Genomic DNA, 144,179 nt, shown 5'->3' on the forward strand with positions numbered 1-144,179 from the left:
GCTTAAAAAGTTCTTTGTATGTTAGAAGGTATCCGAAAGTTTTCTCTTCACACTTTTCTCCAGCCTAATACATGCCAGTCAGAAAAGGAAACCAGTGACTATGCTCCAGCTGAAACACCTCAGACCCATCAGCCAGTGATACACCATGTCCAGTGTGATGGTACACCTCTTATTCCCAGTGGGGTGCAGCTGTGAGCCTCAGTAATACCCTGGATCCATGAGGTAAAAAACACAGGGAGTTCGTGACATTATCCCCTACAGTTTCAGAAGCACGCTTATTGAACAAGTGCCTCCTTTTCTTCTGAAAAAGCTGTCCTGCTGCCAGTGTCATGCAGTGCGTGGAGGGGCACATCTCAACAACTTTGCAGTGCTTCACAACCAGCTACAGGCACCAAGAGGCTTTCACCTTATTCCTACCCCTCTGCCACCACTCAGTGCATGGTCTGTATATACACAAACCTGCTCCAAGTACCCAACAGTTGCTGCAGAACTACGACTGAAAAAAAGTCATTCCCCTGCCTGACAGCCACAATTTCAAGGTGGAAAGAAGATGCATGCCCTCTAGATGCCTATTCTCTTCATCTCACCTCTAGGACATTTTTTACTCAGTAAACTGAATAGATCCATTTTCCTGACAGCCTCTCTTTCCTGAAACAGAAAGTTACACAGTACTTGAAACCACACAAAGAACTTTAAGTCTCTGCGCCCAAACGTTTAAGTATTTGCACATACAAGCGCTAAAAGCTTCCTCACAACTTCTCCACTTTAGAAGGTGAAAGATGGAAGACAGGTTGCAAACCATGACTTAGCTTAAAAGCAGCTAACTATTTCACCCCAAGGGGCCTGAAGTTCCAGAGCCCCTCCTGGGCACTACACAAACACTAGTCCACAGATCCTGAAGCTCTTCACAAAGCACTTACTGCCACTGTGCTGTAGACAAGAGGCTTGGCCCACTCAGCGAAAGATCTCAGAACCCACTTAATTTAAAAGCTAAATATAACATCAGGATGAGTCCTAACAACATTCCTTTAATAAAAAAAGATATGTTATTTGCCAAAAAATGTATAATTTTCAAATGAGAATTTGATACCTAACGATCTTTTTCAAGTACCTATGCTTTCCATTCCTACAACTGTCATTTTACCCACTATCAAATCTCAGAGGCTGTACTAACTTGAATTAAACTTAGAATCTTTGAATATCCATACTGAAGTACAGCTATCTGAGGCACAAAACCTAGTGATGTTGCCCTCCCAACATCCTTGTGTTCCGCAGTGCTCAGTAATTTAGCTGCTCAAAATGAGACATAATAATCCACTCTTGTGACTTGCTGAAGGACACAGAGCAAAGCTAAGGCTTCGTTCTGAGTTTCCTAGCAGCCAACACACAGCATACCATGAAGCACATTATAATTCAGCTTCTCAAAGTGAGAGGGATCAATGTCACAGGCTTGGCTAAAGGAAGGTAGAGCTCTTCCACCTCTCTGTGATAACTGCCTTCAATGGCTTTATTCTCTGTTTCTGGTTGGCTGAGCTAGTTGTGTTTAGGAAGGCAGAGATACAACCATCAGGACCATTATTCAAGATGACACTTGCGTCCTGCAAGTCTTCAGTTTCACCTTTCCTCTCTGCGGTGTGGCCCTGCATTCCCAAAATGCCCACTGCCTCTTGTGAGAAACCAAGCTGACACACACACACACACACGAAGTTCCCCATCTTCCACCTCAACTCAGTTGACATCAGTAACTGCTTTGCTTCTGAATACCTGTCTCTAGCCTTACAGTCAAGTGAATCTCTTGCCATGCAACAGCATATTTGATACCTTGTGCTGATGCATTATACTTTATGACAGAAATTTGGAAAGTGCCCCAAGGTTAACAGCTATAAAAGCAGCTAGTATGACAGTGGAGGTTTATCCAAGCATTGCTCCAAGCAATGAGACTGGCAGCTCATCAATAAGGAAGGGACACTAGACACTGAAATGCTTCAGATCAAAAAACACTGCCTTAAAGAGGATGCTAAAAATAGAGAAGTAAACCTCTCTTTCCAGAATGCACAGCTCCCTTAGAGCTACTAAACATTCCATGTTCCCAAAGCCAGTGTAACAGATGGGTACCTGCACTGAAGTCAAATATGAAAAGAACGTGTGTGTCTTCTACCTGCTTTCTTAAGAGTCACTGAGCAGAGTGATTTGAGCTTCTCAAAATAGAAAGTAACCCGGACCAAAAACCTTCCCAAGCCTCTTCTGTGGGCCTAATGGGACATGAGCTCCAAATACAAATACTGCTAAGATTCAGCAGCACTGATAAGTCACCCAGGCAGGGAAGCTGAGAGCACCAAAAAGCAGGAGGGGTGCTTCTCAGGACAATGCCAGCAACTCCCTCCCTAACAGAAGATGTAAAAGCAAATGAATGAAGAACCAAAGGTCAGCTTTGATTTGGACTCACTCAGCTCAGTTCCTAAAGTACAAATCAAGTATGTCTGAAACTTCAACAAACCTTTTTCCATGTGTTCTTTGCTGCTGATCTTCTCTTCTTCCAAAGTGTTTTTTTCTTGTCTCCTTTCCCAGAGCTTCCTATGGAGAACTGCTCAGTAGCACAGGAAGCTGAAATAGAGAAATGCAGGTATCCAAGTTCTTCACGGTTCTTTTTTTTTTTTTCTTTCCAGGAACTCACCTGATTTGTAGCAGCTATTTCTTTTACATCGAAGTGCAAGTCTAGGAGCACAGGCTCACACTATCAAGTGACTGAGCTGGCACTTGTCAGCTGATATTTAATTGCTCACCACATGCACAAAGCTTCTTGCCACTGCCAAGAAAATGCATCAGACTGTGTGACTGACACAAAGGTATTTTGCTTGATATCTTGAATTTGCACAGTGAATGACTGCCTCATCTGATAAGCACGGACCTGGCCCCTCAGAAGTGCAAGAAGGTTTATCTGTCACAGTGGGACTGTACTTGTCTGGCAGGTGGTTCTTCATTCCCTTTTTTTGCTTTCGCTAGCAGTTCACTCCTCGAGTATTGGCTGCGATTTCCATTAATGGCTCAAGCAGGTTCAAGACAAGGACAGGTAGGTTCACATCAGATTGTTTCCAATTGAGATTACTTTTTTCAATTTTAATAAAGTATAGTCACAGATAATGCACAGGATACTTTACTACTCTGAAAATGGACCATGCACTTGTTATATATTTTAAAGAGTGGGACACAAATTAGCAGAAATTATATTCACATGGCATCTCAACTCTCATCTTCTCTGTCTGGAGACATAGTCCTCATGACACAGGAGTTACTGGCTTTCCTCCCAGCTCCTAACTCACATTCACTGGCACAGGCAAAAGTCTTGCTAGACCAGCAGTGTAGGTCTGAAGAGGTTTGTGCCTATGACAGGGTAACAACAGTGCCAGCTGAACATACATTTTATCTTCACTTCAGTAATCATTACTTTTCCCTCATCCACAAATACAGATAGCTTTCAGGACTAGTGCTCATGACCCCAGGGTCACTATACTTGCAAACAGACCTAAATTTAAGTTAGAGGACTCCTATTTAAATAATGAAAGCATAAGCACCACAGAAAAAAAGGAAAAACAATGTTAGTTTGGACCCCAAATAAAGTCATTACGGTAATAATTCAACAATATACACTGGTGTAACTTAGCAGGAAGGGACCAGAGGCTCTAGGAGGCCAGTCCACTTAACCAAGTCACCACTGCTGGCAGGTGAGAGATAATCAAAAATCCCAAAAGGCTCCCACTCCTGGAAGAAACAGATACCTGTTTTCTGAAACCACTCAACACAAATTTTCCCTATGTAATGAAGAAAAAATTACACAGGTTTTGACTTAAGAGATGCTAATATCAGAGACAGGGACCTGAATTGCAGTAGGCCTGTTAAAGCAATGATGCCACTACCACCAGGATGATGGCATGATGCTCCTGCCCCTGTCTGGGACAATTATATGGCAGGACTTAGCAATACCTCATGCTATGTTGAATCATAGAGCCAGGGAAAATGAACAACAGCTCCAATGTCACAAAACCAGATCTCCAGGCAAGAGTTCACATAGGTTACTGCTAAAGCGTACTGCAGGGATCTGAGTTCAGTTCGCCTGATTGTTCCTAAATTCAGCTGATTTCAAGAAATTGCAGCAGCATGGATTTCAAAGTGCATTTGCTAAAGTATCTAACGTGGTAGGTGCAGCATTGCCACTGTCATTTGGCCTTAACCCTGCCATAAGGGGCATGTCTGCACAAAGCAGGTACCTTTGTCGTGCATAAACCCGCAGTGGATGAGAGAGAACAATCCATGAGTACAACACTTTGTGCTGTTTTTCAGTTGAAAAAGAAACCTGGGAATTTGGAAGGCTGTTTTTCTAAAAGCTGCCTAGTATGTCAGTGGAAAAAAAAGAAGAAAAGAAAAAGAGAATCAGCCTTTTGCATGTGATTCATGTCTAAAACCACCCACGCACAGCTCATCACGCTGACCTCAAAAGACAGAACTGCTGTACCAAGACACTTTCAGAGAGGGAATCCATGGGCACTAAACCACAGTGAACAAAGAGCCCATGAATTATCAGCTCTTCAGGGCTAATCTGCTGAGCAAATATTAATACAATTAGTGCTGATCCTTGAGTCTCATTATTTTCAAGTTATACTGAATATTTTGAAGGACAGAAGCTTGTCACTGCCTCTAATAGCTCTGAGCTGGGAAAAAAAAAATCTTTTTAATCAAGGAACTGTTTCTTTCCTCTTTGTGTAAGCATGCAGCAGCTCGGTACAGCCAGAATGGCAGAGAAGATGCTTAGTGCTTTTTAAATCATGCTGTTCCAGAAACACTGTTCTTCCAGCTCTCAAAAAGTGGGATTGCCCATAACTGCTTGTTCTTTTGTTTTAATCTGTCATATATTGAGCTAGCCTACAGTTAATGAAAATGGAAGATCTTAAGGGCCTATTAGTGCCCTGTACTCATGCTCTGGGTGCCTGCACAGTAAAACTGTGCTCCTAAAGAATTTCACATGCTACATTTGTTGTTCTGCCCAGCTCAGGCAGGAAGCTGTTCATGTTTCCATAGATGAGACGAGGTTGCATATCAAGCTATGACCTAGAGCAACAGGCTTGTCTCATCTCTATAATCCTCATTGAATCCAGGCAAAGAAAAATCCTCATTTTCTTCATCACATTTAGAAAAGTAAAGAAACCTACTGCTTGGGATAAATCTGCATGAATAATTATGAAATTGTTATCTGTGATTTAGAAAGAAATCAGATACCAGAGGGTTTCATCTTCTTCTCACACTGCTCCATGTGTTCTCCAGCCAGTTTCTGACTTCTTTATAAATTTTTGGACTACTTGTAAGTGGAACATGTCCATCAAGGTAGAATCACTGGAGAGTTTGCACAGAGATCCTCATTTGCTCAGTACACATCTGAGCCATAAATTGCAGCCCCATGGAAGGTACAACTGCTCTGCCAAGTCACGTGATTGTCCAGCAGTCCTAGCACATCACTTCTATCAGGAGCTGAAAGCAAATGGAATGTAAGAGCAAGATAAATCCATGAGATACTAATAGTCTAATATTTTAAAACCCATCCAGCTCATGTGACTGTGAGGGAGATGTGATTGCTCTGTCTTTAGCAGCTCTAGTAGGAACTTCTTTCATTAATTGACTATTTTCCTTTCAATCCCTTGTAAACCTTTGACACCTGTGATGCCCCTTTGCAGGATGATCTACAGTTCAGCTTCCACTTGAGTGAAAACTCACAGCATTTTCCTTGCTTCCAAACTGCTCCCATCAGTTTTATTTGATGTCTCCAGATGCTTGTAGTGAAAGAGAGGTCAACAGTCAGTGTCCAACCCCTCCCTCTACTCTGCTCATGTGTCTACGTGCTGTGCGCATACAGATGAGATATTGGATGGTATAACAGAATAGATACTGGAATTCAGTATAATAATACAATAATATAAAGTCTTTTAATAGACTGATAGACCATCCTCCCCGCAAGTTGTCAGAAGGCAAGAAATTTCAAAGGCTTCATTTTCAACATTTCTGCATGAAAAACAATTTAAAAATAGCAGAATTTCCTTTGATACAAAAAATCTGGCTTCTGCTAAGCAATGCTGTTGAACAAGCACATTCTGTGGCACTTTTCTTCCATTGTTTCTTTGCAGAGACGAGCTCTGTGCTGTCCCCTTTCCAGGTGACGTCTATTACCAGTGAGAGGATGTGACAGGCAGTTCAGAAGTTTCCTTTTTCACCTACTCAAGAAAGGAGAGCTCTGAAGCTTGCAGCTGTAAAGCGATTTCTTGCCATTTTCTCTCTTTGTGTTTAGCAGCAGGTTTCCACCTCTGGTCTGCAGCACCCCAGGGAAAATACATACTACTTGGAAGCCGTCAAGACAAGGTAACTCACTGAGGAAGTCACAATCAGAAGGCTTAAATTAGCCATACAGGGGGCTGCATCTTCACTGGAAAATACTTAGATGTTACATACTGATCAAAACTGAAAACAGAGAGGCAAGCCCTGTATGCAGTGGTTAGCAGAGAAATGATAGGAAAAGCATTTCTTCTTCTCCTTCCTATGTTGTGAAATACTGTTTCTCTTAAGCACAATATTGGTCTCTATCCATTTTATCCAGAACAACGCGGAGGCTTCCCTCTCATATTTGATATGCATTGTTTGTTGTTTTGTTGGTTTTTGTTTATCCTCATTTGCCCCTTTTCCATTTCTCCAAAGAGCTTTCTTGCATGGAAAATGGCAGCCACCTGCTTCTTTTGTGAGGCTGTTCACATTTGTGAGCAGACACTTTACTGAACACAACTGCCTTTGGGCAGAAGCAGGCCCAGCTGGGACCAAGATCTACAAGTGGACAATTAGCAGCCAAGTAGTGGACTAAAGCTGGTTATTTTTATTGCTGCCCTGAGGAGATAGGTCAGGCAAGGCAAAACATTAGTACAACCAGCAAACTGTAAGCATCTGAAGCCTCTGCAAGCCTTGAAATGCTCATGTGCTACATTTCTGCACAGCGCTGGGTAGCAGGAAAATGTTTTTATCATCATGTTTGCAGCAAGAAAGCCATTGAAAGAGAAGCACCTTTTATTATTTTTTGTGCCTCGATTTTAAAAACAGACCACTGGTCACTGATGATGCCAGCATGGCATCTTCCACATGCACGTGTATGAGGTAGATGGTGACCCTCTGCGCTAAACCCACATATCCAGAAACAGCCAGGAGACATGGGGTAGATTCCAAGTAACCATCTGTTCAGTCCTGCTGCCAGAGGAACTGAAATGGAGGTGGCCACAGTTTTCTTATGCTTCTTTGTGCATCAGCATCATCAACCAGCATTGTTGTTTGGCAGAGCTGGACTCCCCATAAGGTGAGGATGTAGATCAGAGGTGAACATGACAAGAGAAGTAGCCTTAAGCTGTGGATATACCAGTGTGAAACTGCAAAGCCTCCTGGAATGACTGCCCTCATCACAGATGTCTGGCTGGTCTTTGATTCTTTCCAGTTTTTGGGTCTGTTTTATCACAGAAAATGGGACATTAGAGACCAAACTGGAATCTGCTTGTCTGGATCTTCCACGTACTGTTGTGACTGCTTTTCAAGCCACAGTGACACCACACATAGTGCCAACCTGGAAGCCGAGTTCCCAGAATAGATGCACATTTTTTTTAAACCTGTTGTGATGTCAGAAAATTTCCCTTTTTAGGTTTTGCCTCATCTATCAGCTATAACTTGTTCGTGCTGAGACATAAAGAGACGCTAGCAGTTAACATAGGTTAAGATTCACAAAACCGTTTGAAGTTAAAGATCATTAAGAGGGAGACAATCTCCTACACGGCTTTTATTACTTTAATGATGATGAGCGGCATAAAAATGTGATGGAAATACACAATATTTCATGATAATGAAGGGAAGCTCTTCCGACGTATTAGGTATCTATCATAGTGAAAAACTTAAGGCACCAAATAGATGTTTTTGCTTGGCCTAAAAGAGTCAAAGGCTGAGAAGGGGGAACAGATAGAGGGACTTGTACTCTACTTCAAGAGTATGACTCATCACTCTCTGCCTCAGCTGGAAGGAATCACCTTGGAGAAATGGACTTTGGGTGAAAGCTTCCCCTGAACATATCTGAACCGTATGCATCAAAAGTGAAATAAGGAATTAGAACTGACCCAACCTGTGGGTGCCCACAGCTCCAACAGTGAAATTCCCCAGCAGCTGTTGAGGGCCCAGCAGAGTGAAATCAGACAGCATCCCCTCTCATTCCTAAAATCCTATGGGACCTCCTAAGCTTGAGCCAATCAGCAAGGCAATGACCATTTGTCTTCTCAGACAGACCAAAACCCATCTCACTTCCAAACATCTGTTCACTCAAAACATGAACCTCTCTACCATAATCAATGAAGCAAAAACATCATAGAGTCCAAACAGCAATAAACATTTGTCTAAGAGGTTGGTAGAGATTTTGTACATGCAAACCAGAAGCATTTTTTTCTTTCTTTCTGGTTATTTACCATAAACCAAGCACACACAATGACACAACACCTCCAGATACAGTCATGTACATTCACTTCTCAAGGAGCTTGTAAGCACATCCAAGGACCCCCATCACTATAGCATTTGCTAAAAGCAATGTAAAATAGAGAAAGATCAAAACTTTAGGGGGGAGCAAAACAAAAATACCCCACCTTTCCCATCTGCCAACCAATAGAGAAGCACTTTATCTTTTCTACTCCCATTCAGTTCTTCCTGTTTCTCCATGTCAGAAATGGCAGCTTTGCTGAATACTCAGAAAGAAACCATTAAATGGTGAATTTTGGAAAGCAGAGGGACTACTTCTTCAAGTGTTTTTGCATGTATGGCAGTTTGCTTTATAAATCACAAATACTGTGGAAGAGAAGCCTTCCCCCAACTCTTTTATTAAATGCGTCTCCTTAAAGAGATGTACAAGACCTACTCCCTGTCCATCTCAGCCCCTCTTCACTCACCTTATTTTTATTGAAATTCAGTTTATACAATTTCAGATCACTCATTACCCTCTGTAACCCCAGGTCAAGCACAGCAAGGCAGAAATGCAAGAAAAAAAGAGCTAGGGAACAAACCTTGATGCACCTCATGGGAAGACTCCTGCATGCAGCAAGTAGGTTTCTTCTGCATGGATCTGGAGGGCTGTGCTGTACCACAAGAAAAAGCAAAAGTCAGGGTTAGATTAGGGATGGTACCCAAGATAGGATTTTTTTTTAATTGATATAGTTTAATATTAGTTTTACTAATTGTGGAAATAGTGCTCATTCACTTAAACCAGTACAGAGCCTGCAGTAAGGTCAAAAATGGAACATTCCCATGCTCTATGCAACTTCTACTAATCCCTGGCAGGTTTTCATCTCTCTGTCAGGGAATCATTTCAGGAATGGGGCCCATTCACCCAAAACACCTGCTAGTCCAGACATGGCAACATTTTTACAAGTCTTTCTGATTTATCTCAGCAGCCGTCCAGTGCTGAGCAATTTGACCTTAAAACTTGATGTCAAGACATTGATGGCATATTCTGAGCCACTGATTAGTTTCCTCTCTATCTTACATTAGTTTCCAGTTAATTATAGGCTATTTGTCTTCCAGGATTTGTTTGCTGCCTTCAAGCTATGCTTTGCAAGAGACTGAAACACCAAGGGAGCCATGGATTGCAAAACAGGTAATCCTTTTCACATGGAGGTTCAGGGCTGAATTTGAGGGAAGCCGACAATTTTGGCAACAAAATTCTAACTCAAATATAAAATTAATAAGGGGAAAAAAACCCAAACACAAAACAAAAGGAGAGCAAGGGGCTATGAGATTACATCATGCAGTCTTCTCGAATAGTTTTTAATCAAATTTAAGACTTCAGTTCCCACGACCTGCCACTAGATGGTAATAAAAACTAAAGTAATAAAACTGACATCACATTAACATCTCTGCCAACTTCAGCCGCAGGAGTTTCCCAACACTACATGACCATCCCTCTATGCCTGTGAGCTCAGAAGAAAGCCACTTGTCCATTCAAAGTGCACCAGATGGATGTTACCTCCTAAACACAACAACTTGCAGTAGTTGGGCACTTCAGCTGTGCCAGAAAAGCATGTTGCACGGAGGTACCTGCCAGTGGGGCTGGACAGAGGACACAGGACAGAGCTAATCCATGTTATAATAACCTCCAAGGCCCTGGCTACACACCACGCAGGAGCTTTAGGCAAGACTTGGCTCTATATCCATGCAGACATCCACCTCCCCAGTAACTATTAGCTTACCTGGAGCAGATCTCACACCAGACATTGAAACTGGCCTAACCGGACCCTTCAATAGTGTGGCATCCTATGGTGTCTAAGATCATCTTGGATTGTCTGGGACAGAGACAGGCTTTCAACAGAAAGTCTCATGACAAAGCTTGAGGATGCCTATGGATCATAAGGTGTTCTAGCAAAACAGCCCCCACCTAAACAGAGCTTTTTAAAACACTAGGTACTCATGGAAAATTATTGGATGTAGCCTAAAAGCCAGTACGGCCTCAAAGCCAGTTCAGAAATCTTCTTTTATCACCTAGGCACCCGTAAAACCAGGGCTTTGGCAGAGATACTCACATGGACGCACCTGCTTTGACGCTTCCCACTCCCTCAAGACCAGTCTCTAACATTTTAATCAGGTTATTACCTTGAGGTTACCTGAACTAGTTTGGTCTCATCTCCTGTAGTCAGTTCTGGTGATAGGAGTGTAGGGTTCATTGCTTTTCTGCTATCCTCTATAGCTTATTCCTGGGATTTTTCCTTCCTTCACCTACCTTTTGGCCTGACTTTAGCAGAACCACCAGACCGAGTGCTTCAGGAGCACTCAGTTTCTCTTCAGATGCAACATGATATGCATAATGAATGGGAGAGGTTTGCTGTAGCCAAATAGGGTCATTCATTACATTTCTTGTAGCAAGACAAACCCAGTGTGCAACGGCCCTGAGGGAGACCAAGGGCTTCCAGGAGGGAACGCTTGCCTGTTCTCTTTAAGGAAGGTGTCCACAGAGCATCCCTCTCACTATGACACATCTACCCAGGCCTACTGATGCTTCCACAGAGATTACCATCTCCCTTTAGCAAGACTTGAATAGTCTGGAAGGAAAATCTTAAGTAGAACATTTAAGACACTGAAATAAATGGGACTGCTCAAAGCACTGAGCTGCTCGGAAGGTGTCAGGAGCTAAATTATTCTAGAAGCACTGAACCATATGCTGTCAGGAGCAATCCTGTGTTGACAGGGAGAGGATGGACAAAGCTGCCTGATAGATCCCTTCTTTCCATCCTAACATCTATAATTTCTCTGTTAATGACTTGTAATTGTGTCCTACATGTCAGGACACATTTTGATTCCTTGCTTGATAAAGCACTGGGGCCAGTAAGATCATTCAATTAACTGCAACAGTCCAATACCTCCCCCAGCGCCAAAACCTCCCAACCCAAATCAGCCAGGGTAGTCTTTCTGTACCTCTGCAAGTGCCCAAGGGGGAAGGGAGCAGAGCAGAGAGAAATATTCATTCTGCTCATTTAAAAATGTAAAACACATTCAGGACTGCGTGTAATAGTGTTGTAAATCTTATTTCCATAAAGTACCTCCAGGGCTAATTCACGAGACATTAATCATATTCCAGCTTCTCCCAGCTGTTAACTCATCTGCAGGGTTTTTAATAAAAGATTTTGTGTGCATTTTCAAGAGGCAAAATCATGCCAACAAGGGCTGGTCTGCTCAGAGCAGAAATTTCCATTGTCTGGAACAAAGGCCACCTTAGAGGCTCCTAAACTCCTGTCTGGCAGGTTTCTCTTCACAGTTGAGCCCTCCCCAGCTCAAATCAGGGTTACCTCTCTCTCCATTCAATGACACCCTATGGTGATGAGGTTTGGCTAAGGGACAGCCTGTGATATATTTCCAGGTTACTTCCTTCAAGTGCAATCTGATTTATTCCTAGCAGTTCATTGGCATTGTTCAGTGACAGAACCCTTAATTATTCCTTTAAATCTCATTTCAAATTCCAAGCACAGCCTCCCTCCTCCCTATAGCCTCCTAGAATCATAATCTGATTTGTGGATAAACACACTATTTCCTTTTATCCCACCTGTCTGAAAGCTCTTCTTTCCAGGAAAGGCCTTGCTTCATCTCTGTGTCATTGTTGGGGAGGTGACAAGCTCTCAGGGGCATGGAGTCTGCTGCCTTGGGGACAAGGGAACACAGTTGTCCATAACAGGGGAATGCCAGAGCACATCCAGAGAGGTGGATTACACCTCTTTAAAATGCTGGATGCAGAAATTTCCCTTGGCAGGACAGCAAGTGACTCCAAATTGCAGCAGCAGGGTGACCAAAAACTGTGTGCTGCATTAAAATGTCTTTTTGAAGTCCTCCTCCACTAACATCCCCCACAGCCCCACATGCCTCCACTCACTCTTCCCATAGTCCTCATGAAGTTCTTGTCTCTTTTTGCTCCTTGCAAAAGCAGCCACAAAGACTGCTTAGTCTTGTGCCTCCCCAAAACAAGCCTCCCCTACTTGTTTTTCCTTCTGGTGAGCCCAGGATAGTGGGTTTAGGGCTGGCCTGCCAGGCAGCAGGTCTGCTCTCAGCCCCTTCTTCATCAAGTTCCTTTTCCATATGCAAAACCAGATTTGGGAGGATTGCATTGTCTAAGTCCATCCCCTAAATCAGCTTTTTGTCTAATCCTGTTTTAGGTGTACTCCACATGCAGGGGAACATACCTGTGGTTGCAGAAGCCCCTCTCTTTCTCTCCTTAATTACACAGAATAACATTAAAACCAGCCTCAAACTACAGGAGCTCAGTTGTCAAAGCAAAGTGGCAGAGCCTTACCAAAAGCAGTTTCCTCTTCACCATAAAGGCTATAAAAATTAGAAGCCAGGAGCCATCTGCTTTCATCAAGAAGGGAGAAAGCTGGGCATCTTCCCAATATCAGGACAGGCAGTTTACAGTAGGGGCATAAACTCAAGATAATATTCACACCTGAGAACAATTTTTCTTTGAGTTATTTGACCACTTAAAAAAACCCCAAAGAAACCCAACTGAAGTGCCCAGGTGCTTAGACCTGTTGTTTTCCAAGGGAAATATTTAAACATTTTCTTTCCTTTTCTCCGCTGAAATTAATCAGTAAATTTGCCTCAACTCCTTGAGCTGTGTCTTTAGAAAAACAAATCAATGGTGTTACTTAGTCTAGAAAAAGTTTTCTTTCTTTTTTAAGAAAGAACGTGGGTAATAGAAAGCCAAATTAAGCATAGGTAGGACTGCATTAGATTTAGACACAGCCACAGTGAAAAGCAATACATGCCTTAGGTTTTAGTGGAGGAGAAAAAGTGTAGAAGTTAGTAGTAATTGTTAGTGGGCAAATAAAAGCTTCAACTTGTGTGTCTTTCCTCGTAGTTTTTCCTTAAATACCAACTTTAACCTCCTACTCTTACCACAAGAAGTTGCAGTGTCAGTGCCCTTATAATTCAACCCTCTCCCAGTGATTCCAGATGTGAAGTAGGACTAGCAGGTCTTCCAAACTTCCCTACCAGCTTATTTACCAGCTTGAAGAACATCAATGGCTGGTTTAAGGCTAATAGGGGGAACTGCAGTTGCTCACAAAATCCAAGCATTCATCAGCCTCAAGTGAACTTTCAGCCAGCTCTATTCCAAGCTATGCAAAGGCAATGAACACCTGGGCAGGCCATTGAAACAAGGCATTGTCCTTACTCATCTTGCAAAGTTGCACCCAGGCTGGCTGCTGCTTTAAAGTAGAGACAGGTGACCAGTATTTGCTGGGAACAGGGACCCATCTTTAAGCTGCACTGAGCACATGACCCAGAGGAGGTCTAACCTCACCAGTGAGACATTCAAATGTGTGTGACGATAAAGCAAAAAAAATACCTGAGCAAATCAGAGGCAAAATGCTGATTCCTGCTGCATTTCAGGTAATTAAGTACAATCAGTGCTCCAAACCTTGTCTGTTGACATCTACAAAACTCATCTCTTCAAGCTCAGCACTAGCACAAATGCATCCCCTTGGGACTGCACCTTTGTTTGTTGCTCTGTCTGCAACTCTCTCCTCAGAAGAGCTTGTGCTGCCTCTCTCCTCCCTTCCCTTTACTTCTTTTCTTTCCACTTCTACTGCTTCATCTTTTCTAAGAACCTTCCATCAGAGATGACAGTCCAATACTGTAACTATTCCAGATATGCCACTCTCCAGAGAAAGGAGAACATTTTTCTATTATTAGAAGCCTCTCTCCTACTAATCCATTGCCCATTGTGCTGCAGGCCCCACTCTTCCTGTTGCATTTCAGCTTAATCTTTAACAACATAAAACAACGTTCCACAAATCCCTCATTAAAGGCAGAAAAATTCAAGAGCATGATATGTAGCACCCTGACTGTATCACAGCTAAAATGTGGTCTTGCAAATGACACAGGCATTAAAAAAAATTAAAATCAACAACTCATCATTCCTTTTATCACCTTTCTTTTGCTTTCATTCCTAAAAAATGATGGTTTTGTTCTGAAGGTTCCCCACTGCCTCACACAGCCTTCTGCTAGGAGAAAACACTCTCCACTTCATTAGCAGACAACGTATTCACTCTCTGAATTTGTTTTCTGCACTTCACCTTGGAAAGTACCATTCATACCACTGCTATTATCTGTGTACTTCTTTTGAATAGTAAAAAAGCCAGCATTAAGTGTGGTTAAACCTTTGTGGTACCAGTAGCTATCTTCATGCTTTCTACTGCATGTAGTGCCTGTATGTTCCTTCTCCCAGCCCCCAGCGAAGAACCAAGCCTCCCCCCCAAAATATTCCAACCCACTGCATATTTGCCTGCTCACAATAACTATTTTGGAATCCCATGGCTGCAACTGAATAGAACCACCACAAGTTCCACAAGCAGCTTAATTTGGTCATCTCAGATAATCTATTTGTTTTCTTAGTGTTACGTAGTTTAGATTGATTTTGCTATTATTTTGCTATTATTTTCAGCTCCACAGGAAAGAAAATTGGTAAATAACTTTTTTTTTTTTAAATTGTGACAATCGTTAACTGTCAACAGACCATCAGACAATCAAAACTGCCACCAGCAGAGATCACTCTGTAAGCAGGGAAAAGCTCCATAGGCACTCTCAGGCTAGGCTCAGGAAGAGTTAGTAGTCAGTAAAAGCAACAAAAGCCAGACAGCCCTCCCACTTCTGGCCCCACACAACCATGGACATCTAGTTTTCCTCTGTGAAAAGAGGCATTATATGTCCACAAGGCTGCAAGGTGTCCTTATATCACTGGGAGGGTGCAGGCACACACAAGACACAGCTCTGAGTCTGACCTTCACCTGCAGAGCTCAAAAGCTGCGTGGTCAAATCCTGTAGCCAAGCATGCAGCAAACTGCCAACTGCCCCACTTACAGGTCACTTGTTGGTACTGCTCTGCATCCCCTCAGTAATGCATCCCTGGGGGCTGGTGGATAAACTTAAAACAGGCCCCAGCTCCAAGTTCTGGAGCTAAGATAGAGCCAAAGCCAACTTTTCTGTTGCCCAAGCTACTCCTTATTTTGCTTTTTTTTTTTTTTTCCAAGATTTCTTGCTCCTCCTGCTTCTCACTCTCTGCCCAAGATATCAGGAAAATCTTTAGCAGCAGCTCCATCTCTTCAGACCTTTGTCTTCACACTGAACCCTCCTTGCTTCACCTAGCCAAGAAAGAAACACGGTACATACCAACACCTACCTAAAAGCTTACATCAAAAAAAGTACTCTTCAAACTACATCACCAGCCCAGCCCTCCCCTTAAAGCAGCCTTTTTGCTCTAACTCACTGCAGCTGTGGCAGGCAGGGCTAACTGAACAGGGCTGGTGAACTACAGGGCAATAGGCAGCAGTGTTGTATGTGAACACCAGTTGTTCTGAGATGAGGCACTCCATAAGCGCGGAGGGTGGGCAATCAAATCTTTTTCCTCTCCAAATTTAAGATTTCAGGAAAACAGGGAGAAGTATACCTCCTGTTTAGAAACCGTTCATGTAGCAGCAACACAGGGCTTGATGCTCCTCTAGTAAGTATCTGCAGGTATTGTAAAACAAGGCTCCTTCTGCTGCTTGCTCCCAGGATTAAAATCATTTAGGGACTGGGACATAGTTCTCCTAGCAACAAAGATCCTTCTCTATACAGTTCCTAATTCATGAGATGTCACAGCTATTTATCTGTCATCTCCCATCCTTCAAGAAGCAATCCAATCTCCATTTCACTCCACCCAACCTTACCATTTCATGGCTCAGAACAGCACACGTCACTTCACTTACTGTTGCAATCTGCAGCACAGCTGCACAAAGGACAACACTCTTAATTTCCCAGAAGAGTATCTGAAGTCTTTAACCAGGCCAAATACTTTAAATAAACATGTGAAGACATATCCCCATTCTGGGAATTCTTCAACACAAACAGATGGATTGATAGATGCAGTAGATTAGTTTGGGTAAAATAGGATCCAACATGATACTCAAGTGATTTAAGCAAGGAAACCACATGCAATGCACTGGTCTAAAAAAAACAAGAATGTGTTCTTGTCAAGAGCATCAAGATATTATCATACTATCCCTCTCCCTGCATACATTTCACATACAAATATGCCCTGCTAGCATCCATGGCCAGATGGCCACAAGTCCCTCAGTGTTTCTCTAAGGGAACATCATAGGGCAAATTTTCTCCCCATGCACCATGGCTTACATCGACTCCAGGGGAGACCCTAGTGGAGCGTTTCCAGCGAGGCTGAGCCAGGATGTGATGACTGCTTGCCGCAAGCAAGTCTAGAAATTAAAGAAATAAGTCACCTGTGGGGTGGGGAATACAATGAACCCCACCAGCTACTGTCCTGTGCACAATTCTTTTACTGCTTCTGGAAAGATGAAGGGGATAAAACCAGACAGCTCATGCTTGATGGTGAGCCTACAATTAGCTTGTGGAAGCTGCATTTCCAGGGTGCAGCTCAGCCCTGGAGAAAATCTCTGGCAAACTCCTACTGCTTTCAATAGCATATATGGAGAAATTCAGAAACAGCAGGCACTTTTTTGATGTAACTTGATGGATTTGTCAAACATATTTTTGCAATTTTACCAGGTTTTTATGTGATGCAGAATCATAAGCATTTTCTGTGTTTGATACAGCCTAAATGCCTTGAATTGCTTATAATGGAAAGCTGAACTTCTGCATGCTGGTGTCATATCATATCACATTGAGGCAAGGAGTCTGGAGACAGCACGTGCCAAGCTTAGGAAGAGAGCAGTACAACATGGTGGGACTGTACTATGTGTATGAGTCTTGACTCGGGCTAGTTTGGGGGCAAGCTGTAGTGGCTGTATTGCTAGCTTCGGGAGGTTGGGAGGGTGTCTCTGGGATCAGTAGAGCTCCCTTGTATTGGCTTTGCAAGTTGCCATAGGAAAAGCACTCCCATTCCTTGGCAGATAGTGCAGGGTTTTTGCAAAGGACAGTAGGGAGAGGAGGAGTCCTGGGTGGTAGGGGCAGATCACAGCAACGAGATGGCTGCCCGCACACTTTAAGGGATAAATGTGTCTTGCTCTGTCAGATGGTGTGGCTTGGAGGTCTGAAGAGAAGGAAAGTGTCCCAGAAAATATGGGGAAGGAAGTGTCAGATCTTGTTAATTGTCCTGTGGGTGAGGGAGGGGAGAGCAGCCATGCTTTGCGAGGTACAAATGCTCCTGCAAAGTCAAATGCATGCCGGGTCAGGAGTGACCCCTGTCCTCGAGTGACCCCGGGGCCGGGATGGTTTACCTTGACTGACCCCAGGGCTGGGCTAGTGAACCTCAGGTGATCCCTGAATATTGAATATTTAAAGAATATTTCAGGCTGGTACTAGTCCTTGAACCTCACAAGCCCAGCTGCATCAGTGGAAGAGGAGTGGTAGCAGATTTTCTCAAAGACATGAATCAGAGCCTCTGACTACATCCTTCAGAAGCTGATGGTGGGTGGTTCTGGGCTCCTCCATGCCTGCAACTGAGGTCAGACCCTGACCAAGTGCCTTTACAGGCCATAACTAAGACCATCTATGTTGCATCTCATCTCTTGTTTCCGCAGATATGACAAAGATGTATATGCTCATGGGGCATGAAGTTATAGTCTCAGACATGCCTACAGTCCGCAGGACAAATCAGTGCTCTGCCTTATTGTCAGGGAGCAAATGAGGACTCTTCTGAACACATGTGAAGTCCATACTTAACCACATAAGCAGACCCTATGAACTAAGAGAGATATAGTCAGTGTTCACATGGAAAGGAACTGTTGACTGGGAACAAGCAATGGCTCTTGGGAAGGCAGAACAGCTTTATGCTGGAGACTCCTTCCCCATCACACACACATCCTCCTGGTTGGTCCCAGCAAGAGCCTGTCTGTGACCTTGATAATGCTCGGTGGAAAGCCGAAGAGTTGGAGAAGTGTGGGTGCTCCCTGGGCAGCAGCGCAGGTGTGGGGGCTGTAGGAACTCACTTGTGCTCATTTCCAAGACTAACCCTGGCTCTTGGACTCAGTGCAAAGAGCCTCAGACATCAGGTACATTAACAAGTAGGCTTTAATGGTCCTCAGCAGGCTACCGTGGTCCTGCCAGACTTCCTGCAGCACAGTCGGGAAGATCAAAGCTGTCATGTGCGAGTTCCATCCTGACTGATGGTGATATGGAGAACAAACATGATTAAACAAGAGGGGTAAGGCTCTGCCTAGGCCTTCTGTGACAGTGATGGGAGTTTGGAGAGCAGCTGGTGTTGATTTGATGTTCTCTCCTGGGCTGGGAAGGATGAGGAGCAGGTACAGGAGGAATTGGTCCCCAGCCCAGTTTCACACAGTGCTATGTGGGAGTAATAACCTCATCTCCTGGCACTGCAGTTCTCAGTCCTTCCCTCTGCTATGAGTGCGTGGGGACAGTCTCTCCTCCTCTCTCCAGACCCCACTCTGTAATTTGGAGAGGCATCATGCTGTACCCTTAGCTTGAGTCTTTTCAAACCCCTCACTGGAAGCCCGAGAGGGGGAGGGGGAATTTTCCCGCGCTGATCCCACTTCTGATGCTGACTTTGTAACAGGCACTTATCATGAATTAATTATGCATTATTAGCATCCATTATTCATTCCTATTATGTGTACATACATGTGTGGCACTGAATAATGAGAGAATTATGCCAAACAATTAGATGGCCCTCCACCAAGGCACAGCCTCGAGAGGAGGGGATATATCACAAACAGAGGGGGTTTAGTGAGGACTGGCATCAAACTGGATGGGGGATGGAGGCAAACAGACTATGCGGGAGAAAAGCCAGGACAGAAGACAAGAAACTGGAAGAGATGTATGAATTATAGCTGGTTGAACAGCCATTTGAGTGGCTGAACCTAAAGCGATCTGAGGAAATTTGGGTCAACCATTTTGGCAAAACAAAATAAGACCCTAGAGATTATTAAAGTCAAGCCTAAGTGGCTCCTTCAACAGAAATAAAAAAATAACCTTTATTGTGTAGTCTTGTTTTTAAAGCTAGGCTTAACAAATTTGCAGTAGTTCTGAAATTTTTAAAGAGGACATTTCAAAACATTTTAGTTTGATGTCAAAACAAAAATGTTTCAACATGTTCGACATGCTGCTGACTGAAACTGCCCGTGGAATTCGATCCAAATTTGCACACAGGTTGGGTCTACCTCAAAAAAGGACATTTTTTCAGAAATTTGGCTTTTTTTTTTGATCATTCATGGCATGGTGGGGAGGGAAGAGGAAGGAATCATCCAGTGCTCAGAGGAGAAAGGCAGATCAAGCATCAGAGCTCAGAGTTGCAGTTTGTGTGCAAAACACCAGTGCTGCTGCAAAGCTGGGGAGGGGAAGCTCAGGTTTTCAGAATGCATCTCTGTTGCCACATTCCCTATTTCTTCTTACAGGAATTCTCTTCTTTAGTAAACTCATTCTAACAAATTGATCACAGCCTCTCCGGTACTCCGCACACATCAAAGCCATTTTAAAGACTGAAGAGAACACTGTGTGAAAAATAGGAACCAGTGCCAGACTTTGTAGAGATCTAAATCTACCTCAGCTGTAATACAATTGAATCAAATTGTCTTTTCAAATGCCCTCTACTTAACATGTCTATGGATGTCTGCTTCTGAGCTTTGGTCAGTACTGAAACCAAAGTCCAAACACCTCAGGAGACAAAGACCAGCGGGGCTTGCCCATGGTGTTCTCTGTAGGCTGCACACAAGCTGAGGAGCCCCTGGCAAGCTCAGATGAGTATTACACTGCAGCCACCTACCCAATGCAGCTTGGAGACATCTTGTTTCTGTGCTGTTTGGGGCTGACTTCAATAGGCTGAGTCCAGCAGGACAAGTACATTCATATAAACCTGCAGGGATTTGGATAACGACTGCATGGTTGGGTCTAGATTGCTTCTCTTGTTCCTTTCCAGGTTTTTTTTTTTTCTGTATTGTCGGTAATGTGCTCGTACCAGCATAATTCTAGTGAAATAACTACACAAAGAGTAACTTTTTCACAGAAGCATCCAAGATGCTAAAGTCGTTGTTTCCTAAACCAATATAATTAAACCAGCTCCAAAAAGAAAATCAACAAATATCTAGGTGAGCTTTAAACCCACGCTTTTAAGTGACTTCATTAGACCTATGCAGATGTTGTGAGGATGCCCTAATTTCCTAGTGCAATTTAGTCTGAGCCCATGAGGAAAACAGAACAATTAACTCTTCTGCCTCCAAAATAAACACTTCTTAACCCAAACTGAGAACACCTAGGCTGGCATTGTTCACTTGAATCAGCTACCATTTCAGACAAGTGGTGCAGGCAGAACCTGAACTATATGGAGAAAGTTTGCTCTCCACACAGAGAGCAATGACCCATCCAGGTATTTCATCTGGCCCATGTTCTTGCAACAGTCCAGGTTGTCAGCTTTTCACAGGAAGCAGAAATATAGGGATAAGTCTTATCCTAGACTGTTTTCCTGGTGTCCAGTTTAAACAACACTAAGTCTAATGTGTGTTTCCCCTTCTGCTCTGTAAGTAAGACTGACAGTGAGAAAATGGTTTGCTTTCTTCAAGGAGTTTAGAAAGAAATAGCTGAAATTTGCATTAAGAGTAACACATCTAAAGGGAGAGAGAGGTCCAAGGTTCAGAATGGCACATTTGTCTGTTGCAACTACAGCTGGGTTTTGTCACAGTCAAGTCCCGTGGGGACTTAAAAGTCACTTTTCCCGAAGATGCAAGGGCTTTTTCCCAGCTGCTGAAATTCCCAGTGTGATGACGGCTGAATCAGAGATCCACACCCTCCTCTTTCTGTTCTTGTGTTCTCCCAAACCTGTACCTTTCATATACCCTTTCTACACAGGAGAAGGTCCATCTGCACAGAAAAGTTGCATCAGTTTTATGTAACATGAAGTTGAAGCCAGGTCAGACACCTGCACAAGGGGTGCCAGGTAGAGGGTTTGTGCCAAGATTTCAGTGCCCAGAGCATCTCCTTCAGCTCCTCAGCAACAGTATTGCTAGTCTCAGGGCTTCATAGCTGGCCCCAAGAAAGAGAATGGCTGCTCTGTATCTCCCCTTTGCACTCCTACCTCCCTTGGTCATCAGGAATCATGCACTTACTGGCACCATTTCCTTTCAGACTCAGGAGGAGGGTGCCAGGAGCACCCCCAGTGTCCGCTGCTGTGTAGCTAAAGCAGCGCTGCTGCCACTGCAAGGGCTGTGCAAGCTCCAATCATGGTCACAACTGTGACACTATATTAATAGAGAGGGATGCAGAGAGCAAGGCATGAATCCAGCTGCCAGCACCACATGCCTTTAGTTGGCAGGAGGTCAGCACAGTGGGCAGAAGCAGGCAAACCAGGGACATGGGAAGCAGCATGATTGAAGCAGCCAATAGGGGCTTATCATCAAGATGTTTCTTGGGCATCCCACTGAGAGATCAGCCCTTTGTAGGAACAGCAGCAGCATTTTGCAGGCCTGGGACCACAGAAATGAGCTGCTGGCAGACTGCTCACGCCCAAAGGGACTTTGGAAAGAGCTGGGTGGGTGGCTGACAGTCTGGGAAAGGAGCCATTCAAAAGTAGAGGGAAATAATTTTTCCAGTTCAGGTGTGGTTTTGATGTTTCATATGCATTTTTTCAGCCTAAATGAGGATGGAAATTTCAAATGGAAAAATAAGTTCTAAAATGACCCAAATAAGCAGATTCGAGCTACTGAAACATTGTCCTGGTAATTTTTGTGTTCCATTTCCCAGATGATCCTTTAAATGTGATGTATTTTGAACTATGACTGGATATAGATTTATGGAAAAAAGATTGATCTTTTTGTTTAGAGCATGTTTATATAGTTTTTTAACTTTTTAAAAAAATATATACTTTATTGAGACCTTCCCTGTCTCAAACCCACTTTTAACATTACAGAGTTGTTCTTTGATTACTAGAAAATAAAAGAGAAGAATTCACCAAGACACCCACAACCCCTCTCTGGCTTCCTGCAGTGACTATGTAAGGCAAGGCCATGACTACATTCATCTACCCAAGGGACCCTACTTCTAGACTCCCAAAGGAAATGAAAAAATCAGAGGCCTGTGACTTGAAACTCACCCTCAGTTAGTTCAAAAGCACTTGGTGAACTAAGGTTAAATTTCAGCTTCATAATATAAGGTGAAAAAGGGCAGACATAATTTGCTCTGTGGGTTTTACTCACTAGCAAGGATCAAAGGTAAAATGAAAGCCGTAGTTAAAAGCAAAGCTCCCAAATCCAGGAAATCCTGGATTTCATTTATAATAGCAGGGAACAAAGCTGGTGGAAGACCAGACAGCACATTTGTTACAGGGAACTGGTCTGCTTTTGACTAACTGCCCACCTGAGGCTCCATGAGAAGCATTAGAGCATCTCCAAGAAACAAATCCAAATCATGCTTGGTGCTGCACAAAAGTGAAGGAGAGAGACTGCCTTTCTCTGAAAGATCTGTAGTTGCACATCGCTCACTTTGCAGCAGCCACTCTGACCCCTCTTCTTGCACTCCCTCCTCTGTGTCCTTGCCATTGCCCTGCTGCCTGTCCCCCCACCGCACACCAGCACCCCTTCCCTCACCAGCCCTGGGGCATGGGACGTGGCTGATTAGGGAGCAATCCTTTTCAGTGAGAATCCATTAGAGGGACGGCTAATTTCTCTGGTGAAGGTGAGCACACAGGACACCCAGCTGTGCCATATCCCCTCCAATCTTGCTGTACTTTTCATTTTTGGCTGGGGAGGGGGATCTGTAGAGAATTTGATTTTGCTGCTTTAAATGTATGCAGGCTCACCTGCAGCGAGAACATTGCTGTGGTCATTAAAAGCAAACAGAGCACGCTGACTCCCAACATCAACACCACCACAGAGGGACAAGGTGACAGCCGGCAACCCTCCAGGGAAATAATGACTTTTCTGAGATGGGGACAACTGGCCTATTTGACCAAAGTGAAGACTCTGTCCAGACCAGCCTCCAGGTAAGGAGACCAGACATCTCCTGGACAACAGGGGAAAGACCAAATAATTTGTCCCCAAGTCAGAAACAATCAGTGCAAGTTCCTCAGCTGGAATGAAAGTGTTTTATTCCCTTGGCTTCCCGTTATTGCTGCTGTTTCATCAGTTTTTCAAAGACAAAGCCACCCTGACCCAGCCTAGTGATGATCATAGAATCACCAGCTTGGAAAAGACCCATTGGATTATCGAGTCCAACCATTCCTATCAAACACTAAACCATGTCCCTCAGCACCTCGTCCACCCGTGCCTTAAACACCTCCAGGGAAGGTGACTCAACCCCCTCCCTGGGCAGCCTCTGCCAGTGCCCAATGACCCTTTCCGTGAAAAATTTTTTCCTAATGTCCAGCCTGAACCTCCCCTGGAAGAGCTTGAGGCCATTCCCTCTCGTCCTGTCCCCTGTCACTTGGGAGAAGAGGCCAGCTCCCTCCTCTCCACAACCTCCTTTCAGGTAGTTGTAGAGAGCAATGAGGTCTCCCCGCAGCCTCCTCTTCTCCAGGCTAAACACCCCCAGCTCTCTCAGCCGTTCCTCATAAGGCCTGTTCTCCAGCCCCTTCACCAGCTTCGTTGCTCTTCTCTGGACTCACTCCAGAGCCTCAACATCCTTCTTGTGGTGAGGAGCCCAGAACTGAACACAGGATTCAAGAAGCGGCCTCACCAGTGCCGAGTACAGAGGGAGAATAACCTCCCTGGACCTGCTGGTCACGCCGTTTCTGATACAAGCCAAGATGCCATTGGCCTTCTTGGCCACCTGGGCCACTGCTGGCTCATGTTCAACCAACACCCCCAGGTCCCTCTCCTCCAGGCAGCTTTCCAGCCAGACTTCTCCTAGTCTGTAGCTGCGCAGGGTTGTTTTGCCTCAAGTGCAGGTGTCGGCCTTTGGCCTTGTTAAACCTCCTGCCGTTGGCCTCAGCCCAGCAGTCCAGCCTGTTCAGATCATGATGGCAGCCTTATGTTGAGGTTGGCCTGTATGGCCCCCAATTCCAGTGCCTAAGGCACAGAAACGTGGGGGCCACCTGAAGGGGACCCTTCACCAGACCCTAGCAAGGCTGGCCAGGCATCCTCAGCATTGCCAGCAGTGCAGGGGCAGAGGGTTGCCCCAGGTTGAGCAAACCCTGGACCTGATGGGTTGTTCTGCACCTCCAGTTTGGCTTGCAGCCTTGTGGCAGAGGATGTCATGACTGAGATATAGCAAGTTTGGATTGTGGTGTGGTAAGGTCCCAGATTAGCAATGTGTTAGCAGAAATACACTGGCACTGTGCAAGATCAAGCAAGAAAGGTCGGATCTATTACATCAGCTTCTATTTTGGTAGAAAATGTATTAGCTTTTAGCATTAACAAAAAGAATAATCTCTTGGGGTTAGAATTTTTCTGGTATTTATGGGAAAAGCAGACCACCGCTGTCTTGCTTTTCAGGAATATTTTTGGATTTGTAAAGGTTCCTGGGGTGTCCAAAGCTAAAAATATTATTTGGATTTTGGTTGTTATTGATGCCAAATATAAATCAAAAACAAATCCCCCAACAGAATCTTATTAGGACTTGTTTAAAGGTCAATTTAAAGAGTCCCTGCAGGAGGAATTACTAAGTTTGTGTTAGGGCAACCTGGTCTGGAGCTTGGCACTGACCTGGAGAGGTGCAAGTCCCTCTCCTCTCTGCAGGTCTGCTCCCTTACCCCCGTGCCCACCAGGGCTGAGATCCATCCATAATTGAGCTAGAGCAGCAGCAACAACAGTAAATAACAAAATAACTAATGAAATAATCTTGGTGACCCACAGGACCTGAAGCTGCTGCTTCCCCAGGATGTGTGTCAGCACTGGCATTTGGGAGTGACATAAGCACGTGGAGAGATGGGGGTAGGAAGGGAAGAAAAGTGACAGTGCAGATGAGCTGCAGAAGCCATGGTGGGACATCACAAGTTCCCCCGAACAATCTGGTACATGCAAAGAAACTCATTATGATGGATTCCAAGTCCCAAATTTACATCTTTAAAACTAACATCGTAAGGGAAAAGGTTAGCATATTTTTTATTTCTTTGTTCATTTTCTTAAGTGGCAGCTCAGACTAGAGCTGACATCAGAAAGATAAGCACTGAGTCTGGGCTATTTCATTTCCACAGATGCTGACATCAAGTTGGTTACAATTAATGTCTTTTGCCTTGTTTATTTTTGCTGTTGTTTTGTGTTGTTTGCAGGCTTTCTCTTAAGTAATTTTTTTAAAATATTATTTCTTGTTTTTACTCAACCTCCTGCCTAATTTTGGGGTGGACAAAGGAAAAGATAACTGAGGTCAAAGAATGCACTTGGAACTGGAACAAGGAAAGTAATAAGAAAAAAAATGTCAAGGAAGTAAAACCATGTTACCTCTGCCTTTCTGACAGCTTTCATGTGGTCAGCTGATCTGCCTCATTCAAAGGTCAAGGAGGGCTTTGCTCTAATTCATGGCAAAGAAGAAATTTTTCTCAAGTTTCACCAGAGATGGGGTTCAAATTTAGGCAGAAGGGACTGCAGCCAGGGTCATGGTAGGCCTTTCAACTTCTCTTCCCTGTGCTATGACAGGCATCACTGACATCAGAGAGCCCACCCGGGGCACCCTTGGCTTTAACAATCCCACAGACATGCTCTGCTGGGGCACTGTGCCTCAGACACACAGGTAACATATTGCTTCTGGTATAATCAGCAAAGGGCAGCTGAAGAAAGAAACGAAGCTGAGAAGCCACAGCTTCCTTTTGTTGTATTTCAGAGACTCACTATAAAACTTCACAGGGGAAATTATGTTTATGCTTCAATGCAGTGAGCAAAAGCATCCTATTTCCCTACCCTGCCATTCAGGCTAAATTCAGCTCTCCCTGACACTGGTGTCTTTGTAATACATCCACTGAACTTATTCTGGATTTCCATAATGGCATCTGGGAGCAGAACATGGGATCTTATTTATTTATTAAGGCTGTATGCATTTGAAATTTGTTATTGTAGGAGGAAACTTCCCCACATACTTTATGCACAGTTGCGGAGGATTCAGTGCTACATCCAGAGGAACAGAGCCAATTAGCAGAGACAGGGCTGCAGCCGTCTGTGCATTGCAATCCTCCTGTGCTGCTGCTGAGAGCACCAGCTTCCAGGAGATCTAACCAGGGTCTTTCCTGGATGAGGAGCCTTTGACGTCGGTGCTGATGCTGAGGCAAGGGAGACACGGATGGATTAAAATAGCACAGCTATTATCAGCTTCACTCAAAATTCTAGTTTAATTTAAATTCATTTGTCAGGAGAACAAGAAAACTGACTTTTTTCTTTGAGTGGCTGTTCTCCCTCCTGACTGCAGAAGTATCTTAGTGCCAGTAACAAAGGAGTCCAAGACCTCATGACAGAGGCACCATTTGGCTCATGGGGATGCTCCCAAATTCTTTCCAAACACCATCAATTGCTGATGGCTGTAGCTGCATGTCCCACTGGACAGCAGTGAGATACAAGAGGCCAACCCTGTCCTACTGCCCCAATTACTTTTGAGGTAAGGAACCAGCCCACATGAAGGGAGGTCCCATGGGCCTGCTGCAGTCAGAAGATATTCTGTGAGCCAGGAGCTGGAGTTCCAGTTTCACATTCATTTTGGGGCAAATGAATCTCTCTCTCTTCTTCTCTGTCGCAATTAGGAAAAGAGCCATTAATGGGACTTTCCACTTTGTAAAAAGTGACATCTCAGAATGCAAATCCCTCCGCATTTGTGCTGGCTGGGATGTTTTCAGACTGGTCTTTAAGAGCTGGAACATTACCAGATTGAGGGAGGCGATTGTCCCTATCTACTCCACACTGGTGAAGCCCCACCTTGAGTACTGGGTGCAGTTTTGGGGACTGCAGTATAAAAACAATATTAAGCTACTGAAGAGTGTCCAGAGGAGGGCCACAAAGTTGGTCAAGGGTCTAGAGGGGAAGTCATGTGAAGAGCAGCTGAAGTCACTTCAGCTTGTCTGTTCAGCTTGGAGGAGACTGAGGCTGGATGTCATAGCACTTTATTGCTTCCTCACAAGGGAAGAAAGAGGCACAGGCACTGATCTCTTCTCTCTGGTGTCCAATGACAGGACCTGAGGGATCAGGAGGAAGATGTGCCAGGGGAGATTTAGGTTGGATATTAGGGAAAAGTTCTTCACTCAGAGTGTGGTGGAGCACTGGAACAGCTCTCCAGGGAAGTAGTCATGGTGCCAAGCCTAGCAATATTTTCCTTAAGTGGCAGCTCAGACTAGAGCTGACACTAGAAAGATAAGCACTGAATCTTGGTTAACTATTTCATTTCCACAGATGCTGGCATCAAGTTGGTTACAATTAATGTCAATGTTGGTCCTGCCCCCCTGCTGGAGTGGCATAGCCCCTTCCTTGGGCACCTCAGACCCCAGGGTGCCAGCTGCTAAGCAAAAAAATGACAAAGGCTGACACCAGCACCCATAATCTTGCATCCTGGACATGAATGTACTCATTCCCAGTTATCCCCAAGCAATGAAAATAACAGGAATGTGATGGTGCAACTCAGAGGCAACTATTCCTCCTTTCAGTATGAAGTACATTTACACCCTATGCTCAGTGCTGCCTCCAGCTCACAGCACATAGGCAGGACAGCTGGCAAGCAGAAACCCAGCCAAGAAGGAGTAATGGTGGAGACACAGCTGGACCTGGTATTGAATGGGGTCCCAGCCACGTATGCACCCCACAGCCCAGCCAAGGGAGCTTCACGTACACAGCCATTCCCCGCAGCAGCTAACACTCAGCTCGGGATTTGGGGTGGTGAACTCCTGTACCCCATGTGTGAAAGAATATCTGACAATAGGGGCATAGGGAGAAGCGTGGGCAACGGATAAGGAAAAGCCATCACAGACAACTACCAGTGGGTTCACTACCTCTGCTGTAACAGCTACAGGCTTCCTCACTTGCTCCCCCTATCCCCAACTCTGTCTCCCATCACCCCTCCCAAATTCCAGATCAGAGATATTTTCTATTCTCCTTCCTCCCTTCCCAGTGGTAATTCTTGCTGAGTTCATAAAAAAAGACGAACGCGTTTCACACCCAGCTGCCCATCTCCAGAGATCACTGAAGCGAGGAGCTGCATTGCTGGGTGCTTGGCAGCGAAGCCCCCGGGACCCATCCTCCCCATCCTTAGGGTTGGGGCTGTTCTGCTGATGTGCTCAGCTGGGCATGAGAAGGCCTTGTTAGGGATGGAAGACTCCCGCAGGCTTTGGCCATGGCGCACACAGTGTGGCCCCAGTGCACCCCTCACTTGCTCTCCTCTGCACGTCTCTGAGCAGGGATCCACCCCATCTCAACCCTTTCAGAGCCATCCTTCATCTCCAGCTCAAGAAGGACCCTTCCAGTCATGCATACCAGACCTGCAGCACACAGGCAGCCTGTGCAGGGAAGGGGAATTTAATATAGGAAGCCTGGGGTTTTATTTGGTTTGTTAAGTGCTGCAGCTACTTTCTAGTGTAGAGCAACTAAGCATGAGAAACGTCTACCCTCCTTTAGAGACTGTCACGAAGTTTGTAGAGAATCACTGTAACCCTCCTCTAAGGATGGTTGGACTCGATGATCTGGCAGGTCTCTTCCAACCTGGTCATTCTATGACTCTATGATTTTTCAGGACCGTTTTCCCTCCTGAGCAGCTGGTGGAACAGCCTGTGACCTCCTGCATCCATGGTTCTTACTCTGCAAATCCCTTGCCTCTGACATGACAGTTGTCAAGGTTCTTGCTAGATCTGCTCCTTGCCATGCTGGAGTCACCTTGTTGGATTTCAGATGTGCTCTAGGACTTATCATTCCATCAAAAAGTAGGGGATGACATATCACCATGTCAAGGGGTGGTGATGAACGCAAGCAGAGGGCTACCAAGGACCATTCAGCTGCCTAAAAGATGAATTCAGCAGATAGCAGAGATTTTTGTCCAGCTCCACACCACTGCCAACTACAGCTCTCTGTGGAGCAGAGCTCATAGTGCAAATTTTGGGTGGGAATAGATGCATTTATCCATACTGGCTCATAACACTAGTCTCTTTGTGAAGCCAGTGCCTCATCATCCCTGAATCCTGATCCAGAGCTGGTATCAGAAGCAGAAGAGCACTGGCTGGACTCGTGGCTAGCCCCATTGCTAACTGCAATGACCCTACATTCAAGACTCTTCCCCAGATACCATCTTGTGCATGAAGAAATCTCCACTCTGTGCTTTCTTGCATGTCAGAGACCTTAGATTGTTCCCCTTCACTGGTCACTCAGGTAACCCAAGTGAGATTTCACCCTTCCAGGCACAAGAAGCACCATGCTAATTTGGGGCGACGATTGGTGTGCTGATTGCTGCCCACGTCTGCCTCAGGAATGCAAGCCATGGGCTGCTAGTTGCTTGTATGAGAATGTATGAAAAGATTAACGTGATAGCTCTTCAGCTCCCCTCTCTAGAACCCAGGGACCTTGGAAAACACCTCTTGGTAAAGACAAGGACTCTAGCTGCTTTCTCTGAGGAACGGTGCCTTGCCTCAGCCCACACACTAGCTGCAAAACCACACAAACTCTTTACCAACCCATCTCATTCAATTAAACCCCAGAGCTGTTGGCTGGAGCTTAAAAAGTAACCAGGGGTGAAGAAAACAGGATCATTGCACCCCTTTGGAAAGATTTGTTTCCTGTGCAGGGAAAGCCTCATGCTTCCCTCCCTCATCAGCTTTGGAGGAATTGCCTGCACAGTTTTCTTTTGGTATTTCCAACTTCTCTCTCTCTTTTCAAATTCTTGGGCCTGCCAGACCTTCTGCACTGGAAACAGAACCTTAAAATAAATTAGAGGAGGAAAAGAAAGGACAGTGATCCTCCAATTATCATGGAACACTTAAGCAGTCAGATCTTTGCATTTTAATTGTAATCACTCCAAACACAAAAAGCTGAAGCGACAAACCCCACAGCTAATTCCAGCTGATTAAGTCACTCCCATCCCAACACTTGCATATGCTTCTGGTTTAATTCCTTGGCCTCTGGACACAGTTTGCTGATAAATACAGTGCTTTATTTTAACTCTCCTCCACCCAAATCAGTTTGCTTCACTGATTCTTATTCCACAGTCATCTCTGCACACCAAAGTTCTTTTCCCTGGTCTAGACCATGCTCCTGGGTCTTGTGCTGCCAGGGATGTCCCCAGCACTGGAGGCTCATGGGGTGAAATGAAGAACAGGTGAAAGCAAGACAAGAACCAACACAGAGTTCGCAACATCTCAGAATAACTCAGGTGGGAAGGGAGCTCTGCAGATGTCTGGTCTAACACCCAGCCAAAGCAGAACCACCTTTGAAGCTGGCTTAGGTCCTCTGGTCTGACCAGTCAAATAAACAATGATCTCCAGATACAGAGATCCCATCACCTCAGTTGTGAGACTGTGACTAATAAAGTGGGGACAGACATCAAGAACAGAAAGAACTAGGAAAGCTCTGTGAGACTAGTACAGAGCCCTGTAACACATTTGTTAAAGAAGACAATAGAGAAGCAGACAGAAGGTATAAATCTAATGTAACATTATGTAGGAAGGTCCCTTTGAAGTGGAACATGAAGGACAGAATACCTGGGGCCCCACTGCTTCATGACAAGATGTTTTTCTGGGGGAACCATGGCCCTACTTAGAATGAGCTACTGTTGAAGGACCCACAGCGGCAAGACATACAGACTTCCACCACACACACTAAGTAACCACATCCAGGAGACAACTTCTTAAATCTTTTCGCCAAGTTCTCCCCAAAAAGCTATTTCATCTACAAAGAACTTAGGAGTAACCCAGCCACTTGGAAATATTGATCCCTCGCCTTCAACTAGGCAGTATGTTACAGCTCCACTGTGAGCACACCTGGGGTGAGAAAATCAGGTATCCTTTGGCAATCGAAGGAAGCCCACTCTTGTTTGCTCCAGTCTCTCTTAGCTACCTTCCTGTGCTTACGAAAATAAATCATCCAATTAATCAGCCTTAAAGGAGAAATAAAAACCTCAGGTAGGTAGGGGATTTTAACATAGCTGTGTTTCTAGGGACAGAAAACCAAATCAATTACTGGAGCTGGCCATTCATTCATCTACATTAGCAAGTGCATTTATCTGCTCTTCCAGGCCCTGACCACCTAGGTGCAGTGCCTGCAGGAGTTATGCATGGCATTTAACAACGTCCACTGCCTTCACTTTTTCTGCTGCTTCATGAGCAAGAAGACAACAGATCTCAACAGTTTCAATAGCAAGAAACACCCTGTGCAAACTTGAACTCTGAAGTACTGGACACCGGGGAGGACACTTAACATATTGCAAGAAGTCCTTTGAACATTTCAAGGCTTCCTTAGAGAATTTCTGCCACCCCACCCCTTCTCCTAGAAGTCAGGGCTTTCATCAGATGTGGTTTTGCTTTCTCAGATCTTACCTTTGTAAACTGAGGATTTGTTCCAGCAGTCCTGCTCCCAAATGCCACTAAATCTTCTGTGATGATGGGAAGCAGCAAGAGTAAAGCTGCTCCATGAGTCGTGACAAGGTCAACCACAGTCCCACAGTATCCAAACAGAGCAGAGCTGGTAATAAAATCAATTGACAGCCCAGTAACTGTGAGATGAACGTGAGGCAAAGAGACAAATCCAATGCCAATCCCACCAGCAAACTCAGGCACAGACCCACCAGCAGCACACCTCCTACCAGGACTAGCTCCCATGTGAGGCTGTTCAGGCTAATTAAATCCTGTTAGTGCATGCGTGGCCCTGACACAGAGTAGCAAACAGCATGACTCAGGTGTGCATCCCTTGCAGGTAGCTGGTTTGCTTTAGTGGATTTGCCTGCTGGTCACCAGCACACAGCTTGCTGCAGGAGTGAGGCCCCACACTTTTTGCAGCTCGCTGGGGTAGCACAGTTGTTTCAAATACCTGCCAAGGAAAGAGAAAAGCCACCCTTCTTTCTTTCTCTCTTTTGCTTTAATGTCCCTATGCTAAGGTCTGGTGGGAATGAAGGTGTGTTGGTAAAAAGGAGTGAGGAAAAGGCAAAGCACAATAATGAGCTGTTTGGCTAAGTCCCTGCACTGCTAATGGGGAGATGTAGGGCTGGGTTCACAAGAAGCTTCCATACCCCAGATACCAAAAAAAAAGAGCAAAGACTCCATGGGCAAACTTGGTGTGTGTGTCAGTCCATCACGATACTGAAAAATTCACAGCACATTAAACAAAACAAAGGTATTCAACCTGCCAAGGAGCTCTGGCCCCCGTGGCCCAGTTAGATGTTACGGGTACCAAGTTCTTTCCACTCCAATATTAGCCCTTATTTCTTTCTTTTCTAAGCTTAACTTTTAACTGTACACCTTCTCCTTTGTTTTATTCATACCCTTCCCCTCTCTTACTTGTATTTCTTTCTTGTGTTTTACCTTTGTATAATGCATCCTGTCTTCTCTATTTGCCTTTTGGCTGAAACACTTAACCAGCTGAGGTTTTCCCTTCCTAAGATTTTCCCCTCCCCCTGGAAAGCTTACAGAAGTGCTGAGGCTGCAGACTTTGTCCCTCTCAGGAAGATGCATGGAGCAGGTAGGGTTGCTGTCCTGGGACTTTGAGGTACTCTCAGGTTAATTTGTGAAATTAACTTCAGACTCAGCAGCTGCTGTGGTTGCTGGTACTTCAAGGGAGAAGGAAAATGCTGATGGTAAGAGCTGCCTCTATGATTTATGAGCCATATAGGAACATCTAGCAAGCTTCAGAGAGCTGCATATGGAAGAGGATTTTCCTGCAAATGACCTTCTTTAAGAAAAGGTACTAGGCACATGTTTGAGGGGAAATTGGAAAAGAGTCCCTCAGTGGTGAGCAGTTTTATCATCCTTTTTCCTGTCAACACATCAACCCCCTCCCTGCCAGAAGGAATGATGACAAAGTGGTGATCCGAAGACACTTTCAGGGAAAAGATCCTCTTCTGTAAAACACTGTCCACTCACCTCTAAGGTCTGTGAAGAAGATGCTTTTCATTGTCTCAGTACTTTGTCTCTGAACTTTGCATAGCAGCAAGTAGGTCAATATACGTGCAAATACGTAGGCTGGTGAGAAGATGGGTGAAACATCCTTTTCTGTTTTATCCCTCTTGACACCCTTCTGTGGACAACCTTTTCATACCATGGGGTGATCCAGGGTGCACAACAGCTTCTGCCAATGCAACACTCACATTTTCATCACAGGTTGTAAGAGTTTCTCTTCAAATTGCACAACAGATACCTAATCCTGCCTCCAAGGACAGTGCAATGATTCCCATAACTCCAGATGGGCAGCTCTACCAGTAAAGAATGTCGTCTGGTTGGAACAAAAGCTCTATCTCTCTTCTTTCTGAACTATTGCTGGAGAAGGAGCAAGCTCTTCTCTGTAGCAGGAATTCTCGTAAATTCCTCATCAAGACAACAAATGTCCTCTGATTCTGCCATGCTCCACTAGATAGAGTTCTGCATCAAGAGATCTGGAGACCTGAATTCTACATTTCTTTTTTTCTTGTTTATACCATTCTTGGGTGCCCCTTCTTGCTCTGCTTACATACCTCCTGGGGCAGTCACATGCTTCTATAGCATGAATTGTCATTACTGTTTCATAACATGAAGCCAGGTGGAAACTTTATCCAACCAAAAATGTAAAAATGAGCAGTCATGTTCTTCTATTGCTACCCTTACTTCCACTGCATAAATATTTCTTCATCCAGCAAAGCTGATCAGAAGCACTGTTGTAAGAGAGTCCCATATGAAAAAATTAAATTCTTTGTGTGTGGGAGCATGTATGAGGAAGGGTATATATATATGTATGTTGCAAGCGAAGGGAGCTCAGGAGATTTTGGACCAGGTGCAGAAATACCATTAGACACAAATATTCAGTAATCATTAGTTATTTGCTTTTTCTCTTTGCCAAAATCTTAATTTTGACTTGAAATGTATTACCTGATACTAAACATTTAATGGCAAATTCCTTTAATTTATCTTCTGATAACAGGCTCCAGCAGTCACATTTATAAGAGCTTGTCTCTATGACAAAACTTACTTTTTGTTTTTAAATGCAAACACAGCCCTGGATGTATTCCCATGAATCAAGGAACATGTTGTTGTTTTTTTTGCAGAAGGACTTAGAAGTAGGCTCATGATTAATTCACCAAATTAAATTAAACCAGTTGGCAACTCTAATCTAAAGTTGGCTCATTTTCACCCATCTGACTTCAAAATGGCAGAACGGATTTTGCTCAAACTTGAGAAAAAATAAAAAAGACCTTGCCTTTGGGAAAAGTAACAGGGACCAGGAATATAAATATGAAATAGTAATAGTATTTGTGAATCCTCCTTGGTCATCCAATGTTAAGCAGAAGAACCATCTTGCCAGCAGTGCTGCCTGCATGTGCATGGCAGGAGAGGGATGTCTTTGTCAGACAACAATGATGTCCAGGTGCAGAACTGAGATGTCACAGCAGCTTCTGCTCCAGCAGGAATGCAACTGGCAGCACTCAGCAGAGTGCTGACTTTCTGCCCCTCTCCTAAAAAAGGCTCCAGCTGTACCAGAAGAACCCTCCTTTAAAATAAGTATTTTAACAAACTGGGCAGCAGCTGCTATTGTGATTTTCACAGCTCGCTGAGATAGTTGCATCTCCACATAACAGCTGAAACATGAATCCAGTTGAAAATTTACTCATCATTCACCAATAAACCCACAGAGTGAAAGCATAGACAGTGTGAGGGTGTGAGTGGGTAAGGATTGATCTACCCTGTGGGACCGAGTACATGGCAAATGGGCCATCTCAAAACAGCACCACTGTGAGCTCTGTATCATGCCACCAAAACGCTGGCTTTTCCTGCATGGGGAGAGTTCTTTCCTGAGGGCTTGTACAGCAGAGGTTTTGGACATGGAGCACGGAAAGCACAACCTTGTATCTGCCATATTGGTGATACTACTTCTTATTTTAATGACATACTTTCTAACTGGTCTTGCACGTTTACCTGACAACATCTCCTAAGAGAATGTGAGTGCTAAAACTGAATTCTTCCGCTGTCACATGAGTGCAAATACCGGGGAAAGGGATGGGTACATCTTTTTCCATGTAGTACATACAGACTGAAGTCAGACCCTTCCTTGCCACAGTGTAATGAACTTGAGGGAGCTCTTCTAAATCCTGAGTTAGGACCTGACCTATAAATACACAACACAAATGTTTAACGTAAGGGTTATCAGAGATGAATTTTCAGTCCTAGAATTGAGATAATCACACAACACTACTGCCCATAATTGCTTATATAAATCACATTTTTAAATACGAACTCATCTGGAGAATATTTTTCAGCTACAGACCTTGCTGTGGTAATTTTTGCCTTCATTATTGCAAGACCAGACTCCTGCACTCTGCTTAGTATGATGTTAAAACTTCAGCAAACCCTTTAACCAAAGCTGGTGCAGGTGCTGACATGATGCCTATTGGCAATACGTATCATTGGGCTGTTTGGCTGCAAGAGGGCTAGCTACCTGGTTGTTTGTAGGAAGAAGGTTTTACAAATTTATTTGGTTTGGCCAAATAGCCAAAGGCCTCAAACCTACCTGTTTTGGAGGTAACGGGTCTTCAGTTGCACGGACAAGGAGCCTTTATTCGTTCAGCAAACATGGCCTGGGATGCTGAGTTACTTTTCCCTTGTGTTCGCAGCAGCCTGATCAAACAGACCCTACAGTCATGGAAAAGCCCGTTCTTCCTACACAGCCCTTTTCGCGTAAGAAACGGAGTGACAGAGCTGGCTGTTGGAAGGGAATGTGGGCTATCTCCATGCAGTTGGTGACTGAACAGCTCTGTTTGGGGGAAAAAGTCCATGAGCAGGATTCAAGGTTGACTCCTCTGGCTTCTATTGCATTTCCCAGGGGCTGGTGAGAACACATGGAACAGTTAATATTTAAACTGTTGACACAGTGCCCGATTTAGACAGCTGCTTCAGCATCACCCTCATTTGGAAAAGTGTATTGTCTGGGGGAAAGCCGCATGATATAAACAGCAAGCACAAAATGTCTAGGCTCCCTCGAACCACATGCTTTGGTCGCAGCTGAGTCGGCTCAACTCCTTTTTCTCTCCAGGGAGAGAATGACTTACAAGAGTTTTTCAGCACTGGGTCTATTAGATGAGAATTCACAAGACAACCAGCCAGAAAATGTTGTTCTTATTTTTGTCTTCAAAAAAATACATTTTTTCAAAAGCTGTTAAAAAAAGTGAAATCATAGTGATTCAAATGAAATGCTTTTCAGCTGCCTTGAAATAAAAGACTTTATTTCATTTAAGTTTTAGTATCCATTTTGCTCTCAAATTTTCTTTTTCTGAACTTCCCTCCTTATGCCTCTGTCTCCCTGAAATTAGTCAATGAAAATTATCTTGATACAGATCAAAACATAATTTATTCTTGGACACAAAATGCTCCAAAGATATATCAACAAAAAATGAATCCTTTTTGACACTGAAGATTTCATATGCATTGAAGACATTAGTTTGAAAATTCCAAACCAAATATTTTTTAGAGTTTTTGTTCATTCTCAAATATAAGAGGTTATATATTCACTTTAATGCATGATAATTGGCAGAGCAATGCACTAAACTCTGCCTTGTTGCTACCTTCCAGACTTGTGGAGGTTGATCTGCAGTGGTATTTCCTGAAAATAGAGTTAGGAGAGAGTGTGTTGATATGCTGTGATTGCATGCTGTTGTACAAACTGATCTCAAGAATTTCTTCCTTCCAACAGCAAGAGAATTTCCAGAATAAATGAATCTGAACATGCTATTAATGTTTTCACAAACTTTTCATGTCACTTTGGATATTACTATTATACAACTTAAATGTCCAAGCAATTGAAAAGTCAGAAGAACTTGGATGCTTTAATCAATTGAGGGCTTCTGAAAATGTAGAGCTTTGTCATTATTTGAATATTCAATAAGTTTATTAGCACCATTGATGATAACAATATCCCTGCTGTTATTAACAAAAAATCCTTTCAGTAACCTATAACATAGATGGGCAGGTATCAAATTTAACGGGGTGTTTGTTGCTGCAAACAGTGTAGATGTACCCTACCTGGGCTTCCAGGATGTTTGGGTTTGTACTGGTGCCACTTCCTAGAAGCATGGATTAGTATAACAAAATCGATGAAATTCTAATCTAGAAAAAATATTTTTCATAAAAGAACAGAGGGAAGTTACCATGGGCAGGTGTGACCCCTGAAGATTGTCTATGGATGTGAAGTGGTTATTAGCATCTCATCCTGAACAACGAAGAAGAAATCATTAAAGCTTTTTCCCTGTTCAGTATGAGATCTTGCCATGGAAACCCAGGGGACAGTAGATTAAACAGAAGAGAACAGGAAGGTAGAGTAAGATTAACAGGGCTAAAATCTCACTTTAAATTAAATGAGATGGCAGATGAGGAGTTTTTCCAGCAGCTAAACATATACACATTTATCTCTTTAATAAAATAAAGGCAGGAAGAAAAATAGTATCACAGAAGCTCTCTGGAGTGGCAGGTTATCAGGTACTGTAATTCTCCATCACAGCTTGAAAATATTTTAGTTGTGCTACTCTCCTCTGCTTTATTCTCTCATTACTTAAACATAAACACAACAGATATTATGCACTTACTATTTCTCTTTTAAAGCTACCTGATAATTGGCTTCTGTTTCTACTAGGGGCAAAGCCTCTTCGACTTTCATCTATGATTTTGATGAGGCCAACCCCCCCAGGAGTCTGGACATCCAAGACTGAGGTCTGGATGTCTTCATCACATGTTTGGTTTCAAAAAGTTTCAGCTTTAAGCAAATAAGGTGTCAGTGGGAAGGAAGTCCAAGGGAGGAGGGCAGCAATGTTCCCAGGGCCTCTCCACTGCTGTGGCTGGACCAGGAAAAGGCAGCTTCTCAGCTCAGCAGGGCTTTTAAACACAAGAACTCTCTTAATAGCTGGTGAGGAGAGCCAAAAGTTGAATTGTCATATGTGAAGAAAGCAAGGTAAAAATTTTATACTATATATAGACTTCAGTGAAAAAAAAAATCAAAGACAAAAAAGACTTTGTCCCCATTACCTGCCAAATATCATACAGTCAGTTTGCTGAACAGGTGGTGGCTTAAGTCGATGTTGTAGAGGGGAACAAAGACAGGTTTTCACGTATTGAGTGTTGAATGCGGTTCCTAGCATGACTTTTTTTCCTGACTTTTCTTCCTGACTTTTCATCCTAGCACCCTCACTGATCCTACTGGCAGTAGGTCCCAGCTGAGAAGAGATACAGATACCTGAACGGCGAGCTGGAGCATACCAGGCACTGTACTTTTTCCTGTATTCCTGCTGAGTGCAGGGTAGACAGCACGTCTCTTCTTCAGGGATGCAAGGATGGTCCCATCAGTGGCAAGCAGACTTCCAGCATCCCACCAGCGCCCCTACACTACTCACTTTCCCTGTAATTTTAATCCTTAGATGTATGCTTACAGTGTAAAGCCACAGAGGTGTGGAACAGACCAAGCTGTGAAGAATACAGCCTGGATAGATCATAGACACCCACCGCAGCTGCAGTTCCTCACCGCTTTGGGGTGGTAAGACTACTTTGCACTACAGGGAAGTGGAGTTTCAAAGCAAGTTCCCTCCTTTTACCTGCTATTACAGCTGATGATGCAGCCCACCTTGCTATCAGCATCCCCCCATGCCTGCACAGCTCCTTGCTGAGTAATGCTGGCACACTCACCCACTCTGCAACAGCTGTCCAGACAGCCTTCCTTGCACATCACAAAAACATCTAGATGACCTCAAAAGGCCAAGCCTTTTAACCTTTAAAACAAAATTTTGAAGACTCAGCCTATTAACGTGAAAATAACTCAATGCCCATCAGTCATTTCTGAAAATGCTCCTGTCTAATCCGCTTTTGATTAGCATGGCTAAGTCTAGAAGTGCTTGAGTACTTTATTTGCTTGTGGAAGTAAGACTCAAGGGCCTCTGAAAATGTAATCTTTGATCTTCATTTCTCAAAGTCAGAGTAAGTTACTCACCTTATGGTGGACAAATAAGAATGGGGATTTATTCTAATATTGTCCTCTGCTCTAGGCAGTATCATAGAGTTTGTACATGTCCCAGCTCTTGGTTCCACCCAGCAGAACTCTTGGACATGCAGAAAACTTTGCTTAAGTCTTAGCAAAGTCCTTAGGACACACATTTCAAAAGGCATCACTACAGTTATGTTTAAAGTTAAGGACAAGTTTGAGTCCTATGGATGGTACAGTTGATTTGCTTTTCAGAGACCACTATGGCAGATGCAACCTAAAGATAGTGCCTTGAAGATGGAAACATGTAAGAACATTCAAACCAGCAGAAAAAAAATTGACTGTTTCTCCTTTAAAGGCTGTATTTTATAAGTGTTACTTTTGTTCTGGGTAGGAAAAAAAAGCAAACCCAAAAGCCCATGAAAGATTCCTAACCAATCAATAATTGACAGCGTTTAAGTACATTTATGTCCACATACAGCATTTGTTAGAAAAGAAATATTTTTGTGTTTTAACACCTTTCTGAGAAAAAAAATAAAAGAGAGAAGAAATTAATGTACACATTACATTATTTTGGCACTGGTATGGACCATTTTTAAAAACATTTGTTGTTAGTATTTATAACGGTTTGTACAAAATTGTAAACTATTTTCAAGTCTGTTTGTTTTAACTTTTGTTCATCATCACCTTTCAAAAACCGTCACTGCAGGAACGAAAATACTCCAAACAAAGCCCCAAAATAAAATCAAGGCGACTCTCCTTGCCCCTTCCCACCCTTCCCCTTGCCCTCCTGCCCACTGTCCCTTAAACAAGATGAAGGAGGCAGTTTTTGAAAGCACCCCAGCAGCAATTGGTGAGCACGACCTTCCTGGAGGTGCCCCCATCTACACAGCACAGGCTCCAGCACCTTGCCAGCTGTACTGAGAGCAGAAAGTGCCACCCACCAATCACACCTCCCCACCTCTAGAGTAGACAAAGATGGCTCTTTATGTAATTTTATTTTATTTCTTTGTTGTTTTTTCCCTTTTTAAAATTTTTCCCTTTTTTATACAAAAATTTCTACATCTAAATCACTTTGCTAGAAACATTATTTTTCTTTCCTTTTTTTTTTTTTACATTAGTTAAAGCAGAGTCTGCTTTTGTGAAAAAAAGACAAGGTTCAAGGTCTTATTTCATGCAGAAAATGCAAATTAAAGATCTTAAAAATGGGTGGCTTGTTCTGTTTTTTTTTCATTGTTTTTTTGTTTCTTTTTTTTTCTTTGTAATGCTGTACAGGATGCAACGCAGCCACTCAGGGTATGTTAAGATGGTTCACAGAAGTCCTTTTGATAGTACACATTGACATTGCCATTGATCTCCCTGTCCTGTTGTCATTGTTGTTCAGTCAGTTGTTTGTCTGAATGTCAGGCTACATAAGAAGTCCTCAGTTAGAGAAGACATTGCCACTTCTTCGTCTTTGAGAGGAATATGAATTGGTGCAGTTTGAGAGGATGATACATTGGCATAAATGGTCTAGATTTTCCTGGGAAAGATGCCTTGGCCTTCGAGGTCTAATCTTGTTTGCTTTCATACCTCTCGGCACAGCATCCCTGTAGTGAGCATGTCATGAGACAGCATTTGTCCTTCAGAAACTGGTTTCCCTTCTGAAAGGGGATGTGATTTCACACAAAGACGTAATATTATGACATGCCAGGCAATGGAAAGAAAAAATACCACAGACTGGACAATGGTCCTGCCACCAGTGTCATGTGTACTTGCCAACGGATGGGATGTTTCAGGGTAAATCTTGAGGCTTTTCTTTTTTCTCAGTTTTCCTATTTACTTCTCCAGCACCTAGCTATTCATCTTTACAGGTGTTAGAAACTCTTCTCCATGACAACTGTTGAGCCTCTCTAAGGGGTTGCTCTCTAAGAACCTTCCCTTCAGGCCTGCCAGGAACATTGGTCCCAACCCAGTGAAGTTGTCAGATCCAGGCATGTTTTTAAGCAGATGCACAATTGTCAGGACTACTTCTGTGCTCAGACTTGAGCAAGAGATGGGATTTACTGGACTGGGGCAGTGTGTGTGTTTAATACCACCATGTTATTCTGCTTTGCTCATGCATTTCTTGCTTCAATGCAATTGAAATGGGAGAGGGAAAGGCTAGGTCAACCTCACTTCCTTTGCTAACCTCTTCCTTCATCATCACCTAGCAGTGGCAGGGGCTGAAAATCAGTAATTTCTGCCCAGCCTCTGCCTGTGAGACACTCTGGGACACATCTCCCTTTTCTCTGCTTCCAAATTCATTGGACACGAGGCTGGTGAGATCTCTAACCACAGCCTGGGAGTGCACGAGCAAAAGATATATTCCTGTTTAGAACAACACTGGTGGGTGTCCAGATGTCCCTGAGGCAGGCACACCAGAATGTCTGGTCCTGTGGGCCACTGTCTCTGGAGAAAAAAGATTGAGCAGTGCCAGCTATACCAGTGCCAGATCTCTCACAAGGTGCCCCTCATCTTTGGCCTCCCACTTGACATGTCATGATATCACGCAACAGCCACCATTGCAGTAAGGAGTTACCTGTCATTGCCTCAGCAAGGCCTGATGCTGCAGCAGGCCAGGCTCCGTGGCCCTGGGCACAGTCAAGGAATGGTGATGAGAAAGAAGAGATCAACCAAATACACTGTCCCTTGCAGGTAAAAATAAGGAGGACCTGCTCAAGGACTGAGTGTGGTGCAGAGCATCTGTCAGTGAAGAGGCAGTGACGGTTCCTTTCTCTCCAGAGAAGAACTGAGATTAACCACAGAGAGAAATACCTCTGCTAACCTAATAAGGGCATTCTGGATGCTGATAAACAGGCCATTGCCCCTTGTCTGACTCCCCAAGAGTAATCAGCATCACAGCAAAGGCAATCATATCTTCCTTCTTTGCTGGCCTGGCTTCTCCCAGCCTGTTGGTCCCCAAGCCCTCCTCACCAGGCTCAGCAGCTCCAGTGCTGTCTGTGCAGCTGGGCAGCAGCAGCCATGAGACAGGATACCCAGCGAAGCACACTGTGGTCAAAGACATGTCCAGGGGGTAGGAAAGTCAAAGAAAAGATCTTTGACCCTCCTGCCTGGACAATCTGTCCTTGCCCAGCAAGGTCTTCAAATAAGACCTTGACATAACATCTCAGTATGGTAGTTAAGCCTGGAGTTGCCCCACGTAACTGAGTTGGCATTGCACTGAAAGCCAGGAGGCATTAGCCTTTACAGATGGCAAATCAATACCGATCTACCATTTAAAACACATACTGGAAAAAAAATAATCACCGTCTTCAAAAAAATAATGTTACTCACCACTGTGCTATCTCATCCTTTCTGGGGGAAAAGTCTGACAGCATAAATGCCAAGCTCAGCTAGTGCAAATGATAAAATGTGTATGCCTGTATCACAAACGGGTATACCACCTATCGTCTCCACTTTGCCATACACATACTTAACACTTCTCTGTAAGTACTTTCTGCCTGTGACACTGGCAAGTTCTGGCTATCTTAGATGACAGCAGGCAGCCCACAGCATGGAGCTGGGAACTGGAGGTTTGCGGTGGTTTGAGTCCATTTTCTCCTGGGTGGGATAACTGACAGCATAAGCTTCTCGGAACAAGGGACCGCATTTTGTTCCAGGCTTTTCTAGTCTAGAGAACAATGAAGTGCTGGAGCTCACACTTGCACAACTCCTCCTTGTTTTGCCTCTGCGAAACACCTTCCTTGCTCACCCACCAGTCTTGCTTGGCCAGCAGAAACGGCTGAGTCAGGGCTTTATGGCTGCACCACACTGATGCACTCTAGCTGGAGTGGCAGCTGCAGCTTCAGACTTGTTGCTGAAGAATGGCCTTTCCTAAGAGGACTGAGACATCCCTCTGGTCAGCCTTCCATGTAAAATTTTGGTTTTTTTTTTTCTTTTAGCCTCACTGCAGTGTCATAACACAAACAATACAACATTCATTGGCCCAGCTGCAGGAAGAAACCACACTTCTGTCCCATGGAGGCAACACTGTCCTCCACTTTTCCAAACCACTAAGCATAAAACAAGACAGAGAAGACATTTCTGATGCAGTTTTTTACCCCTGACACTCTTTCACTCTTCACCTTTGTCCAGACAAAGGTGAACTGTATCAGAGAGGGTTACCCTTATGTCTCAGACCTATCATCATCATTCTTGACATTCCACATCATTCATTCCTGCTAACTAGAAGCTTCATGGAAACCAGGTGTCCCGTGGCCCAAATACAATCAGTACCCTACACTTGAGCCTGCTTTTTTGTACTTCTTACCTTCTGTTCTTCTGAAGATTTTGTCTCTGCAAGGCCAATGGCCACTAAAACAGATAATTAAGCTTAACACAAGGTCGCTGCTTTGCACTCTCTTCCAAACTCAACTTTCACAAAGAGCCAGGAACCCACAGACAAGGTTCTATTGAATTGCAGAAGGTCTATAATAAATCTTTTCACATGGAAGGCCTTCTTTTGTACCTCTTCTCAGAAGCTGGGCATTTCCTAGCACTTATCACTCCAGACTAAGTCACAGGGTTGAAAGTAGCAGCAGCAACAATAGCTTCTCAAAGAACATTCAGGCTCATACTGCCTTTACTCCATCTGCACTACTTTATTTATGCAAGTGACACCTGGTATCACCTTCACTCCCTTCACTACATCCCGAGATACAATAAGGCATAGTGCAGGCTTGCTCTGCAGGGAGAGACCATGTGCACAAGATATTAGGGTCTAATATACACAGCCTTTTCCCATTGGCCTCAGGGACAACGGGACCAAACACTGAAAAGTTACTTACATACCATTGCTTCCACCTCTACTCCCCACTTCTTTACTGTGCTTGGAGATGGATTAGGGAGCTAGTCCTGGTGGGCTGCATCTCCATGCAAGCACAGGCACAGGTTTGCCCTCCAAGCCCTGTGGGAAAATTCTGAGGAAATGTGTTATAGTATCAGCCTGGAGGACAGTGCTTCTTTATTACACTTGTCACCTTTCAGCTGCTCTTTACTTCTGAATGTACAGAACCATTTTTATTTGGTTTACATCAAGACATTAGAAATCCAACATTTTTCTTTCAAAAGAAAAGAACAAAAACAAACAAAAAAATAAATGAAAAATAAAACCCAAGCCCCAATACTATATACATCTTCTCCTTCCCAGTCTCTGTTCCCCTCCCTCCCACCCTTTTTCCCTCCCTCACAGCATCTGTGATAGGTCCTGCTTCCAACACATAGTTTGCACATCTCTCACCCCACCCATGTCCCCCGACCCAATTTCCATGTCTTCTATAAAGACAACCCACCCTGCTTGACAAGCCCAGTCCCGTCTCCAAGAAAGCATTTGGTGTCCCACATGGCATTTCTTGACCAGTTGGCTCTGATCTCTGACACCAGGATAGGGGTCAGCTGTTGCCCCAGCTTGGCACGGCAGTTGCTCCCCTACATATCCCAGTCCAGCTCCTGCAACATTGTCCAGATGCAAATGATTGTCCCTGCCTAAAGCGACTGAGCTCATACTGACGGCAGAGCACTATGAGTCTCCCCTCTATTTCCCCTGTTCCTGACCTCAACACCCCCCAGAGACCGTGGTCTCTGCCCTCTGGGGACCGGTCCATGGCTGGGATTCCTTGAGTGCTGCCTGCAGCTGTTCCCAGCCTGTCTGACTCCATAGAGGTCCCCTGTTTTCAGTGCTCTAGTCCCTCCAAGCCTATTGTATTGTACTTACATTTTCACTGCTTCTCTCCTAATCTGCTCTGCTTCTGAAGTTACAACTCTCTCCCAATAACAATCTCTTCCTCACCCCTTCCTCTCCATTAGGATTTCAGTAACCACCTTCCCTAAAGCCACTGTCCTTTGGTCTGCAGCTCCAGAGGTTTCTCATCTACCTGATAACAGCTCAGAGATTTAACACCCCTTCCTCCTCCACAAAAAAGAAAACAAAACCAACTCCCTCCCCACCCCTTATCTCCTCTGGCCAGAGCCTCTGGAGCAGATCTGGTTAAGCAGACCAGCCGGATAAGTTCCCTGCATGGCTGTTTCTGGGAAGTGGATGTGCTGTCCATTGGACAGAGGAAGTGCCAAGCCTTGGCAGGTTTCCTACTTATTTGCAAGACGTAAGCTGCTGGCGTGGTGTCAGATGTGCATGCAAGAAAGCTGGATGCCAGTTAAGACCTACAGTTCTGTTTGTGTCATGCACTGTGAACTTATCCTATATACATTACGGGCTGGTTTATGCTTGAAAACGTGAATATAAAGATATATATTTGCCTTTTACCTTAGTAACCAAAGTTTTACTTTCACCCATAGAATAGCAGAGGTTTGCTACCAGGGCTTTTATTTTCCTCTTTTGCTCTTTCTCTCATTCTCTTTTTAGTTCTTAATACTCAAAGTGAAGGGGGGATAGGAGGTGGACATGTAGGATTACAGTCCCAAGGTCCTAGTTCCTAAAGGTCCCTGAGTGACAGCACTGTACAGTATCAGAAAACGAAGAAATAGAGTTGCGTTGGCCATGTATATCCTGAGAGAGATTTCATTTCTATTTCACCTCTTCCTTGTCCTCCTCCACATGCCTGCCTTAGGCTGTTATGCATGGGAAAGTGCAAAACGTTCTTCCCCCAGCCCAGGTCCCTCAGGCAGCCTGGAGTGTCCCTCGTTCTAGTGTTACAGCCTCTACTAAAAGAAACAGGATCCAGGAAGCAGTTATCCTGCCCCAAGCTGCAAACAAACCAAGACCAGATCAGAATTGCCTCCTGCACTGCTGCAGCAAAAGACACGCACAGCTCCACTTTGGAACAGCACTCACATTCTTTCCTCCCGCTTTCCCCACTGCACTGTCTTCAAGAAGAAACGGTGGACAACAGCAGGCACATAAACTGCAATGTAGAAATCTATCTTTCCAACAACATGAGCTTTGTACCCACTGCATAAGAGGTTCATGCCTTTCCTTTCCTCATTCTGGTGTTGGTTTTAAACCTCTGAGCCTTGGTATGATTAAAATGCCTTCTTTTCTGCACTATCTCCTTCCTGGATCACTGGACCTAAAAACAAGACATGGGTTTGTTGCCTTTCCTAGGGGTGAGCACAGACAGCTATGGAGAGGGGAAATGGAGATGCCACCTCAGGTCTGGAGGAGGGCATTTCTAAAGGCCTTCAGCTTTCTCCCCTCACCCCCGTACAGAAACTAATTTTCTATTACTCATCTGACTCACAGGACATTCATTTGTTCTTCAGCATTCTGCCCCATCACCAGAAATTATAAGGCAGTTCCTGAACTGTGTAAAGTCCTGGCTGCACACTCTTTGGCAAAGATTATTGTGTAGGACAACATAGTCCAGATGTTTGTATGTACTACAACTGACTCTGTGAAGTAAAACTGATCTGGTAATACCCGGTCAGAAACATTCAAAGATAGAAACTAGGATGACTCCTGATAAGAAAGAGAACCCAGCCAACAGAGAACAGAGGCAATAGCAAAGGAGGCTGGTTCCCAGTACCAGCAGGTGAAGAAATCAGCTGAGCAGTGCTTTTTCCCTGGAAAGCTTTTGGATTGTCGCTATGAAATTCCAGGCTCAATCTCCGATTGAAGCCTCAAATATTAAACACACACACCCTGAGCCTGATCTCCAGGTGCTGGAGGCCCTGAGCTGTACCTGCAGGGCACTGGAAAGGGTCTGTCAGGATCCTATTCCTTGTGGTTCTCAGCACCCGAGCAGCAAAAAGCACACGTGGGGTTTGCATCATCTGTGTGCTGCTGCCCCTGCCAGTCTTTCAGACCAGCTAAGAGCGCTCTCAGGTGCCTAACTCCTATCACAAAATTTGTCAGGCTTGTAGTACAACCATCAAATTACTGGAGTTCCTGAGTCACCTCCCTCAGATTCATGATTTCTTACCATTTGTACCCATTCCAGTCTTAACAGGATTCTTATAACTACCTCTTTTTTTCCCCCCTTTCTAACATTCACAGAATCACAGAATCACAGAATAACCAGGTTGGAAGAGACCCACCGGATCATCGAGTCCAACCGTTCCAATTCTGACCACCATTTACATTTTAATCACATATATAAGGGGTAAGTGTTTATATATTTCAATTAATCATCAATCAGTTGGTTAGACTCCACTTAAAAACTGAAACTGCTGATGGGCAGCGTCCATCTGGGAACTGCAATCATCTGACATGCATATACATCCACCTACATTACACTGCTGATGTCATATACAATTTTATGACTTCTATTGAAACTTCCAAAAGCTATTTCCAAACAGAATTCCACTAGAAAGCATAACTTTCTCAATTGGCTTTGTCTTCCATCTTCTTCGACTTCCTGTGTATCAGATAGACAAAACTACCTAATCCAGTCCTAACCCTATCATCCAGCTGTTTTCACTGTTATTCCTACACAGACCCATCTAGACCATAAACTACAATAACATTGGGAAACCCATTTTCAACAGCATCACTTTTGAATTTGGAAACTAGCAAGAGACTGTTCTGCAGGACAGCTAGGAATCTAAGTCTGATTTAACAATAGTGCTAAAACCTTGCTGAGTCCAGGGAGGTCTGGACCAAATGTGTGCATGCATGAACATGAGAGAGGAAGAGAGAGATTGGGGGCAAGTGAGAAGGATGGATGCTCTACTTTTATGCTTAGGATTCTATTAGTAGAAAATGCATAAGACACATTACTGATATAAAAAGAACAATACTTATTACTCTGATGAGCCCTGACCCTGCTTCATCCAAGTCAAGGTAAAACTTTCCATGACTTCAGTGTTACTAGGTCAGGCTTACAGTGATTCACATTTTCTTAGCACTGTACAGACGTAAATTAGTAAACAAAAAGATGTGCATTAGATTAATATGTTATCTGAAAAAACAGGAGTTTCCCTGGCCTCAAAGGGTCACTCTACTATCCCAAGCAGTGGGAATCAAGGGAAAACGAAGAGAATGCTAGCAGGAAAATAAAGGGATGATTGGATTCAAGGCAGTGCGTATGTGTCTTTGTTTGGCACATAAAATCTTCCATCAGGTAAGAAAAGGTTCTCATCATTACTCCAGAAATGGCAGAATGACCCTAGGGTTAAAGTTATGCACTTGTGAATTTATTATTTTCATGGCTTTTATTTATATTATTAGGGAGATTATCACTCATCAGTGATTGCCAAAGTGGCAAATAATTCATCGATTTTCCTGAAAGTCTCTGGCTCCTTTGGAAAAAGTTGACCTAGTTGTCCAAGGCCAAATTACCCTTCTGTACCTTTATAACGAGTGCCTGCGGATGGAAGCTGATACAGACCTAGGGGCTTCCACAAGCACTGACAAGCTCAGCATTTTCACTGCAACCTTCACCCTAGGAGACTTTGAAGTCCATCATCTTCCAGCAGGATGATGCTCCATGGACCTCTACTGCATCCTTAGTTACATCTTCTGCAAAAAGGGACACAGGGTACTTTTCTCTACACTCTGCATGTGTTAACAGACATACAGCAAGGCCTGGTAGAAGCAGTAGGGATCAGAGGGTGCCAGCCCACTATTTGCTTCTGACCTTCTTAGGAAAGGGAATAGTTATCATTCCTGGATTTTTTTGTCTGAGCACAACTAAGTTAAGTGACATCCACCCTTTCCCACATCTTGCCACAGGTTCTGGTCACTCAGTGGGCTGGAGTGTGAAGTCCTTTGTCTGGCACAGGGAACAGGTACAGGGGTGGAAAGGTTGAGTTTTTCAGAGTCCTGCAACTGCTTTTCTCCCCAAACTCAGTAAGAAACAAGCAGGGTGGGAATGATTAGGAACAACCCCTCCTCTCAGGATTGAATCAGCTTAGTCTAATAGAGATCAGATGCCAGCAGTGTACAGCAGCCCTGTCCCACTGCTGATGCTCAAAGCCCTCTCTTTCCTCAGCAAACATATATTTGGACAATCTACCACACCAGCTCTGTCTCTCTAATACAAGCTGGGACTCCAACCTCAAACCTTGCAAAGCTGCAATGAGCAAACAAAACCCTGCTATTCTCCCCAAAACACTGCCGGTTAAATGTCATCTGTGTTCTCTTTCTACAAAAGACATTACAAAACCCCCCTCCCCAGCTCCCCTCCCCAGAAAACATGCTTGCACACACACGCATCCGTATCTACACTCATGTGCTCGCACACCCACACAGATGCACCCCACACACACACACACATTCATACAGGAAAAACAGCTTGCAAACTCCTGAAGGTGGAAAAAGGCAACTTGCAAATGTGCCTTTGTTTTTGATAAGCTCCCTCCTCCCCCCCTCCCATAACCCCACATTGTCCCTTCCCTCCCAAATAATTGCCCTGTCCTCCCCCTTTCCCAGCTCTTCCAAAATAAATATTCTTTTTATTTGTTGGTTTAAAAGATTCTTTTAGGCTTGTAAGCAAGAGAGAGGGAGAGAGAAAAAGAAAGAAGAAATCTCATAGCATGATGAATGAAACCCCACCATCTCATGAATCCATGAAAGAAAAAACATGAAGGGATTAAGAGCAGTGAAAGAAGAAAGATTAAAAAATATAGTAGTACTGAGAGGAGAAAGATGAAATTCAGTAGTGAAATGGAAGTGAGGATAGCACATTAGTGAGCACAGCCAAAGATAACCTATCTTCCCCACTAGTTTTGACTCAATCTCTTTAAATCTCCTTCCCCCTTTTGTTAAACTTTTCTTGTTTGGGGTGGTGGTGGTGGTGGTTAGTTTTTTTCTATTTTTTTTTCTGCATTTTTTCTTTTTTTTCCTTTCTTTTTTGGTTTTTTTGGTTGTTTTTTGTTTCTTTTTTTTTTTTACAATGGTTTAAGTCCTTCAGCAGGTACTCAAAATCAAGACAAACACATCCCTCCCTGAAACCAAACCCCCTCCCATATACCCTTCTCTCCCTACCCCCCACACTCCATGGTTTTACATGTGCTGAAAAGAGAAGAGTATGCTTAGAATAAATCTAATGAATCAAAGGAATAAATGATAATGATAGTAAAGAGTAAAACTCAAACCCAAAAGACCACAACACTCCTGTGTTGTCATTGTCTGAGTGTCTGTCCCTATCTCTCTTGGAGGCTGCAGGCATCAATTTACATAGTACAACCAGTAAACAAGGTTGAAGAATCCAAAGGTGATTGGAAAAATGATTCGTGACCACTTGTCAATGGTGCTGACATCTGTCAGGTCTGGGATTTTGAGCTTCAGCTTAGACGACCGCCGGCGGAGACGGCAGTTGGCACGGTTGCGGGCTGCGGCATGGTGGGCCAGTGGGACATGTCGGTCCAGGGTTGGGTGGTGACCAAATCCATCCCTAGAGGCCAGCTGCTTGCGGAACTGGATTCCCGAGCCTTCAAAGGACATGACAGAGTTTCGAGAGTCGCCAACGCTGCTCATCATGTCTGTGGCCAGCAGCTCGTTGTTCATCTCCAGAGTACTGAGGAGGATGTTACCATAAGGGTCAACCTAGAACAGGGAAGACAGACAGGTAGTGGAGATATCCTGTGCACGACACACACAAGCCCACATCATCAAGGCTGATTTTGAACTGGTTTTGGTGTAACAATACCACTGACCAGGTAATTTGTGAGCTCTGAACCTGGACTTCTGCATTTGAAAACGTTGTTCACTGATGATGGAGTTGAAGGACTACACATGATGTTGCAGCAAACTTTTTGAGTGGGGTAGTACGATTCTGCCAACATGGTAGGACCAAAAGCCACAGGAATACTTTTGAGTACACCTGCCCCATGCAAGGGGGTAGACTGGATGAGGTTGGCTTGAGGACGATGACAAAATTATCAAGGAGGAAAAGGTCCCAGTAGTCACCAGTCAAGGGAACTGGAGTTCATCCCTTGTGATGAGGAGAAAGGCTGCTCCACACCTCACCCAGGACTGAATGAACAGTGGAGCATCTGAATTCTCCTGCCATAATGAAAGAATAGGACAAACCTGCTCTCTCACCCTCTTCTCCTCATAACGGTGGCGTTCATTGTTGGCCTTGCTGATCCGTTCACTCTGCTTCTTTTGCTGCCGAGGGCCTCGCCCAAAGAATATGTAGTTGACAAAAGCATACTCCAGGAGTGCCAGGAACACGAAGACGAAGCAGCCCATGAGATAAACATCAATAGCCTTGACGTAAGGGATCTTTGGGAGAGTCTCCCGCAGATGGGTATTGATGGTAGTCATTGTAAGTACCGTGGTGACCCCTGTAAGGAGAGGGTACGTGCTCTATTAACAACCAAGGCAGGATGGCTTCCCGAAATGCTGCTCTCTGCTTCTCCCATCCCTCCTCCCAGCTGGACAACCTTAGGAGGGATGAGAGCAGTGCAACTAGGAAAAAAAATATCATTATTCTAAGCTCAGCTGCCCAGGACAAATTGCTGCAGAAAATAAACGAGTTGCCAGCAGTGAGAGAAAATGTCAAAACTGGGTATCATAAGGACCTTGGTTCTTTAAGTCCTCCCTGATCCTTTTCATTTCCTCAGTGTGATAGGAAACATTCAGTCAGTTTTGCCCTCAATCTCTCAACCTCTTCTTTTTTTCACTTCATGAACTCATCAGGCTTCCCTGGACACTGCTGAATGCCTCAATATCCTTGACATGAATTTATAACCTGCTGTGTCTTACCAATGTCATGAATAGGAGAAAGAGTGAAGAGATTCCCTCTTCATGGCACTCTCTTTTTCTGCCTGCTTTATAGGCTTCTGTCTACATCACTGACCCCATCAATTCCAACCTTCCTCTCACCAGCTTTACCACTCCCTACTTCAGTTATTATCTGTACACTTCCATGGTTCTCATGCTCTCTTTTTTAGGCCTACTTATATTTTCTTGCATCTTAAATAAATATTGTTTTGTCTCATTGAGCACTTTCTTCCCCATCTACTCAGTCTCCAAGGACCTGGTGCACCATGATTACTCTTACAGCTTCATTCCCCTTCTTCAGTTTCTTCTCAGCCTCTTCTTTCTCTGGACTCTCAGAGTGGTCTTGGATATGTCTCATTTACAGTCTTCTGCCAGCTGCAAAAAGATGGCAATGAGCCTTCATGCTTCTTTTGGGGGAAGTAACTTTTCCACTTCAACCTAGTCATCTTTTCTCACTTCTCTAGCTCAGCTGTCCTGTTTTTCTTGCAATCTTGCCGACATTCTTTTCTTCTGGTGTCTCTACTCCTCATCCCTCTTAGTCTCTATGCCCTTAATGTGTTCTTCTGGTTTTATCCCTACCTCTACAGTGATGGCTCTCAAACCTCCCTTGTGCATCCTGGACCTCTACTTGTCCTGTTTCCCCTTTACCCTAACCATATCTTTAGTATCATACCTGATAAAAGATTCTAAGAACTAATAATCTTCAGTTCACAGAAGAGTAAACAGAAGGGAGATGTATTTATATGCATACAATATATAATATTGTCTAAATATCCAGAAATTTGGGGTAAAAAAAGGGGGAACAGAACATTCACCATGTCTCCTTTAAGAACTGGACAAATTGCAATAGAGACTTAGAATAGAGGCAAAGAAGAGCTTTTTGACAGTACAAGCAAGTAAATCTGGAGGAGGCTAGGCACTTTGGAGCATTTTAAGGGCGACTTAGATAGAGAGCTGTCAGGAATAGTTTAGGGAGAGCTGTTCCAGTTCTGATCTACAGTGTTTTTCTTCTGTCTTCACCTTTGAATCCAGATGTCAGCAGAAATTCAACAGCTGTGCATCTCATAGCCACCATTCTGCTTGTACTTTCACTGTGCCAGAATCTCTGCCGTGGTCTCTTTTTCTTCTTTCACTGGTTATTAACTTGTCAACACAACTTACTTTTTTAATTTACCATGTTCTTCTTTTCCCATCCCTGCTCCAGCCTCACCAAGCAAGTCCAGCCAAATTATCTATTTTATATCTTTGAACAAACCATCCATCCTCTGAGTCTTCTCAAACTCTATCTTCTCTTAGAGCTAATTAAAGCCCCCAACCTTTTCTGTAAGACACAGCCAGTACCTGTGCTCCACCACCCCTTCGAGCCGTTTCCCACTCACAGATGAAATCTTTTTTCTTCCTTGGTTCTCTTATTTCCTCTGAACTTTCTGTCATGTTGCACAGCCCAATTCTCATATGCCAGCCACCCCCCCTTTCTCCTGTTCCTTCTTCAAAATCCTCATCTGTAATCCACCCCCACTTCCCTTCTGTTGCTTAAAAGACCTCATTTTTTTCCTCTTATAGGAAAACATTCTTATTTAGGGGAGCACGTGCTTAAGAAGAACTTGGGCTTTACTGTCCCACATTTGCCTTTCTTATGAAGGTCTTCAGCTACAAAACGTGTCTGTATGGGGCTTATAGTATCATGAAAATGTGTAACCCATTTCCTCCATGTTTCTTCTTCTAGCCATTTAACACCATTCTTTCCACTCTTTGGCCACTCAACCTCAGCATTTATCATCCAACTAACTGGCCCTGATATACCTGTTGACCAAGAGGTGCCTAGACTCTGCTCTTAAGACAAAAAGTATGAATTAGAGTGAAGGAACTGGTAGGGTCACAGCATGTCAGAGTCTCACATGTCTGAGAAGCTGTGACCATTTATACTCCTGTTATAGAGTTTAAACTTGCACACACAGAAATTTGTGGCAGAACTTTTACTGATTCAAATAACACAGGACCAAGCTTGGGAAATACTGATACTTCTGAACAAAAAAAAAAAAAAAAAAGGAGCTCTTCTGGCTGAAAATTAGAAGTTTGTTCTTAGGAAAAAGATGTTCTTCATTTGGGACAGAAAGTTTGACAGATCTACGCTTCTTGTTTCGCTGCTACCTCATAAAGAAAAAGGTATTTTTTTTTTCTTACAGCTGTCCTGGATTATTTCCCTCAAAACCCCCACCTTTTTCAACATGTAATGTAAAAGTACATACCTAGTGCCACTCGTGCAGCAGAAGCATCATAATTGATCCAGAAGGAGACCCAGGACAGGATGGTAATGAGAATAGATGGCATGTAAGTCTGCAGGATGAAGTAACCAATGTTCCTCTTAATCCGGAAACTCAAGGATAAGCGCAGATATGAACCTGTCAATGAGACATTAAAGAGAGATGTTCTTTGAGAGAAGGGCGAGACTGTATTTATGGTAAGAACTTAGGTTAGGAACTGAAATTTTATTTGGAAAATATTCTCAAGAGGCAAGGATAATGAGAAATCTATCTTCTTTTCCTCATTTGGTTTTGCAGACTCATCAGATTTCGGAAAAGGGCTCTTCAGAGTCTGCTCAGCAGGCCCAGAATATTAAGAAAGAAAACTCTACATAACTTATGTTATTATATCAGACATCATAGAAGAATGTCTGTTCAGTGCTGAAATTGTATTATGGTATGAGCCATACAGACATTTGATACAGGTTTGCACTGGAGAATTTAACCCTATATTTGGATGCAGTGAAATGATTTTCTTAGCTTTTCCTCCAAATGGCAATGAAGATTTGAATCATATTTTTCCCATGCTATCCTAAAAATGGGTTCTGGCCAGACTGGGCAAATTCATGTGCAGATAGAGTACTGTTAGTTAATCTGTAGGTCTTATTTTTTCCAAGTTTTTTCCAAGCAATTTCCTCCTAATCGTTTAGCAAACCTAATGGAGATAGCGACGACAATTTTTTACATTTCTTCTACAGGAGCAGGACCATTTTGACAGGGACAAAGCTGGGCTTCTCTCATTGCTGTGAAACAAAGTCCAAGCCATTCCTCCCTTCCACCTCCGTTCCTTAGGTAACACAGCAGCCTGAAATATGGGTGTAATTGTGGGCTGGCAGTTTAATTAACAAGAGAACAACAGCCTTTAATGACCAAGGAGACAGACTGGGAAAAAGGAGGTTATGTTCTCTCACCATTACGTGCCATTTGCATAGCTTGAAAACAGTATTGCACCAGTCTTTTTTTGAACATCTTATCTATTTAGACTGCAGACTTCTTTTGGAGGAATACTGCCTCTTGTTGTGAGCCTCAAGACTGCTGTTGCAATGGGACCCTGCTCCCAGCATGCCCCCAAGGCACTATTGTAATAACATCACTATCACCACCACTGATAGACTCAGGCTGTGATTTCACGGCATTTCCAAAATTGTCCTGTTTAACAGGTGTGTGGCATGCTATTTTGGCAGTGAACTCCATGTCATATAAAACTGAAGACAGCAATCAAAATCCAAGCCCCTCAAACTTTCCAGCTGGCAGTATCTGAATCATCCAAGGTATTTTCCCCAGATCTTTGTATTGCTGTATACAGATGGGTTTGCATTATTTTATAGACCACTTGCTTTTCAATTGATATATTCTTCTGCTTACTAGTGTACCTAGATTAGCTTTGAGAGCCAGTTGCAAACCACATAAAAATAAGTTTAAGGCTGAGAATCTTCTAAAGTGGTTCTGTTTTGAGATCAGTAGGTATTTTGACTAAAAAACGAAAACAACTGCAGCAAAAATATATGATCCCATGGGATTCTGAAGAGAAGCAGTCAAACAAGAAGCAAACTTGTTGGGCACAGAAGATGTCTCTTTTCCAAATAAACAGGACTCTAAGTTGAAGCCTAGATCCTAAGTTATGGCTTCAGCATCAGAATCACAGGAACGATGACATTGATGTTGATCAGCAGAAGGTTTGCACATTCCATCATATCCCTTCAGCAGAGACTCACCGGTGGTGAAGACCACTTCCCTGCTGACCAGCCTCTGCTCAATAATGGTGAACTGGGGCAGTTCTAGCACCTCCATCCCTGTGACAGCAGAATCATTTCCTTGCCAGAAGAAGACAATGTCATCAACCGTGTAACCATCTGTAGAGACAAAACACAGAGAAAGAACTAAGCTGACAAGCTGAAGGAGATGACACCCCCATGTCACTACAATAATCTGGAAGAAGATCCTAAGGAAAGCCCACACCATCAGATAGCAAGCATAGCCCCTCCCTGCTGACGTACTTTTCTTCTTCAGCTGAGCTTGGCATTACATTCCCCAGGAGATGAGAAAAAAATTGGTGAGAACTCCCACTTCTGGCTAGAATTCAGGAGAAAAAAAGTGAGAAGTGGCCCATCAAGCCTTGGCTTGATCTACATAATCTCCGTGGCTGACATGACAGCGACTTGTGCATCAGAAGCCTCTATCAAATGCACCAAACACAGTATTTCGCTTTTCAAAACCTTCCTCCTTTTACCAGAAGGGGGAGACCACACAATACACTCTAATGAACTAGGTAAACAAAGCATCTGAGTATTAAAAATTACCAGAGAGAAAAAGATCTGCAACAGCAGTTGAAAAGAAATCAGAGCATCAGAGCATCTCTCTCTTCTAAGTTCTCTCAGTCAAAATTTGGAGACAGCAAGCAGACAGAATTCTCTGAGACTGGGAACTACTTTTACCAAGTGCTGGCTGAAAAGGCCAGTAATAGGAAAAAAAGAGGAAGAAGAGTCAGGCTGGTAACAAGTACTCATCCCTTATGTTTCAGGGTACTGGATTTATTAACTCAGCCAAGGGTACATCCTCTCAGCCTCTTACTTGAATTCCAAACTACACAGAGCTGCACGGGCTGGAAGTGCTGATGAGCCCAAAGCCACAGTCCTGGGAGAAAGCCTCCTCAGAGGCTCTGGACTCAAGGGGAATGAGGCCAGGGGATGAAATTATGCAGCTCCCATCAGTGTGATGATCACAGCTCTTCCCATTGCCCTTGTGGAAAAGTATTCATCACCACCTGCAAACAAATGCCACTTGCTGCAAGCTGGGTTTTGAAGCACTGGGGCTGTTGCAGCACAAGGGGTGGCCTTTTATTCTAAACAAAGTGCCAAGCTGCATAAGAGGACCTCTGTGTGCAAAGAAGCAGTAAGATCCATACAGGTTTTGGTATAGCATGGTGCAAGGCTTCCTTTAGAGCATGAACGTTACCTATGCACATAAATAGCTTTTATTCAGAACCTGCAGTGCAGCAATACAGTCTGCCTTATCCACAAGCCCTTGCAGCAGAGAGGCAGTTGTCTAGTAATATCCACCAAGAACATTCGCTAGAGCTGCCACCAAAATCAGCACCAGTTTATCAGTTGGATTAGGGGAATGAAGAGCTGTTGAATGTACCATGCAGGAGAAACTCTTCTACCTAGCCTCAGGTACAAAGGGTTACCCAGATCAGAGCTGAACCTTTGAGCAGGTGTCATCCTGCCTCTCCTGAGTGGACAAAGACCTGAGCAACCTGATTTCATAGCTGATCCTGCTTTGAGCTGGGGGATGAAGTAGAGAAACCCTGAGGTCTCTTCCCAAACTTAATTATTTGATGACTGTGTAGTCTCCAAGCCCACATCTCACGCTCTCAGTCATTACTGCGCTTATTCATGGGTGCTAAAAAATCATAACAATCTTCCAAATGCCATGCCAGATCTGCTTCTGATGTAAATCAGCTAAGCCAGGGCTCTACTTTCTCCCCGCATGGCACGCTCCTGCTCCCATGGCAGTAAGTGCTAAAGCACTCACACCCACGAGCCCAGAGAGATTCAGGACCCTTAGGTTATAATCTTATCTGCTGCAGATGCTGGGGTGTTGCAGGCTATTGCGCTACCTTGAGTACCCCAGATTTGTGTACAGGAACTGGTATTTGCATCTGGCTGCAGTGTCTCTCCCAAAGAACAGAGACCAAGCGTGGAAAGCAGCAGGAAACAGCCAAATCCCCGACTCCTCCCAGTGGTTGATTCCAGCAGCTCAAACACTCTCACAGCTAAAAACATGGTATGCTATTTTCCATTTGAATTAATCTGGCTTAGACTTTGAGACTCTGGTGTTTATTCTGAATTTTTCTAGGAGGTTACCAAGCCCTTTCCACCCAATGCTCCCCCTCTGTAGAGGTGCATCTAGCCTGTAAACAAGTCACCTCTCTACCTCCTTTGCAGTAAACAAACCAGATCCAGCTATTGAGGTTTCTCACTGCAAAACATCTGCTCTAAACCTTGAACCACTTTTTAACATCTTTTCTCAACCTCTTCTGATTTCTCAACTTCCTTTCTCAATTTTGGAAATGAAATATAGACAGTGTCCCTTTCCCCATCCCACCAGCAACGTATTCAGAGGCCAATCAATTCCCTGCTCTGACTCACCATTCCCCTGGTTTATATAACCAAGGCTCACTCCAGCCCTTTTTGTCAGAGCCCTGCTACGCAACCTCCAGCAGCGGTGCTTGGGGCTGCCATCCCTTCATCATCGCCCTCAGTCGATACCCATGCGGGTAAGAGTCCCTCAGCCTGCCAGCCTGGACTGCACTCCCGCACCCAGGCACAGACCTCTGCATTTAGCTCTATTCAAATGCATTCTGGATGTATTCAAATTGAGAGGTATTCAAATGTGCAGCGAGCAAGCCACGCAGACTGCTATCTTCATCATCCACAAATTTAACAGCAGTGACTTCAAATTTACTTCCTGATCAGCAATGAAAATGTCAAATTACAGTAACTAATTTTAGGAGATCTCACTGTTAACTACCTCTATTCCATTTATTCTATGACCTGCTGGTACTGGGTACCAGTTTTGGTATTTCTTTTTATTATGGCATTATGCAATATGAAATCGAACGTGTTTTTCAGGAAGCCATTTTTTAAAGTAATTCTGAAGGGAAAGGTTGTTCAGTCTAAAAATAAACGCTTCACTTTGATTTCTAGCTTTAAAAAGAAAACCAAATTTCCATTTTACTTTTAAAAAGTAAAAGAACTTTCACAAAGACGAGTCATTTCAACCTGAAATATCATAAAGTATTGATACGACGTCGTAAAACGTCAGATTAACAGCCTGTTTGCTGCCTGCCTCATCAGGTTTTTGTTGAATCCTGGCACTCAGCGAGGCAGGGGTATACGCAGTGAGGGCTATTTTGGGGATGGAGGGATGGGATCAACAGACAGTGCCAGCACGTATGTGCCCCAAGCTGCTATGGGCAAGGAGATCCCAGCTGCCTGCTACTGCTTTACAAACCCAGCACCCCTGCACCACTAAAGAGCTATTAGGTGGTTTGGTTTGGGTTTTTTATATACTTTGGGGTTTAAACTAGCCATAAAAGGGTGGTTATTCCAGAGTTGTGTGGACTTGGAAGCAAACAAAATGGAGCCCTGCAGATTTTGAATATGTAAGTGTGTAAATGACAAAAGCTCTGAGGAAGGAAATGATTGAATCTTTTCATCTCCGCACGGATCTTAGAAATATTGTAAGGAAATGTAGCTTCAGCTAATAAATTGGCTTGACATGTCCCATTAAGAACAAAATCGCAACATGGCGAACTGTGGGTAATTCTCTGCCTTCTGTTTTCTTGGTTGCACCGTAAACTATTCTCAAAATGCCAAGGAGTGCCAAAAATGACATGTCATTAGTGCTTCCAGCAGAACCTAATTTACATCCTATTACCCACCACGCCAAGCACTGTGATGGTGAGTAGCGAGTGGGAAGGGGGCTCCCAGGCGCAGGCAGGGGTGGTGAGGCTGCACAGCGCCTTCCAACTATGGATGCTGTGGGACCTCTTTTATGAAAAAAACAATTCTCTGATAATCACCACTGAAACTGCATCATCATTACTGTCAGATCTGTGCTGCTCTGGACCGCTCCTGCGGGGATGCTGCGGTGCATTTTTATGAGGGAGAGCTGGACCTCCTCCGCCAGTGCAATCAGGAGAGGCTTTCCATAGGAGTCAAGGGAAGATCAAGATGGGGAGGAACTGTATAAGGGCCTAGGTCCCACCTCCCACCCAAAACAGGGCCAGCCACACGTGAGGGCAGGCTCCCAGGTCTCTCTTAGGGCTAAGGGAAGCTTCCACAACCCTCACGAAGGTGTGAGTGATTTTAATGCCCAGCTCGCTGCTACAGCTCCATTTCCTGGGCATTTCATCCATGAGGTCTCCTCAGGAGGGAGTCTGGATGAGGGAGCCTAGTCCTGCTCCAGGGGACATTCCTCCAGGACAGGTGGTCCTTAACATCCCTGGGAGGCACCCCATGAGTGGAAAGATGGTGTGATTAGGTGGCATCACATGGTAGAGGGCAGGAGTGAGGCATACGCACAGCTCTCAATCTCCAGTGTGCAGTTCTGCTGGTCCAGGGGGTACCTCCGCAGGTCCATCATACAAGCGGCTGTGGTGGTGATCCTGAAAGAGTAAGGGAGAAAAAAAAAGAAATCAGTTGTGTATTTTTTCTTAAAAAAAATAAAAAGGAGAAATGAAAGGCAGATGTGAAAGTCAGGCAGCATTTGGGGCCGCTGTTTCCCTGGAAACCCAGGAGAACCATGGTGGGAGGTGTAAGGGGCAGAGGACTGGATGCAGCTAACCCTCAACTGTACGGCTTAAACCTTTCGTGACTCATGTCAGCAGGGCTGCATCTCTATTAATGGGGTGGGGAGGGATTTGTGTTCCTTCTCTGTCTCTCCCTGAGAGAGACAAAAGAAACCAGGAGTAGGTAGAGCTATGGGTAAGGGGGGAAGAGGAGAGGCATGTCAGTTCGTAAGAGGGAGACCGCAAACACATGCCTGTAAAACAAAAGACACATTGATTAAATTGCCCTGCAATGACCTCAGGAGAAGAACAGCTGACCACATTATCATCCCTCTTTCCTCCAGAGTTGCCCTGAAGACCCTACTTGCTGCCCTACCACCCACCCCTCCATCGCACCCGCTTTGGCACTATCAAATCCAAAAGCCCAGACCCCACTGATGGGGTCACAGCTCTGGTAGCAGGTCACTCTTATGCAAACAATAGCATGATCAAGATTCATGAAAGGCACATTGCGGGGGTGGATGCATCTCCACAAAAAAGAAATATAGGGAGAGAATGAGTGTCAGTGTTTCTTTGAGGTCATCAGAGCATGGGGTTGGGGGCAGAGAAACACGGTGCTGGTGATGGGGTTCATATGAGGGTGCGAGCAGGATTTTTATGTGTTACTTGTTGTACATAAAGAAGGACCACTCTGGCATGTGGAATTTTGAGGTGGGATAGATGGAGGAAGAGGTCGTGAAGCAGGGACAGAGCAAATCAACAGCTAACTCAGCAGCCTGGCAACACTGCCCTGGAATTAACAAGCTGGCCCTATTTCTCAAATATATTACTCCCCTCACCCTTTAATGCAGTTTTCTTCCTTTGCAGTGTATGTGTGCAGAGTGCTGAAGAGGGGAGAGAAATTGCTGCATTCACCCCCTCTTTTTTTCAATTAACCATCTGGAAGGCATTAATCAAGCTACACATTTTTTACTATGTAGGCATAACCAGTGAACTGTTAACGAGAAAGCTTTATCTTCTGCATCCTGTGGCCTGGCAGAGAGAAAAAGGAGGGGGAAAAAGGAAAAACAAGAAAGCAGAGAAAATGAGATGGCAAACCAGCAAAAAAAAAGAAGGGGAAAAAGAAAGAAAAAACATCAATGAAAGAAAGAGTCGAGAAAGGAGGAGAGAATGGGTAAAGCTGGACAGAAAATTGGAAAGAAGGGGGAGAGAAGGTGGGGGCAAGTACCCACAGGAGAGGGTTACCCCAGTGGAGGTATCGGGGTGGAGGCTGTAGCAGGGTAGGCGAGCAGCCCTGCAGAGCTACTGGCTCTTTAAGAAATCTCGTGTGCTAAATTTATCTCTCTGCTGTCTGTGAAGACTGTTTGTAGGAGATGAAGCCTTGAGGAGAGCCTTTGCCACTGCTTGCCGTGCTATAAATAGATCCAAAGAGACGGAGGGAATTTATATATATCCTCACTGGGTCTAGATACAACATTGCAACTGCCCTCTCTCCGAGCAGGGGGCCCAAGTGAGCTCTTAACCCTTTTATCTGTAATGCGGTTGGGGTGGAAGAGAAAGCGCAGAGGGGGAGAGGGATAACACGACAGGAGCCACTTAAAAATTATCACCACGGCTTTGGGATTCCTTGTATTGCTTTTACAGCCTCCCAGTTTGACACATCGAGGGGAGCTGCTGGAAATGCAATGCCTCTGCCACCCTAATCCTCCTGGGCCAGGGTAGCTGGGCATGGGAGAGCACAGTGGAGGAGCACACCTGGGGGAGCTGCACCTTGCCAGGAAAGCCGAACGTGGCAGGTGCAGAGTCCATTCTGGCCAGGCGCTGAGACCAAAGAGTCACGAACGGGTATGACTCATCCTCCTGTGCCGCACACGGCATATACTGTATATATTATACTGCACCCGTGGGAAATAGCAGTTACAAATGCATTCTTCTGTTTTCCCTAAAGTGCGAGATGCAAAAATGTATTAAATGAAAATTTTCCACCCCATTTGTGGGACCCTGTGGGCTAAAACTTTTCCACAGTGTCCCTCCCAAATTTGCAGCCTGGCTGGGTAAGTTGGCTACACAAAGGACATTCAGGGGAAGCCTTTTCTGGTTCGAGAGGGACTCTCTCACCTTTCCACAGGATTTGCTTATCACCTGCAGTACTGGTTGGAAATGCAGAGCACGACACAGTGAGCTATGGCTACCACACTCCATGCGCCAAATCCTGCTCACGCTAACAGCCAGCATAAATCCAGAGCCACTTCAATGATTTTTGCAAGATCACAGCAATTTGTATCAACAAAGATTTACATCAGGGCAGAATTTAGCCCTGTTGATTCAAAAAGAGGAGAATGTTAGGACAGGCAGGAGAGAAAGGAGAAACACAAGATTAAGAGGGCATCCGTCCTCAAAAGCCAGATACTTTATCTTTCCTTCCAGCTAAAGGGCGGTTGTATCAATACCATATATTTCAGTATCCTTCAGAGATACCCCAGTTGGCTGCAGGTCCCATGCTCCTGGTGAGCTGCCCATGTAGCGCTGATCAGGCGTGTGAGAATTGGGTGAAGGTTCTGTTGCATGTTCAGAGCAGAGGTAGCACAGCTGTAGGTGGCTCTCCTGGGCCTTGGGCACCTGCTTGTCTGGAGCGTTCCCACTGTGGTGTTGTCCCCACAGTGAGGTGCACCTGGCAAGCCTAGGGACACCAGTAGAGAGGACCAGCTAGTTATGGGGCTTCTGCAGCATGACAAGGTGTGCTGGGGGGCAGTAGACCTGGGACAACAAGTTCAGCTCAGGTCCTGCATCTGGGCTTCCTAAAAATCTGATAAAACAGCCCTACATTGGATAAAGCAAGTGGTATCCCAGGAAGGAAGGGGATGTTTAATCCTTTAGATCTCAAAAATCACCCTGGGCACTAACTTCTCTTTGCCATACCCTGACATTGCTTTACACAGCACCTGCCACTGTTGATGAAATGTCCACCTGAGGCCTCTATGACTGACTGAACATTCATTTGCTCCTAGAGATGCCAACAAGACATTTCTCTATCTCCTTTGGTGGTTGTGTACTATGGGTAGGAGGGACTCATAAAGGGATGAGAGGGTCCTCTCACCTCTCACAGCCAAAGGGGAATGGGAGTAAAGCTCAGGCACCCCAGCTACCTTCTAGGGTCACAGCACATTCCACCTCTGGTCCAGAAGGACACAGGACCAACCTCTGCGCCATACATTGATGCATACAAACATATTATCTTGATATGGTCTGAGCTATTATGTGAAGAGATATATTCACTTGGCACATAGAAGACACACTGGAAGGACTAGATGGAAAGATATGTGGCGGGGGATTTGATGCTAAGAAGCTCCTGAATGTCTCAATGGGGCTAATAGACAATAAAGGTGGAAGGAAAGTAAGAAGGGGGAAAAAAAGAGGAGAGAATCAAAAAGTGATGACAGTGTGAGCACTGATGGGGAAGGCAAGAATGAATGTGGGAGACAGCAAAGCAGATAATGCAGGACAGGAGACCACAGAGACAAGGAGAGGGAATAGGGGAAGCAAGGGTTAAAGCAGCCTGGAGAAGGAAAGCTGGAGAAGAATGAAAGGTTAAAAGACAGAGAGCAGAGGAGGAGTGGAAACTCACTCTGTGAAAAAGGAGATGAGGAGACAGAGAACAAACCATTGCCCTGTAAACAGCTCTAGACAGAGTGCGCTGCCTCCAGGAGATGCGACCAAAGTGAAAGGGAGCAGGGAGCGCGGGGACCGGAGGGCACGCCGGGGAAGGATGCCACCTTCCCCATGGCACTAGCAAGAGGCGCTGGCACCCAGCCAGGCTGTGTCTTCTCCCTCCCCCTTCTTCTCTCCCTGCTTCTCTACCCACCTCCCTCCCCTTTTAAATTCAAAAATTTGTGTGGTGTGAAACTTCATCTGCTTTGACGGTGATTCACAGAGACACTGCCCATCGCATGGGAGAGGCTCGCCTGCGCTTTGCACAATGCGCTCAATGAAGCGGTCCTGCTCCCTCCAGCCGCTGAGTCCAGCCACCTTCACCACCCTCTGTCTCCAGCTCTTCTTTCCTCCCTCAGTCTCTGCCCACCTCATGGGCCTCTGGGTCAGCCCCCTCACATGTCACAGACTTCACACCTCCTTCCCCACAAAAAAAGACATTCATGCCCTTGCCCTAATAATTCCTGCTGAGGTCTGTAGGCAGTCATGCTATCAAGCAGCCAAGTCCTCACCGCCCTGCTACTCTGCTACACAGCTGGCAAATGGACACAGTTCATTTGGGGGGAGACAGGACTGTGGAGAAACCACCATGCAACTCAAAAAAAACCCAAAAAAACCCCAAGACATGCATTAATGAGATATTGAGCAGCTCTGGCAGGCTGTGGGCTGATGGAGATCCCACTTCTCTGCCAGCACCCAGCAGATCCAAGCAGAAGCCATAGTAGCATGGATACCTCCCTACAGAGAGCACCCTTCAACCTCACGAGACAAAGAAACCATCTTGAGAAAAGCAACCACAGAGCTCTAAGTCACACAGAGCAAGTGCTATATCTCTATTTGTTACAGTGAGGAAAGCCTTTGACACAGTTTCTCACAGTATTCTGCTTGAGAAGCTGGCTGCCACTGCCCTGGACAGGAATACCCTCTGCTGGGTTAAAAACTGGCTGGATAGCTGGACCCAAAGGGTCATGGTAAATGGAGTTAAATACAGTTGGAGGCCGGCTACAAGTGGCATTCCCCAGGGCTCAGTGCTGGGTCCAGTCCTGTTCAATAACTTTATCGATGATCTGGATGAGGGGGTTGAGTGCATTCTTAGTAAGTTCATGGATGACACTAAACTGGGAGGAAGTGTCGATGTGCTGGAGGGTAGGGAGGCTCTGCAAAGGGATCTGAAAAGGCTGGATCAGTGGGCTGAAACCAACAGTATGAGGTTTAACAAGGCCAAGTGCAGAGTCCTGCACTTCAGACACAACAGCCCCATGCAACACAACAGACTTGGGGAAGAGTGGCTGGAAAGCTGCCCGGCAGAGAAAGACCTGAAGGTGTTAGTTGACTGCTGGCTGAATACGAATCAGCAGTGAGGCCAGGTGGCCAGGAAGGCCAATTGTATGTTGGTCTGTATTAGAAACAGCATGGCCAGCAGGACAAGAGAAGTGATTGTGCCTCTGTACTCAGCATTGGTGAGGCTGCACCTTAAAACCTGTGCTCAGTTTTGGGCTCCTCACAACAAGAAAGACATTGAGGTCCTGGAGGATGTCCAGAGAAGGGCAACAAAGCTGGTGAAGGGGATGGAGAACAAGTCTTTGAGGAGTAGCTGAGGGAACTGGGATTGTTTAGCCTAGAAAAAAGGAGGGGAGAACTTATCACTGTCTACAACTACCTGAAAGAGGTTGTAGCAAGGTGGATGTTGGTCTCTCCTAAGTGACAGGCGATAGGACAGGAGGGAATGGCCTCAAGCTGCACCAGGGGAGGTTCAGATTAGACATTATGAAAAAAATATTCACTGAAAGGGTTATTGGGCACTGGAACAGGCTGCCTAGGGAGGTAGTTGAGTCACTGTCCCTGGAGGTATTTAAAAGATGGGTTGATAAAGTGCTTAGGAATGTGATTTAGTAGTGGACAGGTACAGTTGGACTCAGTGATCTCAAAGGTCTTTTCCAACCAAGCAATTCTATTATTTTATGATTCTATGACCATCTGAAAAAACAGATGCTGTCACAGAAAGTGTAATGCAGCCTCACCCTCCACTGTTGCCTGCTCTGCAAGCTGAATTGGGCAGCAGTAGAGAACTGTCCCACTACAGCTGCAGCTCAAAAGGGAATGCTCAGGTTTCTACAAATCATCTCCATCGATATTTCAGTTCCCTGACACGAACACCACCAGCCCTTTCATTCCCATTCTTATCCTTCTCATTGCTATTTACTTATTAATGGCTTCTTCTGTCTTATTTAGAATGATTATGTAAGTTCACAGACACAGAGCAACATCAAGTTCTGACCTGGTATTAAAACCTGCTGTAGTTGAATGTCTTCTTTCCATCTCCTCCTCATCCTGTTGCTTTCCACCTCCAAGGTAGCTGCCCTTTTGGCTCCTGCCTCAGTCACTTCTTCCTCTACTAAACATCAGCTCTGAAGGCCCCCAGCCACCCATTCATCCTTTAGATCATCTCCAGTGTATTGGGAGAACGAAAATCACCAGTTACAAATGTGAGGGGCAAAAAATGACCTCCCCAAGATACCATTTGATTCCAAAAGGAGCAGGTCTAGACTGTCTAGACTCTCTAAGAAGGGCTGGGTGGGAAAGAGCAGAAGACTGTTACCTTCAAGAGGTTCCTAAAGCAAGTGAGGCCCCTTTCCCCCTAAGCTCCTTGTTACAAAATAAATTACTGCACTGTCTGCATCATAACTGTGTCTATGCCAGCAAACTAAACATGTCTGGCCCTGGTTTCCAGGGCCAATGTCAGTTGGTACAGAACAGCTTTTGTCTACATTTAAATTCTTACACACCAGAGAAAGGGTCTGGTTATATGCAAAATGCCTGCTGAAAAGGGTCACCAGCCTCGGCTGTGCTCCAACTGGGAAACGCCCAAGAGACTGTTCATGGACACTGACCAAACCCAGGAGAAAAGTTTACTACGCAAGCCACTGATGTCCAGCACCCAGGAATTCTCACTGACACGTTTGACTTCAAAAGAATGCTGCCTAGAATTCAGTATAGATGAGACTAGGAGTATAGCACAAATACTTCCACCACTCTCTTTCTAATTCAAAGGGAGACAAAGTCAGCATTTCCGGCACTTATTTTATTTTGCAGGTATGGATTAAGTGTCATTATGCAGTGACTAACACAAACACTCTCACAGCAAAAGGTAAACATTTTTATAAGTTTCTGGTTGCAAGTCTTTTAATTTCAGATCTCCTAAGAAGCTGAAGATGCTTCCTGTCCACCTGGGATACAGACTCCCAAAGCTATCAGTTTGCTGTAATAAGGAGAACTGATGGAAGCAGCTCAGGTTTCACAGGACTCGTGCAGGCTCACCCCATGGGGCAAGTTAGACTTGTAAAGGAATTCTGGTTCTTAAGAGTAGAGAGAGAGACAAAATTGCTGTTTTGCTGAACATGGGAAAAAATCAAAATTGAATTTTTACTCTGTGTATCTCAAAGTCAGTCATAAAAACACACTGGCAAATGTCACCTTCTGCCTGGCAGTAAGCACAAACTTTGAAGGGCCTGAAGGGATTTATAAACCCGTGGTGAATTTTGCCATTCCTTTAACACAGTCTGATCTTTGCAAAATCCTAGAGGTCATGTTGGAACCAAGAGCAAGGCAAGGATATGGAATATTTTCCCTTTGTGTCTGTTTGCCTACAATTGACTCCATAATCCTTGGCACAATCCTGCTAAGGTCACTGTTTCCAAAAACATCTGTGCTTGCATAGGCATCCTTTGATAAATAACAGTGTCCACTGCACTTAGATGAGGGTGAAAAAAAAGGTCTTCTAAACTAGTACTTAGGGTACCAGCCACCTAAATCAACCATTTTTCCACCTTAGGAGAGTAAAAAGGAGAGTTGCCTTGGCAGCAGTGTTTTGGGTTTCTGCCTCTTTATTCAATTCCAAATGCACTGTGTGTCTGGCAAATTGTCAGCTGGATTGGGGGACAAGAGAGACCCAAGTGGAACATATTTAAAAAGAGGTTCATTTGTTATGGTTGCTTCAGGCAACAGTGACCTGCACATAACAGAGGTTTTGTTCTTCAATAGCATCACACTGGAATGAAGTTGAGTTAATAAAACAGCAACCCATGACTTAAACCTGCAAGATCTGGTGAAGAATAGACAGGGTCCTGAGATGGGCTCAGAATGGTGCCTGGGAGAGGATAAGCAAAAAGACTAAGAGGTGCTGCCAGGGTGAGCTGGGGGTTCAGGCCACACAAGCTGTTTCAGTGATCTGTGAGGAGATGGGGGGATTAGCTCTTTGTGGATACTCCTTAACATCTATTTCTGCTAATAAACAAGTCAGACTTATAGGAAATACAGCACAGGCAGCAATTCCAGCCAGGCCCTGATGATGCTTGACTGTTCTTGCACCATTAAGGATAGAGAAGCAGCTCTGGCATGCTGCTTTTTCCTGTTTTAGTGAGCTCAAATCTCTTCCACAGCTTCTAAGATTATTCTGAAATTTCATATTATTAAACTTCCTTCCAGTGTTTCCAGCTAAGTCTCTCATACCAGCCACGGAAGTCAAAACATGGAGAAGGGAATCTGTCCTTAACCTCAACCTGGGAGCTGAGCTCCTAATTAAATTCTTATTTCCCCTCATCCAGCTAACAAAACCTCCTCCCACTCACATCTTTGCACTAAGTAACTGGTCCAAAGAATAGCTCCATGGTGGGAGCAGTACAAGACCGCACGACTAGCTCCAAGGAGCTGGCTGGCTGGACATAAGCCCAACTCTTTGCACCCAAGCTGCCAAAGGAGAGACTTCTGCTGTTGTTGCCTGACTTATGGAGGGAGCAGGCAAAGCCTGCAAAGCCAGGCAAAGCAGGGTTAGAGCCTAAATCATCTCTCGCATTTTCCGAGAAACCTCTCTCAAAGAGGGAAAGGGAAGCAAAAATTGCAGATTTCTTCCTTTCTGGCCTGTGAGATGGGAGAAGAAAATTGGTCAGTGATCTCAATACAGGGAAAAACTCCTCTATCTGAAACCATCAGGCTATCTTCTCTGCAGAAAAATCAAATAACACCTATGGAGAGAAAAAGAACATGGCTGCAAACAGCAGCCTTCAAGCGAGACAGGAGCAGGAGAAAACTTTCTACCAGCTGGAGAACCCAATAACCCCACACTGGGACCTGGGGAATGCGATACACACAGGGCTGCGTCCTGATCAAGAGGTAGGTTGGAGATGGGCGCTAGGAAGAAATCCTTTGGATGAGGTCCAGCACAACTCCAGCTGTGGGGAGCAGGCAGGGCAGCACAGGGGCTCTGACAGCATACTTAGTGCTGGATGAGTGAGTGGGTGGGATGCTAGACATACATCTGTTAACCTGCATTGCTTCCCTATGTTAGGTAAGTTAGAAGTGGTGCTCTAGCTGTTGCCTTGCCCAGGCATAAGGTCTGGTCCACAAGCAGGTCAGCAGTAGCTTGCTGCAATGCGAGTGCTGACGTCCCCCAGGAGCCGCTGTCTTGCAGGGAGCAGCTGACTGATGGGAACTTGCCTCCATGAAAAGCAGAAATAAGGTGCTGTTGAAGCATGTATGTCAAGCTTCTATCAGTTTAAAACTGCAAATTTTGAGTTGTTTGAGGTATGACAATTCTCCCCCCTCCTCCTTGCTTTAATCATTGAACAGGTATTTACACTGATGAGGACAGCAGGAGTCTGCCTCCCCAAGAGAGCATTCACTGTGCTCAGAGCCCCCATGCCTTGGCACCTTTGCATGAATCCAAACCGCCTCATCTCTAATTGCAGTGACTATCATGGACAGGAATAAAAAAAGAAGCAAACCAAAACAAAACACATGCACATGCTCCCCACCACCACTACCACCTTCACAGGAGGAGATCCCTCATTCTCTCTGCACAAGATTTAGTCTCTGTCATCAAATTCCTCTGCAGTTTTTCAGTTGCTCAGTTTACATTGCCTGGGCTCATCGCCAGTCAGGCATTGCATCTCACTTTTTGTCCACCCAGCTTCGCGCCTGCTTCTCAGCATCCCAGCCCTCTTGCTCCCCTGTAAGCCCAAAGATACAGTCTAGGTTCCTCAAAGCACCTGTTTTTTTCTGGAGTTGGTTTTGTCCCTAATTAGAATGAAATCAAACAGCTTCAAGATTTCCCTGAAGGATATTTAAAGCTGGCTTCAAGTAAGATTTCAAGTTACCATATGAGAATTTCAGCATTGTTACAGTTGTTCTATTTTTAGGTCTCTGAAAACAGATAGCTAAATACTGATGACATCAGTATGTGACAAGTGTCAACTTGTTACCCTATCAAATGGATGCTACATGGTCTAGAAAAGGAAATAAAAATATCAGACCTTAGTGCAGAGCTTGTGTATGCGATAATGCAAAGCTTATTGGATATTATGGCATGGGTGGACTAGACATTCTCTGGAGGTGCAGAGAAGTCATTTGGTGATTCTCTATTTTACTCTGAAATGCCAATAGTGGTAGTAAAGCAGCTTGAAATATTGAGGGAAATACTGACATAAGTAAAAAATTCTCTAAATAAAATTAGGAGTAAAATACCAACATTCCATAAAATGCTTTTTCTTAAATGAAAAATTTCTCCCTAATTTTTTTTGTTTAAAATTTGGTGAAACCAATGCAATTTCTGACAGTCTTTAGGAAGAAATACATATTGAATTCAGCCCATGCTATCCAGCTCTACCTCACTACTTTATCTACCTCCTTCCTCTACGTATTAAGTGATTGCTTTGTCTTTGTGGGTAGGTCCTTTAAGCCTCCCTTCGTATTGCAGACTTTCCATATCATTTGAGCAGTTTCCTGCTGTGTGCCACAGGTTACCAGCTCTCCTGTGTTTCACAGGCACTTTTAATTCCTGCAAGGTGTTTGGAGGCCATGCCAGGTTACACCTCCTAAAAACACTGTCAGCTCTGCTGGTTTGCATCCTCCCACCACACTGTTTGTAAAGATAAGAGTGCCCTCTGGGCTAGATCTGAGCTCCAGGCCCCCATTTAGCCTTCTGGGATTTATGCCATCTGCTCCCTCCTAGGGGACAGGGGTAGGGAGCATCAGCGCTGACCCCAGCCCCGCAGCAGCCCAGAATCCCCACCCTGGCGCAGCCCGCTGCTGTTTATGCGTTCCTTTTGTTGGAGACCTGGCAACCAGCTTTTAATCTGAGCCCAGTATGAATTAATTTTGGAGCAAGCTTTTGTACAGAATGCTTCCCTAAGATGTAGCTATATTATATCTGCTGCACTCTCTTCATCCGCTAATTTGCTAATTCTACCAAAACCGAGCATGTGCTTTTCTGACACACAACTCTCACAATGGAGCGGAGCAGAGGAAAAAGGGCTTCTTTTACTCATGCAAACAAGTTATCTGAAGCCCAATCTTGTTCTCACTGAAGTCAGAAACCAAATACCCATTGACTGCTGTGCTAGCTAACTTGGATTTTGGAGTCTGATCCAGCGCTCAACCTGATCCTGCTGGCCTTTTGAACACTTGCTGAAGATAGGGGCCTGCTAGGGTGCCATCCTCCCCGGTCTCTGACATCAGAGACTGCTGGAAAATAAAATGACTGTTGTGCTACAAATAGCATGATTGAGTCACTGTGCTACAGGATCAGCTCAAAGGAGGGGGAAGTGACTGGCGAGAAGGTAGCAGGAGAAGGAGCAGAGCTGTGGAATCTCACTTGTGGTTAAAAAAAAAAAAAAGAGAGAAACAGAAATTGCCTCCTTTGGCCTTCTTCCATCAGGGCAACTGCATTTTATGAATCCTTCCAAAAAATGCAGGAAAAAAAACCAAGAACAATAACCAAGGGAGGACCTGCACTTTTCTTCCTGTTTGCAGGACAAGCATGGCTGCATTTTTACAAAAATAAAGGGACCACAGGTGAATATTCAATGAACATTTTCTTACCTGCTTACACCTGTGTGCACGTGTCTACATATTTTTGAATAGGATCACAGTTATTTGCACTGCAAAACTGCACCTAGCACTTCTGTTGTCAGCAAAGTTGCAGGTGCAGGAGTCAGTACAGAAAGCAGCCTTAGAGAGAACATTGTCCACACCACTGTGAATAAAGCTAGAGGAACCTCGAGCATTCAAGGCACCTCGCTTGTCCCCTAAAAGCCCAGAGCTTGCAGGATAGCAAAAGCAGCCATTCTGACGTGAGGTGCAGCTTGGGAATAGAAGCTGCAGTTGCTCAGTGCTTCATTTTTGCAATTGCCATTTTCTCCAGGGGCAAGAGAGCAGCTTCCAGGAAAACCAGCCAAAAGTTAAAACAACACAGGCAGCTCTTACTATGGCCCTGGAAATAACAGGGGCAAACAGCTGTCATTTTCTTTCTTTTGGCCTAGATGCAGTTTTCCTTATCTCACCCGTTTTTACAGGTCAGGCAAACGAACCGAGTTCCCTTCCCCACACTGTTGGGGCCCTTGGGAGGAGAAGGGAAGGGACAGTGTAGGAGGCTCTTGTGCAGTGTCCCAACCTGAGCCAGCTCAAGTAGAAACCCTACAAGGACTTCTACTGCCTGTGCTGCAGGGTTCACCACACTGCTTGTTATTTGAATTGACTAAATGGTAGCTGATAGAAAGACACTAGCATTTCTGCTTCTTTGCTGTGCAGGTGCGTGCAAAGATTGCCCACCAGCCTGGGGGAGGCAGCTCTATGCTCAGCCAGGCTGCCTCAGCAGCAAAGAACAGCCTGATCTTAACAGCACTCTTTCTCCACTCCTTCCCAACGGGCTGAATTTATGCCTCTACCTACCCCAAGCAGGCACCTTCTCACCCAGACTTCACTCTTGTTTTAACACAAGGAAGAAATTTGGAGTGGACAGCTGTAGGAAGGCTGCGGTCTTTCTGGTGGGTCAGAAAAGCTGGCTCCGGGCTCCCTGGCAGTATCATACCAACAACATCACTGGCCCAACACAGAGAGATGGATGTACCTGTCCCAGGAGGGGAGAGGCAGAACTACGGCACCTTTTGTGGTCTTTGGGCCTGGAGCAAGAAACAACCACTAATTGGAAGGAAAAAGTAGTATATACATCACCACACATACCACAGTGGATCTCAGCACCAGCAGTGACTGCTGCTCTTTTGGTTTCCCAGGGCTCTGCCATAGGGAAAGCATAAGGCACAGCCACCTTGGTGCCCCGGCAGGAGGATGCTCTCGGCAGCCTCCTACTTTGCTATACCTTTACCTAGCCCTACCTTGCTCTAAACAGCCCTGCTACCTAAAGGAGAGGAAAAAAAAAGTCATAAAAAGTCAGACTTTGTCACAGAACACGAAGCAGCAGAGGAGCTGATACTGTAAATGGGAAGGGTGGGTGTACCTTCTTTGAAGGAAAAAGGTCTTTCCTCCCCCTTTGCTGCACTGGGATGTAAGCCCAGATCTTTTGTGAATGTGGAGGCAGGTCTAAAAAGCCAGCTGTGAATTTTGGTAGTCAAAAAGACAGAAAAAAAAATAGGAGAAAAGCTCAAAGCAGACAAATACAGGCTTGAGAAAATTGTTGTCCAGATTTCAGCTAACCTAGATTTCATTCAATACCTGCACAGTCACCTATAGTTGCAGACACCCTTTTTTAACCCTGTGCTCCCTCCAGTTAACTTTGCTACCTACCCTGGCATCTCCACGCATCCAGATAACACAGTAAGGCCAACCTTTGCCACCTCCAATGCCCACAAGCACAGCACTTTCAAAGGCTGTGAACTTATCTATGTTAATTTATTCAAGACACCACAACAAGCCTCCTCACCAAGGACCATTCCCCTACTAGATATCAACTTTCAAACCTCAGTCTTCAGAATTGCTCTGGTAAAGAGGCTTTTTTTTTTTTTAATTGCACAAAAACATGTCTCCCATCTCATACTGAAAAATGACTAAAGTGATTTGACTCAAATGCTACAGAAATTCAGTCTTAGAAAGAAGAGTAACAAAGCCTCATCTCCATAGGCCAAACTTGCAGAAAATTACAAGCAACTGAAAATGAGTGTTTCAAATAGAAGTGTTATGCAACATGAATGACAGTGACCTGAAACACTCAGAGCAGACTATTACCATCTCCAACATTTGTCTATAGCAGCACAGGAATCTTTGGAGGCCTGAAGGAAACCACCATTTCTAGTATAGAGGAAGCACAGATACTTAAAACTGTGCAAGGCTTGAGTATCTCTTGGGCTTTGGGGCACTTGCATCACCAGAATATCTTTGGAAATGGTGAAAGTTCAGAAGAGATGTCATTCTCAACTGCAACCATCAAAGATTCCCCTTAGACTTACCTCAGGCCATACAGGACAGTCCCATCAGGATGGAGCCGAATCATGCGATTCTTCACTGTCACCCCATGCAGAAAGGACTTTTTGTCGTTCAGGAAATAGGTATCAGGCAGCCACAACTGGTCAGCCACCCGGTTGTCCAAGGTTAGGTTAAGAGGAAGGTCATTGTATGCCAGGCGTTTGTCCCGCCAGCTCTGCTGGAAGTACATGGTGATGGTGTAGTCCTGGGAGAGAAACGCAAACATCAGCCTGGCTGCAGGGTAGGGTTGTAACTCAGTCCCTTCACTACTGCCCCTATAGAGACTTTTCATGGGTTTCCACATTCCTTGGCACCCAAATGTTTGGTGTCCAGCTGGGGGGACTGTGCTTTGTGCTGGGAAAATGGAAATAAGCTTGAGATTTGTAGGGGACAAAATGACATTACATGACTCCAATCAAGCAAAACCACCTGCCTCTCATATTGTGCCAACATCCTTGGAGTTTGGCTGCAAAACTAGTAGTAGTTAAGGCTATGATAGTACTGAAGGATGTCAACCAACAGTGGGCTACATCACACCAAAGACTTGAAGAATCAATTTCCCAATTAAATTACAAAGGTTTTTGGGCATAATGCAGTCACGCTCAGCCACTGCTTGTTACCACACAGTTGGTAAAAGCCAATTTTACTTTGAGTAACAACTCAGGAGACTCCCAAGGGCACACAGAGAATCTCACCTTAAGGCCAAGGTTTCAAAGTCAACCCAGGCCAGCCATGACAAGCTATTAGCACTTGCCTTGTTATATGAGCTAAGTTGGGAGTTCATTGCAATTATCAGGAAGGGACATATGTGGAGGAAATCTGTCATCAGTGGAGCATGATGCACTGGTAAAGGGGCAGTTCCCTAACCATCCCCAGCTAGCACAATGCCATACGTATCCTCTGCTCCTCTCCTGTTCAATAGTAAAAAGTTGATGCTCAAAGCTGATGCTAAGATAAGATTTTTATAGAGGGCAGGGAGAGCTCTTTGGTGGCCCACAGCTGTAGCTCTGCAGAAACCATACTAGCTACTGGACAGTAACAGTACACCCAGGGAACATCCAGAGGCCCCAGATCAGCTTGTTCAGAGGCACAGTATTGCGGCACCATACGAGAAGAACAATTATTTCTACTCAAATAAAAAAAATAGTATAGGAGGGGATCTTGTACAAACCAATGACAGAAAACATTCTAACAACAGGTCTGAAACAGGTTAGGAACCAAGATTTTTGGGGGTAAACCAGCTAGCATTAAAATAACAGGATGCTGATTAGGAAGTGGGCACAAGTCTTGTAGACAGTGGCCTTACAGAAGTCAGCAATTTTTCACCAGTCCTTAAATAAAAAACATTTTTGCAAGTGCATGCAAATTATCTACAACAGGTGGGGCCACAGAAACATTGTCTCTTCCCAAGAAGATACCTACAATGCCACAGGAATCTTCCTGACCACACAGATTAGCATGATGGGCATTTCTGCTCTGCAGAAGGGGCTGGTGAGGATCTTGCTTGTGCACTAACATCTGGGCTGAGCACATAGGCATTCTGCCTGTCTTCTCCCACTGACTTCACTTGAAGCCAAGTTTGATTAGCACCTCTGAAAACAAGCTCAAATAACCCCACATAATGGATATGCCAGCTTTCGGGTATCTATGATTCAGAAATCTAGACCCACATGCATATCTGAAAGGTCACAGAGTAAATCTGTGATGTAAACTGGATACAAAAGCTATATCTGTCACTTTCTATGTTATATTGAAAAGAACAAAAGCATAGTGACAGCTTTCTGGCCAAGAAACTGTTTTGCTTTGCTTTTTAAAGGACTGGTAAACTCCTGCCTCAGAAGCCTCACGGTCCATATCTCAGGGGCACAAACATTTTCATTTTGGTGAAGACCTTGCAAAGGAAAATGTCCTCTCTGGTACCCCTCCCAGGGTGTTTTGAACCTGCATTGCAGCGAAAGCACAGAGAAGCAGAGCACCTGCGTTCTTGGAGCCTCTTACCCTCCCTTGGTAACAAACTTCTCTCCTGCCTGCGGGAAACTGCTACAGAGGCATCATTTTCATTCTCCCCCTTTGAGAACTCCACCCACACATCTTGGCAAGCTGCTTCACTGACCTGTGTTTTCCTAATCCTTGACAGGAGCCCTGCAACACCTCACCCCTAACCAGGCCACCCTGCTGTCGTTAAGGCTTCTACCAGCTTTCAAGAAGCAGCAGCAGATAAGAGGTGGCACAGATCTCCAGAAGTTAAAAAGGGCAAACTGCTTACAAAGTGAACAGTCATTAGCACTTAAGAGACAGACCTTCAAAACTCATTTTTTTGTATTTCCAGGATTGATAGGAACAAACTCAGAACGGTGCAAGAAGTAAAAGCCTACACTCTAGCTATCAGGCTGATGATGTTCTTCAGGTGCAGAGAGCTTCTGGGGAACAACAGTTAGCCCAGCCCTGGGCTGAGCTCTGTTTTTCAGTCTTCATGGACTTCTGACCACCCCTGTGGGACTCCCTCTCCGCATGGCTCCATTCTGTTTGCTCTACCAAGCAGCATCTTGTGAGCTGTCAGCCCTAGCCCCCCTCACCTCCTCCACTCCCAGGTTTTGCAAAGGCTCTGTTCTCTTTTTCTCTCCACTTTCACGCTGCACGTGATGCACACAAAACAGAGGTGAGAGCAGCACATGGAGCCAACAGGTGCTCCTATTGCAGAGGTGCCTTCCTATAAGAAGGGAGGCAGCTCACTTAGAGGCCCACTAAAGCCCCAGAGAAGGACGAGGATCCTCCTTGGGGGCCTCACATGCTGAAATGACAGTGTATCCCATCAGCTATTGCGAACAAGAATGCAATCCATCTCCAGGAGAAAGAGGTTGATAATTACAGCCTTCCCTGAAACTCAGAGACCCCAAACCAAAGATGATATAAGAGGACTGAACAGTAAAAGGCTGAAATGTTCATACAAGAGGGTCATGGACGGAGGAAGGCATTTCCTGTAGAACCCCTAGAGGCAAGAAATTCAGTCAAGCATGCACAGGGATTCCCCAGTTTCTCAGAGGACAGAGTAGGTAAGTCTAAAGGAATAGCAGCTGGGGCAGAGCAAGAAGGGAAATAAGCTGCCACCACGTGCATGAATTCAAGAATGAATTTCCACTGGAACCTTTATTAGCATTTATCATGAGCCCCTCCACTTCCATCTCAAAGGGCCCCTTTGGGAGAGCAATGCCGTCCTACCCTTAGGAAACAAACCTGGACTCGCTCTGGACCCTTCCATACTTTGGCTCTGTGCAGCCTGGAAGCAGAGATGATTCCACTGTCACAGGAGATCAAAGCTGCCTGGAGCACAAGTGTCCCAGGAGGAGCATGCCAGATCTAAGCCTAACAAGTACAAACCCTCCTGTGCGGAGGAAGGCAAAGTTCAAGGAGGCCAAGCCAGTGAGAGAACATATGGATCCAGGAAAGGGGACTCGTACAAGAAAGTTGGTCACTCCTGATACATTTAGCACAGTTTTGTTGCCACTGAAGCACTGACAAACCAGAGGACAGGAGGAAGTTGGAGTGCTTGTGGGTAGCAGATGCCACCTGAAATCACCACAATCCAGGTGAGGACACAGGCATGTGGCCAGCCACACGCACTGAGCGGTGTGCAGGGATGTGCCCAGACCACCAAGGGACACAACACTTCAGGGAGTCAGTTCAGAGTGGGAATCTGAACTCCCTTGTCTACAGATCAAAGAACTGCAAGGGGTAGAGCAGGAGCAATTAAGGCACCTCAGTAACAAGGGCAGCACTCTGCAAAGAGCAGCTTCAGTCTGTAACTGAAGTGCCCCACAAGGGACCTCTCCTTCACGCAGTGACGCACTGTTAGACTCCCTAGGCCCAGGGATGCTCCCCTGGAGGACAGCATAGCGTGCTGCTTTCTGCTCACTGCAGTGCTGAGGGGTCCAAAATTAGGGAGCCCCTCTTCTCCAGAAAGAGCTTCCCTTCTCCTGCACAGCCTTCTGTCAGCATGCAGAACACCAACATGGTGTATGCCCCAAGTGATGTTCTTACAAGTGTGCTTGTGCTGATTTTGGAGACACAGTTGTACTACATCAGATCTAAAGTCTTTCTACATTAGTATCCTGTCTTCAGTAACAGCACAGAGAATAGCAGGGAGGAATATAAGCCAATGAGGGCCTCTTGCAATTCTTAATTTGCCAGCTATTTGAGGCTTAAGTATCTCCTGAGACAGAGCTGGTACCTTCTTAATTGAAGATACTCAGTTTCTCTTCTGAGAGCTTGTCTTATCTCTCAGAATTCTCAGTCTTTGACACCCGCAATCTTCACTTTAAAACAAATATTAATCAGTCTTTTTTTCTGATTCCCCTTCGTGCTTGCACTAAATCTGTTAATAATCATAACGCTGTGTTTCTCAAGCTTACAGCGTCCCACCCCTTTTTAGATACTTAAGTGCTGCTGAGCAGAACACAAATAACTACATGCACTCTCAAAAGTATAGAAAGGCCCTGATAAAGGCAGTAAGCAGCAAGAAAAGGAGGCAGAACCATTTCATGTATTAAACACAGAACAGAGATGACAGTATCTGATGTTCTGCAATAGGTTGTTGCACAAGAACCCACTGAAGGTGAGGTAATGGAAATAACTTTCCATGCATTCTGTGGAATTTGTTGTTATAAAAACATGAAGGCAGGAGCTTAACAGTATTTTGGGATGTCTAGGCATTAATGTGGAAAATACAGTCCCAGTCATAAAAGGAAGGGACTAACAGGAAAGAATAACCCAAGGACACAAGTCCCATCTCCCAAAAGAAAGTCACCAGAAGCATCCCTCCCAGGCAGGCAGCTTCACAAATCCTCAGCAGAGCTCCTGGGAGACATGGATTATTGACACGTTGGGTCAGATCATTTTCTTTTGTGCTGTAACCTAGAGTCCCCAGAAATGGACTCATGTAGGGGAAGAAGAATGCATGCTTATTGGGAGCTACACTAGACTCAGAAGCCAGGATTAGAAATGGAAGGAATACTGTATAGGAAAGGGTCACATCTTTGTTCAGAACACGGTATTTCTGGCAACATGGATGTCTCCTGTGTCTGGTCCCTTTTTGTGGATGACAAATGACTCTGATGCCTTTCAGAGGGGCTTTGAAAGTGAAGGTGACTATTCCAGGCTGCTAGTGGAGGTTGTTTCACCAAGCACTTGTAAGGTACTGGAAGCATTGACTTTTCTGCAGGGTAGAGTGCACACTGCTCTTCTGCTGCTGCATGATTTTAGGCATGAGGGGTAAAGGAGGCTTTGCCACTTGCTTCTAGCACTAGCTGTGCCACTTGAATTCCCCTGCCCCGCCCCTGCATTTCTCCTCAACCCTGACTTTGATAAAGCACCTTGTTTTGGAAAAGTGACCAAATGAAAGTCCTTCCCCCATAGAAGCAAATGACATATGGTCTCCTTGTTCAAGATCACAAAAGAACATTAGGAAAGCCAAGATGCTCCAGAAAGAGGGGGGAAAAAATGGAACATCTGACTTAGTAAAAACCAAGCTGCCACTGCCAGAGACTAATGAACAGTTTGTTGGCTTCAACTTCTTTGATGATTAAACACCATCTCCTGTTCCCATCATTCTTGGGAAAGAAAGGACAAGGTAGTCCTCAAGTATGTTTCATTTTCAGGAGAAGGTAGGGGAAATAAGAAGAATTATTTTTAAGAGGAGGAGACAGGATATGCCTGCAGTCAGTTGCTGAGAATTGGAGCAGTGTAAAAGGTACAGAAGACTACAGTAAGGACACAGCAAGATGGCCATGGTTCATTGTTAGCAAGCTCATTTAAGAAAACTATTTTGCCCTCATAAAGGATTGTCCATTTCCATGCAGATAAATCAATGAGTCCCAGACTTTAATCAGCATCAGTTAACCTGATGTATGTCAGTGCCTGATAGCAGTCTTTCCAGCTCCAAGACAGAATGAAGTCTGTTCAGACTCTCACCTTTGCTTAGGGCAGGAGGCAGCAGCTCTTGTACTTACTGTACTTTATGGGGAGAGATTATTTTGCCAAAATGCTGCTTTGAAATTCCCTTTTGGTGCAAGCCAGTGCCCAGTTTACAAGTGTGAAGTTCTTCATAATAACTGTTATGCATAAAGCAATAACAATTTTAGTTACTGCCTTTCTCCTTATATTTCACCTTAGCAGGTGAGAAAGACACAAGATCTTTCCACCTCCTCTATTTCTGAATAACCAAATGTCAGCACTGACTTGGGGATTCCACCTGCAATCTCTCTGCCAGTAATGCAAGGAGACAGAACCATGTTGGCATCTAGGATATGCTCTATGCCCTTCTGTGCTGCAGGTCTTTGTGCTCTTGAACTCATTTTCTTTAGGACCTGAGAAGTACTTTGCATGGAGACGTGTCCCCCTCACTAATCTGAACTACTTTTGTACTAATTTGCATGTATTTAATTGCTGAATGTGTGTCCAGAAACTAGGACAGATATCAGCTATACCCTCAATGACTAGGGATGTACAACTGTCACTCTGTTGCCCTATTTCTCTCCTGGAATGTCCTATCCCTGCAGCACCTGGATTGGTGCTGGTCCAACCAGTGTAAGATAGAGGATGTACCTAGCTGGATCCTAAGACATAGTCTGCTCTTGACTAGGCTTTCAGACTTCTGAGCCTGTATATCGATGCCCTGTCTGAGCAGGGGGTAGCACCATATGTCATCTGCTTAACAGCCCCAGTCATGCTGGAAGCAGAAGTCAAGAGGAGAAAGCCAGAACCGATGGGCACAGGGATGAGTGTCACCTGCTCTATGAGCACATGCAAAACAGCAACCTGGTTCAGTGTTACAGGCAGCAATCCCAAAATCGCCACCTGCACCATGACATCTTCCTCAGGCAAGCTTTTAGAAAACAATGCCAGGCAGTTTCTATTCTTAAGCCATAGAATCTGTGACCTACTGTATATCATTTCTGCCGGTCAGACCTCCTCTCTCTCTGCTCCCCGTGAACCAGTAGCTGGGCAAAACGCAGAGCTCATTCCACCCACAAAAGCAGGATTGTTTGGCCTTCCCATTGCTGCATCACCAGCTAGCTTTCACTCCAAACCACATCATAACTTGAAAAATTATTTCCCAGAGAGGAACTACTTGACAAGAAATGGTATAAGTAATCTTTGGTTCCTAAACATTCACATGCCAAACCAGCACAGAAGGTCATGTTTTGTCCAGACAGCAAACTAAAGCCAGAGAAGCAAGGTCATACATTAAGTTCAGAAGAAATTGATGCTTGAATTTGACCAGTTATCAGGCAGAAAGTCAAAAGGATGGTGCTTACACTATCCTTTCACTGACAGATGGGTTGGGAACTGTTAAGGACTCGTTGTAGGACCAGGGAGCTAAAGACAAGCAAGATGCTCACCTAAACAAGAAGGAACCTCAGGCAACAAGTCCCCGGCTCAGTAATTTATTCTAAGATAATGGTGAGTTACAGGAGCAACTGGCTTGAAATAGTGCAAGGAGGACAGCAAGCTGACTTCCCCTCTATGAGAAATATGATGCAAGTTTTCCAAGTGAACTCTGTCCCAGGAATGACACAGGTCCCAGAAAGAGCAGGTAACGTGGGTTCTTCACCCTCCTGGAGATCCTTAAAGGTTTATTGCTTACATCTATGTACTGCTAATGCATCAGATGTCTTCAAATGGCTTGAAACCTACCCAAATCCTTTGTCTTTTACCATCTTAAGGCAAAAATCTCAATTTAGCCCCTTTTGTTGATTCTCTTAACCTTTCTCTACGGGTGCACAAGGTCACCTATTATTGCATTGAGAGACACACACATTAGTGCACTATCTCTGTGGAATCTCAAAGAAGTGTTATGATCATGCACTGCCTAGCTGGGAAAGGGAGTCTGAGGGCATGCTTCTACTGCAAAAAGCTTTCTGGTTTGAAGTACTTAGTAATTTAAAACAGGTTATGCTGCCATAGGCTTCTGCTGACCCACGACAGGAAAACATGGTGCTTTCAGAGAGGCTGTCTTTACTTTCCACTGTTTGCCTGCACTGATCTAGTATGCTATACAACCACCTTCTGCACTTACAAGCCAAGGGACAGCGCAGGTGCCTGTATTCCACCTCTTCTCCTCCTCTCTCCCTTCTAGCTTCTCCCAACTCATCTTTTTGTACTTTCCCTGCATCACTCTTACTGCCTTACAGCATGTGCTGCCAGTGCCCTCCTGCATGCCCATATGGGCATATCTAATATACAGCCATTAAAGCTCAAAAATGTTTCTAATAATCACTTTGTATTTAATTAAACACCCAACAACTAGCCTATTAGAGTAAATTAAATTTGAGTGAGACATTTGAACACTAACTAGTGAAGATATCAGTTTCCAAAGCCCTCAGAAGGATGACGGAAGAAAACTGGATTACGCCAAGAGAAAGGTAATGCTGGGAGACCAGTGATGCTTCCTTGAACTTTTCAAAGGGCCCTCACAGCCTCTGCATGTATCCTCAGAGAATTTTCACCTTGTAGTGACTTCCTTAAGTCTTGTTTGCTGAAACTCAATAAGCTTTGTAACAGTAGCAACCTGATAACAGAAAAATGTTATTTCTGCAAAATATTCCCAAAACTCTTTGCTCCTCTGTACCTTTTTTATATTTAAATGGAACATCCTCTTCTCCTTGCCAAGAGTTTTACTGAACACCAATCCAGTCAGACTCTACCCCAAGCAGGAGAGGTTCTGCAGCCCTACGCATAGTCAGTAGTTAGAGATCACAGGGGAAAAAATGCTGAAGGAATGAAGAATTAAAACAGTTAAAGGGCTTAGAAGCCCATTGTAATTAGGTACTCTAGAAAATCACATGTGGATATCAATTTCAGTTCACTCGGTGCTAATTTTGTAGGAGACTTTGGGCACTTCTACCTATGTCTCCTTTTCTCTCATTGGTAAAAATCAGATGCTGATGTTAACTAGCCTCCATCCTGCAGTGTGGGATCCCCACATCTCTAGGCAAATGCTAAGTGTGTAATGAACAGAAATGACTTTTTCTCCCTGGGGCAAAACAATTAAATAGAGCTTGTTATTCCCTGGGGCAGTCAAGACCACCAATGGATTTTGAGGCTGCTTTTGTTAGGGAATCACATTATGAATGAAGCAATGTTACTACTTTATATGGCAGAATAATATGCTATACATATAGCTGTGAGCACTGAAACCATGAGACTCTGCAACAATATCAAGGCACACAGTGCTTTAGAGACACTGTTTCTACTCGGAGAAGGAAGGCTTGACATTCCAGGTTCCAAGAACTGCTGCAAAGATGTAATTTCTCAGGAGGCAAACAAGTCTTTTAAATGATGTAAGACAACTAACATGTCTCAAGTGGAACAACCACATCAACTAGGCAAGCACAGATCAGCTTGACCAAAAGGATAGAATGATTTTTATTTCCAGGAGAAAGCAAAGTTTGGTCATGTAAGAAGGATGACTGGGAGTAAGCAGATAAGATGGTATCATCATGGATTTAGCCTACCTCTGCCTCCATCCAAGGGTTAGTCTGCCCTTCGCTATGCTGGGATAAAGCCAAAGTCCAGGCTGACACTAGCAGGAGTGCACAAAATATGTCCCATACTATCATTCTTCCACTTTAGCAATCCCAGTCTTGGCTGCAGGATCATAAACCTGATGGACAGGTGCAGTGTATTTAACTGACAATAGCATTCAAAATGCAGCTGTATGAAACACTTCTGATTCTGCTGAACAAGTCAAGCTTATTATAGGATGCATGAAGATAAAGGAGATTTCAGCAGGCTATGGAGGTCCACAAGCAATCAGACTTCGACTTCACGGCCAACTGGATGGTGGAGAACAAGCTGCAGTCTGTCCATGCTGAGTGAGTGCTCTCTGCAGTACGAGGACCAACAGTCCTGGAGCCAAGGAGCTCTATTTGCAGAGCTGGCTGAAAGTTATTGGCAGTGAGCCCATGTGAGCTCGGTAAATAAAGTATCCAGATAATAAAAATACCCAAAGGCACTGTTTAATTTTTCTGAGAGTTCTGATACAGCCAGTAATATTGAGAGGGAACAGAAAACTTGCAGACAGAACAGGAACAGAGGGCAAAGCCATCCTTCCAGAGAGTGGAACACAAGGCACCTGGTAGGTCTGATGGCTCACAACGTGTACAACTAAATACCTAACACTCATTAGTAGGGGAACAGCTGAAAAGGAAGAGGATTTGCATTCAGTAACTAGACTGGGACTCAGGAAACCTAGGCTCAGACAAGGACTTGTGTACTGTGAAACCTTATGTCCCCTTGAAACCTAGCTGCAAACTCTTGAAGGATAAAAGGGTCAATACTTTGTGCATCCATGAACTAGCAATGCAAAGGGGGTGAACAGCAAGATACAAGCAACGGGCTACCTTCTCCTGCAGATAACACTGAAGTTTAAGGAGATAATGTGGTAGCAGGTTCCTGCAAAGGAAAAGTGAGATGTGGTGCAACCTGTAAGTAATGAGTAGGTTTTAGATTTACTTCCCTCTTCACTAAAGCCTCAGATGGGAGCTCAGTGCACTCAGCAAAGAGGAGGGAAAGGAAGCACAACAGGGCACACTCCAGCCTGGTGACACTGCACCCTGGCACAGACAGTAGGAGGCCAGCTGTGCACAACTTGCAAACAGTGACACAGAAGGGGCTGGTGGATCTTGCCTTTTACTCCATCCTCTGCCAGTTTTGTCTGGAGCTGGCCTGAAACTTCTCTTTATCAGGGCAGCAAAGACTGCTCACATTTCATCCCACATGCATGCATACCCTCCTTCCCCCAAATTATCCCGTTTTATCTGAATAGAGGACCTTTCTGGATCACCAAACAGCTCAGCAGATCCTCTTCCTTTTACCATCCCTTTTTCTTGAATGTTCATTTTTCTCTGTAGCCTAGCAACTCAGCACAGACTCAGAATATTAACAACTCCTGTCCCTACACACGATCTTCTCCAGAGGCCTGAAAATGCAATAGCAGAAAGGCTGAAAGGGGTAGGAGCAAGCACAAGAGATGTAGCGAGCATGCAGGGAGCCTCTACCAGCATTCAGAAACAGCCAAGCTATTCAGCTGTCATATCTGCCACCTTCACTTAACATGTACATAACATATAGAGCTATATATAGCCCCATTTATTTACATATTCAAATAGCAACATGACAAGCACGCACTTGTATTTGGATCTAGGTTTATATTGAGGTGCTGGCACTCCTGCGCATATACACTCCGCCTATTGCTAGATGCTTTAAATGTATATATGACAGGGTGTCAGAAGGTCGGAACCTCAAGATCTAATTTGGTTTTCAATCAAACCAGATGAAGCTTTCACTTGGGGGAAGATACTTTAGCATTCTGCAGTAATCCTCTCTAACGCTGCAGCACCGCTATTGAAACAGGTGGCAGTTTGGAACATTGATCTCAAATACAGACAGCTTTTTAATATATATATAAAAATATATATAAAGGCTGTGGGAGTTCTGCCTGTGTAAAAACCTGAATAAAAACTCAAGTAGGGAAAAAAAAGACATTTTTATCCTAGGCAAAGTTTTCTGCAGTAGCAATTCTAACTACTACAGGAATGCTGGGGTGCAAGCTGAAGTGGTTCATACCACTGCCATACAACACTGACATGTTCAGATCTAAAGATAACTTGGCACATACAGGAACAGATGGAGCACTGGAATACATAGCACTGTTCAGCAAAAGCATGCTGCAAAGTATAGCCACGGATTCTCATCCTCTCCTGCCATGGGGTGGAGCCACCTATGAAATGCAGAGTGAACTTAGCCTCTTCAGGGAGAGCACAGAAATGTTCTCATTTGGAAATTGCCTGGCAAGCATACAGGTGAACTCTGTGTCTCAGAACTGGAGCGGGGTTGAATCAGCCCTCCTGAGGCCTGAACATGTGATACCAGAGGACTTGCAGAGTTGCTCCTTAGGGATAATAGCGTTATGGAAAGATGCACAAATGGGAATCATTTGCAACAAGCATTGCTACCATATTTTATTCATGCTGCAAAACTCAAGGTCTAGGCTAGGAATCAGCCAGTCTACCCAACAGCTTTCCCATAATGAAGAATTTCTAGTTACGTAGACAAAGATCTTTCTGTAAACTCTCCTATTAAGATATTGTGTGAATACCACAAGATCCCTATGAAGTAACCAGCATGGTAGAATAGAAAGTCTCAGGGACAGTGTCATTCTGTACTCCAGCAGTTCACAGTCTTTCTTCAACTGAGAGTTTGTTTCAGCAAGGTTTCCACAGATCACTATCTACTGGTCCACGTCCATGGCAAAATCATGCAATTCAGCCAACAAAAAATATTTAATTCAAGGACAACATTAATGTTCAAAACATCAGAGCCCTTTAGCACAAGCATAGGAGACCACTTTATAGGGAACCAATAAAGCTGTCCTCTCTCACATGAGGACACCTCCAAGGAGTACAGTGATCTGGCAGGGCTGCTGCTTTGCCAGGCTTCTCTCTGCTACACACGCACCAAATCATCGAGACCTCTATCTCAGAAGGAATTGCTGGTGCTTTGTGCAAATCCTAGCTTTCAGCTGGCCATGGCATTTGAGGAGACTGTATGGTGATCTCTGGGTTGTTACTTAGCAACCTGACTCTAAGATGTAGTGAATTCACTGGGCTGTGTCTGCAGTCAAGCAGTACCAGGATGAAGGGCACAGTGAGAATTTTGTCATGGGAATAGGATAATCTGTGAAATATTATGCAAGACAGATAAGATTTTTCCCTTCTACAAGTTGCCATAAATGCAGTAGCTATTGACATATGAGTCACACTGACCTATTTTCTAGTTTTAATCCGGGACAATCTCTTTGCAACCAATTTCAAAACCAATGAATGGGGAGTACTTCAGGTCCCTTTCACAAGTTTGTTTTATTCTTAATTATTTTGTGTAAGAACCCTTCCTCTCCTGTAAGGGCATATCCCTGTCTTTTGGACAGAAAGGGAACCACTGCTTGTTTAAATTTGAGCATCCACTCCCCCATATCATCATATAGCAGAATGCTCCTGAGGCCAGATGCTTTGCTTGTCCTCATGCACTACATTAGTCCAAGGGATCTTTCAGCACCACCAGTGGGATTTCTGTTAAAGAAAAGCGTAATGTGGTGCAAGCAGATATGCGCATCTGATTCTCAACTGTATACATACTAGTAAAAGTCACCCTGAACCACAGCAGCTGCAGGATGTTACCACTGCAAGGACAAAGTAACCTCAAATCTAGCAATGGCAGATGAGATGAGTTCCCAACATCTGCTTTGCTGCAAAGATGTTTGCAAAGAACTTTCTAGGAGTTCAGTAGATTTCTACTCTTACAATCTATCTGTATGAGCCGCAGAGCGGGTCGTTTTACCTCCTGCATGCAAAAGAGACCAGCTCAAAGCTCATAAGTTTAGACCTGTTTGGAGGTTATTCTCCATCCTGCTACAACCATCTTTTACTTCTCCAAGCATCCTTCTAGCAGGAGGAAAAAGCATCAAGATGCTGTTGCTTTCCTTCAGCTAGCCAAGTGGTTGTGTGTTTACACACAATCTGCTTCCTACTGCCGGAGAAGCAGAGACATAAGAAGGCCACCAAAGTGATGACATGTAACTGATGGCAATGTGCACAGGACACTGCACACAACCATTGTGCAGGACTGCCCTGTGCATCCCTGGTAAGTCTCTCCTTCAGGAAAATACTGTTTCACAAGCACAGAACTGCCACTGCTTGACTTCCCAAGCAAACAGCCATCCAATGCATTGCAGCCCTGCACACCAGGACTTGAAATGATAATAGCTGCATGACCTAAGTTGTACTGAAGCAATCGTTGGCAGAAGAAGGTGCAGACACTTGCTGGCTCTGAAGAAATCTTCTCTCAGCTCTATGTTTGCAATACCCTAGTTTAAATCACAGCACACTGCATCCCCTACCCTGTGAAAAATCACATAACCTCTATCAGGGGTTATGCCAGCACCAGGTCCAGGGATATCTCCCTCTAAGTTAGAGCTGAACCATTCTTACCATGTCAGACTGGTAGGACCTGGCCCTTCTTCAGCACCGAGGATCCACAGTATCCCCTGCTACCAGCAACTTTACTGTCCCAGGAGCTACAGCAATCTAACAGGACTACAGCTCCTCCCATACCTTTACAGCACACCATCATTAGCTCAGCACCAAAGATACCTTTTAGTTTTACTATATTTTGTCAGTCTTCAATATTCAGCAGCCTTAAACACAAAGAGTCAATGTGCACACACACTCTCAGTTTAGATAACACAGCATCACAGGGCTGGAGACACCCTAGGCTACAGGGAAACATTTACAGCAGTAGCATGTCATGCCACACTTGTATCTCATAACCTTTAACTCCAGAACCCCCTAACTGTAGTATTTAAATATTTTAAACTTTACTTTTCCAAAACCTTTACATCTCCCATGAACAGTGAAAACTTCTTTGCCAAACAAGACAGCTTGTTTTTCAAGCAAAGTTCAGGAAGTTGGGAAATAGCAAAGATGATGGTTTCTTCCATAAACCCCAAGAGATCCAGAGCAGTACACCAGTGCAAGCACTGTCACTCTGACCAGATAGCAGCGTGGCACAGGTGATACAGGAGTAGGTGGTAACAAAGCAAAGCAGCAAGGGCAGCTTCGCCAAGCATCCTGCACCAAGCTCTAACCTAAATGCACAGCAGACTGCCCCACAGCAAATTGTATTGCTAATTCCACAGGCATCATTCCTTTAACAAGCATATTTCTGCAAACGTTTCTATTTGGAAGCCTTGTTCCTTGCACTAGTCCTCTACAACAATCCTTTCGTAACTTTTCAACTTGTCACCAGGTTTATAAAACTTTAAAGCTAGTGCTATAACAAACTGAAACAATGTTATTGCAGATGTAGGAGAGCATTTTAGGATGAATAAATTATAGAAGCCACAAAGAAATCACAACTGTAACGGCTGGATGCTCTGAGCCATCTACAGTGTGCAGATACACAGGAGGGAGCAGGTTTAGGACTGCACACATCATAGGGCAGGAAAATTGAAACATTATGAAGGATAACCACCTCTTATTTCAAATGCATACAAAGCTTCTGGTTGTTTTCCTCATTGAAATAGTTCATTAATGCTTGAAGGGAGCCTGAACTGTCTGGTACTAGAAAAATATGTCCCCAAAGACTACTTAGAAAGAGAGAAGGCTACAGTATTAGCCTCTAGTCCCCTCATGCAGTAAGTACAATATACCCTGACCAGGCGAGTCCTTAGCTATCTGGTGAAAGGACATGCAGGAGTGGGGAAGATTTCCAGCTCCCTCTGAAGCCATTGGTACTGGACACCATCAACTGAATCCACCAGAGCAGGGTAGTTGAACCAGTCCATTAAGATGATAGTGACTTTGGATAGCATTCAGGCCATGCACGACAGACCAAAACCTGCATCCTCCTCCAGCTGCAGATTGTATTCAGCTCCAGGCTGCCAGTGCTTGTCATTCTTCTGGGTCACAAATACTGCTAGTTTCTCCAGCAACTTGGGTACCACACTAAGAGGTCTGAACACAGTACTGTCCAAGTACCAATACACATCAACGACCACCTATAAATAGCTGAATGTTGTTCCATGCTTACTGAAATCCAACCCCTTGTAGCAAATTGGCATTTACCAGATACCTTAACCAGCCCATTTCCTTTGAGGAGAACTAGGAGGTACCATGCTTATATTCTTTGCAGATCATCTGAGCTGCTGAACATTAGTATGAAGACATTACTCTTTTCAGCCTGCCTTTAAATCCCCAAACTTGAAAATTTGTACAGGATACAAAAGGACTCCAACTAGGCCTTTCATCTTCATAGATCAGCACTTCCCAGAGGGTCTGCCAGCCAAATATGCCCTCCCCAATACCTATTTGGCCTGGCCTCTGCCATCATTTCCCAGGCATTTCAATTGATGTAACTGATCTTGGCTCAGCAAATAATCCTTCTAATCACTGACAAGAACAGAGGCTGCAGATCAGCGTTGCTTAGCAAGGCTAAGAAGTGTACACAGTAATAAAGCATTGCTCTAGCAAGTGAGCTTGAAAATACGGCTGACCACACAGGCAGTAGCTATGATAAACGAGAAAGTGCTTTTTTTATTTTTCTTAAAAAACAAAAAAAGACTGCAGTTTTGGTTCTTCATCACTGGGAGATCATTATAAAGCCAGCACTGTGCCTATGAACATACTGCATCCTGGCATGACTCCATCTTCTGCGCTGAAAAATGGCACAGTATCTGGACATGGCCCTCAAGGAGATGTAGATGTATAAACTTTGTGCAGCAGGGCACCGGAAAACACAGCATATATAGGCAGCTGCCAAGCATTCTGTATATCAGTGTCCAGGAACTTAGAGCATAAAGACATGACTGTGTTGCCTTTGCAAAGACCATTGTATCCTCTAGGACTGAAATGCCATGGTATCATCATTTTGGGAATGCAGTTCACATGGGAATGAAGGCAAAGAATGCTCATCAGATCATGGATGAAGCTGTGTTTCTCCACAGTACTGCATCCTGCTGGACTCCAGTGGAAAACTTTTTGAACCAAGCAAGAACTAGTCACCAACAGCACTTCTTCCCTACCATCACACACGTCCACAGACGCCAAGAGTCCCGATGATAGGCATGGGAGAGCTGGGGGATCTCCACAGCCTACCCAGCTCCAGCACCAGGGCCATTGTTCCCAAAAAGATGCCTGAGAATTAATTAATTATCCTACAAGGGGCAGTAAGTAATAACACTCCTTGTGGAACAATAGAAGCTATTTTGTTGCCATGACAACTCAGCTTCACTTGTGCGCTTTTAATTTATTCATTGCACAGTCCCTTTCCCAATAACACATGATGCCAAAAAATGTCTTGTTTTTCTTGTTATCCATGTCCAGAGCAGGGGTAGGACACAGCCCTTTCCCGGGGGCATCTCACACACAGGAATGAAGCATATAAAATCCCTTCAGCCTGGGAACTTACATCACATGAGAGCTCTTCTGTTCCCTAAATGTTTGTTCTTTAAGATGATTCTGACTTTTTTAACCCTTTTTTGAAGCTGCCCATGCTCACCATGGTGCTTGTGGATCTCGAGTAGATTCCCACAAATAGTTTGTCTGCCATGTAGGAAGGATGGGCAGGAGGTTATGCTTGTCAAGTTGAACAGAGAGCCAGGAGGGATAATCAAAAGCCCAGAAGTGATATGCCTTTGCAGTATCAACAGGAGCAGGGCATGGACAGTGTCTGGTGCCCAGCCTGATTACAGCCATGCCACAACCATCAAAACAGTTAAAGTCCATCAATAGTGCTCCCCAAATTGTGCAAGATCCAGAGCAGCCTATAAATGAAGATGCATGCCGGGAAGCCTGCTCTCACATGCATCCCACAGATATTATTGCTGTGCTGTTTCTCTCCAGCCCCAAGTGCACACGTTTGCTTCATCCATCCTTGGGCAGTGGGAGGCAGGTCACTGCATAGTGAAGAGCATCACATTCCCACAGCGAAGACTGAACAGTGTTGCTAAGAGAACAGCTACTAGCCTAGGACAGAGCATGCCTGGCCACAGCTGCTCACAACAGGTGTATGACAAAGCACTTGATCAGCCTTTACAGTCCACAGACACATCTCCAGCAGGACCTTCATCCTGAACCAAGCCTCTACAGTGCTCAGCTGTCTTCTCAAGAATGCAGAGGAAGAGCAGGGAGGTTGTTACAGGTAAGCTGAGAATCAAATCCCTCGCTCGCTCCGTTATATTTGTGCAAGCTGGGGTCTTCAGCTACAGACCCAGACCCCAAATTCTTCATGTTACCTCTAACAAGGAAGCTGACAGCTGGTTCAGCACATTGGAAAATTCAGGTCCAAGTTCAGAACGGGGGAGGAGATGACTCAAAGTTGAGCTCTGCCCTGACAGGCAAGATAGATGGAACTAGGTTAAGCCATCTGGCTCTTCTAAGTTGAGCCTAACCTCAAGCACAGCTACCCAATGCTATGGGGACTTAGGTCCGCACCTGAATTTTGGGTTGTACACACTGTCCAGTGTCACTGTTACTAGACTGAGGTGTAACATGCCATGCAGATAATTACGGTAATGGTAGCATGATAGCAGAGTCTGCAAAAGAAACTGTTCCATAGCAGAACCTGAAGGTTCATGTTGGCCCTTTATCCTGGGTCGTAACAACATATGCATTCAGGATTTTCAAGCAGTTTGGAAACAAAGACAACCAGTCCTATTGTCTCGCCTTCTCCCCTTCCATGTAGCCAGTGGGCCAGAGAAACAGGTCAGGAGAGTCCAGAAACAGATAAATAGGACATTAGCATTGGGAGACTGAGGTTTTAATTTACATGAATGGCAAAAGCTCTAAACTGGCCTAGGATTTTTATGCATGGGTCAGGAACCAAGGAAAAGAACAGCTGCTGCCAGGAGGTCCCCATCAGCCTTTCACTTCTCTCAGCCTCTCAAAAAGCAGAGGAGTTTTGAGGAAAAGCCTTTGGGCAGAAGGGAGGAAGAAAAGGTAAGACAACAATCAGCACAATCCATGTGGTCTGCTAGGTGATAAGGTCTTCTGAGAGAGAGAGAGAGATAGCACAGGCCTGGATGTGTACCCAATCTATAACCAAAATTATTAACAAATTTCACCCCAAACCATTGCCCTCTGAGCTGATAATATTTTTCTTCTCAGCTGTATGAAAAACTCCAGTCTATTAATGCCACCCAAACCCAGATTTCCATTAGATGCCTCCCTTTCCAGTACAGATCTCCAAAGAAACACCAAGTTGCCACCAGCAAGCATTAAAAGCCACTAACTGTTTTTCAACTTGGTAGGTACAGGCTGCCCACCTCACCCAAAGCCACCACTGCTTTTGTGTCAAATGAAAAATACAGTTCACATCTACACTTCCAAGGCATAAGCATTAATGGCTCAGAGACACAGCTCTGCAACCAGCACAGAAGAATAAAGTATGAGAACATACTCCGGACAAAATGCCAGTAGCTCCAGAGATGCCAGCAGAGATCCTCAGTCCACATGTTCACAGATAACACCAGGGATACTTCACCATGCCAGTACAGACACTAAGTATACTAGAATTTAGCCCTCATTGGGATGTGAACTCCAGTCTTTCAGCATGTCCAACCACATCACGAGTACCACCAGCAGTGGTAGGTGTGTACCTCTGAGGTCCTATTTGCCACCAGTCCTGCTTTGCAAGTGCAGTTTCAGTGAGTTCAGGATTGTTCCAGACTGAGGCTGGGCTGAGGAGACAACTGAGAGGCAGTCCCAGTGATGCTGGCCACTCAGCAGTGGAAGGAGCAAGGCACACACTGAAATCAGTATGCTGAGAAAGAAATTTGGAAAAAACCCTCTTTTTTTATGTCCCAATTTAGTGTTTGATTTTCTTTTTCATCACACTACACATGTAGACAACATCCTTGAATTTATTATGCTCCTTAACATTCTGTGTCCAAATCTGTAGGAAAAAAATACTTCTTCAGTACCCGACAAATGTCAGTTTTCATCCAACAACTTCCCAGCTGCAGGAAGATCTGTAGTAGGAGGTGAAGGAAGCAGGGGTGTGACTACCCTGCTTTTCAGAAGCACACTCTCAGATCTCAGGCAGCTCCAAGAAGCCATTGTCTTGGAAACACATGTCAGTCAAAAATGAAAGAACAGCTTATCAGGCTTTTTAAAAAAAATAAAATGTACAAGCTTACCATGTTAACTTCAGAGATCTGGTCAATGCTGGAGATATGGATGCTCATTCCCACTGTGACAGGGTTACCTGAAACACAAATGCGCTGGGTTAGGACCATATTCACAGGCCCTCTTTCCTTATCTGCTATTAAGTAAATGCCTAGAAATGCGTGGATATAATTTGAAGCAGCCTCACATTCCCCAGCTATCAAGGATTTCCAAGTCACATGCTAAAATGATTAGAGAGAGTAGATTTCTCTAACATCCAGCCTTACAGACCTACCCCTAGGAGTAGTGCGGCCTAAGCTCAATTCTTTAATTCCTGGAAGTTAATTACCCCCTAGTTACACAATTATCTCTGGTTATTCCAAATAATGCCTTCAGAGACCATCAGCAGGCTCCCAGTGGGCTTGCACAAGGTGTTACTGATTGATCATATGAAGAACATACCAATCAAGCCCATGCAACACATGAGCAGGAAAGATACTCCAGCTCAGTCTGAAAACCTCAAGTGAATTTTAATACCCAAGATACCAGACAAGTACAAGGACCAGATCTATGAAGTGAGAAAGCAGCATTTATACAGAGCGTTTTCAAAGCAGAGCGATGCTTAGATAAGAGAACAGATTCCCCATTTAACCATTGGCATCAGAGCACAAGTTTCCCCAAATCATTTTGCTCGCAGTCACAGAGCTGTGGTAGATGACTGAGCACAGGTTTATTGGGAAATTCAGCTATTCCCTTACCCAGTGACCAAGCTATTCTCACGCTGCAGTAAGCGCCGCTGACTACAGTGCGCAAGACAAGCTTACGAAGAAACATCACACAAGGGCAGCCCAACCACACCTATTGCCCTCTCTTGCCCAAGTGCAGCAAGAACTGTATCACGACTTCCCACAAACCTGTAGAGTCAGGGCAGAAATCAGACATTTCAGATGTGTAGGCATCCCAGCTAGATCCAGACTTGTACCCAGTTCCACTTAAGCCCCTCTGACCATCAGCTGCCACAGCCAGGCAACAGGACAGTCCTTCAAGTAGGATTTAAGCCACATAAAACAATTTGCAGAAATACACACATCTGCTAACAAAACCAGCAGAAAACTTCCTGTAGATTGAGATGGAGTTTGCGTGCTATCCCTCTCTCGTCACTCCCCAGCCCCAAAGCCAGAGCATAAACCCAATTCCACCACAAGCAAAGCCCCTGTTCTTCCATGTGCAAGGTGGAAAATGATGCCTTGCAATGCAGTACTAGAAAGTGAATGCCAAGCAGTTACGTCACTGAAGGTATTAACTCTTCCATGGACTCACTAGTAGATCTAAGTGCTGAAATATTTACAGATAATCAAGAAATGGCTTAGAAAGTAATTAGAAGATTGGGGGAGAGGGGAGAACCACACAACTGGAAATGAAGTGATTTTTTTAATTATGTGTTACCAGAAGTAGGGAAGTAGTGTCATTAGGGCTGCCTTGTGATTGGGTGTGCTGTTAACCAAGACCCTCCACTGCAAATTAAGCAGCATTATCCTTTAATGGAATATGAACAACACTGAAAACATCAAAATCAACAACTGTAATTAGGCCCTGCTATGCAAATCTCCTTAAAGAGGCAGTGCTCTTCTCTAGCACTCCTGGCTCACTGTCATGGGTGCTGGAGGCAGGGGTGCTCTGGAGACCTCGCAGAGCCTCCAAACATCCCTACATAGGCACACTACTAGACACATCTTTGCTGTACCACTACATTCATCTTTCACAAGGGAATCGGGTGGGGGGAAAAAAACAGGAGTTGCTCTAGGGAGAACCAATTCACCTCTGTCCTCCCATGCACCAGAGGCTGACAGTGGCAGAGGAAGCCTTTGAAGGGTGTCTCACTTTGAAAGTTTGTCTTTTTTTTCCTGAAACCAGAGCCTTGTGATAGAAGACAGAGGAAGTCACTGGTGACTTGTGGATCTTAAAGACTGACTGGTTAGGGGAGGAAAGGCAAGGCCATGCATAGTGTTGCAGCAGAGCTGGGGAGAGAAGTCAGTTCCTGACTCCGGGGCCTTTCTGCAGTGTATTGCCGTTCCCTCCAAGAGCTGCCCAACCACCTGCTTTGCCTCCAGTCTGTCATCATCGGTGCTTGTATCACTGTGGTTGTGTGGCCTTCTTCAGTGCAAAAATCCTACTGTGTAGGAGACCCACTGAAAACACCAGGCTTGGTGGTTATAACAGGGGAGCACTGACCATGGTCATATACAAATATTTGTCAAATACAGAGTCCATCCAATCTAATCTATCTGTCTAGACATTTGTGCTGTGTTCATCACCATGGTATCTGAGTGCCTGAGGTCATGCAGTGACTCAGTGTCAGAGCAGTGGATAAGATCCAGGCTTCCCAACTCCCAGCTCCAAGATGAAAGCTGGAGTGGAAATCAGCCACGCTGCTCCCCATCAGCCTGTGCTCAGCTCCCATGCAGTCAGCAATGTTCCCTTGGCTGCCACAACCTCTACACCCCATATATTGAGGCAAGAAGGATGTTGCACTGCCCACTTGCAATCCCTGGAAGGTGCAGCCATCAGCCCACAGGCAGAAGCATCTCATTGTCTTACAAACCTGCCTTTAGTGGACCTAGCTTAGCTTGATCACAGCAAAGCCATTTCACTTCCTCCCTTCCTCCATCCCTACCACCAAGACTGGCTCATAATATCCTTAGGACAGGGAGATAGAAGAGCATGTACGCAGCCAACAGGAAAAAGCACGCCCTACCTTTTTCTACAGCCAAAGGAAAATCTAGACCAACTGGTGTCCAGCATTCAGGCTGCAAGTAGTATACAAAATAAACAAAGGACATCGATTCTGCCAATGTTAATAGCTTTAGGCAAGAGGGATACAAAAGTAGGGTATTTAAAATATGGAATAACGTCATCTGTAAATTTAAAAAGGCAAACTGCTGCATTTGTGGATCCGAGACAAGGCAAAATAAGCAAACCTGATATTAAAAGGTCCATGGTTTTATCTGTGACTTGTCAATGGGTGTAAAAACCCAGATGACCTCTCCTTAAAGAAAGAGATTATGCCTAGAAAACATTTGTAGGCAAAACCACAAGCGAGGGAGTGTGAGAAATTCTGTCACTTTCACCAGTGAACAGCACCCTCACACGTCCTCATTTCCCACCACCACTGGAGAAATCACTAACATTTTGTCCTGAAAGTAGTTTGAAGCCTGCAAAAACTGTACTCAGTCAGTTGGGAAGCAGACAAAAGAGTTATAATAAAACCTGTCCTTTTTCTGCAACTGATACTTGTCAAATATAAAAACAGCCAAGGTAGAGAACAAGTTGTGCTAATCTGCAACGTTTTCCCAGCAAACAGTTATTAAATTCACATTTTATTTAATAATACTTAAAAGCCCCAGAACCAAAAGCCATGTTGCTACAGAAGTAATTCTTATGCACAACTGCAGAGGAAAGGTTTTCTTTCCAAGATTATGTCTCCCTGCTCTACAGCCAGGGCATCTCTTCCAGATCTCAGCCTGGTACCTTGGCTGCAGAAAGCAGCAAAGACAATAGTACAAAGTTCAGTAACAGGCCTCCAGAGAATGGATACTCACTTGGGCAACTGCCCTGTGCTAAGGTCCAAGCTGTCCCCTCTCCACACTTACACAAGAAAATTAGACTAGAGCCAGCTTGGTGGGTCTCTTCCAACCTGGTTATTCTATGATTGGGTTTCTCTGCCATCAGATCTCCACGTGCAATACAGACACAGCCAAAAAGACTCAAGATCTGTGGGCAGATAAACAGAACTTTATATTATCATCCACTGAAGGCACACCATTTTTATGAACTACAGACAAGGCTGTGAGGAGTCTGGTTCATGCATTGCTGACCACGTGAACTTGGCAATGCTGGAAAAGCCAAGGCTTGCAGTTGCTAAGGAACAGGCATCAGCCTCAAACCTACCCTTTACCCTAAACTACAAAAACAAAGGCTCTAATAGGAATCTTGGGAGGTTGCACATCACACATCTTTCATGGAAACAGATTGGAGTTTCTTTAAACCACCAGAAATTCCACAGCTCCCCTGGACAATCTCCCTGTACTGAACTAAACAGTCTCTGCAGTGTAAGCGCAGTTTTGTCTCATCATTTCCTCCTAATGATAGTGAAAGAATAAATCAATCATCCTTTCTTAACAACAGCTTTTATGTGCTGAGAAACCATGACATCCCTCTCCCTCCCCCACCAATGCTGTCTTGCTTAGATTAAATGCACCTGATTTCTTCAGCCTTTCCTCAGAGGTCATGTTTTCTAAAGCTCTAACAATTAGTGCTGCTGTCCTCTGGCCTTTTGCCAATTTGTCTACATCTTTATTTTAAAGCATGGTATCTAGAAACCAGCCACTGAAGCAAAGACATGTCACTAGTACAGAGAAAAGAAAAAGGAGCCTCCCATGTACAGCATTCTCACAAAAACACAGAAGCCTCTCTAAACCCACTGCACCCATCCTGGGAGCTGCTCACTTTGTGTTAGAGGTTTGAGATGTCAAAAAGGGTAGCCTAGCTCTTGCCATTAGAATGCATCACATGCAGAAAGAGGGAGTACAGCACTGTCTCTTTTGGACAAGAGGGAAGATTATTCAAGACAGCTTTGTGCATGAGCCCCAGCGTTCCCTGCTTGTACCCTGCCTGTGGCATCACCAGTCTCTGAGATCCTTGCAGCAGCAGGAAAGCTGCTTTCAGTTGTTCTGCTGAGTAAACAAAGTCAACCAGAGAAAATGAGAGGTTTCAGCCACTAAACCTACACGTAGAACAGGTCTGTGTCTTACCCTGCAATGGTAAATATGCACAAGCATAAGACTATGTCCGTACAAAAAACTGCTCCTCATTCCCAGCTCTCCAGAAGCCAGAGGAGAGCAGTGGCACTAAAGCTTAGAAACAGCAGATCACAGGCATGGTTGCCCCGCACCAGCTGGTAGAACAGTTTCCACAAATGCAGGGCAATATAAACAGGCACGAGGAGGGCGAGGTTTGCTGATACATGTAGCTACAGGACTGCAGTGTCTTACATGCATTTTTATTGACCCCTATACCAAACAAGATCAGCAGTTAGGGTATTCTCAGGGTTGCCAAAGGCACAACCAGCACACAGACTGTAATTTCACTTCCCAGACTTTTCTTCAGTCTTATCCCTGCTTTCCTGCACAAAGGAGAACTGCTCACTATCTACTTGCTCTTCCTGCAGAAAATGGTTTGGCCAAGCCACTGCCTCTGCTTTGTTCACAGCATTGAACCTCAGGGCACCCCGGCTTTATGGTTACAACTTAAAACCACAACCCACGTCACTCCTACTCGCAGCAATGAGCTGGTTACAAAAGGGCTGACAGACATGGTTAGTTAGGAGGCAAGAGCTCCCAGGTAATTAGAGGTACAGAAGGCAGCACTTCCAGCACGAAGCTTGTCACTAACTTCTGCCTGGATGCAACCATACAATCTCTTAAGCAGTCACTCTCTCTCTCTCCAAAAACAGATACTCTTGAATAATTTTCAGCTGATGGACTAATTCATCCTGTCCAGACACTCAAATTGGCTCTGGAGGAATCTATGCCTAACATGCAGAACAGGGGAAATGGAAATGCTCCTGGGTTTCCACTACATAGGATTGTAAAAGGAGTTCACAAATTGTTTATCTACATAAAAGCTGTGCTCACAGATAAGGACCAAGGTTCTGCTACAGCAGTTAATAGGAGAACATCCAAAAGATGCCACCTCAGCAGACTACACACACCACCAAATCACAAAAGTTTCTCAACACTCATTTTCCTCTTGCTTTGTGTGTTTTTTGTTTGTTTGGGGTTTTTTTGGCCTAGGTACAGCATCAAGCAGAAAGTCATTGCTAATGTTGCTTCAGACACAAGAAAAGTTGATAATGTATCACGAAAGCAGAAATGTTTTGGGAACCACTTTCATCCAGCACCTCTGATTTGAGATGACACCTAGAAGTGCCAAGTTCAGCAGGGTCTCTTAAGAACGTACTTAAACTTTTCCAAAAAAATCTAGGTTTACTCATTAAACACTCTCCAACCCTTTTTCCACCTGCTTTTTTACTTTTATTCCTATGGCCTCTCCCCAGCCTGTAGCCAATACTGTGCACTAAGCTCGCCAGACTTAGCACAACAACCAAGAAAAAAAACTTCCAGAGGTTGATATCAAAGCTTTCACCCTATTCTCAGCAGGCTGTTCAATGACATCTGTTGGATTTAAAAGAGCAAAGCACACCATGATATGTTTTCAGCCACTGTTTTATGCTACCAGAAAGAGAGATGGTCTCTCGGCAAGTTAGCAAACAACATTGCCTTCTTGTCTGTGGAGAAACAGGGAGCACGAGGGACTTGCTTCTGATGAAGAATCTCTCCACTTAAAGCAAGTACAGCCTTTTGGAGCTGAAAGACAGGGCCCCAGTCACCAGAATACCTAGGAACGTCAATGCCTGCTACTTTTCCATGGATTCATTGTTCTGCAGGGGCAGGTGGTGTATCTGCCACGACAGATCCTCATGGAGATTGCAGCTGGTCTCCAAGAAGAAAGAAGTGTCTTCTGCCTGACAAGTTTCCTGCTTTTTGCCATATTTCTTTAGGGAGTGCTTGGCACTTTAAGGCACCGAGCTTGTGCACAGAACAAGATTGTGCCTAAACTCACTAGGCTTCTCATCCATCCCCATCAGACCAAACAGCAATACCCTGTGCAAGGAGGCTAATGAGGATTTCCTGGTTGTACCATTCTGTTCTTCTGGCAGGCTGGGTTTTCACCTGATCCAGTCAGTCAGCTGAGCTTGCACTATTCATTTAAGAAAGGAGAATACTAGGGATATAAAGAGAAATTAAAAGTTAGAACAAGCTCTCACCAAGATGGTGATTTTAAGGACTGCAGACAGATTTGAAGGTACATCTAATGGAGGGTACAACCATAGCATAGCTCTTGAGAAGACCTGTGCATGTCCAAACACTGAACAAATCAAGAGCTTCAGGAAGAGACAGGATTTTCTCCAAGCAAGCAATGAGGCCAATTCTTCAACAAGAAGTCAAGAGACATAGCACTTGCAGAACCAACCACTCAACTACTGCTATCCTGTGATGCTCTTTGCAAACACACAGGTTAACCTTGATAACAGCAGCCACATTTCCAGCATATTGTCAAATGAAGCTGTACTTTTAGATCTAAATAGATAAAGAGGATTTTCGCAAGCAAGCTGTGCCTGCTTGTGAGCCAGTGCTGAGGGATCTTTTTGGAGGAACAATGCTTTCCCAGTACAGATGTAGCACTCATTCTGGGACGGTTTTAGAGGAAGCAGAGAGCTAAGGAGCACAATCTGTGAGGCACAATGGATTACCTAATCTGTCTCATGGGTATTTTTAATGGATTTAGTAGGTATTAGAGTGGGATACTGCAAATATTCCATGGAAATGTGAAAGTGAGAGAGAACAATCAACTGGCTGCAAAAACAGTATAAAGGTTGTCCCAGAGGTATTGAAGGATTACAAAGGAAGCTAAATCAAGGTTGATTTTAAAAGATGCTGTTAGACAGCTACCCAAGCTGAATAAAAACAAGATTTGAAATCTACAAGTTTAAAAAATGGAACAAAACAGTAGACACCAAGCCTTACAGCATCTATACTACTGGTGGACTCAGTTCAACAAAGCACCTGTACACACACAGGGCTTTCAGCATTAAGAAAAGTCACTGATTACTCAGAATATTATCTTATCAGTCAGCCTGAACACTTCTCTGCACTCCCAGAGCCACCACTCTCCCCAGGTTGGGCAGGCTCAAAAGCCTTTGGTACCCTATTGCTCCTCATTTCCTAGCCCTCCACCTGTTACTCTGCTTTTTAAGGCAGATCTTCAGAAAGGTTTGCAAACAGATGTTAAGTATTTTAAACTCTGTAGATAAATGTGCAAAAGGGAGCAGGGTATTTATTCACATCTTTACAGCTTTCCACCAAGCACACTCACCACAAGCACCAGCACAGGCAGCTGACCCTCCTGCTTCATCTCCAGCTCACCAGGTTAGTCTCAGAGCAGACCCACTCTTAGGGTTCCTTCACAGCCTGGAAAATCCTCTTTACAGCACAGAAGGGTAGATCTGGTACTACAAGGCCCACAAATGCTAATAGATTTTTAAATAGGATTAGGGCTGAATTCTTGGGGCTGGTAACCCCCACAGCAGCCCAGGAAATAAAAGAGCATCAAACTACATAGGAAAGCCACAGCACCATCATCCTACCCATAGCCAAACAGCTCCCTCTCCCAGGGGTGGTGTTATATATGAGTGATCCCAACCCACCTCATCCTATCAGTGATGGCTGGGGACTGAAAACAAGATCTGACTGCCTAGGTTCCCACAGGATCCTCTGTCTTGCTCAGGTGAGGCTGCCAGGGTGGCACACAGGTGAGGGCATTTAACAATTTTTCCTGCACATCAGCTGGCAGCAGCTGAAATTTTTCCTATTGTGCCTATCAGTCTATCTCACTTCTCATCTGCTAACTCAGGGCACAAAGGTCCTGACCCACCTTCTCAGCTCTGGGCTTTTCTAGCACATTACCCATATTATCCATAAACATCTACTCTGTGGAGGAGCCTCTCTCTTCGTGCACTGGAAGTTCATTCCCCAAACAACTGTAGACCTGGCCTATACTTGAGTATGTGACCTGTCTGGGAAAACACTCTCGCACATTACCAAATCCTGAGCCATCTAATCCCCTTAGCTGAAAATGAGCCGAACTAAATTAATTTAAATGGGTTAACAGAAGCTTCTCCGTTCACATAAAATCCATTACTGTGTCTTGGAAGTATTTGTAACAACAACAAAATATCTGGACTTGTCATTTTTATCAAAGTGACAATAAGACGGTATTTCCCCCCTTTTCAATTTTTAATGAGTTAGTCACACTTCCTCATCACTGTTTACAGACTCTTGTCTTTAAAGGATACCACAGTATCTAATTCCTGGATTGAATCCAGTTGGTCACACACAGCATGCAGGGAAAAAAGAAAAGAAACAAGATGAACAGGTCAGGACACACTGGACTTGTACAGGTATTGAAATCAGGGCTGGGATAACCACTTAGCAGCAAAGGACAACTGTGCTGCAGCCCCTTTCCCACATCTCCATGAGACAATTTTTTGATGGTACTGGACATGGTTCATTGCCTCGCAACATAGGGCAAAGTTAACTCTTTGGGAGAGAAGGGAGAGAAGATTACTCTTTTCCTGAAATTCTGTCAAGTCCTTTGTGGACATATAGCCCTTGCCTGGTGCCCACCTTATCCTTCACAAAGGAGCCTGATATTAGGGCTTTTGTTAACACTGATTTCAGATGCCTCCCAACACTGCCTCCCTGTAACGCATATCCAGTCTTTTCCTTACTCTACATGGTGCTCAGGGGCAGAGTTTTGCCGTTGCATGATGCCCAAGGCTTATGCTAAGTGACAGTCATGACAATTTACAGTGCAGATATTGAAAAAAAGGAGGGAGTCAGGCCTGAAAATACAATGACATTCAACGTTGAAATAATGAGTCTGAGTTAGAAATCATGAGAAACAAAGAACACACACAAACAAGGCTGCCCCTTTCCAAATGTTATACTTGGGATTCTATGTTTTCATCTCCCAGTTTCTGAGTCTCTTGGGTGTGCATTGTTCAGGTTCTGCTTTTTCTCCACAGTATCAAGACAGAGGAAATCTAGCAAAAATCAGTGATGACTGGGAATTACAAGAGTTTTTTAGGGAAGAAGAATTCAAATTTGTAAATTGGTCACATTTGAAAGACTGACCCCTGTTTTGGTGTTTCCATCATTTCAGTAATGATCAGTTTGCAAAAGTGTCCTGGAAATTCAGCAGGGGCAAAAGTTACCAGGTTACATTTTACCCCAGCGCCTCTTATTAAGAGATAGAACTAACTGCCTTTTGTTCACCAAAATAGTTGCTTTCACTCAGGATGCATGGATGAGCGAATCTTGCAGAGCTTTTACATATATAATCTCCAGCAATTCATCAACATAATAATCACGCATTATTAACTTGAGTACTCATCAATTTTTTTTCTCTGGCTTCAAATACTAGCAAGGAGCTAGAGTGCAATAGGGAAGAAAAACATGTAGGGGAACTTATGATGAATGTTCTATTTTTGCTATGAAAGGAGGATAAGAAAAATCCAGCTCATAGCCTACCCTCTCCCTCACTTCCAAAAATTTCCTACCAAGCTGAGACCCTTCCCCAGAAGACAGCATATTGGGCTTCCCTGCAGAACTTCTCCCCAGCTGGAGGAGATTTTCTTCTTCAGGTGACAATATCCTACCAGTAAGCTCCCATCTACATCCTGTGTGGCCTCTTGGTGTGACAGCCTCTGATGTTACACCCAGAGCTTTGCCACCTGCAATGGGGAGCTGCCTTCTTTATTCATTCCCTTCTGAATTGCCCCCCAACCTGGCCTTTCCCATGGCACAAGTTTTCCCCAGCTTGGATGAGTTATCTGCTTTGGTCTCACCAGTGCAAAGCTCCTTAAAGAAAGAAGGCTGCAGGTGGATTTTCTCACTGTGATCAATGTGCAAAAGAACAGCAAGAAGAACGCCAGTAATCTGCCTGATATTTGAGGAGATGTATATGGAAATACTTCCAGATCAGAAAACCTGTCCTGGTCCTGCAGCACAGCTGCCATTACAACCTTTGGAAGAGGAAGGGGCAGTTTGGTGTTCTCACTTCTCAGCTGACTGATGGGCGTTGGTCCTAAATGCAAGCACGGCATGATGAACTGTCGTAGGAACCGTGTAAAGCATACTGGGTCATTGCTCTTGGGAGGGGTTGGTCTGCATAGTAGATAAAAGCCTACCACAGCCTTTAGTGGCTGAAATGACCTTGTAGGCTCAGAAAGCAGAGTCTCACACTAGGACAAGGAAGGCTCTGGTGTCCCTTCTTGATGACAGCCTATTGTGAGATTCATTACAGAAGCACAAGAGAGAAGGTTGAAACTAGTGCAATAGCCAGGACTCTTTTCCCACTTTTTCTGCTACGTGACAGGATTACACACAGTGAATATACTATCTGCCATTACAATTTTGAAATATTCAGCCAATGATCAAATTTTCAAAAGCTCAGTTTTTCTGAAAAGCACAGTGGGGAATGCCCTCCTGCTCCACCCACCAGCAGGGGAACCATTTGTGAACAAAACGCCCATTGCACGTGAGCACCTTTTCCATGGCTATATCTCTACCTCTACAGAAAGAAGTGGGCCCAACTGCCTGTCGCCTTTGGAGATTTCACAGGCTACTGCAGCTGAAGGAAAAGTCATGGTGTGGTGATCAAGCAATGGAACAGAGTGCTCAAGGTGCCTAGGTCTGTTCTCACGCATAAACAATAGCAGGAAGCAGAACATCCCAGTGCTATTCCTTGCATTGCCGTAGGTTTTCTGTGTCACCCCCAATAAGTTGTCCCCTTTTGGTGTAATATGGGCCTAACAGTGGCCCATCATCCCACAAGCGGTTGCGAAGATTTGTTAGTCAATATTTGTACAGCACAGAAGCCTTGCTGCTATCTGTCACACAGAGCCCGTAATACTACCTGAGAACAAATTATATTTGTGCATAATCAAAATCACATCCAGCTCAGCCCTGATTTGAGAATCCTTTTTGGCTGGTGATGATGTCCAGAGTAGAGAGAGCACAGCTTGATTTCCAGAGCCCAGGCTGAGCTGGCAGGTAGAAATATCTTGTTTTGACTGGTAAACTGAGCAAATTTGACATGGAAACCACTGAGGGAGAATAAATATGGAACAACAAGATGTAATTTTTACAGAGGTTCTTTTCTAACTATATCTGTACTCAGAGCCATCTCAGACTTGAAGTAAGAGGTTCTGAGGTCTGGGGAAGGAAATTCAAGCCATGCTAGGTTTGGCTGAGGCTCACCCCCGTCACAAGCACAAACATCTATAAGTGCACAATTACTTAAAAGCACTCCTCCTGTAGGACTGCAAAGAGCAGGAGAAGCAGGAAGGGGAGAGGGAAAAGATCAGAGAAGAAAAAGAGCTTTCAGCTCTGACACAGAACCAAGAATAAATGCCAAACCCAGAAGAATAGCCTGTAGGAACCCATGATCAGCGTTCTCCAAACCAGCCTGAAATTCATACCCTGCTCAAAGGAAATAGCAGCCCTCCTCCAGCCTGGGAAGAAGGGATGACTGAGAAGAGCTCTGTCGCTTTCCATTGAATGGGAACGGGTTAAATCACTGGATCTCCAGAATACCTGTTTATTTGACAGATATGTTCATGCCTTTGGGCTCCACTGTCCAACATTTCTCTTTCACACATATGTGATATGAATTCCTTTAATGGATTCTATGCCATCATTAAGCACACCATTTGTCTTGTCCACATTTCTAGTCATGTTTTAACAAGTGCATGATATTTCACATAAAATATCAAGATAAAAATAGACACTTAACAAACTCCACCAGGGGCTATCGGCAAGAATGGATCTTACAGTCTTCCACACCAAATGCTGTCACTACTGCTGAAGAACCACATTACATCACTTCAGCCTGACACTTTAGTAGCCTCCAACTTTTTTCTTTGATTCAGACATAGGTGAGAGAAGTAACATGCACACAGTCTTTCATGTAGCAGTAAAACTGCAGCATATCCCTTGCCTTTTATATTTCATGCTATGTGGGTTAAAAACATTTTTCTGCCTAACTGGGATATTGGGAGTCTTAGGAAATGAACAATGCAGATATGTAAAGCTGCTCTGATGAACAGCTCTAGGGCTGTGGGAATATATTTTGAGTAATCAAAAGGACTTGTACTAATGGGTTTTGCACTCTTTTTACATTTTGCTTTCAGTGACAGTCCCTTAAAGGCAAGTTTACCAGCAGGAATAGTCTCAGAAATAGTGAGTGTTATGTAGATGTTAGTCAAGGAGGAAGATGGATCTAGGTGAGATGACGAGCATCGTCCAGACTGGCTATAAACAACAATCCATTTTTAATCAGATAATTAATTAAGAAGCATTGGAATTTTTCTACTAATCTATAATTCAAATCTATTGTGTTTGGTTGTAAATGATCTATGCCTAAGAAGAGGCAAAATTCATGGAATAAATGCTTTGTTAAAATGATGATGGTGACTTTCTTTTACAGAGACATCTCAGAGCCCCTCACTAGCCGTGGTGTGCTACCTCTTATTAGCCATGTTGCACTACTGTGGATTAGCTCCAGCAGCCCCAGAAAATAGCTGTGTCAGGGGCCAAGTGGAGTTGCAAGGGAAGACTGCACCAACCAAAGGTGAAAAGGAAAGAGAAGGGCAACTAGATGAAATTATCCTACATGGGATTTGGCAAAGACATGACAATCAACATCATCTCTAGTTCCTGTGAAAGCATAGTGGCTTAATGGATGACAGCAAGACTTCATGTCCTCTACCAGATAACAAATCCAGAAAACAATGTTTGGTACTGCCAAAAGCACAGCTCTAGGGCAGACACATAGAGAATGATCAGAAACCTAAGTCCAGTTTAACTGTGGGCTGAGACTCAGAGGAACTCACCTTCATTTGTTGTATTCATCACACCACCCAAAGCTCCCTCCACAGCTTTGTGTTAGACCTTCCTGTCTCTGAAGGAGGATAACAAGGACTTTGTGGGGCCACAGATGAAGACACAAATATGTTCAACATGCAGCAATAAGTTTATAATCTCTACCACACACCGGAGGAAGGGAATGGTCTAATGTTCTAAAATATTACTGAACTAAAAGAAAATGCATGAGAAAACAAAATGAAAGCTAGGTGGAAGGATGCCCACAGAATGGATGTTACAGAGCCAGTTTTTAATTAAAAAGTCCACAGGATTCTTGTTCATTCTTTTTCCTTGTTTGATAGAGGATGGCTTTGCTCTGAGGAAGATGCAGGATTATATACCAGAGGATAGTGCTGACAGTGGGGTCCCTGCATGATTTGCTGAAGAAGCTGATAGCCATGCAGTGAGTGAGGGGGAGGCCTCCAGGAAAGGAAAGGAAATGTTTGTGTAGCTGAGTCCTGTTCTCCAGAACTGGATGTGTCACAGGGGCTCCTACGTGCTCCTTCCTACGCAAGTCACCTAAACCTCACAGGTTTTCGTGAACTCTGTGTGTCTGTCTCTTGGGGCACTGTGGCAGAGCACTCACAGCTGTGGCTGAAATCAATAAGAGCTGAACATGCAGTGTGCTGACTACAATGCTGCTAAGTATTCTGGAAAATCCGGTGTTTTGCCTGGCCACCCCACAGCAGGGGATACTTTTGACTCCTTGGAGGGTAGGTGTGAACATGTTCATGCTGTACTGGTGTGCTTGACAACAGTTATAAAAACAACTAATTCTATGCTATGAGCCAGCCTGAATACAGAGCATTCAAGAAAACACGAGTCCAAGATTATCTTTGCCTGCTCAGTCCCAGGCTTTGTACCAGACATGCATCTCACTCAAACTGTCCTAATTGCCTGCCATGACCACCTCTGGCATGTTACCAGCCTGTCCCTCTCTTAAATGAAGGGAACAAGAAAGATCAACTCCATGTGTAAATGACACTTGTGTGTTCTGCAGAGGTGTTCGGGAGGAAGCCACCATCAAACCTTGCCTCCTGATGCACCCTCAGAAGGGGACCAAATACAGATCCAGGGAGCAACCCCAGTTCTGGTTTTCTGAAGTCCTGAGTGTCTGACTTTACAGCCTCAAAGTCCTTTTCACAGCATGTATTTCCTATCAAAAGAGCAAAGTGAAAAAAATAGAAATTCCATCATGTGGCAATGTGTTAACATCCACATATGTCCCAAGAAGGACTGGATCCTTTCATTTCCTGCCACTTCAGTTAATGAAGTAAGACACAACAGCAGGAGGTTGTCATCTTCCTTCTGGATTAGCCCTAGAGAGGATGTGACCCATGGTCTGGAGCCAGAAGTCACGTTAATGGGGGAGGAAGTGGGCGCTGCACAGCTGGTGCCAATTTTACTGACCAAACCCATTCTTTTCTTAACATCCTTTTCCCAGAAAGCAAAGTGGGACTACTGGCAGCCCTATTGGCACATTCACCTTTTCTTTGCCCCCAGGTGACACTGGGGTTTACAGACTTCTTGAGGCAGTGTCTGCTGCTCCTTCCTCAGTTTACTCATTTCCTCCTCTCTGATCCATATTCACCCGTCTGCTTTCAAACCCAGAGCTGTTCCTCTCCTCTGCCTGGATGTAGGGAAGAAAGGGTGGTATTTCCCACTGTAGTAAGGCTCTGTGAAGTGCAGCATTTCAGGGTAGCTCTATGTCTAGCTTTGGGCAATTTCTCCTGCAGACAGTCAAGGAGATGATCCTGGAGGGCAGAATGACTTCCAGCTGAGCCTCAGTTCCCTGCCCCAAAGCATGCAAAAGCATTGGCTCAAGGTGTCTCAGAAGTGCAGTGGAAATTGAATCTGGCTGTTCTGAGATTTAAACATCTTTGCCACAGAAGCGGAGGGGAAGTGAGCTGAAGAGCGAAGGGCTAAGCCCTAGAAAGGCAAGTTTACAGCTCCTACTGCCCTGGGGCAGGCAGCCCATGTGCAGCGCCTGCCCTGAGGCAGGGCTGTCCCCTTCCTGGCCCCACACTCTGGTTCTTCTGCAGCAGCATCACTACTCTGGGATGATGCACCAGCACTGAATGTGGTGAGGCCAGAGCACTTATGTCAGCCAGGTCACTGGCGGCGCTGGGCACCTGCCTGCTACATGTGCTCCTGGGCCAGCCCAGCAGGAGGTGCTGCCAGTTTCACCCTCTGAACGCTTTAGGAGAGGAAAAAAACCTAACACGTATGTCCCTCAGCTTGTTCTCAGAAATTTCTGAATCATTTTGCCTAAAATTTCCCCCCTCCCCTTCAGGACGTCAAAGCAAGCTGGCTGCATGAGAAAAACACAACCACTGTGGCTGAACCATATACGCAGTGGAAAACAGGAACATTTTCAGCAAGCCTTAGCAATGTGCAGTATCACCAGGCTTTACACAGGAAACCAAATTCCCATTCCTTCCAGTACAGGACCACTAAGAGCATGTTTCCCAGTTAGGTAGGGCTGGTGGGCCAGGGCTCGGGCCCCACTCCGCCTGCTGCCGCATTCACACCAGCCAACACAGCCGCTCAGCCTGCCAACCCCGCTGGTTTTGGAGCCCTGAACTACAGATGATGCTTCACTGCAACACTTTATGCATCAGCAATCATTTATTTTTACAATTCTAGGTTTCAAGTGATGCTGTTAGGCAGGGAAGGGCTGAGGGGTTCGTCACCAGGTCCACTGAATTTGGAGTGGCCTTTGAAGAAGAAATACTGGGGAACAAGCAGGATGTGGGGACAGGCAGGTGTGATGGAGCACAGAGGGGCTGAAGGCAGGATGGGCAGAGGAGAGAAAGGAGGGATGCCAAGATTTAGCAGCGAAGGAGGGGTTTGGGTGTCAGAGGAGAGGGGCGAGACTGGGCAAGGATGATAAAAGCTGGGAAGCCAAGTCCATGCCGCAGAGTACATGAGGAGGAGGACTCAGGCTCATTTCAAACTAAGATGCCCTAAGTGCTAATTCTGCTTAGGGAAGCTTGAATAAAAATGGGGTACGGTAAGTATGGAAATATAGAATTTACTTAGGGCTTTCTGGTCATTTCTTTTTCACCAGGCATTTTCAAACAGTATGTACACCACCCAGGAGAAACGGTAGGAGCCTTGCACTCTAGGTGGGCTGGGTGCAAGGAATAGAAATTGACCCCACTTTGCTTTTGGCTAACAAGATCTGTAAATGATAGTGGGAAACGATAAGGTCAATGGTTTTCCATCCACTCTTGGGAAGCAGAGCCATTTGCTTGAAACTCTTGCAAAGTTTTGGGCTGAAAATGTTGCACCAACAGACAGCAGCTGAGTCACTGAGCTCAAGTAGAATCCTCCTGCCATTCCTTCATTGCCTTCTCTACCCTGGGGCAATATAGTCTTCATTTGCTTTCTTTTTTTCTTTCTTTTTTTTTTTTTTTTCTATCTACCTCCCCTATGGAACTAATGCTTCTGAAAGCAAGTGCCTAAAAGCACTTACAAGAACCAGGGTGCTGCTCTGAAAGCTCCCTCTCTCCCTGACCTGTGGCCCTGCAATGCTTCCCAGACCTGATCTGCAGCAACCCCTGCCCATCCAGTCCTAAATCAGGAGCACTCTGCTTGCTTTACTGTGGTCTGGCTTGCAACATACCCACCAAACATTGCTCCGCATTCTGTCCGCCCCCCAGACCAGAGACAGCTGGATGACACCCACCTGTGATCTGATCTCCCTGTGAGATATACTACCCTGCTCCCCCAGAGATGAGCGTGCTCCCCAGCATACCCTGCCGAAAGACCTTGCCCTGCATCATTGCTGATCTTGCTGTATAAGGACAGAGATCTCCGTCTTCAGCAAGCCAAGAGCCCTGGATAGATCTTCCTCCACCCTGCAGATCCCTCCTCCAAGGCTGTTCCAGATCCCCATTTCAATCCTGGCCAAACCTCTCAGACCTGCTTTGCAATGTCGCCCTGCCCTTGAGTTCCAGGTCATCTCCTTGTTGAGAGCCCATGAGAACTGGGCTTTGTGGTCCCTGCATGTCCTACCCTTCCAACCCAGTGTGCTTCTCTAGGGCTTGAGGGACTGTGGCTGAGGAGTAAGAAAGGACTGCCCAGGGCTCCAGGCTGGAAGGTTTTATCACCTGTATCCCAAAGACTGATGTACCTGCTGGCCCTTCAACACCAGCCCCTCCACTCCACCTCACCTGGTGCCTGACTCTCTTGGACTGCCTCTACGGAGCCATGTGGGGTTCCTGAAGGAGTTACTCCCAGATTTTTCCACCACCCTCACAAGGCTCCAGCTTTTCCCTTTCTCCCACGTGTCCCTCCTTTCAGCCCAGCTCCCCAGATGAGCAAGTCGCACTCATTGCCACTGCATCACCCTAGAGAGCCGACCTGCTCATCGGCCTAATGGGTTTTCAAAGGGGAGGGGGAGAGGGGAGGAGAGCAAGTGGCTGATGCTTCTCAGCCACTCAGCTCGGCCCAGAGCTAACGAGGCATCTCAAAATTAAAAAGTGAACTGCAATCCCCAGCAGGCCTGTCCTCCTTTTGGCATTAGTCGGAGTTCTCTTTCTCTCTCTCAAAAAAAAAAGAGGGCTGGGGAGCTGCGAGTTGCATTTGGAGCCACCGAAGCTCCATATCCCGGGGACAGTAGGGTTGCTGGGATGAGGAGTGAAGCCTGGGGCTGCTGTGCCATGGAAACACTGTCTCTCTTAGAAAGGTTGACAGGCATAGTCTTCCTCACCACAGCAAGAAGCACAAATGGTACATGGAAAAAGATTCTTCCAGTGCCTCTACACACAACGGTCCCCAGCTCCCTCCTCAGTGAGTGTGTGAAGGAGAAGTCTCAGGATGTGGAGGTGGTACCTGCCTGAAGAGCTGAGGTGCAGGGGTGATTGCCACTAGGCACTGATGCAGGGGGAGGATGCCAAGAAGGAAATAATGCTCCTACAGAAGAGAGTGATGGGGAAAGCAAGCAAGGAAAGAGCAGAGAAGGGAGGAAGGGAAGGCAGCCTCGTTTATTGCTTTTGAGGGTAGCATTTCTTACATGGGAATCCATTTGGGAAGGACCTTTCTCTGCCTGCGCCTCCAAGGTACCCAGCACTAGCTGGTCTGATCTTCCTGCCACCAATGCCCTCATTCCTGAGCTGCAGAAGGCCAAGAGCTCTGGCTTGTAGATGTGGTCTCTGGAGCAGCTCAGCCTGGTTCACAGGAAACTGAGAGTAGCTGCTTTGCTTTAGTCCTGTCCACTGTCCTGCAGGCAGCTGCCTGTCCAGTCAGGCCCCTTGGTTACTGCTCGCCAGCACCAAGGCAGTCCCATGCTGTTCCTCTTAGGTAGATGCAGGACCCGTTACCCCTTCAAGATGCTGTCTCAGCTATTTGCAGCACACTCCAACTGATCTTCCTTAGGCGAGGACATAAGTGGGTGGAGAGTCATCACCTCTCCCAGGAGAGATGATTTATACCCATCTTGCCCAGCTGGAGGGCAGGATGGTCTAAGCGGGGGCTGTGGGGGCATCATGCTGGAGAACAGCCCAGTCCTCAGGGCACTTGGACGGGTGTTCAGTCCAGTCCCAGGTGTCCCTGAGAGACAGCAGGTCTACATACCCACAGTTTCCAAGGCTTTGCCTAAAGTTTGCCTTTTCCAGCTGCACCCAATATACTGGCGGAACTTCATCCTCTCCACAGCAGGGCTGTGAATAAACTAGAAGCCACAAAGGGTTTGATGCAGCCTAGTGTATTCCTGTTGAATTTCTCCTGGAATGGATTTGGCCCAAAATCTCAGAGAATCGGTGAGCTCTGGGGACAGCACTGAGGCAAAGAAACTTCTACCTCTTTCTCCTGGGCTTGTAATGCTAATGCTCTCCAGCTTTCAGACTCACCTCTCAGCCCACCCTTGCCTCATCTGTAAAATGCTGCAGGGGAAATTTTGTCTAGATAATCTTATCCTTAGGGGGAGAGGGCCAGACATACTAAGAGTTAGGGCATCTCTGTACACTAAGTAGAAAGGCACCAAAACTGGAGCTGCCAGCTGGGACTTTGCACTTACGAGCAGAGGGAAGGACAAGAAAGGGTGAAAGGCAACATTAAGATGAGTGCAGGAAAGAAGGTTATCATGTTCTCTCTTTTTCTCAGCTTGAGTGAGGGAAAAATGCAGTTTGCACTTCGGGAATTCAGAGTAAAATCAAATGAAATGCAATGGTTGCCCAAACCCATCCATTTTACAGTCAGGAAGGACGCAGTGCCTTCCAAGCCCTGCCCGTGTACTGCACAGATCTGGCAGGGTCAGCAGCACCGCCTGCACCAAGCCCCGAGTGCCTTGCCCAGCATGAAGGGAGAGGTGGTCCATGTCCTGGCCAGGAGAAGGGGGTGTATTTTGGCGAGTGGATGCCCCGTGGACCTGGCATCAGAGTACATAGTTTGTGAAACGGATCTGGGCAGCTGGACTGCCAGCCCCATAGCTCCCACTGCGCCCTTCTGCTCTCTGCCTCCATGGAGCCAGATCACCTACTGTTTTACTGTATCATAATCATCTCAACAGCTTACAAGATGTTTTTATGTCATATCTGCAGTTCTTACCCTGATAAAATGTGACTGCACCAATTCCTGTAATTGGGGCTGGTCAGCTAATAGGGACATTTCATGTTTCATAGGCAGAGACTAACTCAAATCCCATGTTCAAAGGAGAGAAGGGAGAGGGGGTTCCCCTGTCTCTTTGCAGAGTGCTTGCAAGCCTCCCCAGAGCATTCCCCACTTCACTGAAGTGCCCTGTGCACTACAGAGGGATGAGCATCTCCCCCATTCCACGGTCTTTTGAGAGGCCAGGGCCCAATAGCACTTGGTGTTGCCACCTGAAAGCCCCTACTACACCCTGGGGGACAGCACAGTAGCGAGGGCTGTGAGGATGATGAGCACAGGAAGGACAGGCAGTCTCAGCCAAGGGGCAAGTGGTGGTGCGTGGATGAGGGAAGGTTTGGGTGAGGTGTTGGTAAACCAGAGTTTTCAGGGAGAGATGGGTTCGTTCAAGGGAAACTGGAATGCACTGAGATGACTTCGAAACCTGATGAAATCAGTGGGGATTCCCCCACCCCCAGCTTCAAGGAACTCTGTATCAAGCCCTTTGGGAGAAAACTCTTCCTTTGTATCACAATGGACTTGACCCTGGCATCTCTCCCCCTTGAGAACACAAACATGAATCTGCTTCCCAGCAGTCATCCGGAGAAGGACATTTTGATGCGGTTCCTGTGCTATTGCAGGCTGAAAATCCCCCAATACTACCCATGTCCCCATGAGGAGGAAATTGCCCAGAAAAGACTGGGAACAGCCAAGCTTGGCAGGCTGTAGCCAGAAGTCCTCCAAACGCCCTCCCCATGTGGTCAGCTGTGGTTCTCTACTGTCTGCTCCTCTCCAATAAATGGACCTCAACTGTACTCTGGAGTACAACGATACCCAAGGATTATTTCATGTTTCAGCTCCACCAGGATGACAAAGTGGAGCCTCTTCCCGTTCTCCTTTTTGCTCACAGGACACAAGAGAAGAATTCCAGATCCTCCCATCTCCTACTGAATAAGCAGCGAGGCCACCAGTTCCCCACAGAATATTTTATTCCATATTGCTGCTGAGGTGGCAGCCTAGCAGACCGACCAACAGCCTTGCCAATGGACACCCCAAGTCTCTGTAGGGAAAAGATCTAAGAAATCTGGCACTGGGAACAGAAGTGGAACAGGGTGACTATTGCCATCATGGAGGAAACTCTGGAGCAGAGGAAAAGCAGAGCATCTTTGTCCCAATAAAATGTCCCCAGAAATATCCCACCATGGACAACCCACCAACTGTCTGCAGAAATTGGTTATGGTAGCAGAGAAGATGGTGAGAGGAGGCAAATCAGGAGGCAAGAAAGAAATGTGGGGGAGAAGGCAAGAAGAAGACAGGGCTAGCAAACAGTGCAGGAGGGAGAAGTCAAGTGGGAGCATTTTGTGAGGTCAGTGCATATTGTGAACAGCCAAGTCAGCAGCACAGACACAGAATGGCCCCCCTGCTCTGCTCCCCGCGACCAGCCATCACCATACCTCCAAAGTCAGGCCTGAGGCGGACGTCATAGCCCTTCAGCAGTTTGTCCACAATTTCTTTCACCACAGAAATATTCCCAGTGGATGGGCTGAAAGACAGAACAAGAAAGTACTCGTCAACCCATGTGCTTCCAGCCTCACGGAAGGAGATCCTGGCTGGGCAGCACCACGAGAGCACCCCTTGAACCCCAAGACACCAAAGTGCCTGCATGTGCTACACACACCCCAGCCATGGGCACAGCTCCCCATGTCCTTTTTCACTCATATTTTCTGTCTCTGATGTAGCTCTTGCCCCTTGCCCTGCACACGAACCCTTCAGGGCTGCCAGAGGTCCTAAGCTGTCCTTGGGGTTGGCACAGGGCTGTCAGCAGGTATTTTGGCTCCTCTTTTGCAGGTCACCACAACTCCTGAATACTCCAATCCCCATCCCACTGCATCCCTGCCTGGTGTGTGCCTGCACCCCAGCAGTCCTGCTGGGCTTGTAACCCCCTCAACACGGGCACTGCTCACCGCACACAGCCTCTCCCCAGCCACCAATCCGCACACTCAGGGTGGTTGTCTGTACCCTGCCCAAAGGTAGGTGCACACACACACATATGCAGGCACAAATTATCCTTTCTGTTCCACCAAAGCAGGCATAGGATGGCTGCAGCCTCTCTCTTGCAGGGTTTGCTCACTTTTCTCTGTCACGCTGGGCACTTGCTCCTGGTCTCAGCACAGACTCATCACACACTGAGGTCCCCACTACACAAGTCCCTGCCCAGCAGGTGCCCTGCACTGTCACACATCCCAGTGCATCCCTTGCTTCTCACTGCACTCAGGTATTTCTTCACGTTATTGAAGTAAATGGAAAAACAACACTCTTTTAGTCCTGTGGCCTCAACATACAGCTGATCTTTGGCATGTGAAAATTCATCTTCTGTCACTCAGCATCACTGTGACTTCTTAGCAATGCAAATCAAGAGACATAGACAGGGAAGAAGAGTCCATCCTTTGCTCTGTGTGCCAGGGCAGTGATCCTTTCTATCCCAGCCCTCTGACTTACACACAGCGTGAGGGGCAGTGGTCCTCACTAACACTGAGCCAGCTCCTCCTGACGTTTCAGCAAGAAGGGAGCTCCCTCTAATAACAGCCAGAGAGCTAAAGTAAAACTCAAGGTGGGAAACCAGAAAGCAGAGGATGCTAAAAATATTGAACCTATTCAGTGCTGCAGGGTATCTAGGTTTTCTGCCTGAAAACCCAGCCTCTCTGTGCCACCCTCATCCCCTGCTTTGCATGAGAATAGAGACCCTGCCGGTGACAACTGCTGCTCTTTGCAGTCACCCACCACAACAGCATGTCTCCCTGTCAACACTGCCTCCCACATCCATCCAAGTCAAGCTGGAAAGCTGCACCGCAGCACCACTTCTTCCAGCCAGCCCCATACCTCACTGGACACCGGGGTTTATTCTGACATATCCATGTATCTGCACACACACCTTCCCCACACAGAGACATGCATCCTCTCCTGACTGTACGAAGGATGTATGGAATTCCTGCAGACACATGAAAACATTGGAGCTCAAGCGTACAGCTGTGATATGTGCACAAACATGTGGTGCATGTGTGTGGCCACATCCAAGTCAGTGTGGAGGTGACTATTCGTGCAGATCTTGCTGCATCGTGTTATGACGACACACTGGGCTGTGGACAGGTTTTATCCAGGAGCAGAGTAACTGGCATTTGTGGGTGCCTGAAACTGGGTTCCCAGGTGCCCAGACTCTGTATAGGTGTGGGTGGAGGCATGTGGGACCACTGGGGAGTCTGGGCATGCGTTAAGGCCCTGGATGCACAGGCTATGGATGTGCAGAGATTTCTCAACCAAACAGAGCTGTGCAAATGCGAGACAAAACACTTCCCAGGCCCAGCTTTGGTGCATGGACAAACTGTTCAGCACTTGTGCTGGGGGGAGCAAGTGTCTGAGCTGCATTCCTGAGCATGCATCTTACAGGAATACAGCTCTGCCTTGCATTGCTTTATTCACTGTAAAAAAGCCCAAGAGATGTGCACAGGTGGACATTTCCACAAAACTGTGTCTAGGCTTGCAAGGTCCACTTGCACCTGTGGATTTCTATGCAGGTATGGGAGGTTTTGCAACACGCTTGTGGATTGATAGTGTGCACCTGCACTTGTTCATCTCTAGGCAGTTATTCCTAGGTATATAGGTTCTCATAATCATAGATTTCCATAGTCATAATATAGACATTATCCATTTCTCTAGGGCCTTAAACACTTTTGTTAAGCTTCACACAGGACAAACTCAGGAAGCAGTGTTACCTCCTTAATATAGGTAAGAAAATCGAGGCAGAGACAGTAAGCAATCTGCCAAGGGCCCTGCAGAAAAGGATACAGTGGGAAGAGGGCTATTGGGGCTCTTTCCTCCTCATCAGCTACAAGTTGGCCAAGTGAGGGCATAAACTGGCCTCATAATTAAGGGCAAAGTCTCTGGCCTCTCAGTATTCTTTTTAATCCAAAAAGCCACGTCCCTCTTGCTGAACAGGCAAGTTATGCTTTTGCCCAGCTGTGGATGAGCAGCTGCGTGTAAGAGCTATTCCTGGCAAATGTGGGTCTGCATCCGCTTAGGGAGCACGTACATCCAGCCTGTGAACTGAATTTTTGAATACTGTATCCCTGACTCTTTGTGGGGGTGCATGTGCTCTGCATATACACGTACACTTGCAGCCAAGCATCTACATACATGCTGCTGGCTGGGATGAGTGGGAGTAGCTGAAGGCATGTGCACATGGGAGAGTGTTTTGTCTCCAAGGTGTCCACAGACGTACATGCAGACTACAGGTGAATATCAGTCCTGGGCATAAGCAGATATAAACACACATGCAAGGACACATCTCAGCAAAGGTTTTTGGTGTGGTCACTGCTTTTCACACATTTGCTTGGACACTGCCTCTAAGCATGCCTGTATATGTATTCATGCACAGTGGATCCATACATGAATGAAATGGGTAAGGTGGGCATGAATCTGCGTATATACATGTGTATAACTACAGGAACATAAACCTTTGTGTATACAGATCTGTAAGCCTGTGCGGGGACCTGCATGTGTGCATTGGGAATGCATTTCTCAGCGTGCATGGCTGAGCAAGGAAATGCCACAGCTCCCTCCCAGCAGACTTCATGCACACCGTCAGCACAGAGGTACAAACCCACCTGTCCGCATGTGTGAGAAGGGAGGGGGAGGAGGAGGAGGCAGCACTACTCTTGTGTGTGAAAGCAGTGGATAGATGCCTGTGTCGGAGCAAACAGGTGTGCTCTGTACACCTTGTCCAGGCTGGATGGGTATCTGCACCTCTGGTTGTTTAGCTCACTCGGAATGCTTGAGGCATATACCCGGAACAGCTGCAGCTTGAGTACTCGGAGTATCTGTGCAGATATCTACATGGCTACATGCAGAGCAGGTAAAGCATGCTGCGCTCTGTAGGTATGTTGTGATACACTTGTGTGCACCCAAATAGGCGTGGATGAATGCACACATGCAGGGATGTATCTGAACAGATCACACCCACAGATGATTATGTTGCATGCCACAAATCTGCATGGAGGCACAGACGTCGGCATTGCTTCCCGTACACCGCAGAGCTGGGGCTTTGGTACAGGCACAGCACACTTGGATATGAGCGTGGCTGCTTGTGTACCGTGTGTGTGCATAGGCAGGCATGGCCAGGACAGCCCTGTGCCAGGGTGCGTATCCCCACAGCTCAGTGCCATGCACTCCATCAGCTCCTGTGGACACCATGTTCCCCAGCAAAATGCTTCATTTTGCCGTTTTCCCCCAGGTTTCATACGGGGAGGGGGGGGAGGCGGGACGCGCTGCAAGTGGGCTGCGAGGTGGGCTCCGTCTGCATAGCTGGCTCCACATCTCATGTATGAGCATCCCTCCTCCCCCTAAAATAACACGGACTGGGAAATAACAAGAGCAGGCAGCAGGGGAAGCAATTTGGGGAAAGAACCCCCTCCCCTTTCTCACATACAAATCAATGGAGAAAACCCCAAGCAAAACAAACAAATCCTGTATCAATCCCCCTGTCCCCGCAGCCTGGGATCGCAATCCTTACCTTTGCGCACAGCAGGCGAGACAAAGAGCTGCTAAAGCAGATACAATTCCACTCAATCTGTCTGCCTGAAATGTCCACATTTCCACAAAGACGAAGGATGAAAAAAAAATCTTGGGAGGGGAGGGGAAAGAAGGATGGATCTTCTGAAATCCCCCTCCAAAAAAAGGGAGGGAGGGAAAAAAGAAACCAACCCCCCCCCCAGTTAATGATTTCCTAGAGAAAAAGAATAATTAAAAAATCCTAAAAAATGTGGGGGAAAAATATCCCCCCCCTCCTTCAGTGCCAGTCAAAGAATTCGTTTCTTCTTCCTTTCAGCATCCTCTCAGCGAGAGACATCCTCTGGCAATGGAGAAAATCCCAAGAGAAAGAAAAATAAAATGCCCCAAAATGGGCTCAGCAAAATGTGAAATCGAATCTCACAGGTACGCAGAAGAAGGAGAAAAAATTAAAAAAAAAGGAAAAAAAAAAAAGAAAAAAGAACTCGGTGTCCCCTGAGCACTCCACTTGGATTATTTTTCCTCCTGCTTTTTTGCCATCCGGTTCTGCAGATGTTGCATGGCTCCTGCTACCCACCTTCAGAGAAGAGGAGGAGGAGAAAGAGTATGTGTGTGGATGTGTGTGTGAGGGGGGAGGTGTGAGTTATCTAGCAATATGATTTTATTCTGGATTTTACCTACTTGCTCCCCCCTCCCTCTTTATTTTCTGAGGGAGAAGGGAAAGCAACGCAACCCCACTGTGCTGTTATTTTAGGGAAATCTCAGGCTCCTCACTTGGAAGGTTTGGGATTTTCTGAAAGGGTTAAAAAAGAGAAAAAACACATGCAACCCAGTAAATAAATAAATACATATATGCATGTGTAGAAAATAAATAAATCCCTGTCTGCGGAAAGAGCTGCTCGCTGAGGGAGGACTGGATGTCTCCCTAGTGCTGTTGCCGCAGCTCCTGTGGAGTTTTGCTGCTCATTGCAAAGTCACAAGAGGAGGGGAGGAGAGAGGGAGTTCATGGATGGGGAGGGGGACTCTCTGGGCAAATTGGAATCCTGACGTCATGGCTGACAATATTAACCCCTGCAGACTTGCAAAGGGGATTTTTTTTTTTCTCTTTTTTTTCCCAGGGAGGTGGGAGCAGGAGAGAGGGTGGGAAAGGTGATGGCACTTTGGCAAGCGGATGGATGCGCCTGGACAAGAGGAGCTCAGCTGCAAGCACTCATGGGTGCTGTGGTTGCCTGAAATAGCATGATCAGCAAAAGCTGAGCTTCTTCCTTCAGCCACAGAGATAAAAAAAGGTGGATTAGTGAGGTTCTCTCTATGCCACAGGGTAGAGTGGCCTGGTGGCCTCCTCCTGGGGAGCTAGGGAAGATCTGAAGCTTCTGGTGGGGTTGGAGGGTTTTCCAGGCCAGGGAAGCCCAGCCCAGCTCAGTAGAGATGCTCAACTTTTCCTGAAGGTTGCTGTGTTATGGGTGCACTACAGTCCATGAGAAAAAGGAACCTGAACTTCCAGAAATGTTGCTGAGGATCAGCCCCTGGTTCTTTGGCTTTGCCTGCTGAAATAGTAACAGCCATTGAAATCTTCACAGTCACAATCTCCTGTGCATCAGCTTCTGATCTTTATCTTAGAAAGTAATATAATTAAGGAGCTCTACATACAGCATCCAGTAATGTATTTCTAGGGAGGATTTTTTTTCCCAGGAAAAAGAAGAGTTCCAGCAGCACTTTGAATGCAGAGCAGAAGCTGTGGCTGAAGGAAGAAATGTCAGAGGTCTTGTAACAAGGCCATCCTGGATGCCATCTCTTCTGTAGCTGTTTGACAGCTCAGAGCAGACCCTCTGAGCAGGTAAGTCACTCCTCCCCTGGCACTGCTGACACCTGTGTGTGGATAGTCTCCAAAGCCACCTGGACCAGGAAGGCAGAGCAGATGTGTCACTGCAGCTAGGCAGGATGAGGTCCAAAACGCCTCTGAATGGACACCGGACCATGCACAGTGGCTGCCATGCAGCACCTCATCCTGCCCTTCCCTGCAGGGAGATCTGCCTTAGCCTGGGAAATTTTGGCTCTGGAGTTCATAACGCTCCCTCCTGTTACGCTGGGCGTGGGCTTTCCATGGTTTCCTCATCAGAGTCACACCTCCCAAACAGGGGGATAGAGAGTGACCATTTTGAAGAGCCTCCCTGTTGCAGGCCAGACTGAGATGTTGCAGTGCAGAAACATCAAAACAAGGAAAAGATAGTTTGTGTGATGCACTGTCCTGATGTCACAGCTCAGGCTACCTCCTCCGTGGTTTCTGTCACAGCAGTGAGGTCCTTGGGGCAGCCAGCATGCAAGGCTTGTGGGGAAAAGGACTCAAGGACGGTTTTGCATTTACAGTGAGGCTGTGCTAGAATGAGAGGTGAAAAAGTCTTCTCATCTGCTGCTGAGGCTGGTGGATCTCTGTTTGCTTTAGAGCCTGGACCGCCTCTGCTCCTCCAGCCCTCCTTGAGTTGAGCTCAGAGCAGTGACCTCCTGCTATATTTTCACGAGTCTCCGTGTGCAGAGTCAGGGGCCAGGAAGCAGTATGCTAGACACGGGCTTTCAGCGCGGGCTGCTTGCTGTGGCCTCCCAGGCTGCAGTTAGATGCAGGGACTTGACCATGATGTCCAGCTGGTGCAAGTTAGCTGTGCTGTAGCTGAAATCAACCACTGCCTGCCTAGGCTCTCAGCTCTGGGCTGTCTGCGGTGCTGATGGTCTGTGCCTGCAGCACGTGCTCTAGCTTTGCCATGCCGCGGGGTCATGCTTTGTCAGCTCCCCAAGAAGCTTGTGGCTCCCCGATTCCTGTGGCTGTGTTACCTTTGCTAAAGGCCTGTGCTGAGATGGGCCAAAGCGACAAGGTTTCTCCACATGCCTGTTGAAGAAAAGGAACCAGCCCAGCGGATCTGGGCTGTGCTCGGTCAGTCTTGGCCCCAACTTGAAAAGCAGTTGGTCCCACTGTTTCCACAAAGCAGTTTGTCTCCTGTGTGGTCTTTTGTACTTCATCTGGTGCGGCTGGCTCTCCACAGCCAGCCATGGCATGGACGTGCCAGAGATCCTGCAAGATTTCCCCATGTGCACATGTACCACCGGGAACTCTGAACCTAGGATGAGCTGCCCCAGCACCTCTTCGGAGCCAGCTGTTGTGCAGGTATGATATTTGCTACACCTGCTGCTGCCAGCTCCCAGGTCTCCTGGCAGCAGCGTGTTTCTGAAGCACTAATTCAGAACTAAGCTGCTGAGTACCAGGGACAAGCTTGTGGGGAGAAGTATTTGCCTCTGCCAAGGCTCGGTGTACCAAAGGCCCCATTTACACCCTCCTGGGCAATTCCACTCCTCCCTTTTCTGGACCCTCAGCACTACTCTCTCCCACCAGCTGTGATTGCATGTTTCCGGCAGAAAGGTAAATGGAAAGCAAATGTCAGAGGCATACATGAAGAGGAAAAATTATGCTCACAAATGGTGACATTTGTGCTTGCAAGTTCACCCAGTCGGGAGCAGAAACTGTGTCACATGAATTATCTGACCACTCAGCCTCAACGGGAAACTTTGGAAAGGCGATTGCTTAGCAGTGACTACATTCAAAGAAGCTGTGGCGTGCTCTTGAATAATCTACCTGAAGCCATGTTCATTAATGAAGGACTGCTTTGGAATTAGTCACCCATCTCTGCTGAGTCTTATTGTGGCTGATGCACATTGACACTTGATGATGCTCGCTGAGGTGTTTGTTTCTTGCCCTCTGGAAGATGGGCAACCTTGAGTCCCTCCCAGAATCCCAAATGCTGGGTCTCCCTCCCCTGCTGGGGGCTTTCTGCTCTCCACTGAGAGGCCTGCAGTGGGGTTTTCTGAAGTTCGTATTCAGAGTCTGAAAAGAGCTGTGAGAGGCTGCTGGAGATGTCATGCTGTGGTTGTAATCACCCTGAAGAGACCATGGAGGATTGTGTTCATGGCAATTTGCTGTCCTCCACTATTAAATCATCCATTTTCACTCCTCTCTTACTTGTTGCTCTGCTGCAAGCCCCACACCCTGACCTCCCTTCTTACCTAGTGGCTACCACTCACTCCAGGTTTCAGTTAGTGTGACAGTATTGTGTCAAAAGCTTCCACAGATCATGCCTTATGGTCTACAGCCACCAGAGATAGTGCAATTTCCTTCCCCCCGCCTTTTTCTTTTTTTTTCCCTTTTCCCCTTTTTTCTTTCTTTTTTTTTTTTTTCTTCTCCATGGTGTCTAACACTTGAGCACTTGCTGTGACTTATCTCTGTGCTAGTTCCATCTTCAGGTGGATGGCAGGGAAGAGAAGGATCCATGCTGTCCTGAGGGGTTTGCACAAGTAAAGCAATGAGACAGTGAATCAGATTGTCTCTACCTTTTAGCAAAAACAGGAGAAGAGAGGGAGGCTGAGCTTTGTCAGCACCAAAGTATGCTTTACACCTTCTCTTCAAGCATGCAGATGCAATCAGCAAATGGATTCTGGGTAGACATTTCAGTAGAAATCATCCAGCATTAGGAAATACCATAATCGGAGCTAGCACTAGGGAGCATCCAAAGTACAGATCCACCAGTACCACTTAGCTGTGTCATGTCCTGCCTTGAGGAGGTGTCATGTGTCCCTCTTGCAGCAGGAGGGAATGAGGAGCTCTTTCCCTTGCCATAACAATTGTCACGTAAGTCCCACTTTTCCTGACTACTTGCCATCAAGGTGGAAAATCTTTTCACTGGCAGGATGGCTGCTTCTTCCATCAAGCCAGCAAATCCCAGAAGATCAGTGTTCTTCTAAAGGAGAAAGAGGACAAGAGAAGAGAAAGCAAAACAAACCAGGTGCTAAACCAGAAGTTTAATAAAAAACCTGCAGGAAGGAAGAAAATCTTCAACCTTAGAGCCAACATTCCTATGTGGAAGGTGGAAGTCACTCTGCAAATAAATGTTTACCTCATGAGGTGGAAATGGAGAAGTGCGAAGGCAATAGAAGCTCTCACACATGATGTAACACACCGCCCGCTGCAGATGCATCCAGGGCTGAAGTCACCAAGCCAGATTGCCTTTGCAATTCCATCTGTAGGTTCCAGCAGGAAAGGTTTTCACTCAAGCTATCCTGCAGGAAAAATGCTCCATCAGCAATTACAGGGCCACCTAATCACCCGCAGGCACTGGCAAGAGAAGACCACAAGTCGCCACCCTCATGTACTGATGGGGCTGACGGCAACCAGCAACTGCTTGGACAGCTGGGATTGCCTTTTCAGCAGCTTTGTGTCCTCTAACTCACAAATCACTTCCACTGTATTAGCCTGGGAGCCCCTCTGCTTGGACATACCATATGTTAAATGTTATATAGTCCTGAGGAAATATCCTAAAGACATAGTTTACACGCAGAGTTCCCCATCGCTTCCAAGTTAAAAGATCCTTTTAGCTTACAAGGCTGCAGACACAGTCTAGTTCGGGCTTTCCTCCACCTGAAAAATGTTGTGGCCAAATGAAGGTCCTTTGATTATGAGAGTACAAAAGAGCTGTGATAACTATGGTTGTTGAGGATATTTAGTTCCCATGTCTACAATGAAAGAACAGCCGTAGGCACACTGATGTCCCCATGCTACAGCCTTCTCCTGCCATGCAAATAGAATCTGCAGGGTGACAGTGACATCAAACTGAGCCTGTGGCACAGGGACAATCTGTTCCAGCCAAACCTGAAGGCTGGTGATAGGGGAGGCAGGTGAGTCGGGTCCGCAGGGTAGCCTTAGGGCTGACATGCAGCTGTAGCAGAGCTGTGGTACCCTGGGAGGTGTGAATTAGTTCCTGCACGTGTGTTGGGGGATGTAGAGCCTTAGTCATCTTGTGAATGCGTGTATGGCTGTGTGTCCCCTGGCTACTGACTGCTGCAGAGATCAAGGCCAACTCCTTAGTGGTATCAGCCTGCCTGGCCCTGCTTACTGCAGCAGTTTGTCATCAACTTATCCCGCTTCCACATCTCACTTTGCGGCTGTAAACACAAACTCTTGGTCTATGGCAAGACCTGCTCAGGTTTGAGCTTAGCATATAAAAATCCCCAAATTTATTTTCTCTTTGCATTTTGATGTTGGTGATTAGGAGCAGCATCAATGCCCTTTGGGACCTGTATTTCTGATTGTATTATGACTGGCAGTGTGAAGAGCCCAAGGCAAGAAAAAGGCCCTTCAACCCCTGCAGACAGTTAAGGAGTGCCAAAAAATGCCTCTCTGCTCATTATTGTTAATGATGGAGATCTGCTTTGACACAGAGTGTGTCTGTTAGGCCCATGTCTCCCGTAAGGCATCCCTGTTTCAGAGGGTGTAGGACCTCCTGCTCCTAGGGATGCTCTTTCCCATTTACGCCAACAGAGAAACCCACTTCTGAGTCAAAGCTCCTGGTCTGAGTCATGGAGATCAAACAAAAAGGGCTGAAAGCAGCAATGAAATTGGATTGGAAGGATCTAGGCAAAAAATTCCACTCCTGACCACCACAAGGAGGTGTTGATGGCTTCAGCTCTTCTTTCTCTGTGTCTGCAGCTCTCCTGCTCTGAAGATGGCCAGGGCTCAACACCATCACCCAGAAGGCAGGAGGAACTGAGAAACCCAGTTGCTGGCCCCAGCTGGCCACAGGCATAATGCGTTCCCAGAGCAGGTGCCACCTGGAGCTGTGTCCTCTGGAAGACCTGAAGGATCCACTGCCTTTGCTGAGGGGCCACAATAAATGTGCTAAAAGGCATTGTCCTGCACACCATGCAGCACCTGTGCTCAATTCCCCCATTAGCCTCAAGGAGATCAAGCCCACATCTCCTTTATCCCAGGCATGTAAGAAAGAGTGAGTGCTCATCTGTGTTTTGTCCTCTCATGGTGGTGTCCTCCACAGGCGATGCCCCGGTGTTTAGAGACAGCTGGGGCTCTCTCTCATGATTTTCTGGCAAGAGGAGCTGGGTGGGTCAATGGCTTGCAAACAGAACCCCTTGCACAGGAGAGGCCATGCAAGTGGCTTGTGAGGGTCACACAGGTATAGTCACACGGCACAATGGCAAGGAAAGTTGTCCAATCATGTCATGGGTGGAGCACCTTTGCTATGAGGACAGGCTGAGAGAGTTGGTGCTGTTCAGCCTGGAGAAGAGAAGGCTCTGGAGACTACCTGAAGGGGGCCTAAAAGAAAGCTGAGGAGGGACTTTTTACAAGGGCATGTAGTGATAGGATGAGGGGGAGTGGCTTTAAATTGGAGGGGGGAAGATTTAGATTAAACATTAGGAAGAAATTCTTCACAGTGAGGGTGGTGAGGCATACGAACAGGTTGCCCAGGGAAGTTGTGGATGACCCCTCCCTGGAAATGTTCAAGGCCAGGCTGGATGGGACCTTGAGCAGCCTGATCTACTAGAAGTTGTTCCTGCTCATGGCAGGAGGACTACGTACATAGGAATACATAGTTCTTGTTCAGAATGAAAAGTTGACATCTCTGGTGATTGGATGTATAAAATACTTCAGTAAGGGAGGAGAGGCAGATCCCATGTCTCTGTTCCAGGGTAAGCTCCAGTTTAGTTCTGAGTTACAGAGACCAGGCATGGGTGATTAGTTACATGGGGAGACCAAAAATGGGTAGAAAAAACTCCCTTAGGGTCTGGTGGCACCAATCCCAATGACCATTCTCTTCAAAGTGTTTCACACCACTTAAAGGAAGGCCTTTATGTTCCCGTGTCCCAGTGCTTGTAGAGTACAGCCCTGCAGGCAGGGACAATACAACAGCAGGAAGTCCTACGCTGCAGTGCTGTTAGCCTGCACCTTTGCAGTGCTGCACCATGCCAGGAAGCCACTCTTCTCAGCTGCTTCCCTGAAGCATACCAGGACCTTCTTAATTATGTGCTGGATTGAAAGGTGCCCACTGGTAGTGCGAGTGCCTCATTCCCAGTTGGGAGATGTCCAATTTCATCAAATCTGGACACCTAAACCAACCAGCAGTCTTCTTTCTGTGATGGAGGCAGTATAGAGTCCAGGTTTTAGTGTGGAAATGCAGGAGGACACATCTGAAATGTGCTTTCTGAAGGCATATACTGCTTTGGGAAAGGCATGCTTCCTGTAGGACTCTTCCTGCCTGCGATGGAGTATTTGCAACACGTTCTCACTGGGAACACGATGTGTGCTCCTTGTTAACTCAGCATTTTATGTGAGATAATATTCACGTGTGCTTTCCCATGGTGTTTAACCACTGCAGTGGTTGCAAGGGGCTTTGGCTGACAGCTCTTAAAACAGGTGGCTGAGAGCTGAGTGACTTTTACGACCTGAAAAGGGTGATAATTGTGCCAAAATTTGCTCTCAGGAGTGTTATATGGCTGTCATGAAATGCAATTTGTACATTATAGGATGGAAGACAGCAAGACATGTGTCTTGCTCCTGAAAGGTCTGACAGTCCATCAGCCTGCTGACAACAAGTAAGCTCAGGTCATGCCTTAACTTCTAAAGCCATTTTGCATTCACTCTGTGGACATGAAAACAGAAGTCCTGTGTAAGTGTGCAGAGTACCAAATTAAAGCCTGCCTGTCTGGTGCAGGCTGAAGGTGGGGCACCTCTTAAATCGTGTGGGAGACAAGGTTCATGCCAGCATTTCCAAATGCTCCCAAGTGTCTGGCTCCCAGCCCCCTGTGGGGCTGTACCTGAAGGAAGGTGCTGCCTTCAATCAAAATTCAGTGTGGGACTTCTCAATTGCAAAACTAGCAGATGGGAAGGTAAAAGGAAGAGTTGTGTGTTAAGCATGTCTCTGCCTTGGAAGCAAAAACAACTGAAATGGGTTCTGGGTTCCCTCTTACACTGGTAAGAAACTGCCTTGACCTGAACCAGTGTAACAGAAAACACAGCACTGGTCCTGCAGGTTGGCAGAAGTCTTCTTGCCCATCCCTTGTGATGGCAGCATGGAAGGTACATGTCAAGCATAGGCAAGCTGCACAGGAGGAACAAGAAAACAATAGTTGGTCCCGGCAGGAGTTACAGATTTCTCCTCTTTGCCTTCACATCCCAATCTGTCCCAGATTTCCTGTTCCAGGCAGAGCAGCATGTCAACAAATCCCCTCAGACCTGCCAGTCCCTATGACTGTGAAGCCCCTCTTTGAAGGAACAGGAGGAAAATCCCCTGTATGTACAGTTTATTTTGGAGCTTGGGAGTGAAATCCATGCGATGCTATGTTGCCTGGCAACAGACCGGGAGTGATGGAGCACAGGGCAAGTCTTCTCCAGGGCTGTGCTGGAGAGGAGTATCTCCAACGACAGTGCCTGTGCACAAGTCCACGTAGCAAAGGAAAGGGGAGTGTGCTCCAGCACAAAAGGAGACAAAAATGTGGAAAGGACCAAGACAGAGAGGGAAGTCTAACTGAGGGTAGAAGAAAAGAGAGAAGTCAGAGACGGAGAGAGGGAAGGGCAGCCCAGGGAAGGCATCTGGGCACTCAATGACAACTGTGGTGACAGTTCTTTCTCACCAGGAAATCCCAGCCTTGGTAGGTCACTCCTTCACCACTGCTCATCCCTCCACAGGGATGTCTGCAGTTCCCGTCACCTGGAGCATGGCACTATGAGTCCTCGCTGCAGACCTCTACCCCAGAAATCCTGAAGAAACTTTTTAGAGTGCTGTTTTGTCTCATGCATGTGGTTTCCCCACCTCTCTCTGCATTTCAGCTGGTTTTCAGCACTCAATCAGACAGAAGCCTGACAGCTCAGCCCTCCACATCGGTCCCCTGATGCCACACGAAGCTGCCTCTGAACAATAAAGGATATAAGGATAAAAGGACATAAGCCATCCTTCTGGCCACCCTCTGTCTTTCCCTTATGCCTTTTTTTAGACTAACCACACTATCTCACAGTGCTTCAGGAGAAGGCGCTTATCCAGGTTGCCTCTGGGACACATGAAACAAGGTATCTTGTTTGCGCTCATACAGTGAAAGGATAGCAGAGTTGCAATGGACTGTGGTTTCCTCGTGCTCAGCTCTAGAGTCTTAATAATTAAGACAAACCTTTTAGCTCAGTTCTTTCCATCCTGATGCTTTTCCATCCAGCCTGACTGAAAACTGTGCTGTAGCAGGACCATGACCTAACAGGAAATCCCAAATCCAGTAGTTGATTTATCCCAATTTGGAAAGATGAGCAAAAATACATTTTGAAAGTATTGCTGCTTCTGAGACTTTCAGGATAAACTTTGGTTTTACTTGTACCTTTTTGTCATTTCTAATATGAGGCAATACTATATTTAAACTGATAAGGACTGCAACACTTATCAGAACAAATTCTATTACAATCTTCTATCATGTGTATTGAGAAAAAAAATCAATCTTTCTCTGCAGAACATTTCCATTTTGTACCCTAAGTGCTTTCTGAGAAAATTAATCTATTGCTTTCTCTTTAGAAATTAAGGTTCAGCACAGCACCAAGAGTGTAAGAGGAGGCAGTGTTCTTTGCGGCTGGCGCTCACAGGGTAAAGCCGCTGAGAGACCAGGATGTGCACTGGTCACACTGAGTTTTCCTTTGTCAGCTGTCTTGCTAACCATATCTGTCCTTGCTATACCCAGAGCTTTGTAGGGAAAAGAACTTTTTTTTAAGAGCAATACTCAGAAAACTTGACAAAGAGGGGGGCTACAGCATGTTCCCTGAGCAGGGTGGAGAGGAGCTATGAATCCTTTCTCAGCCATCCTCGTGCTGGGTTGCTGTCCTTCTCACTCCATTGCCTTTTTCTCAGGCAGAAAAGTCTTTTCTCAGGAAGAGCTATCTATAATTGAAGCAATAGCTGAAACATCTGATTTTCCACCAGCCAACACCTCCTGCTGCAGCCAGCATCAACCTAAAGTAAGTGCAAAGACATAACACTTCAGTAGCATGTTACATTTGCTTTATGCTGGTGCCAGCTGCTGCAGAAGGTAGTGGAAAGTGAGTTGAAACTAGCACAAGAGCTTTTGGAAAGCTATTGACATAAATTTAGGCCATATCTTGTATGTACTGTAAACTAAGGCATGGATAGAGGGCTGCAAATTTCTCAGTGTGTGCCCATTTTTTTTTTTCACCAAGGTGCTTCAAATTATTTCCATTCAGGTTCCAAACTGATGTTTTCTGTGCTCACCAAATCCATTGAGGGGAAATGTTTCTGTCTAGAGAAAGTCCACAAGGAAAATTAACTTTTCCAAGGAAACTGCAAGGAGTCAAGAAAACAAAGAAACTGGAAGGGGAAGTATGAAGTATTCCTACAATATTGCTTGGTAAAAATGTCCTCCTGGAGGGAAAGGCAGTTTCCTTTATGAATGGGAAATAGGAACAGCCATAGCACTCAGCCTTCTTATGGGACGTGCAAGCAGGGGCTTGCAGGGAGGAGCAGCAGCATAGGTGAGCAAGATCACTGGGCTGTGTTGTCCTGGAACCCAGCAAACTCTGACTGGGTCAGTGGTGGCTGCCAGGGTCTTGTTGGCTTCTGCCACACTTGCATAGGATGCTGTTTGACCCTGAACTCCTGATTCCTGGAAAATTCATCTTGCTCTTCCTTGTCTTTGGACTTTCTGGCCCTCATTTGCAAACGAAAAGACTATAAGAGGTGACCTGGCTAGGCTAAAAAGCAGGTGTGGTGTTGTTTCGTATTTGGCTGGCCATGATTTTCCACAGCCAACAGCTAGCCATATCGGTATATTCCATCACTGTCAGTGATACGTTTTGTTTCATTTCTTTAATTGAATAAAAGCTGCTGCTTTCCCTGGGGGCTGCTGTGGAAGTGTACTGCAAAGCCTAAATAACTCACAGCTCAAGCTAAATCCAGACCATCACATCTTCTTGGGTCCTCTTCAGACACTATCTACACTGAAGTGAGGTGATGTGTATTTCTGCTATCCCCTTCCTTCTGTCCCTGTTAGCTAGAGCAGGAGTCACTTCCACACGTGGAGAGGACAAAGCACTTTGTAGACACAACCATAAGGGACAGTCTCCAGAGGCAAGCCCAGGAGCAAAGGCAGAGCTGAACGTCTGTGCCCACACGGAACCTACACCAAGGGTGCCTCAGCCAGAAAACTCCCAGCAGAAGCAGCAGCTTCCCAGCCATCATCCCAGCTTCTGGCTGCAAAGTTGTTTTCCAGACCACCAACGTAACAATTCTTCCAGCAATGGTTACTCTGTTCTGCAGAAAAAACATAATGTAAGTGGTGCCCAGAGACTTAATCATAGACACACTGGTTGCAGAGGAGATGTGGAGATCATCTAGTCTAAGCTCCTCTCACACTGCAAGCCATCCACACCTGGCATCCAGTAGGCAGAGCCAGGGAAGCTCCCAGTTCAAGGGGATTCTTGTTCTCCCATCTCAGGCAATTGCTTGTTGGCAGGCCATTGCTTTTTCTTCTAGCACAAGCCCTGCACTCCTTCCCCATATTGCCATGCTGACAGTTTTTCCCTACCAGGGATAGAGGGCAGGACAGCTTGATGTGAGCTTGGAACCAGACAGCAGACCCACTGCTTCCCTGTCCTTGGAGTCAACCAGCCTCCTGTGGGAGGCTCTTATCTGCTAGTGGTAGCACTCACTTTTACACCCATAACTCTTCCACAATCATCTTCACCCTAGAGGAAAGAAGCAAAGCTCATGAAACTTTATCTTTTTTTTTGTTTCCTGACTAGCTCTGTAGGGCATCTCCATGGGAAGCCAGTGCTCTAACATGCTCTGAAAGAAACCATGCTGGCACAGGGCTGGACAGCCAGGCTCTGTGGTGCCTCTGCTGCCCACTCTCATGGAGGAGGAGAGGAGAGCACAGAAATAAGCAGGCAGAGGGCCCCACAGCCCAGCCCAATCCATGGTTCCCTCCAGCCCTGCACACTCCATGGCAGTGAGGGCAGGAAGATAGTGAGACATTGCAGGGCATGGAAGAGCTCTTTGCTTTATTATATCTAATTTGCAGTGAAAGTGCAGGGGTCAGGAGAAGGCTGTTTTTCATGCCAAGATGTCCTAATTAAGTCAAGCACTGATGATGACATCTTAAAGGGGCTGATGAAGGGTAAATCATCTCCTGGCACTGGAAGCTCTGGGGGGAAATTACTAAATAATGCCCTGGTTAGGATTAAGCATCAGCTGGGCATGTGCATGTCCCTCTGTCGCCAGCCTGCGGTCCCCAGGAAAGCAGAGCGTTCTCTCATGACACAGGGGATGACAGCCTCTGTTGACATGGCAACGTGGGATGCTGCGGCGGGGACAGCCAGGCAGGAGTTTGCAATCAGCAGAATGGGGAAATGTTTGATAGATTAAAAAAATACCAATCACACACACTTTCCCTCCCTTCCTCACTCACTCCACCTTGTGCTGCCAAGTTGAATAACGATGTTATTGTGGTGGGAGAAAAACACCATAATCTGTACCCTAGCTGTCAGAGACAGCAGAGAGAGAGGTTTTAACCACCTTACTGCTTAATACTCTCCCATTTTCTTCCCGGCATCTCTCTCTGGGGAGGCAAAGGTGAGTGGTGGACAGGGACCTGGGGTGCAAGCAGGAGACCCAAGCTTTGTTTGTACCATGACATCCCATGAATCTCATCAACACTCTGGACTGCTTTATCCTCCCATGATGGAGAAGGTGATTATGAACTGCATTTTTTTAAAAATGGCTTGAGAACCTGGGCTTTTAAAGCATTGTTCACTATTAGAAATCACACAGAGTGTTCCCTACGGGACGGAGAGGAGTGAAGAGGTAGAGTACATCTGTCTGTACAGCCAAAACCTTCACTGCTTCCACACAGGATCTCAGAAATGTTGCAGAAGACATCAGTACTCCCCATGCAAATGGCAACTGCAGCAGTCCTTGTTCCAATCCTGAAGGAAACCTTTCAACCCGAAGAGGCAGCAGGCAGGCATGTGTTACCCTCATGCACATAAGTTAGGACAGTATTACACACCACACAGTTTCACACAGTTTTGGCTAATGCCAAGCTAAATACTCCACTGCTTTTTGTCCAGGTGTGTCAAGAGGACATTTCAATCTTGTTCTGATTTCTCTCTGGGTAGGACTGCAGGTTGGTCCTGATCGCAACGCTGAGGTTTCCCTCCAGCCTCTGAGCAGCATCCAGCTCTGCAATGGTTCTCCGAGACTTTTGCTTCATCCCAGTGCTTTGTGTGCTGCTCCTTCCTAAATCACAGGCAACAGCATAAAGCAAGATGCGATGAGAAGAAAAGTTATCTGTCACTTAAAAATGCCCAACCATTAGGATGTCCACCCCTGGAGAGTTTTGCCTTATGATATTGCAGCTGTGCCAGGACCCTGAGCACATGGCCAGGCTGTGATTGCCCCAACCAGTCCCACCTGGGATGATCATCAATACCCCCCCCACCCATTGGGCCATGACTCTATTTAAGGCCAGACCCATAACACTCCTTCTTGTTTTGGCCTGTGCTGTAGCTGTCTCTGGATTTGACTGTTAGAGGGTTCTCACATGTATTTTGCACCACTGTATCTCATTAGGCTTCCCGAATGTGGTCTGATGCCTTTCCTCACGTGGGAGAATGCCGTATCATTTTCAGGTACAGTGGGGCTGTGATCACCTTTGTTTTCTGGTTTGCTTCCTCTCATGGAGCAGCTCTGCTCCTGCTTCTTCCCCAGCACTCGGTGGGAGCGGCTCTGAGAATACATCTACAGCTCGCATCCAAGGAGAAAGGTGGGTAACAGATCTACTCCTAGAAAGAAGATATCGCTTGGATATTTGCAATTTGTCTTGCAAACTTCTTAGCTGGACAGAGTCTTACATGGAACTGGATGGAGCTAGTCCCTGCTCCTAAGCAGCCCTTGAGGTAATAAGTGAAGAAAATCTTTCCCTGGACATGAAAAGCTGTGTCCTAAGGTTACCCAGGAGGTCTATGTCAGAGATCAGTATTTTGTCACTAAAATGCAACTCAAACTTAAAGTAGGGTTTTAGTCTGCATGGTTGGGCATGATCCTGACTAGATGGATAGGCAGTCATGTGCTTTTCTCATGAATGGGAAGGGCAGAAAGACTGGTGAGTGGGATGCATTTAGTCTCGATCCCCCATCTCCTGGGCTGCCTTGCTGGCACTTTCGGCATCTCCAGGAGCACAACAGCTTCACAAGACTAGTTGGTGTCTCGGTATCTGCTTCTGTATGGACAGATGGGACCCTCACATGGCTCTGGGGCTGAGGGGGTGTTTTGGAACCAGTTGTGTTGGCTCTCACCAGGGACTGAGCCTTTGAATCCCTTCCCCAGTGCTCTACTGGCACAGCATCCTACAGATAGGCTGAGCACAAACCCCAGTGGATTTGCTTGAAGGTGGGTTGTGTGGTTTTTTGTGAGTGCTCAGCCTTGGTGCAGAGCATGCAGTGATGGCAGAGGAAGAAATCCCGCTTGTCTGAAGGGGGATGGGGCTGCTGTTTTCCTATACCTCTACAACATACGCAGGGAAGAGAAAGCCACTCCAGCAGCTTGTCACTGTGCCAGGACCAATAGCGGGTGGCAGAGGGAATCCCTTTGCAGGGGGAAGCACTGCTGAGCCCAGCCAGCTCCTGACAGAGATCCTCTACAGAGCCCCAGAGAGCAGCATCCTACCTCCTCCTCCTGCCCTCCCTAGAGGAGCCTTTTGGGTTTCCACTCTCCTGTTCTTTTGTCTTTCCCAACACAGCCACCTCCCTCTCCCGCATTTCTTCTGCCTCGCTCCACACTGCTCTGCAGCTTTCTCTGCTCAAAATAATTTCTGCTCAGGGAATTCCTCTCCCTCCCTCTCTGCTGTCCTGCAGTGTTTCTCCCTGCCCTTTACCCTAGGAGATGTAGTTAAGCAGTGGCCCAAACACAAACTCTCACTGGTGAGCTGTATCAGACTAGGTGACTTTAAAGCCCTCCTGTAAAAGCATCTTGTTGCAGAACCGGGGCATTACAAAGGAAGGCTTTGCTCTCCAGGTGGGGTGTTTGCTGAGGAATTACTCTAAGCACTGATTATCTTAGCGAAGTGCTGTGTTCATCCAGGGCGCTCCCAGCCTGAGAAGGAACAAAAATCTGAGCCCTGGAGCAGCAGTCTTGGCATTGCTGCCAATATCCATCTTCTCTCCAGCCACAGGGAGGTGCTAGCCTCTAGTAGCAAACCATGCCTGTTTGTGATACTATTGGGATGCCCTTTAGCCACCCCACAGACTGCAGTAGAATAATCTGCAGTTCATCACCTGCAGATCCCAGTCAGCACATCTACTGATTGGTAGGTGCTGTGTTTCTGTGAGGGGTTTCGCTTGGTGCATCTGTGGGGCAGAGCGCCCTGGATCTTGGTGAGGGACCCAATGTTGGCAGTGCAACCTGATGCCCTCAGAGGCAGGGGTATAAGGCACTACAGAACCTGGGGGTTTTTTTCAGTTTCTGCTCTAATTATGTACTATTTCTTGCTTCTGTCTTTTATTTTAACCTTCTCCATTTTGCAGTGAGTTGCTGAGTTTTGTGATTTGTCTGCAAAGTGTTGAGGGGACCTGAGCAATTACTGCCCCATATCAAATGCATTGGATTTTGCCTATTGAGCTGGACCTAGTGGTTGCCAAGGTCTGTGCATGCTTTAATGTGTGTGTGCTGCAGCTGCTGATCAGAAATTTGGTGGTAAGAGAAGGAACCTGTATACATAGGTTTTCTTTTAAAATACTATAACAGCCTAATGCAAGCTTGTGATGGGGGTAGAGTAGCTATTTTTAGCAAAATGCTTCAGGTGAGTCAAAGCTTCCCCCTTTGTTGCCTGTGTCTTCAAAGCACTTCTTTCAGCCTGAAGAAACAAGGCTAATAAGCCTCCATCGCTTTTCAGTTCTCCTGGCAGTGAGTCTACAGACTCTTAGATGCTGCTGGAAATTTGGGCATGGTGTTCCAGCTGCAGCCTGCACTGCTCTGTGTCACAGTGCTAGGCAATAAAATGAAGTGCTATAAAATTATTATGGATATAAGAATGCTGGCAAGCCCTGTATGTGGTCTTTCTTTGAAAATGGGCTGGGATGTATTAGCAGCTACTCTTCAGAGTTTCTATGAAGAATGACCTGGATTAGCTTAACTTCTTGCAAAAGAAGGTGACGCTAAAGCTGTAGCTGCCATGAAAATGTGGGCTGTGGCAGAGGAGTTAGGAGTGTGGAAGCCTTATGCCTTTTGTTGTGATATGCCCTCACACAGCTAGGATAATGTACAGAGGAGGCTGAAAGTGCCATCCACGCAGATGGTGCTCCCAGCTGATGGGGGAAAACTGGGTTGGTGAAGGGCCATGATTTTAAATGCATTGAGTAACACTGAGGATTGTTTTGTTTTTTTTTCCTAAAAGATATTTTTTTCCCAGGTGACTGGCAAAGCCAGCTCCCTAGGGAGCTGTCTAACCCAGTTTTATCCTATGCACTTAATGCAATAAATCTCACTTTTCTCAAAGATCTTCACTTACAACAAAATCCCTTGGCACCCTTTTTTTTTTTTTTTGAAAAAAAGAAGCCTTGCTGATGCATCTTTATTGGGCTGCTCTTAAACAGGGCACAGATAAGCAGCACAGATAAGAGCTGGTATGCAGTTTGCATTCAGTTAGTAAATATTAATGCTGACTTTTTTAAGGTGAGTGGTGTGTTCCTATGGTGTTGTTGGTTAGCTAGGCTGGTATAAGAAACAGTTTATAGTGCCTCAACTTTTGATAAGATTTCAAGAAGGCTTGAGATCTTGGAATTTGAGGCTACAAGGGGTAATTTGGTAAGTTGTTCTGTCTAAGGTGTCCTGAAGTTTCAGCTGGTTAACACACCTCAGTTGATAAGCCAAATAACTTCAGCTGGATGAAGGTAAAATAGGTGTTTGGCAAGGCTGCTTTGTTAGAAGTGGTGTATTTTGCAGATTTGCAGAGCTCTTGTAAACATAAGCTCCTATGCAATCATATAGACATGGAGTTGCTGGGAATGCAATACCTAATTACCCTTGCCTTGTTTAGTTTGTGCCTTTTTTTTTTTTTATTAATTGCAAACTCTGAAGGTCAACTCTGCTAAGAGCAACTCTTATTTCTCATCTTCCCCCTTATCTCCTGTAGCTAAACAATCTCAGCAGACTGCTGAATTCAGAGGGCTTTGCATTTGGAGCTTCATTTTTAATGATGGTGAGCACCTGCAGTCTTCTAACATGGGTGCAAGGTGTAGGAGTTTCTTAGCTGGGAAAGCAGGTCTGTAACTCATGGGAGTGTTTATTTGGCATTTAAGCTCTCCTCACTGGTAGCTGATAAGGATGTCCTGTGTTGGACTCAAATCCAAGGGATTACAAATGATCCTGTGAAAGACCTAGGGTGAATGCCAAGTAGTCAGTGCTGTCAGTGTGATGGTATATTGCAAATGCAGCTTATCCTCACTCTAAGACTCTGTCTGGGGCCTAATGGGTTAGGTAAGTACAAAGGAGAGAGGAAATCTGTAGCTAAAGCTCTAACTGGAAGGCAGATGCTTACTCTGAAGGCTGCCACAGAAGCAGCTCCTGACCAGCAGCAATCCTGTGTCCTGTTTGCTCTGTCTCAGCTTGAGGCTGCCAGGGAGGTGGTGAAGGTTTTCTAGCTTCTCTTTGCAACACACCAGCTTCATTAAGTTCTGCAATTGCAGAAACCAGTGCCACTTGGCCCCAGTCAAAAACTTTACTGAACAAAAATAAAAGCCAGACTTGGATGGTGAGACGTTGTGTTGTGACACTTTCCATGGAAAAGGCAAGGAAGGCAATTTGTGCACCTCTATCCTACCTGCTAATGTACATAGATGTTTAACACAGGAGGAATTGCCTGCTCCATAGGGATTGAGTGCTGTTTGGCAAAGTAAGTGCTCTGCCATCAAATGAAGAGATCAGCTATGCTTCCTGGAGCCAGCAAGCCTCTGTTATATTTAACCCAGCAGTTTTCACACTGGGAGAGTAAGTACACTCTTTAGATCTCATTTCTGTGCTGGGTGCCTTGTTGTACCGCAATTGTGACAGAGGTGATACACTCCCCATTAACACCTTTACAGACTGCTTAGCGCATCTGAGGCTCCTGGAGGGTGGGAAGGAGACGGGGAGGGGGAGAGCAACTGCAAAGCTTGGAGCCTCTGGTCCTGTCTTATAACCAAACTCTTGTCCCTTCTGTGATTGGCTTTCTGACCTCCTTTCAGTCTCACAGATAGTGAAGCAAGCAAAGAGTTAAGTTCATTCTTAGATGTTGGGAATGGGTGAAGAGACTAAACAAATAGAGGAAGTGCAACATCTCCATCTAAATAGTGTGGGACATCTCTGGTGGCTGAAGAAGAGCTATCCTGCCTGTCAAAGGGCTTGGCTTTGACTGGGGTGGCCGCCACTTTCAGTCCACCTAGTTCAGACTGGAAGTGATCTCAGTAGATCAAGACTGAACTGGAGGAAGCTGAGCAGTAAGCTCTAAACTCTGTGGTTGCTCACATTTCCTCACTCTCCCTTACCCTTTGACAAGTACTGCTCAGATGTGGTGCCCTATGATTAGCAGGGTTGGGGATAGCACTGCTCTATTTGGGCTCTGCTGTGAGGCTGCTTTCCCAAGGGCAGAAATAACTGAGGGATGTGATGCCTCAGTCTGAAAGAGGATTTTCCAGGCCTGGGGCTGAGCGTTGAAGCAATGAAGGGAGAGCAGCTAAGGCATGGGGAAACTGAATCCCTTTCTGACCCCAGAGGCGAGTTGTCCCCTCAGGCAGCGCTGAGGTGCAGTGCTGTAACAGCATAGGCAAAGGGGATCTCAAATATGTTGCTTATTATTTCTCTGTACCCTGGAGGAAGCACCTGAACTCTTCAATTAACATTAATCAATGCCCCTTCTCATAATGGAGAGTCAAGAGTGGAGACTGACAGAGGAGCAGAGCTGGAGTGTGCAGAGCTGCTGCTGTGGCTGCGTGAGGGGCACTGAGCAGTGTGGGACAGGGGTTTTGCAGCCCACTCCTCCATCCCTCAGGGACGAAGGCTTGACTGTTGCAAGATTACTGCTAAGCTATTATCCCTGCTTGGCAAAGTGCAGAACAGCCCCTGCAGCTGCTCCCACCTTGCAGATCGTGGAGGCTTTTTTGTCCCTCCTGTGTTTCCCATGGGATACCTGGCATGAACAGCTGTTTACTGGTCCACATGGAGAGTCCAAAATGCTTTACAGGACCAGGCTTATAGCACCAGTCCACTTAAAAAAACCCAACCCCCCCAAAAAAACCCCAAAAACAAACTAGGTGAAACTGAGCTATGCTGTTATAGCAAAATGATCAATAAGTTAGCAAGTCTGATAGTCATCAGTGTAGACCCTGCAGGCTTTTCCCATCCTAAGCAGGGTTAGGTGGTTAAATGGAGCAGGGTTGGGAGAATTCAAGGCATTCAAGCATGTCACCTGTAGAGCAAAGGCAGTGTGTGCGCCTGCTGAGGCCTAGGAAGGGGTACATAGGCAGATGTGGAAAAGAGGAAAGGTGACAGGGTCTGAAAACTACTGTACAAGGCAGCTGGCCAGGTGCATGTTGTAACGTATGGCATGTGTCCTGGCTGATAGGGAATTGATGTCTGAGAAATGGGATTTGGGATGTGGGGTGGAAATGGGGGGAATGCTGGCAGTTTGATTTCAGGTTAATGAAAATATGATTAACAGTTGTAATTAACTGATGAAATGGTGGCTAGTCCTCTACCCCCTCCTGATGATTTATGAGGTGCAGAAACTGCCTGTGTCCATGGTTTATGCTTATGGCAGCACTCTACAGCATCTCAAACTTTCTGCTTCCAACTCAGGTCTGAAGTAGGGTTTTCATGGCACTCTCTGCTCCCCTGCACACTAGGCTTGGTGACCCTGATCCTATCCTGCCTGGCTGAGAAGCTTAAGAGCAGGGAAGGGAGACCTGAAAGCCCTGAGGCAGAAATTGAGAGGGGGTGTTGATTTGTGTCAGAGCAGCTGCTCAACAGCAAGGCTGAGAGATGAAGCCTTGACCAGAGCTTGTTGTGGGCTGAACTGATCAGGTATCTGAGTGAGAAGGCATTTCCTGACCTGAGGGCTGCCTATGGATTTTCTTGCGTGCCACAGAACTGTAATACATGCCAAGGCTTGTGGTGTGCTCACAGGTTGGACCTGATGTCCCAGGTTCATGCCATTGGCTGAGCTTTTGTAAGTGATTGCCTCCTCATCAGGTTTTCCAGTCTCTTTACCTCATTCCCTTAATGCAAAGATTAGTTTACCCGAGGGCAGGGCAACCCAGCACATGTGGGTGGCATCTCACCAGCCACAAAGTGCTGAACTGATGCTGCATCACCTGCTGAAGTAGTGCCTTCCTCCTTTTAGTGGAAAATTTGTGACAAGGTCACTATGATGAAGTACCAAGAGTGATTCTCCCTGTCTCTGTCCTGTCTAGGAAATGATTAATAGACTGTATAAAGCAGGAATAAAAATACATATGGAGCTGAAGTTGCCAATTTAAAAATCTAGGTAAACTTTTATAAACAAGTGAGAACAATACTAGAGGAAGGCATTGTGTGCATGAACTAATATGAGTAAGGCAACTGTGTGGATTACAGGGATAATTTTCTTTGGTTTATTCCAGTATAAAGGGTAGCATTCATCTCTACAATGAAGACAGATGGCACTTCTGGTGCATGTGCCCAAGGCAGATCAGAAACTGGTGCTCTGTCCCATCTGAATAGCTATTGCTTTCTCTGGAGCAATTGTTAAGGATGTGCTTTTTGCTCTAGAGGGAAAGAACATGGTAGGTGAGCTGTATTTTGTTTGTCTGATTGCATATGCATGATCTAAAAAAAGTGACTATCCATTTCTCTAAGGATACCTGATGAGCATTAAAAATACAATTGCAAGAATAATCAGGTCAGACTTCAAACAAATGGAGGAAAGCAGATCTGTTGAAGAAACAGATACCTCGTTACGTCATGCTTTGTCTGAACTGTTCTTAAAAGCTGATCTTCCTCTTGGACATCAAACCAAGGTTTTTCAACCTGCTTGCCCACAAGCTATGAGTAGCCAAGGAGTTCTCATGGGAAAGCAAAGCAAAATCCGTGGCTCTGTGGGGCATCTCCAGAGCTTACAGCAATGCATGGCAGACACAGGCTTCCAGAGAGGGCTTGTGCCTCTAAGGCTTACAGGGGCTGCAGACAGAGGGTTAGGACCACAGTGGATTGGTGTGGGGGACTATCCTCAGGACAGTGAACTGATCTGTATTCCAATGGGCCCTGCTGCCTGCTTGGCAGGGAGAGTCTGAAGGAGAGTAAGGAGTCTGTGGCAGTGAGCCCATGGTACCTCTGCCATAGCATCAGCTGGCAAAGTTACTATCTAGGCATGGCTGAGAGCTGCAGTGATGAAGCCTGTGTGTGCTGAAGATCTCTTTACCAGAAGAGCTAGGTTTAGATGTGCTGCCAGCTGCCCATGGGGTGTTAATACAGGTGTGGGGAGACTGAACTTCCATATCCCTCAAAAATAAAGCCAATGGTTTCTTAGATGTTCAACTGTTAGTTGCGTAAACAAGGAACTTCTGAAGATCTGCAGTTGCTGGCTAGGGGTTTAGCCCCCTAGTTTTTCTTCTTACCTTGCTGGGTAGGTTTACAGTCTGGGGTCTGCACTCTCTGGGGCAGTAGAACCTGTAGCTCAAACCCAACTAGCTGTAAAGCAGTAATTTGAAGAAGGAATTATCCATAGCTCAGCTTGCTTTAAAAAAGTCTGGCTACATAAAAATGCCATCTTATTGTCACTTTACCTGCAGAGGGACACTTTCATGCATCACTGGAATGCAAATGCTTGAATAAGCTTCAGTTTAAAATGGAAATTCATCTGGGAAAGCAGAGGTCTCCTCTGAACATGTCCACTTAGAGAAATGCACTGGTTGACCTGAATGGCTGTGGCATATGTCTGCAGGTGACACTATTGTTGCTTTACAGCTTTTCTTAGCATCTGAGCGAGTGAGCCTAGCAAAGGCACCCTGGGAAATATGTTTTAAGAGCTACTGAAAACGCTGTGTAAAAGCAGAGGAGAAGCCTCTCTGAGGAGACAAGTCTGTGTCCATTTAGGTAGCGAGCTTGGATTTTCCTGGAGTCCAGAGAGTGGCTCTTGGATGAGTCTCCTTCCTTAGGAAACAGGTGCTGGTGTTGCGCAAAAATTCCCAGGGAGCTCCCTGTCTGCTGTTTGATCACTTTTCTGCAGGAATAAATATCATAAATGCAACCAGATGGATCCAGACCACTGCTGCTTCTGCTCTGCAATGCTCATCTGGTCTGGTAATCTGCTGTCGACAGCGGAGGTGCAGAGGTTTCTAACAGGTGCTTCGATCTGAAAGCTGGCTGATGATTCTGTGTCCTGGTGGAGGTTCTCCGTAAGCTCTGGCACTTGCAGGCTGCGTGGGGAGCTGAGATCTCCCAGCTGGGTGCCGCTTTCTTGTTCAGGGGTCGGGGGGCGATGCTCACACCTAACCGTGCGGACCCATTGCCATCCCCGTGTCCCGACAGCCGCTGTGCCGGCCCGGCGCTTCCCTCCCGTGGCTGGCAGAGGGCAGCAGAACCCGCGGAACCGGCGGCGGAGCCCCCGAACGGGCCGGGCCGGGCCGAGGCGGCGGCGCTTGGTGGGCCCTTTCCGGCTGGGGCCGAGCTGCCCGCCCGGGCCGGGGCGCACGGGGGTTTTTCTTTAGGCCTGGTAGGGACTTCTCAGAGCCGTGTTGGGCAATGCCTGTTGCGGTTAGCCTGGCCTGTTCGGTGAGGTCCTCCACTGGTGTCATCCAGTCTTCCTCTAGGTTCCTTCCTTGGGTAAGCCCGCAGGCTGATGCTGCCAGCAGTACCTCTTGTCCTGATCCCTGTGCTGCCTGCACAGAGCCTTCTGCTCGGCTGGAGCCAGTGCGCTTCTGTCCCATGTTAAGAATCGGCCTCATAGCAGTGCAGTTCCCCAGCAGGACTGTGGCCTGGCCGGCCCTTCAAGTGGATCTATTACTCCAGATACGGCTGCAGTTCAGGGAGCTTTCCTTGCTTTA

At 45.6% G+C, this 144,179-nt stretch overlaps 1 protein-coding gene and 1 long non-coding RNA gene across 3 annotated transcripts in view; both read right to left on the reverse strand.

The window, feature by feature from the left end:
• LOC138726334 (uncharacterized) overlaps nt 1-2,606 on the reverse strand; it is a 3,914-nt gene extending 1,308 nt beyond the window's left edge. Inside the window, exon 1 of the long non-coding RNA XR_011338429.1 lies at nt 2,498-2,606. This is a non-coding gene — a long non-coding RNA (uncharacterized lncRNA). The remainder of the gene's footprint in view (nt 1-2,497) is intronic.
• A 47,888-nt stretch (nt 2,607-50,494) lies between these two features.
• On the reverse strand, nt 50,495-121,217 carry LOC138726010 (gamma-aminobutyric acid receptor subunit beta-4). Of its 2 annotated transcripts, none has more exons than XM_069867362.1 (9): nt 120,255-121,217; nt 116,143-116,231; nt 94,526-94,593; nt 74,760-74,980; nt 60,611-60,693; nt 56,237-56,374; nt 54,468-54,620; nt 51,535-51,779; nt 50,495-51,036 (listed from the first exon to the last, which is right to left on the reverse strand). In XM_069867362.1, exons 1-9 carry the CDS (start codon nt 120,332-120,334, stop codon nt 50,659-50,661), a joined length of 1,455 nt encoding a protein of 484 aa, XP_069723463.1. In that variant the 5' UTR covers nt 120,335-121,217; the 3' UTR covers nt 50,495-50,658. The 2 variants fall into 2 exon arrangements, with proteins under 2 accessions (XP_069723463.1, XP_069723462.1); XM_069867361.1 differs by having other exon boundaries at nt 51,523-51,779.
• Nucleotides 121,218-144,179: the final 22,962 nt, after the last annotated feature.

The sequence above is a fragment of the Phaenicophaeus curvirostris genome, chromosome 13, assembly GCF_032191515.1.
Source record: "Phaenicophaeus curvirostris isolate KB17595 chromosome 13, BPBGC_Pcur_1.0, whole genome shotgun sequence".
Taxonomy (NCBI): domain Eukaryota; kingdom Metazoa; phylum Chordata; class Aves; order Cuculiformes; family Cuculidae; genus Phaenicophaeus; species Phaenicophaeus curvirostris.

Bases quoted from the DNA above. Each gene is read 5' to 3' on its own strand.
- LOC138726010 (XM_069867361.1), bottom strand. From the start codon at position 120,334: ATGTGGACATTTCAGGCAGACAGATTGAGTGGAATTGTATCTGCTTTA. The intron at 74,981-94,525 runs GTAAGCTTGTAC...TTTCTCTCCCAG, and splicing joins AGATCTCTGAAGTTAACATG to GACTACACCATCACCATGTA. The intron at 51,037-51,522 runs GTTTGTCCTATT...TCCCTGTTCTAG, and splicing joins AGAAGAGGGTGAGAGAGCAG to GTTGACCCTTATGGTAACAT.